Genomic DNA, 144,179 nt, shown 5'->3' with positions numbered 1-144,179 from the left:
TTGAGAGCCACTGCTCTATATAATGACTAAACGTAATATTATCAAGTCACTTTGTCTTGCAGCATCCTTCAATACGTTCATTTACATTTAACCCATTAAAACTGGGAAAGCATCCGTGTCATTTTAGATTTTAGCTACATATATATATATATATATATCGTCTCTGTCGGGTGAAAACCTCATTGTGTTCCAAAACTTTCAGGATTCAAATTCAGAAGTAGCAGATCTACAAGCTCAAAACGCGGCGCGAAGCACTGTCGTATGAGTGTTGTAGAATGTTCAAGTAAGGTGTTAAATAGTTCACCCAAAAAAATTTTTTCTTCTTCTATGGATTAGTCACCCCATGGAGACTTGAATTCATGGATATTCTTTTGTTTTTGTCGCATTCCTAGGCCAATAATTTGATGACCAGCGGACGTAGGCAGCGGTTCCGGGCAGGAGACTCAAAGGACTCTTTGCGTCTCCTACCGGAACCGCTGCCGGTCATCAAATTATTGGCTTAGGAATGCGACAAAAACAAAACAAATATCCATGAATTCAAGTCTCCATGGGGTGACTAATCGATAGGAAAAGTTGTTACCTGTAGCAGCGCCGTGTCTATAAGTTGTGTGTCTTTGCGTACAGACAGCAGTGTGGTCTGTCCTGCAGTCGGGTATCCCATCTCCACCTCCAGGATACAGATGACTGAGGCTGACTTCAGATACATTAACTGCCTCTCGGCAGGACGCCAGTCTATGGCAAAACTGGGGACACACATACAGAATGCAATTAGTTAAAACTAGTGTTGTTCCGATACCGATACTGCCTAAAATGCTGGTATCGGTATCGGCGAGTATGCCAGTCTATGCCATTCCGACACCATGCAATTTATAACATGATGATATTTCATTTACAGTCATATTTTGCTTCAGTTGATGTTGCACGACTGTTTTATACTCTTACTGTACTATTTTACATTATTATTTTACTAACTTGTAGCTGCACATTAACAATTATTAATGGATTTTTTTATTTATTCCTAGATCAGTGGTTCGCAAGTGGTTCTTTCAAGGACCCCAATAACTCTGAGAGTGTTCCATTTGTACACTCTCAGAGTTACAGACCTGCAAGGGTCCCTTTGGAACCCCTCAAGGAGCCCAGATGGTCCCTGGACCCCACTTTGAGAACCACTGTCCAAGATTTGTTAACTTACACCTATCGGATCGGTACTCTGTATTGAACGATACCCATGTTGTGGGTATCGGAATGGGAAAAAAAAATGTATTGGTACATCCCTAGTTAAAACGGCACAATTTTGTATTCCCTACATACAGTATAAACTAAATGTTTGAGTGGCAATTCAAACCCAAGGCAAGATTAAATGGTAATTACTGCTCATTGGTTAAGAAAGCTATTCCTTATTTGGTCAGGAAGGCCCTGGAGTTCTAGCTAAGACTAAGTGTCTGAGAGGGCCAGACCCAGACCTCTGTTTGGGAGCCAGTAATAGTCCTAACCCAGGGCCGCCAACAGGGGGGGCAAACCGAACCCAGGCCCTGGGCCAGGGGAGCCCAAAAGTTCACCCAACCTCTAAATATTCTGATGGAATAATTTGTCAAAAAAAATACACATCTCTTAAGAATGTATACAGCATTTGTGATCACATAAAATATAGGTTTTTTTCTATCTTCCTAATTTTCCTTGACATAGAAGTCAAAATTATGGTTTTGTCTGTCCCTTGATGCCATTGTTGCTTGGAGGCGAGCCAATACTGGGTTCCTGCAGCCCAAGCGCACAGTCAGAGTTGGCAAGCTGTGGCGGATGGAATGGCTTATTGCCCGTTTCAAACATGCACATACCAGGATGTCGAGTGAAACAAAACAAGTGTACAGTACGCACTTCCGTGACACGAATGTAAATGACTAGGGTCTTAGAAATGTGTAAAATGAAGCTCATAAAAAAATGACTTGTGGTTTACCATGTCCCATGAGAGAGCTTAAATGGGTTGGCGATAAGAGCCTCAAGTTTGGCTCTTGACATTTGGAGTTCAACAACACTAATCATGCCGCACCATGAGCTTATTTGGATATGGTTCTGGTGTGACAATATGCAGTAAAGAAAGGATTAGCTCAGTAGGTTTCATCCATGCATGCCTATTTTGCACAATAATAATAATAATAAGACTATGGGGCAGTTGGGCACAACCAGTGCCTGTTTTTACCCATTTAAATTCGAAAGATGTGGTGGTTGGTTAATGGTTATTGAAAAGAATAATGGAGGGTTATTAACAGTAATGAATATATTGATTTAGCCTATAATGTGTGATAATTATGTATGTAGGCTTATGTTTTGACTGTTTACATATACACAGCATTTAAATCTGACATAGAGTAGGCCTATGTTCAGATCATTAAATAACAAGTTATCAATTTGCCATGGAAAACTTTAGGCATTACATTTGGGAATTACAGCATCTTTATTTTGATTAGTATGTGGGAGAGCCTGGAGTGTGCTCTTTTGTCGTGTGCAAATGGAAACCTGCGACGTGTGTGCATTATGGGCAGTCAGGACAGAGGTGGGGGCTTTGGAGATCATTTTGACCCGGGAGTTCATCCCTGTCCCCAACATAAACACAAATGACTAGGGTATTAGAAATGCATAAAATGGGAGGCAAAATGAAGCTCATGAAGAAAAAAAATACTTGTGCAATGCACTACCAACCTAGCATGCAGGGCCTGTATCTCAGCCAGCATGTCCTTTTGACTGGTGTAGCGCTCCGTCACCTCCACCAGGGTGGCACTCAGTTGAGACATACGGCCATCAACACACTCTTCCATGATGCCTGCTCTACCTCCTCTCACCTACAGAGAGGGGGTATAGAGAGAGAGAATGAGAGAATAGGGAGAGACAGCCAGTCGGAGACATTAGACAGCTCTCTGCACACATACACGTAACAATCTACAGTCGTTTGTTTTGAATACATATTGAGTTTCGTACCTCGTTGCAATTTCCTTTTTTAATTCCTTTGGTATTAGTACTAGTAGTAGCCAGAGTGTAGAAGAGAGAGTTGCCGCACGCTTTGATCTCGCCGCAAAGCGGGATGTTGCCTCCTGTAGTTCCAAACATTGGAACTTCCTCATCGAGATCGAAAGAGAACTTCCGCATTCCATTCTTACAATGGGAGTCAACGCTAGTGTCGTCACTCTCATAGTTATATCACGCTGGTAGTAGCTACTAATACTACACCACCCACATCAATGGTTGTTTGTTATTTTTATATTGTTGCACCTTATCTCATGACAGCAGTAGCAGTAGTAATATTCCTAATAATAGCAGTAGTTGTGGTATTCACCTGCAGTCTGAAGCGCTCGTCGTGGCTCCAGGTTACCGACAGCTTTAGTGGCTCCAGCTTGGTGGAGTGGCTGTTACATGATGGCCCCAGCTCAAGGCAGAGCTCTGACTGGCTGGCTGAGACTATCTTGTAATGCAACGTCTCGTGGGCGGCTGTCACATAGCCCTGGAGCCTGGATAATGACACATTGATCAGTAATGCAAATACTCGTGCATACATACACACACCTCTAGTCCAAGTGGTTTAGTGCAAAATGTTTACAATGTTGGACTATGCCTCCAAAGAGAGAAGGCCCCACGCACCCCCTGTGAACTTTGGTGCCCCGAACCCCAGGTTGGGAACCAATGATCCATACAAACACACTAATGACTACAATATGTGCCCCCCCCCCCCTACACAGAGTGCAGAACACTAGCTCTTTAGCACACACATACTGTAAGTACTCAGGCTAACATACACACAGAGATACAGATGGACAAACACACAGCAAAGCTGCCCCGTAACTTACTCGTCTTGAAGCACCTGCCAGTTGGCAAGGTAACCAAGCAACGTCTCCGACTCTCCCCCGAGATTTGACCGCTGACCTTCACACGCGTGCAACGCATTTTGGGCCTTCTGCAGGTGCTGTTCCAACTGCTCACTCATCTCTTTCTGTTGGAGAGGAGGATTTAAATACCAGGGAGTAGGTCCTAGCCTCTGGGGCCATAAGATGAGATGAGAACCACTGTTCCCAAAGGGCCCCTGAGCTTCAATGTGACTGAATTACGGAGGTCAGACTCAGAACATTTGCGTTCCACATGGTTGAATGTTTGACAAGTTTCAACAGAAACATGTACGGTATATTATATCCCCATGAGCATCATTCAGCTGTCTCGCTTCTCATCACCGACTGACCATTCAGTTCTTTCTTGTAGCTTGTAAACTGATTCTAAGTGAGTTTTAAGTCTGTACTGTGTTGTTCACACTGGAAAAAGAACAAAACCTGCCTGTATGTATAATACTAAAAGTCACTGGATTTCCAAGTGTGGTTGGCTGCGGCAGTTCAAAGGTCACAGCTCAAGCATCGTTTATTACAACTATCTCACATTACCACTTTGGCCGTACAAAATGGCCAAAACATTAAACCAGAACAAACAAGCAAATCATATATTTTGTTGTATATGGATTAGGGACGTGTACTGTGTGTGTGTGTGTGTGTGTGTGTGTGTGTGTGTGTGCGTGTGTGTGTGTGTGTGTGTGTGTTACCTTTTTCTGTAGTTCCTGGACCAGCTGCGTAAGTGTGTGTCGTTTGGTGTCAATCTGCTCCACCTTGCCCTGCAGTGTGTTGATCAGACTCTCCATCTCCTCAACCTCTGCTTTGACCTTCGCCTTCACAGCCTTCCACCTGGTACGCGCTTTGTTGTCTGTTAACACACACACACACAATGGTAAGACATAAGTGTATGAGTGAGTACTGAGTGAGTGTGTGGCGCTGTGATTTCAAGGTTGAGTAAGCGGGCGATCGAGCACTGTACCAGGGTTAGCCGGACGAGGCTCGCTCAGCAGTTTCCGTGGACATTCCAGTCCCTCCAGCACAGATATCATGGAGTCCAGAACAGACATCTGACAGAACAGAACCTTCTGCATACGACGCCGATCCTACACACACACACACACACGCACACGCACACACACACACTACTGATCACTGAGAAAGAGAGAATGAGAGAGCGAGAATGACAGAGAGAGAGAGAGAGATAGAGAGACCTGCCTTCAGACCGACAGGCAGACATGTTAGATAAACAGCGAGACAGACAGATAAACATGGAGACAGACAGACAGAGGAACAGGGAGGGAGAGACAGAGAGACAAAGTAACATGGAGACAGACAGACAGAGGAACAGGTAGGGAGAGATAGACAGACAGAGGAACAGGTAGGGAGAGACAGACAGATGAACATGGAGAGATTGGAGACAGACAGACAGACAGAGGAACAGGGAGGGAGAGACAGAGAGACAGAGTAACATGGAGACAGACAGACAGAGGAACAGGTAGGGAGAGACAGAGAGACAGATGAACATGGAGACAGACAGACAGAGGAACAGGTAGGGAGAGACAGACAGAGGAACATGGAGACAGACACAGACAGAGGAACAGGGAGGGAGAGACAGAGAGACAGAGTAACATGGAGACAGACAGACAGAGGAACAGGTAGGGAGAGACAGAGAGACAGAGTAACATGGAGACAGAAAGACAGAGGAACAGGTAGGGAGAGACAGACAGATGGACATGGAGACAGACAGATGAACATGGAGACAGACAGACAGATGAACATGGAGACAGACAGACAGAGGAACAGGTAGGGAGAGAGACAGAGGAACATGGAGACAGACACAGACAGAGGAACAGGTAGGGAGAGACAGAGAGACAGAGTAACATGGAGACAGAAAGACAGAGGAACAGGTAGGGAGAGACAGACAGATGGACATGGAGACAGACAGATGAACATGGAGACAGACAGACAGATGAACATGGAGACAGACAGACAGATGAACATGGAGACAGACAGACAGAGGAACAGGTAGGGAGAGACAGACAGACAGACAGACAGACAGACAGACAGGGAGGGAGGGAGGGAGGGAGGGAGGGAGACAGATGAACATGGAGACAGACAGACAGATGAACATGGAGACAGACAGACAGACAGATGAACATGGAGACAGACAGACAAAGGAACAGGGAGAGAGACAGACAGACAGACAGACAGGGGAACAGGGAGACAGACAGACAGACAGACAGGGAGGGGAACAGGGAGGGAGACAGACAGATGAACAGGGCTGGAGACAGACAGACAGAGGAACATGGAGACAGACAGATGAACAGGATCGTGGGAGACAGACAGACAGACATACTATCATTCTGGAGTCAGTGTCAGTCACATAGTCGTCGGTCTGCTCTGAGTCTCCATACAGGTCCAGGAGAGCAGGGTCACATCTCCCCAGCACCCTACCACAACACATGCAAAGACAATTCAAAACATGGAACAGTGATGGAAGAAGGAGTACTCGCATGTTTTACTGAAGTAAAAGTATCAATACTGCAATGTAGAAATACAAGTAGAAGTCCCATATTCAAAATGTACTTCAAAAGTACAAAAGTATCAGCATTAAAATATACTAAAATATCAAAATATACTAAGTGCCAAAGGTAAGAGTACTCATTGTGCAAAATGTCCCATTTCACAAGTTCAAAATGTATAAGAAATCTATTGAAAATAGCAGATCTACAAGCTCACAATGCGTAGCATCAAGATGCATTGTGAGCTTGTAGATCAATTTTCAAATGGCCGAAATGTATATAGGGCTGAAGTGGTTCATGTATGTTTTATAATAATAATCTAAATCTACAAAGTAACTAGTATACTGAAGTTTTCATATACATTTTAGTGGAGTAAAAAGTACAATATTATCCTCTGAGATGTAGAGGGGTAGAAGTAAAGGTATTGAAATGTGTAAATATTGAAGAAAGTAAAAAAAAAAAACATCAAAATTGTACGTAAGTACAGTACTTGAATGAGTACAGCAACTTAAATGCTATGTTATCTGCATCGTTAGCATTATAAGTTGCTTGCGGCAATATGCCAGCATACATAAAAGATACAATAGTAGAAAGAACAACATTAAACGCGTATGATATGGAACCGTTTCATAACCCGTTACAGAAAAAGGTCACAAAATCCACTCGTTGCGCAGTTTGGATTCTGTTGTTTTGTTTCCAATGAATGCATCGTTTAGCAGCTTATTGTTCTTGTAAACGGGCAGTTGAGTCAAAATAAGCAGCTATAATATAGTGTATGTTAGAGACACATACATTAATACTTAGTACAACTAGCGCATTGAGATAATGTTAACCATATTTGTTTAAAATGTGTGAAATATCTTTGAAGAGCCTACCGTTCCACGGCCATTTCTGTTTTCAAATATCGGCGGTACAGTGTGTGATGTGATTGGAGCTTAGAGTATGACGTATCTGCTCGTGAGGGCCTTTTAACCAACCAATGGCGTCCGCTGGTGGTTAGCGCCCGCCTACTATATCCGGTCATATACACGCACACACATGTGCACGCACACAAACTGTTTCCGTATCCGTTGTGGGCCAGATGTGCACACTGCAAGTAAACCAGTCACATTTCCATGAACACTTTATAACCCTTTTTATTAATTTTGTATTACGCACTGTGATGTAACATTACATCACTGGATGTTACATTGAGTTTTTCCCTCAACATCTTCGTCTACTTGTTTATTCCAATTGAGGATAGATAATATGTACATGCATCGCAGTGGTATTATTAATGACTGTATATTATTATACAGTATATATCTTAATTTAAATGATCAATTCATCATTATATATATATATATATATATATATATATATATATGTATATATAGTGTATATATGTGTGTATATTTATGTATTTATTTATGTATTTATTTGTTCATTTTAATTTATTTTTTATTGACAAAATATTAACAAAAAAAATACAAAATAACAGGACAAACTGCAGTTACAATACAATAAATGAAGAGGTTAGGCCTATATAGACTTTATTTAAGCAATAGGCCTACCATATCCTTCACAGATTCTTCTGGTTTTCATCGTTTTAGTGTTTGTACAAACGTTTTAAGGTTTCTAAGTAGGATATGACAATAATATGGCTTTAAAACAACAATATTTGGACGTTGTTTAGCAAATTTAGCATTGAATATGAAATTGAGTTGATAACATACATTTTGTCTACCCTTATTTTAGATTTTTTTCAGTCAGTTTAGAATTCAGTCCAAATGACACATGCTGAATATGCATTCTAAAAGAAGAGTCAATTTTGGAATTTATGAAATTATTAAGATCAATCCAAAAGACATGACAGTAAGTACAATACCAAAATAAATGAGATATTGTTTCGTCAACATTTATACAAAAAGAACCAAGTGTGTCAATATCTTATATGTTATAGCATTGGTTCTCAAAGTGGGGTCCGGTGGGGTCCTTGGGGGGGTACCAGCTAGGGGGCCCCCAGCAAAATTAGTAATTATTGTGTTACAATCATTTTAACCACTTTAACCATATTTTATACTTTGGCTATTCAAAAATAGCAGATCTACAAGCTCATGGCACCGAGTGCCGCCCTATGAAAAATCCCTGACACAAAACGCTTTTTTGTGACAGGGGGTCCGCAGCCAAAAAAAAACATAATTTGGGGGGTCCTTGACATGAACAAGTTTGAGAACCACTGTGTTATAGTATGACGGTGTGACGGTGATGCATGCAGTGACAGACAGTCTTGTCATCATTCACAGCGGGGTGCAGCAGAGCAGCAGCGCTATATTTCCTCTGCTCTCTTCTTGTTGGCTGTACAGAGTAAACCTGCAGATATCCATGAATGATGATGATGATGATGATGGCTACTGAATGCAGCTAAACAACACGGCCAGAGCTACAACAACATTGTAACACCAGTTAATAACTACAACAATGAGTTAAATGACCAGATCTGGACCCATGAATGGACCGATAACACATCGCAGGTCGGTTATCATGGATGATGGATATTGTTTTGATGAATGTGCGTTAAATGTCCCCCCCCCGCTGCTTTGTTGTTATGGAATGTTATTATTATTGATTATGATTTAATCATCACGATAATTCATTTTAACAGCTGCTTATCCTCTCAGTTGTTGTGATAATAGGAGAGAGGATCTTTGAGGGTTTTTCACACCCGGTGTGTTCATAACGTTGCAGTATAACAGTGTTATAAAGCTTCAGCTATAGCTGTCTGTCTGTCTGTCTGCAGTGATTTCCCAGCCAGCCCAGGCCATTATTGATGATGGCGTGTGAAGCTAACGATGCTAGCTAACTCGGCTAAGCTTGCCATGATAACCCCAAGATAACTTGAGCTGCAGCTTAAGATGCTTTATAATGTATATATAACGTTACGTTTACATTGGAGATGATACTAGGGTTTTATTGTAGAAAGTTAGCTTTTGCAAACCCCGATACACTGAGAATTTAAGCTAATGGAGAACCAATCATGCATTGGATACAGTGTTAGCTTCCTAGCTTTTGGTTTTATTTGCACAATTTTAGCTAAAGAATGTGAATTCAGTGATTATCATGGTAGCAGGGGGGGGGGGTAACATATACCAGTGGTTCTCAAAGAGGGGACTCGTGGGGACCACCATGAGTCCTCGAGGAGCGGGTTCCAGGGGGTCCCCAGCAAAATTAGTTGATATAGCATCAAAATCAGTTTAACCACTTTAAACCTATCCTATATACACATCAGCTATTTGAAAATAGTCGATCTACAAGGTCATGACGTCTGAACATATATAGAATATTTCCGAAACATTGTAATAACATTTTTGATTGATTGAATACTTTATTAACAGTTTGCAAATAGTACAGTGGTAGATTGTACAATGGTGCTGATAGTATCCTCAAAAATACACAAAAAGGCCTATAGGGCTTGTTTTCATTGTGGTCCTGTGTCTTCAATTCATCAAGACATTTAATATACAAGACATCATCAACACTATAGTAGCAATAAAACATATATATATTATGTACAGTAAACGGTTTGGGGGTGGGGGGGGGGTCATTTCTGAAGTTAAGCTTTAGACTTTACTAGGTCCAGTTACAATTTGCAGACAGGTGCTCTTTTATGGCAGTTTTGAAGGAGGGTAAGGAGTCACACTTTTTGATGTCTGGTGGAAGGGCATTCACCATTTTGGTGGCATAGTAGTAGAACAAATTTAACCCCATGTTTGTGCCAAATCTGGGTTGAACGAGATCAGTGGCGCTCCCTCTGGTGTCGTGTGCCTCTGTGTGTCTTTTATGTTATTGAACTAGTTTGACAGGTACATGGGTGTCTCTGTAGTCTAGAAAAACGTTTTAGAAGGATAGGCTGTGTTATAGAAACTGTGTGTGTGTGTGTGTGTGTGTGTGTGTGTGTGTGTGTGTGTGTGTGTGTGTGTGTGTGTGTGTGTGTGTGTGTGTGTGTGTGTGTGTGTGTGTGTGTGTGTGTGTGTGTTACAGGTCAGGACCAGGACAGTAAAAAGAGCAGGATGCCCATTCCTCCCCCGCCCCCTCCTCCCCCTGGGGGTCCTCCACCTCCGCCCACCTTCAGTCAGGTAAGCCATGCTGCCACCTTACACGCGCACGCACACGCGCGCACACACACACACACACACACACACACACACACACACACACACACACACACACACACACACACACACACACACACACACACACACACACCGAGTTAGTGTGGGGAGGAATTAATTGGCATAACGACTAAATTGGGGAGAACATTTTATGAAAAGCTCCAGCAACACACTGTGTGTGTGTGTGTGTGTGTGTGTGTGTGTGTGTGTGTGTGTGTGTGTGTGTGTGTGTGTGTGTGTGTGTGTGTGTGTGTGAAAGGGTGCAGACACTGCTCAGCCATTGCCCTCTACCTCTTTCGGACTCTTCCTTCTTGCTTTCATCCACGACTCTTTGAGATTTCAAAACATCTTGGATACGTCATTCTCTTTTTACAGCAGACATCCTTGATTTCCTATGTTGTTATGTCCCATAACAACATAATTGGTTGGTAAACCAACAAACCATTCGCAAAGGCACACCATCCATGCTTAGTATGAACAGTTCAGATCATAAGCGTAGCTTCCGTTGGGCCACTCGAGCCTTGGCCCAGTCAATGGAGCTCTTGCCCAGGCTAGCTGCTGAAAGACGGAGGCGAGAAAAAAATCTGCTCCACCGACAACAATAGATAGAATTGGCTGCCCCATTCGCACCTTTTACCAAGCTTCAGAAGCTGCCGACTCGTGCATATTAATGCCCATTGTGTGACCTGTTAGGTACTGTAGTATGTAGGTAGACATAGTTCAGATGTCCTGAAGCAGTCCAAAAGAGAATGGATAATGGTCCTGGGATTCATGAATTAAATTACAGAGGTGACGTGACTTGCGACTGTGCGTGTTCGTGTGCGTGTGTGTGTGTGTGTGTGTGTGTGTGCGTGCGTGTGCGTGTTCGTGTGTGTGTGTGTGCACTCACTCGCTACAAGTGACAAAGTCACAAATTGACTCAGAACCAACCAGTAGATTATTAACACAGTATTATGGTGCTAGGCTGGGAGAGTGTGTTGTTACTGTTGTTTTATGGTCGTTTTATATTGACTGAATGAATGACTTTGGAATGGTTTTGACACCCACAACTCAGTTTCATGTGATATTACATAATGCATTATATCGACTTACTGTAGGGCTGGCGGCTGGGCGATGTGGACAAAATATAATATCACAATATTTTTGAACAAATACCTATACACAATATAAATATCTACATTGTGACTATAGAAACTCTTATCGGCTGGCTCGTTATCCAAATCCGAAAGCCACTGTGAGAATATGTATCAGGCTATAGGCTCGATTATTGCTGGAATCGATTGATGCTTGTCTCTCTGTTAGTTAATGTTGCTCGGGGTCGTTGCTGGAACTGAACTACCGAGGGGTGTTGAGCCCCTCTTATAATGCTGGATGGCGGTCCTGACATCACTATGGTGATGTCAGATAGTGTCAGACGTCTCTATATATGGAGCTGCCTATGTTAGTTATGCCCAAATATGGGACCATGACGTCAGTCCTGGACGTGATGGTTATGTCTATACATGGAGTTTCTGGGAAGGGTTCGCTGATGTTAGACTCCGTACATATGGCACGTTTAGGTCTCTATGACGACGTTGCAGGTATATCGTCTCCATCTATGGGGATCTCCATATATAGGCTATTGCTGGCAAATATGCCCTGAATGTTTTCTACAGTGACGATAATATACACTTTTGCATACATTTTTCCAAATTTGTCCAAAATAGCGGAAACGGTTGATCTACTATAGATCTGCTATTTAAAAAATTGTTGACACATTTTGAAAGTATAAAATAAAGCTTAAGTGATTAAAACCAGGAAAAGACAAAATGTTTGCCATATCACATTATTACGATATCCAAAATATGTAATCTCATGGTCTTATTGGCCCAGCCCTTTATCAACATACACATCCCTCTCTTCTACCTTTTCTCTCTCTTTTTTTATCTCGCTTCCCTCTCTTAATCCCCCTCTCTTTTTGTACCCCCAACCCTCCTCAACTACCTCCCACTTCTGCCTCAACCCTCCCTGTCTTTCTCTGCAAACCCCCCCCACTCAACAGGCCAACACCACCCCTCCCAAGCTGAACCGAGAGGAGGCCAAAGGTCGCGGTGCCCTGCTCTCCGACATCTCCAATGGCACCAAACTGAAGAAGGTGGCGGTGGTGAGCGACCGCAGCGCTCCCCAGCTAGAGAGTAAGACCCAAACACCAAAGACAGCTACAACACCAACAGCAGTAGATCACCCATACATTCGGTTATTCCAATACTTAAGTCAACCAAAACAGGAACAACCGCAGCAGTCCTCCCCAGAAGAGCAGAAGAAGGTGACCAGCAATAGGAGCGCTCCCATATCGCTAGAGAGTAAGACCACACAATGTACTGTACGCACCGATAGGCTGTATGCAAGATGCAAGGTTGTATTTAATTTGGATTTATTTACTTATTTTAGCCAGCCTTTCCATACGTTCCCTGTCCAAAACCGTATCCGCTGGGGCGTTGCTCGGGAATGCTATGACTGTAGCTGTTTGCAAGGATAGACAGCTGAGGAGGCGTTAGAAGGGGCTGGGCGAATCAGGGCCATAAATACCTTGATGTTGATATATTGCATTGTGGAAATAATTTACATTTTCTTTTTTAATTTGTAAAAAATAGCGATATAGAAGCCCACAACGTGTCACATTGTGACGTGTTGTGAGCTTAGATTGTCTATTTTTGGCAACTTTTGACAGTTTTTTTAAAGTATAAAATACCATGAAAAGACAGCCTTTTGCCACATAAATCTAGTATCATATCCCGATATTATATATAATCGATATATTGCCCAGCTCTAGGGCTTAGGATGACATAACAGAAGTCAAAGTGAAAGATTCAGAGGGTTAATATGGAATCATTCAAATGGCAGGTTTTGATATTATTTCTGACTTACTGTATGGTGTATTACACCAACGTCAGCATGGCATCTTTTAATTTAGTAGACTGATAAAAAACATAATCGGCCTCAGGTCTTAATGGGTTAAGAAACTGAATTAAACTCTTTTGAATTCATAGGACATTAGCTAGTTTGTAAAAAAGAAAAGAAAAAGAAAAGTAAAGAAAGTTAAACGTTAAAAGTAAGGTTGTCTCATGTAAACTGCTCATCATAGTAGTATCTTCTGCTTTGTTATACTGTAGATTCACATGCACTTAAAGTAATACGCTCAATTTTGATGCAAAGAAAGAGCAACTCTTTCTAATATTAATATTAGCAACTCTACAGAAATGACCGTGGCCAACTTGAATCTTATGATACTAGGCTACCACGTAACAAACTAGAATACCAGAACTAGAAATCAGCTCTATCTCAGGTGAAATATCACAGCTGGGACACAACACATCTTTTACACGTCACTTTGCTTGCGTCTACATATTGAACAACATTATTTCAAATATAAGGATTAGAGCTGAGGAAGTTTGCCTCTCCAGGATATCATGCTTAATTTATGCTCTGTTGTACGGCTGTGTCGCTTGCCAAAAAATAGCGATATATGACACATGGTGAGCTTGTAGATCGACTATTTTCAGTAATCGACACCATCATACGACAAAGTATAAATCAGGCAGGCTTCATGCATTTGTTAATTGAAATGAAATAAGATACTGAGTTACAGTAAGATGCCCTCATGTCTTCATTAGGACATTGGTTCATGTCAGTCTGTTGGATGCATGTATGTGTTTTCTGTAAAGCTTCAATTTTGTGTTTTAATGTCGCTGATTAATGTCACCTCATAAATGCTTTATTATTATTATTATTATTATTGTTATTATTATTATTCGCTGTCATTCTTATAATTAACCAAATTATTATTTACTGTTTTAACAAAGTCAAAATGAATTAAGAGTTGTCTGCCTTGTAAACATGGCACATCTTAATTCTCAAATATTTAGGATCTGTCGAAAGACTGGATTTGTTGTGGCTAGCTCCCTATTTCTCCTCTACCACAGCATTCAAACTATATCATAGTATTAGAAAATGTATGTACAACGTACACCGTTAAAGGAATGTTTTTTTTAAAGTTCCTTATGGGAATATATAAAGGCTCAATTGTTATTATTATTTCATAATAGACAAAAAGGACAAGTACTGGAATAGCTGGCAAGAAAAAAAAGTTGTAAGCATCCTGCATAGAGGCTATTGATGTTATTTTTGATCATGCTTGTTAGTGTCTTTGTTCATGGACGTTTCCTTACATACAAAATACATCATGATGCAAGAGGGAATGCAAAGTGGAGCGGGTGCTTATAAAATGTCCGTTGTTGTCCAGTTTGACATCATACGAAGAGTGTCAGTACAAACAGAGATATTTCATTCGACATTGAGACGTCTCACTGCAAACTGATCGATAAGTAGGTTAGGTCACAACAAAGCTAAGGGGAGTGAAATATTATTCAAAACAAGACATTTCAGTTGTTGTTATTATTATTAGCATAGCACTGACAAACGGCTCCACGCGGTCGATAACTGCCTTTTTGTTTTTGCTGTTTCACCGAAGTGGACGACCGCATGGTGACAGAATGGACCTAAGACATATTTAAGCACCTGATTCAAAGTACAGCATGTGTGTGTATATATTCAGTACCTTAAGGCTCGAAACTGCACAAAATATATATAGCTTCACTGGTTTCTATTTTTGCATTTCAATCTCAATATATTTTGCAATACACATTGATGTGAAGTTTTACACACAGAAAAAATACCCTCAAATTAAAGATTTAAATCTCTTGCAAATTATATTGGATTGCCGTTTTTAGTTTTGCAATCTCCTGCATAATTGTTCACCCTAATAATATCCTGTATTCTACTTTATTGTAATATGATATGTTTTACCACTGTTTGTCTTGTTGTGTTCTGTCCTTTTGATGTCAAACGGAGCTGCCTGGGGCCGTAAACGATTCATAAAATTTTACTCATCTCACTGCATCCCATCTCGTGTCATCTCATCAAACATACAAAAATACATGACATAGCACCGTGGCATGCTCTCACCACATCTACCCATTCAAGTAGCATTGATACGATAGTGAGTGAAACCTGTAGCTGTAGTTGCAGTATTAGCATAGCATAGTAATGGTAGCAGTGTGCTGGTAGGGCCTCAACACTTGACTCATTGTCCAATGGTTGTGGTTCTCAGAGTCTAAAGGAGGTGGGTCTGGAGCCGGGTCAGCCAATGGCAGCCCTTCGGGCTCTGTTCCACCAATCGGAGGGCTGTTCCACGGAGGCGTTCCCAAACTGCGTCCAGTAGGGGGTGAGTAGCTGATTGGTGAGCTTACACCCGGTGGGCGTTAAGGGTCCGTTCACACCAGACACGATGACTGTAACGATAATTATGTGAGCGTCCACACTGCTGAACAAGAGTGTCTCCGCCTCCGTGACGCTGGTGCTGAAAGACACATACATTAAGCTATATGGATAATCTGACTCTGATAGTTGGTAGGCTACCAGGCTACCAGATGTCACTGTTTCTGTCGTTCATCCAATCACTCTGAAAGTGATCCAAACGATATCGCTCACCGCTATCGTCGTTACGGTTGTGGTGTGGGCTCTGCCATCCATATATTTAAAGTTATCGTTATAGTCATCGTTCTTGGTGTGCATGGCCCCCAACGTCTCATTGACGTATGCTTGTTTCAGACGGATCGACCGGTCGCTCGCCCTCCACCCGAGCCGCCGCCCCACCCCGCCCCCCCAGCCATCGTCACGACGACGCGGACGGCCCCTCCTCCCAGGCCTCGTCGCCCACGGAGACGGCGCGCTCCCAGCGTCCCTCTCTCCCCAACCTGGCCTCCTCTCCCTCCTCTTCTCCCACCGGCATGAAGCACTCCTCCTCCGCCCCTCCCCCGCCTCCCCCCCTCTGTCGCCGTGGCAACGCCCCCTCGCCTCCCATCTCGTCCTATAACAGGGAGAAGCCCCTCCCGCCCACGCCCAATAGCACTCCGCCTCTGCCCGCCAAGCCGCCGCCTTCGCCCGGCAACAGCAGACGACCGCCGACCTCCGGCGGGAACCCTGCTTCCTCTTCCTCTTCTTTGGCTCCTCCCCCTCCGCCGTACCGCGTCGCCAACGGCCCGTCCAGCCCCGAGGCGGCGCCCGAGCTGCCGCAGCGACACAACTCGCTTAGCAACAAGAGGCCGGCCCCTTCGCCGGGCGGCCACACTCCCACTAGAGGCCCCGCCCCTCCTCCCCCTCCCCCTCCCTCCTCCCCCACCCCCTCCCAGCAGGGAGGCAACAGACCACCGCCTCCAGTGAGGGATGCCCCAGGAAGAGGAGCAGGTAATGACAACAACTTTGTTTATTAACCCATTGAGACCTGAAGCCGATTCTACATGTCTCCTAAATCCCAACAGTTTTCTGAAAAACGTATGTTTCTATATCAGTGGTGCTCAATCTTTTTCATGTCAAGGACCCCCAAAATTATATGTTTTTGGCCGCGGACCCCCATCAAAATATGTTGTTCCAGGGACCCCCAGAAGCAAAGATTTGAGTTAAAAATGTTCGCTTTAAAAATATATATATTCAAAGATTTGCACACATTTTCATGATTTTTCAAAAATAGCAGATCTATAAGCTTGTAGCGCGGCACTCGGTGCCGCGCTATGAGCTTGTATATCTGCTATTTTTGAATAGCCTAAAGTGTAAAATAATGCTTTTTAGCTCAAATCGAAAAATGACACAGTTCCAGGTCTTAATGGGTTAAAGTGCGTAGACCAGTGGCAAGCAATGACACTGAGTAAAGTTACAGTAGATAAAAACAAATGACGCAAGGTGTGTGTGTGTGAAGTTGAAGAAGAAAAATCCACACACCAAACAGCTCCTGTAAGGATTTTTTTTCTGCTGTGAAAAGCAGATTTTGCAAGCTCAAAACGCGTCGCTTCGCGCTGCGTTTTCAGCTTGTAGATCTGCTACTTTTGATACTTTTATGTGACGCTGTAGTATGATCAAGTAGGGTGTTAATTTACGGCAAAACGCAAAAAGTTAGAATATGGAGATTCTGCCCGACAGCAACTATATGCATTTTTGTCACTAAAAAACTCTTTATCAATGAAAATATGGTGCCTGTAACATCTCTCTCCTTCCCAGCTCCACCGGTACCAGGCCAGCCGTCGTCCAGGGCCGGTGGGCGCGAGGCTCCGCCCCCGCCCCCGCCTCCGTACAGGACGCACGGTAGCCCCTCCCTGTCCTCAGACCCGCCCACGCGGGGGAAGCCTCCTCCTCCTCCCTCCCGCACCCCCGCTGGGCCTCCCCCGCCTCCCCCTCCCATCCGCAATGGACACTCTCCCTCTATCCCTCGTTCCTTTGTCGGTGAGTCTGCCTACCTGTCTGTCTGTCTGTATGTATTCTGTCGTTCTAGCCACCTGTCTATGGTCTCTCTCTCTGTCTACCTGTCTCTCTGTATTCTTTCTGTCTGTCTGTCTGCCTGCCTGTCTATCTCAGAATCAACTCTATTGTCACATCAGAGGTTTCTAAGGTCCAAAAAGTAGCAGGAATGTACAGGTTTTAGACAATATGGTGCAACAATAAGGTAGAAAATAACTGTTGGTGCATTACATAAGGTGCATCGCTATAACGGTAACAGATATGGGGCATAGGCCTTCGTGCAAGAACAAAATGACATATTCCACACGAGGTAAAACTAAATCTGCCTCTCCCTGTATTCTCTCTGCCTGTCTGTCTGTATTCTATCTATCCCACCTGTCTGTCCTCTCTATCTACATGTCTGTCTGTATTCTCTCCATCTGCCTTTCTATCTGCAGGTATGTTTTCTGTATATAATTTAAGGACGACTTCAGCCATTTTCAAACTATCCTCATATAATTGGTCCTCACTAATGCTCATGATAATATGGTACCATTTTTGTCTACTCAGTCTGTGTCTCAGAGGAAGGCCTACCGGTGACATCATCAATGGGGAATCCAAGCGAATAGAAACTAGAAACTGTAAAGTTAGCATGCTATAATGGAAGCCATTGTTCTCGCATTAATACAAAATTAAATACAAAATTTGAAATATTGTTTGAAAAGAAAAACCTGACTAACGGTGATGTCACTGGGTTTCTGGAATCTACACAGTCCTTCTCTGAGACACAGACTGAGTGCACAACAATGGTACCACCATATCATCATGAGCATTAGTGAGGACCAAGTATATGAAGATATATATTGAACATGGGTGAAGTCGTCCTTTAAGAATCAATCATATTACTTTGTCTATATGTGTCTTTGAACACGGACACCAAACCTCTCTGAAAAAAACAACGAAAAACTCTCCCCTGCTTCATGCTTCTATCCTTCCTCTTTGTCTCCTGTCCTCCCTCCTACTTCCTTCCGCTCTGCTCATACCTTGGTCTGCTCTCTCCCTTTCCCCCCCCTTCCTCTCCCTCCTTACTTCTTCTATTCCTCCATTTCTGTGTCGCCGGCCTCTACTCATTTATCTTTACTGTCTTCTTCTTCCAGACGACTTTGAGTCCAAATATTCCTTCCATCCTCTGGATGACTTCCCTGCTCCGGATGAGTATCGGCATTTCGCCAAGATCTATCCTAGCAAGGCCAACAAAGGTATGAACACACACACACACACACGCATACGCACGCACACACACACACACACACACACACACACGCACGCACGCACGCACGCACGCACGCACGCACGCACGCACGCACGCACGCACGCACGCACGCAGTAACAGGAGTCTCCTTGTCTCTCCAGCTCTTTATTAAACAGAAAATGCATTTTCGTTTCAGTTTCAGTTTAATTTCCAATTTTATCCAATAAGGATAGAGAAGTCCATCAGGATATAGATTAAACAAGTGAAATTGGAAGTGATGACACTAAGAAATGAGCAGACAAAATTGGAACTGGAACACTATAAAAATTAAGCTGATAAATGGGTACTTTCTCCTGATTGGCTGAGGTTTTGTCACCTACCAGAAAATGTATTTTCTGTTTATTAAAGAGCTGGAGAGACGGGGAGACTCCTGTTACTGAACACACACTCTATAGCAATGATTACTATCAGAATATAGTGCTTTAACCTTTTAACAAAATACTTTTGTTTTAACCAAAAAATATCACTTACCCTACCTTTAATTTGGTATTACATATTGATAAAATAAGGTTTTACTGTGTATTGACACACACACACACACACACACACACACACACACACACACACACACACACACACACACACACACACACACGCACACTAACGTGTCTTTTGTCTTTGTGTTTGTTCCAGTGATGAGAGGAGGCCCTCCCCCACTGCCTCCCCCTCCTCCTTTGGGGAGGTGAACCCTGAAATATCAGGACCTACCACCTGGGCAGGAAATGTTTTACACACACACACACACACACACACACACACACACACACACACACACACACACACACACACACACAGACACAGACACAGACACAGACACAGACACAGACACAGACACACACACACACACACACACACACACACACACACACACACACACACACACACACACACACACACACACACACACACAGACACAGACACAGACACAGACACAGACACAGACACACACACAGACACACACACACACACAGACGTACATATAAACACATACATACACCATCATCATCTATCTCATCTACAGCATTTGGCTTCAAGCCTGTCCACAAAGACTAATATCACTTCCGCCTCGTCAACGCTCACTCTCTATTGGCTGCCCGGGACTGTAAGTCCCAGTCTGCCAGCATGACGGACAGCTGGGAGAGCCATTCCAACGTGTCATTCCACCACCCTCCGCCAGGAGGAGGGATCGAAAAGGATAAAAGAGACTTGAGTTTTGAAAGATCATGCATTTTATTTTTCTTTGAAACGAATGGAACTTGACATTTAACAGAATGAGAACTTTTAAAAGACGATTGTGATTTTGAGGAGGACAAACGCTGGATTACCAGAATGACTTGTAACGCCTGATTTAATGGTTTGCGGAAATAGCATAGCACAGGCTCATAACGCGGTGCATGGGTGTGCAACACCCAAACACTACTAAGTATAAATCAGGCATAGCTCTGCTGCAACAGCCACTGCTGTTTGGGCTTCTCGTTCTGGCCAACCTGCCTGTTGGTTCGGCGTTTTTTTGGGCTGTCGTCGCAGTGGAAGTATGGTGTGGTAGCCCACGGCAGTGCAGTGCAGGGCAGAGCCCTATATATCGAAACTTAATTCAGGAACTAACAGAGCCTTCAGTGGATTTGGGGCTCTGGCTGTAGGATTGCGTCATTGGCACTGATAAAAATGATTATTTTCATGTGTGCGTGCAGTATAAATCGCTAATGAAAAGCCATTTCCTCTCAGCGGCAGGGTGGTTTGGTGGTTCAACAGCATCCGCGTCAAAGTGCCCTTGCTCCAGCATCAATCTGAAAACTCGCCTCAGCAGCAGGTAAATGTTGAGCAGTGTTAATGTAACCATAGAGCTGGATGGCAGAGTGAATAAGCTTGGTTAATCATTGGAGCCAACAGATTATAGAAAGGCAGTGAAGGTAGCCCCGAATAGTGGGGCTATAGAGCTTAATTTATGCTTTGCGCGACAAGTGTTGAACGACGCATTGCACGATGAAAGGATGACCTTCGCAGAGGGTGTCCAGGACCACTTGAAAGATTTAAAGTTGCAGATGCTGTCATAAAATGTTGCGTACTCTGATTGTTTGTAAAGGCAAAGTAACTCCTGTTACCATGGAGATGCACAAGACTACGTCCGCTTCCTTGTTTATACGCTGTCTGCGAATCGCAGAAAGTACCAATGCTCAAAACTCGGAACATTGTGAGACATGTGCAACGTCTCATCCGACACTTTTTGCGCCAAGCATAAATTGACGTTAAAGCCTCCCTTAACGACGGGATATAAGACTGGACGTTCCCTGATCCAGCTCCCCCTGCCTCTCGGAGTAAAAATAGATGTCTATTTTATAGTTTTTCTTCCTCACTGTGTGTGTATGTCAGTTAACCGTGTGCTTACTGGCCCACGTTTGGGCGAATATGCTCAGTGTGAAGGAACAAGCACACAACAGCCGATGGGACTGTGGGATGGTCTTGAGCGACCGACATCTCTCATTGAAGAATGCAATAAAGACGAAAGGTTTACGAAGCGCTCATCCGCAAGCCAAAACTGCTGGAGAGGAGATCCACATCCAGAGCATTTTTGGACTACCATTGTAACCACACTGGACACAGTACATCCGGACGGAGGTGTTGGTCATGAATAGGGTTGGGATCTGGAACCGGAGGAACCGTAGGAACCGGATCCAACATCGAGGAACTGGAATCGGCTCCATCACATTTGGAACTGTTTCTGGAACCGGTTTTATCACACTGTCAGAGCTGGTATGTGGACCTCATGTCTGCTATACAATGACAATACCGGTTGTTCTCAAACGTTTTTTACTTCAAGGACCAGCTGGACCACCATAACTCTGGGAGTGTACAAACGGAACGGGTCCATTTGGTTCCATTTGTACACTCCTAGAGTTACAGACCCGCAATGGTCCATTTGAACCCCCTATAGGAATCATTAAAGGGAACCGTTTAGGATTCGTTAAGGAACCGGAATCGTTAAAATCCTAAAGGATCCCAACCCTGGTCATTAAGCAACCGAAGGAACTATTGCGTCCCTCCCTCTTTGTCCCGACTGACACAGACAGGCTTAACCGACGTGCACAGAAGGAGGTGTGATCATTTGGGAAGCGGATCACCCCCTATGAAGAATCGAGACTTTTGGCAGAACGCTGAATGGGTTTATATAGCATACCCAAATTGACAGGAAATTATTTGAGGAGATTGTCTCCACAAAGTGCCAAGATGGACAGAAGTGAAGTGGGGAAAGTCGTCCCGAACTAACCTCAACGCAACTTCACCCTCTCCCCCCCCCCCCCCACCCCTGCTGCAAGTTCTGCCCAGGTCTGCTGGTCTCTCCCACGCAGTCAAATCCTCAGTCTATGCGTTTGTAACTCAGAGAGGATACAAACCATTAGGTTACATTTGTACTCGCTCTGAGTTAAACTAACACTCACTTATTGTCGCTGTGTGGCCAAAACGTTATTTTCAGGAAATGGAAAACAAAACAAAAAAACAGTATTCCAATGGATCCAGTGTTGTTATTATTTAGTATCAAGCTCTTAATACTTGTCATTGGTTAAATATTCATATACCTACAGACAGACTTAACCACTTTCAAGCTGGCATCCCTACATTGGGCATGTCAACAAATGTCAAAAACTCAAGGATAGCCGATACAAGCTTACAAAGTATTGCATCGAGAGATGTTATGAGCTTGTAGATCATCTATTTTTGCTACTTTCGCACGACACTTGTCATGCGACAAAGTATTAAATAGGGCATTCGGTCGCATATGTCGCCTCTCGGGGTTAAATCAACGCTGAGGATTTCACTGTGTACTTTGACAAAAGACTAAAATCTGATGCATGTTGTCTTATTTGGTACGTCTATCTGCGTTAAAGAAGCATGACAGCTCAGCCTTGGGTCTCTGCATACAGTGTTATACATTATAATCTACCCCTCATCTGAGCTGGGGTAACCTTAAACATTTAACAGCCTGTTCCATTTGGGGGGGTGTCTCGTATCTAAATCAGATGACCTACCGCTTTTTGTTTCCTCCCCATTTATCATTGTACGTTGTATGGCTCAAACTTCCATATTGACAAAACAAAACAAAAATAACCTAAGTAGAAATACTTGTTCTTCTCCTACATTTCCAAGACTCATTTCCTACTGACAGTAGACATGGTGACAGCGACCTCCGGTCGGTTAACTGTTATTATTATTTCTTAACCCGCCCTTCATTGCTGGTATTTTGCCTTATTAAATGTTTGCTGTAAAACTGATTGATTCAGGATTTGTACTATAGACCTACGTTGAAAAAAACAAAACAACAATGGAAAATCTGTTAACTGTTGAAAAAGGTGATTTAACACTCTTCATGGATAACAGTAAGAATACAGTAGTGATATTAGATGTTACATTACAGTGTAATAGGTTCGTGTATAAAGCTTATTAACACAGGAGAACTAAACACGACATTGGAGCAGGTGGGAGCGGTACGTGGGCCGTTAAAGCCTGATTTATACTTTCTACTACGACAGTGTCACGCATAGAAAATAAGCGATCCACAAGCTCACAACGTGAGCTTGCAGATCAGCTAGTTTCAACGTTGTATGATGGAATATGAATTAAGCAGAAGAAAGTGAGAGATAATGGTAGTCTGTGTGCTCCTTGTCTTCCTCCCTTTCTCTGTCTTTCTATTCTGTCTCTCTCTCTCTCTCTCTCGTGGATGATCTAACAAGAATATTCTCTCTGTCTCTGTCATTTCCTTTGATTTGATGGCACAAGGTTATTTCAACTGGAGCTGAACTCTGTTTTTCTCTCTATCTCTCTCTCTCTCTCTCTGTCTCTCGCTAACCCCAAGAACTTAATCTCAATTATTAACATGTCCATTCTCATACTTCTATAACTCGGTCAGCTGTTGTTCAGCTAAATCTTAACAGATTAAAATGTCAATGTTTAAGTCATTAAGCTGGTGTGGAATTATTATTATTATTTTTATACTATATTTGTATATATTCTCATCTACTATTTTGGATCACTACTGAATTTTGAGCTAAGAAGTGAATTGACTTTGGACAGTTATCTTAATGAAAAGAGGCCTTGTGTTGTGAGATTGAGGAGTTAACAGTAAGAGCTGATATTACTTGAGTCAAGGACAACTAATAATGTCCTGTGTATGGTTGATAATGTATGAGATAAGATAATTATGTAATGGGAGATATCTATGTTGAGATATGTATATTGTGTTGTGGTTACTAGGTTGTCCTTCTAACTTCGAACACTAGATGGCCTCACCCCTTTTTCTATAAGAACTCAAATAAATTATGTCCGGGTTGAGGGTAGTGTTGCCACGTCCGCTTATTATAAGCGACTTTGCTTTTTCTGTAAAGTTGCTTGTTGGTAGTTGTGGATTGCGTTTTCTTGGGCTTGTTTCAAATAGCCAATATTGTTTAAGCATATTATGCTTAAAACATAGGGTTAAAAGGGCAAAGGGCTCGCTTCTTTTGGGCTTGTTTTAATAGACCTGGTCGCTTGTTTCTCTCGCGCAATCTGGCAACACTGGTTGAGGGGTCACGGAGCCGGAACCATGTGATGTAAATCTCCAGAAAACAGTACATGTGCACAAACTGATCGCATGTGATTGACTTCCAAAACACTACATTCTTCCTGTGGACATTTCTACTCACATAGGACAACATTGTGTTCTAAATAAGTGCTGTAACACATAGCAGAGCTGTTGTAGAGTGTTTTAAACATGGAGGAGGTGATCAGACTCCCTGAAATAGAGGAGAGCAAGAGTGCTGCCAAGAAGAGGAAACTCTCCATGAAGTTTAACTCCCAGAAAGAGTCAGACAAACGTCGGCAGAACGTGAACAAAGTGTGTGTTCTGGGAGAGGGCGACCCGTCCATCCAGCTGCTGGAACATCTGGTGTTCGGAGCTGAAGACCAGCTGGTGGACAACATTGTTAAGGTCAGTGGTGTGTGGAGGAAGAAAGAACCAATACCACAATGTAGAGATAAACACTCTGTTACAGGTAAAAGTCTGGTGTTCAGAAAGAAAGACCATTACTGCATCAAAAGTAATCAACAAACTACACTGTAAAAACTGGTCAAACATTGGCCAAATTGTCAAATAATATAAGAAAGAGGCAAACATTTGGAAAATAGCAGATCTACAAGCTCACTACGCTGTTTTAAGCTTGTAGATCTGCTATTTTCACAACATTTAGATGTTGAAACCAGTCAAACTAAATGTAATGCCTCAACTCCTACAATTCCAAGTGCTTGTCAGGGTGGGGGGTCCCCAGGTTCAAATATGATTATTTTTGGGGGGTCCCCAGTTCAAATATTATTATTTTGGGGGGTTGCAGCCTGAAAAAGGTGAGAACCACTGCCCTACTGGACCCCACTTTGAGAACCACTGGTATTATTGATAACTTATAATGACATAATATCCAGCCTTTTTAACAATAAATAAAAGCTCATCTCTTACAGCAGGTTAGCCCTGAAACATGACTGTCATATCATGACAGTCGTCATGTCATGGTAGCGTCATGGAGCGTCATGTGAACCATGGCTAACAGCAGGTCAGGGCATGATATTAGGTTGGTGCAATATAGTAGTGATGCTGTGCAAATTCCATGCATTCTATGGAGAAAGAAAGGAAGCCCTCTCTTCAGACTGTCCTGGTTCTTTATTTAAACAGTTCAAATCAAATTGTTATGATTCTGATTGGAATATTGTTACATGTGGACCGGAGTGCACCTGCAGTATTTCTAGATTGGTTGATATTTCATATATTATAAGTGTGTGTAATACATTTTATTTATTGCTGCCACTTGAGGTCATTATCTTGTCGTCTAGTATCATATCCATTTAAAAGGTTTGACAGAAAACGTGTATTTAGTAAAAAATTATATCCACTTTTTCACATTCTCCATCATTCACAGCAGCACTACTAAACACAATGTAATCTTACTTCAATTTATAGTTTTTACATGTGTGTTGCAAACAAACACCTGGTGTGGAAGGTAATTGTAATCACACCTGATTTATTACACCCACCTACATATTAATTTGATACCATAACCAATCATAGTATGTCTTTCCATAACCTATAGGTTTTCAAATGTGTTGAGTAAAGCTTCTTATTCTATTCTCCATTTCTTTCTCTCCCTCCAGGATAAACATCAGAAGCATAGCTTGTTATTGGATGATGATGATAAAGACGATGGCAACGAGTCCAGCGAGTCGGAAACGGAAAACGAGTCTCGTCTGCGGGTCCCGACGTTCAGGAAACCGGCCTGGGAGGATGATGATGATGAGCAGGAGGAAGAGTAAGAAGCTGTGTGTGTGTGTGTGTGTGTGTGTCTGTATGTATATGTGTTTGTGTGTGCGTTTGCGTGTGTGTAAGAGAAAAACACACAGTGTGTGCATAAACCTCATACTCCCCCCTCACACATGCAGATGGGGGTTATCCATTTTCATCTCCCTCACTTCATCGTTCACCAGTTATCTTCTGTCCTCCTCATCTCCCTCCTTGTCCCCTCTGTTCTGTCTCTCTCCATCAGGGTGGACATGAGACATCGTTTCCGTAAGGACTTGACCAAAGGAACTGCAGAGGCGACCATGACCAAAATGAAACTACAGCAGAGAATGAAGGAGCAGTGAGTAGAGACAGACAGACAGACAGACAGACATATACTATCACTACAGATGCACCCAGGTGCAGGTTGGATGACTTAAAAGGCTGAATTCTGCTTCTGTGACGAAGTCTCCGTAGCTACAGCAAGTGATTTATTATAGCTACTGTATGTGTAAGGTTTAACCGTTGAGTGTTGTGTCACCTCAGCAAAACTAGATGGTAGCTATTCTACAGTACCAAGAAGTAATGATGTTTACACTGCACTTTATTACAAAATATCAGTCAAAACATGGGTAATCGGTGGTCTAGGGCAGTGGTTCTCAAAATGTTTAGCTCAAGACCCAAGAGAAATTAGATGTTTGCCCGGGACCCAAACTAGTGAAAATAGCAAATCTACAAGATCTACGAGCTTGTAGATTGGCTATTTTCACTTGGTTACTTATTATGTTTTTTACATTTATGGAATTTCTTAAAATGTTTTTGTTATTTTTATTTATTTATCAAATTATTGTGAAAAATGACAGTTTTCTTTTCTGAAAAAAACTGTCTGTCCTCAGGTTTCAGAAGGCCATGGGAGGAGCTCCCTCTTGGGCAGAGATCAAAGTCTCAAAAAAGAAAGGTTAGAAAAAACCTCAGCCTTTTCTGCTTTTTAAGACGAAATTCTGCTATTCATGTCAAGATTGGGATATGGACAAAAAAATCACTATAACCAGAATACCTTCTTGTGATATTTATAAACATCCCGATATACAGTATACATATATTATACAGGAGTGGAAAATCGTTTTGTTTGGTTATTCTGTCAAAAAAGTATGACTCCAATAACTTCCTCTCTGTCCGTATCAGCTGAGGAAGACGATGAAGAAGATGAACTGGACGAGGACGACGAGAGCCTTCTTAGGACAACAGGGAACTATGTGGTGTCGTCAGACAGCCTACCTACAGGGATCCTACGGGTCAGTAGATTTGAGGGTCCAAGGATAGAAGGTGTTGTTTTTACAAATGAAACAGAAAGATGACTATGGTTCATTCATGCTAAGAGTCAGGGCTAGTGTAAGACGTGAGGTTGTTTATATTGTGGTCAAGTTAAGGGAATTAAGTTGAGGAAATAATAGTAATTGGTCCTCACAAGTATGTGAATGTGGTGTTTGTATGTCCGTCTCCCAGATGAAGAGGTGTCTGAATGCCAACAACGCACAACCATCAGACAGCAAGCTGACCACAGTCCAGTTCCACCCTTCAGCCCAGGTCATCATGACGGCAGGCCTCGACCAGGCAATCTCCCTCTTCCAGGTACAATTGAATTATTATGTGTCCCCAAGGGACCCCAGCCAATCAAATGTCTTAATCTTGTGAGTAGTATTTTAAAGATGAGTTTCCTGATGGTTTCTACGAAAGGAGTGAAACTATAACACATTGACGTTGTTGTGGTCTCTTGCATTTGTCATCATTCATCCACACTATCTCTTGGATTTCTCCAGTTTACTTTTTTTTTTGTAATTGCAGATTCATGTTAGACATTTCATGTGGAAGCAAGTTAAAGCTGCACTATGCAATACTTTTAAGCGGAAATGAATTTTATCAATCTAATGTTTAGATTGATAAAATCCTCCATTTCTGCTTAAAATTATAAGCCCAGAGGTGAGGCAGAGGAGGATGGTGGGCGTGGTCAAGATGGCCACCAAGAAAATGTAATCCGGTGCTCAGTGACTGTGCAGAATCCCGTCCCTCCCCAAATTTTAAGATTGCACGTCTGGATGAAATCTTTCATTGTATTCAAACTGTCCTAACTGTCCTATACATGCGTGTCGTGACTCATGATATATTTTATGCAGTTTTTGTGATGAGAGTATTAACTTTAACTTTGTGTCTGTGTGTGGTTGATTGATTGACAAAAACACATGAACATCGTCTCTGTCGGGTGGAAACCTCAAATGTCCAAAACGTCTTAGGAATCAAATTCAAAAGTAGCAGATCTACAAGCTCAAAATGTGTCGCTTTGCGCCGCGTTTCGAGCTTGTGGATCTACTACTTTTGATGACTTTGTGATCAAGTAGGGTATGTCGGTGTCTGGGTCTGTGATGATAACTCATGCACCACGCTGAAAGCCTGATGTATAAATCTTAACCACTGTATCTGAGACCTACACACAGTATATCGTCTGTCGGGTGGAAACGTCCTTACGTGGCTTAGATTCTAAACCACGTAAGGAATTGAAAACTTTTAAGATCAGTCCATTGCTTCCTATTTAAAATGCTGTTCACTGTCCTGTACATCCATTAGCCACACAATGAGCTTCAGTTTTCTGGTATGACCAGTATCGAAACAGTTACCTTTCACTGCCACTTGGGGTCGCCAATGGACAGTGTGAAAACCCCCACCAGCACAGTTTTAACCCATTGAGACCTGAAGCCGATTCTACATGTCTCCTAAATCTCAACAGTTTTCTGAAAAACATATGTTTCTATATCAGTGGTGCTCAATCTTTTTCACGTCAAGGACCCACAAAATTATATGTACCCCCAAGGACCCCCATCAAAATATTTTGTTCCAGGGACCCCCAGAAGCAACGATTTGAGTTAAAAATGTTCACTTTAAAAATATATATATTCAAAGATTTGCACACATTTTCACGATTTTTCAAAAATAGCAGATCTACAAGCTCGTAGCGCGGCACTCGGTGCCGCGCTATGAGCTTGTATATCTGCTATTTTTGAATAGCCCAAAGTGTAAAATAATGCTTTTTAGCTCAAATCTAAAAATGACACAGTTCCAGGTCTTAATGGGTTAAAACCTGATGTTCTCTTTTTAAATGTGATTCTATTCTAGTCTTTTACATAAACATTGACTTGAGACAGTCTGTTTGTCTCTGTTTAACCACTTAAGTCCTAGTCTATACTTTGACGTGATGCGACGCGTTGTTAGCGTGTAGATCAGCTATTTTTGCCGGGGTGTAAGTGGTCAAAGTCCCTCAAGCTCCGCTGCTGCTCTTTGCCTCCTCAGGTGGACGGTAAGACCAACCCCAAGATTCAGAGCATCAACTTGGAGCGCTTCCCCATCCACAAAGCCCAGTTCACCACGGACGGAGAGAAGGTGGTGGCCACCAGCCTCACCAACAAGATGTTCTACATCTACGACATGATGGAGGGCCAGGTGGTCCCTGTGCTGACGGTCAGAGGTGAGGAAGAGGAGGATGGTGGTGGACGTGGTCAAGATGGCCACTTAGAAAATGCAATCCGGTACCGAGTGACTGTACAGAATCCCATTGCTCCCCAACTTTTAGATTGCTCGTCTGGATGAAATCTATCATTGTATTCAAACTGGCCGAGTCCTACAGTATCAGTGGTGGAAAGTAACTCAGTACATTTACTTAAGTACTGTACTTAAGTACAATTTTGAGGTATTTGTACTTTACTTGAGTATTTCCAATTTCCAATACTTTTACTTCTATTCCACTACATCTCAGAGGCAAATATTGTACTTTAACTCCACTACAATTATTTGAGAACATTAGTTACTAGTTACTTTTCAGATTTAAATTATGATATTATGAAACATACATTAACCACTTTAGCCCTGTTTTATACATAGGCTATTTGAAAATAGCCGATCTACAAGCTCACAACGCGTTGCGAGCTTGTAGATCTGCTATTTTCAAACATTTTAGTACTTTTACTTTTGGTACTTTAAGTACATTTTGATGCCAATACTTTTGTACTTTTACTCAAGTAAATTTTGAATTCTGGACTTTTACTTGTAACAGAGTATTTTTATTTTGCAGTATTGGTACTTTTACTTAAGTAAAGAATTTTAGTACTTTTTCCATCACTGTACAGTATACATGTCGTGACTCATGATATGTCTTCTATGCAGTTTTTGTGACCAGAGTATTAACTTTGTATCTGTGTGTGGTTGGTTGGCTGGCTGATTGATTGATTGACAAAAATACATGAACCCAATCGTCTCTGTCGGGTGGAAACCTGAAATGTCCAAAACCTTTCAGAATTCAAATTCAAAAGTAGCAGATCTACAAGCTCAAAATGTGTCGCTTTGCGCTGCGTTTCTAGCTTGTGAATCTATTACTTTTGATGCTTTTTTGTGATCAGGTAGGGTATGTCTGTGTCTGGGTCTGTGATGATAACTCATGCACCACGCTGAAAGCCTGATGCATAAATCTTAACCACTGTATCTGAGACCTACACACACGCACATATCTGGGGTGGAAACCGAAACGTACGTAGTACGTACTTTTTAAGGATTCAAATTCAAAAGTAGCAGATCTACAAGCTCAAAGTGTGTCTCGCCACGTTTCGAGCTTGTGGATCTGCTGCTTTTGATACTTTTGTGTGACGCTGTTTGTATGATCAAGTAGGGCATTCATTTAAGAAAAAAACACAAAAGTTAGAATATGGAGGAGATAGGAGGTTTCTGCCTGACAGCGACGATATATTTGTACATATCTGTCAAAAGGATAAAGCACAAAAAGCTTGAGAGCGTATTTCCATTGTGGATTTCTTTTGTCGGGCAGGGGGGGTCGGGGGGTAGCAGAGACATAAATATACATTCATACAATTTCAACATACTAGACAACTAAACAACATTAAGAGAGACACTGTGTTTAGTTTACACAGCGGTGGACGACACAGAATTCCGGGTCTTGGTGCAAAATTTGCAGAGGTCCGTCGGTGCAAATGAAATGAATATATATATGTATGACATCCATGTGGTTTCTGGTGTTTTTAGGTCTGAATGAAGCCAAGGTGAAGGAGTTCTCTGTTTCTCCAGAGGGAGATTCTCTGCTCCTCACTGGAACCCGTGGATACCTGCACGTCCTCACCTTAAAAGTAGGTTCGCGGTTCACATCGTAGGTGTTTAGCTGATAGGTTATTATATTTTTGGGGGGCCTTTTCTGCCTTTTATTGGATAGTACAGTTGAGTTTGACAGGAAACGGGGAGACACGCAGAAAACACGCAATATGACACGCAGAAAAGGTCGCCGGGCTCGGGAATCGAACCCGCGAATCACTGTCAGGCTGCATTAGAGCGTATATGTGGTATGCGCCTTAACCACTACTAGGCCATTTGGTGGGTTCCCAGAATTATGCTATATTTTATACTCTTGTTGTACGATGGTGTTGCGCAGTGAAAATGTCAGATCTTTAAGCTCACAAAGTTTGTAAATCTGCTACTTTTGAACATGTTTGATGACATGCCCAATATGGAGACACCTGGTTGAAAGTGGTTAATGTGTTTGTTTGTTTGATGACATCTTTGTGTGTGTTTTCCAGACAAAAGAGGTTGTTCGCAGTATGAAAATTAACGGAAACGTCGCTGGAGTCGCCTTCAATCGCGACGGCAGCAAGATCTACACACATTCTGGTCGGTTCACACGCTAGTGTTTCTGTTTGGGCGTGTCTGTTGTGTGTGGGCATGCTGTCACATTTCCTCACAGACCTATTTATATTACTCACCATCATAAAAAAACAAAACAATTCAGATTTTCCAGTGTGTGAACATTGTGGTGGTCTTTTAACTTTTACAATGGATTATTTAATGGGTTCAATAATGAAATGAAAGACTGTGATACATTGTAATTATACCAGCTATGGTTGTTGTTAAATAGCTGTGGCATAATCATGACGTATCATGGCCTCAGCTGTATTATTGATTTTGTAACACGGTTGCCCGTGATTAGGGACAAGAATCACCCACAATTTTAACCGAAACCTCTCAAGCGTAGCAGTGAGTTATTATTGTGATGATACGACAGAGAAATTCAGTGTTTTGAGGAGGATTTCCAATTTGGCCATGTCATAATGAGATTTTGTTTAGGATTAAGTGTGTCCTTGTATTGTATCTCTTATGTGGACATAAATAAATTATTAAATGTGTTTGTGTGTACACAGAGGAGGGGGAGGTGTACGTGTGGGACTCTCGGAGCAGCCGCTGTTTGAACCGGTTCACAGATGAAGGCTGTGTACATGGGACCTCCATTGCTGCATCCAAGAACGGACAGTACCTGGCCTGCGGGTAACAAACACACCAATAACTGGCCTCATCCTCTTTATTAAAACATATGAATCTGTATTTTTATAGAACCTGTCAAATTTGTTCAAATAAAAAGCAACGGTAGATGGGCTGAAATGTGCGCATGCGTTCCCTGTCCCCAGATCCCAGTCGGGTGTGGTGAACGTATACTCCCAGGAGGCGTGTCAGGGCTCTGCAAATCCCAGGCCTCTGAAGGCGGTGAAGAACCTGCTGACCACGGCCACCTCCTTGACCTTTAACCCCTCCTCTGACATCCTGGCCGTGGCCTCCTCTGCTGAAGATGAGGCTGTGAGACTGGTGAGTCATCGATGTCCTAATTTAGTGGTTCGCGATCTTTTTTTTATTTCTCAAGACTTACAAACCTGTAAGTGTCCATTTAGAACCCTCTCAATGAACCCTGAGGGTCCCTGGACCGCACTTTGAGAACCAATGTCCTAATGTACCCCCAACTCTTAATAAAGCAACTCTCTGGCTGACAAATAGACCCTTTTCGACAGCAGGAACTTTTCCCAAAAGTCGGGGACATTTTTCTAGAACTCCTTTTGCAGCAACAGGAACGTTGTATTCAGTGGTGTAGTGGTGGGTTTTTTTAACTGGGGGGATGCTATTTTTAATACGAATGCACACAGACACGCTTCGACCAGCATTAGCCTATGAACTATTCATTTTACTTTGATGTTTCATTCATTTTAGTTAGGTTTACGTGTGCAGAGTCTGCAGACATAGTTTTAGTTAAAAATGTGCTATTTTTTTTTGTCTGTTTTTTATTTAGTTTTAGTTTTCTTTGTAACTTTTCCAAGGAATGCCTTGCTTTATAGAACCTAAGAACGAAAGGTAGGATAATAGACTGCATATAGGCTAACCTGTGATGGTGGAAAAACCAAAACAAAGATGGACGCTGATAAGAATAGGCTATCCTGACTATGACTTGTGAAACAAGTTTGATCTTTCACTCCACTGCCCTCGCTAGACCAACACATTTGAATGGAGAGACCAGACGGGGGTTGGGTTCAGGTTGTGCATCTGATGGGTTGTGAAGTGCCTTTAACTGCTGGATATCGTTTTCCTAAGTAGCCTACTAACAACTAATCTAAATAGGCTACTACTACAGCGGTATGCTATCATACATGTTAGCACACCTGACCTACTGTGTAGCCAGGTGGGTACTTGGCGCACAAATCGAGTGGAACGCATTCTCGTGTGCACACATGTGCATGTGCTCCTGCTCAAAAGACTGGTGGGACGCTGTGGTACCGCGTGCAATAAGCACTGCACCACCCACTGGTTGTATTGCTCCTGGGCCAATGCAACTCCTTGCAACTGCCAGTTGCATTGGTGTGGACTATCCTTAAGCCTTAAGTGTCGGCGTGTGTCAGGTTCGTCCACATACGGTAACCGTCACTGTTATTGTAAAAAGAAATCATTTTAAGATAAAAACAGCAAATCTATGATTAGATTTTGGTCAGAGTGTGAACTAGAGCAGGAAAAAGGGTGATTTTTACTTGTTTGACGGTGTCTATCTACTAACCTAACGACTATTCTTGTACTTCAGAACCTTGTAGTTACTGAAACCTGAAACCTTGACGCCTTAAGTCAAAGGTCGGTTGGTCTGTCTGACTGTCACTGACTGACTGACATGAAATTCAATTGCAGAGCAAAATGCAAGAATGATGGTTTCTGTCATCTGATTAACTTCACCCTACAAATAAAGTTGGACATCAATTGACTTATTGTGTCCTGTCTTGTGATGATGTCTCCAGGTCCACCTGCCCAGCCTGACCGCCTTCTCAAACTTCCCCGTGGCCAACAGGAAGGTGGTACACCGTGTCGGCTGCTTCGACTTCTCCCCACACAGTGGCTTTTTCTCACTGGCTAACAACAAGGGCGTAGCCCCCCTCTACAGGTCAGTCATTCTGTCAGTTGTACACTGTGTAACATGGAGGGGCCGTACATCAACCTCGCTGCCAGTGCCATATTAAGAGGGGCTACTTGCCATAACTCACATTGCAATAAATATGCCTGAGTTGTACATAAGTACCTGAAACTAAAAGGTTCTCTAAAAGGTTTATAACCATTACTTTACTATACTTTACTACTAGTACTATGTAAGATAAAGTGTTTTGGTATGAAAACCCACATTTTCCTATATCAAAATAACATAACTACATGTTAGAGATGCGCGGATCGCGGTTTTAGCCGCGGTTGCCGCAGTTAACCGCAGTTTGGTTGGATTTGGGTCAATCAAATATAATTATTAATTAATATCGGATAAACCGCGGGTGAAATATTGCGGTAAATAAATTAATGACATCTAATATATCTATCCATAAAATAGCTAAATCTCTGCGTGTCTGTGTGAGTGTGTAGAGCAGCCTCTGTGCGATGCGATCACAAAATGCATTGATTTAGCCTATGGAATGTCGGTGCGTCTTTTTTCTTTTTTTTTTAACCCGTGCTGCTGTGCTGCGCTGAAGAGCAGTGCGCTCTGTATGTTGGATGCCACACAGTTGGATGCCGCACCGACATTCCATAGGCTAAATCAATGCATTTTCTGATCGCATCGCACAACTAATACTAAAACTAACGGGGAATACCAGAAAATAATAATATTTTGACATACGGGAAAAACGGTTGATGCGGATATTAAAATTGGATAATATAATTATTGCGGTTGGATAACGGATGGATAATTAATTTGTACCGCGGATTCGGATGACCATGACAGGCCATCCGCGCATATCTACTACATGTCTAATATTTGTAACAAACCGAACCACATGACAATCGGTTGAGAATTCAGTGAGTTATGATGATTTTAATTGTGGAGAGATCTCCTGCTTCAATAGACATACAGTACATGGGGCATTAGCAGGCATGTCTTGAGCTCCCTTAATATGGCGTTCGCTATGGCACAACGCTCCAATGAACAGCAGTGTATATCTATAGGGTGGTTCATTTTAGTTCAGCCACAATCTGGTTCATCCATCTGAGCCACAAACTGGTTCATCCATCTGATGGTTCAGACCACATATGGATAATATAGCAGTAAATCTGCTGGGGTTAGGCAGGGCTTCCACCCTGTATAACTCAGTGTACACAGTATGGGCGTGGGCCACCGTGCTAAAAGTATTCATTCATGACTCTCCCTGTCCTTATCTACGCATTAATTTATGAATAGGTTGATCAGGATCGATTTGTGTAAGAATTGCGATTCTTATTAACGATTTCAAAATCAATTTTCCAAAAATCGATAAAAAAAATACATATATATCTTTTGATTTTTTTTGATTTTTTTTTTGCTGGTTAAAGTTAAAGGAGTTTTTACTCTATGGTGTTTGTAAGAAATGTAAGCTTACCATAATCACAGTAAACATTATCATGTGTTCAGTCAAGGGCTTTATGGGAAAAGTGAAGTCCAGTCACTTCAGTTCAGCACAGCTGAGGTGTGTGTGTCACTGTCCAGCTGACGCTCGTTGACACTCAATGTCAACTTGCATCAAAGCAATTATGTTGTGTTTCTGCATCAAATAGAACTACACCTAATCTAAGATTCCATCAAAGCCAAGAATTTGTACACGAACCTCTCTGGTATTATATAATCTTTTGTTTGAGCTGTTGGAAATAACTAGGCTGCACTTGGTTGTTAAAGTCAAGATGAAAACAATATAATAATTTGGATTAAACCGAATCGTAACCCCAAGAATCGGAATCGAATCGTGAGATAGCAGAAGATTCACAGCCCTAATCAGGATATTGTATAAGTATCAAAAGGTTAATAACACTATTATAAACCTATGGTTGTTTTGATGATTTTATCATTGAATAAATCTCCCTGTTTGTTTGTTTCCTTGCTCTTCCAGACTGCTGCACTACAAGGATTTCTAAAGAGTGGGATGTTGAAGAGGTTTCATTCTGTTTGGAGTGTCTAAAAGGAAATATTCATTAAAGTTGTACATTGTTGCTGTCGAGCTGAAACCTTGAATGCACAAAACCGTTACTTTTCAGGAAATGTGTTCTAATGCATTCAATGTAGTTATTATTTAGTCACAAGATCTTGTTAATACTTTTCATTGGCTAAATATTTATAAAACTCTACATTAGCAACTCTACAAGCTCACTATGCAACACGATGCGACTCGTGAGCTTGTAGATTGACTATTTTCGCGTCTTTGGTGTGACACTCTTGTACTACGAAGGAGGGCAATAATTTACGAAAACGACTTTTTAAATATGGAGATACAAGGTTTCTGCCTGACATCAACGATATTCATTTATGTAACGTATGCATGGTTGTCCTACTCACCTGACCTGTCACCAACCATTGAGGTGTGCATCGGCCTTCGTCTAAACGTTTGTAATGTATGCATAAAAGATAAATGCATACCTACCTACATACATACTGTACATAATTAAACTGACAGTTTCGTCTAGACTAGAGCGACTTAACGGGAGTTGCAAAGATTCCGTTTGTGGCGCTACATGAAGATGAAGATGAAATCGGTTGCATCTGGCCACATCCTGACCATAATGGACACTGTAGCAGTGATCAAACAAATCAACAGCCTACTGCTTCCCATAAGCCAGTGTTTCTGAAACCTTTTTTCATTTCAAGGACCCGCAGTTAGATATGCATTAGGCCATGGACGACCCCTCTGTAAAATCCTCAGTGCTAATTCTGACATTGAACCAACCAAATGTTGCATTTGTATACTGTCGGAGTCACAGACCTGTAAGTGTCCATTTGGTTGGTTCCTAACTATCGGTTTATTTAGCTGGGGGCGCCCTGGAAACGCCCGCCTCAAAGACCACTGGGGTCCTCAGACCCCAGTTTGAGAACCTCTGCCACAAGCCGTTTGTCACAATGTGATTCCATTTTATTGTTTTGTTTAGTATTGAACCAATACAAAATTTTCTGTACATTATGTCTGTGTTTATTTAATAGGTTGCCAAAAGTTCTAACGCACCAACTGTACTTACTTAGTGATGTTTAATAATCAACTTAAGGTACTAATGTTTTCCCACAATGGATGGTTTTAGGCCAGAAGCAAATATTTATGTATTGTTTAGAATGTGCCAAACTATAAAACAAAGTAAAGAGGTGCTGATGTGCTCATGCCAGGAAATGGTTTGAAAGTCTGTCCAATCATGAACAAGTGACAAAATGAAAATAACTAGAAAGTTTCCTCCACACACACACACACACACACTGCGAGGAGTGTTCCCTACCCACAGACACACACGCACACCTGTTGTTGGAATGCCCCCTTTCCTGCCTGTCTTCTAGTCAACCATTGAAAACATCCACATTGTCCCAGGCCACAGACCAGACCGCCTCCTGTGGCTGGCCTGTAACATCCAAACACCTTGTTTCATACTGGTGGAGAAGGTGTTGTTATGTTTGACCGCTACTGTGGGCCTAAACATGAATTCATAGTGTTTTATGGCTAATGTAGGCTATACTAAATAAATACCCAACCCCTATTAAAGTCTAAATTATATCTAAATTATAGGCTTTATCATTATTTTAGGATTGATAATATTAAAGAAAAATTATAAATACATATTTTTAGAGGTCATTAATGCTCTCTTTTCATTCACTAAAATGTATTTACTTCTCCACTCTCACACTTTCATTTCTTCATTTCCTCAAATCTGTAGTCCTGTTTTCCAAAAACTCCACAGTTCATTTCTCTCGCTCTCGATCTCTCTCTGCCACGCCCCTCCTCTCTCTCTGACACGCCCCTCTCTTTCACTGGTCTCCAACTTACCTGGCAACTTCAGTCCAGTAGGGTTCTTACTACAGTACTCACAAATGCTTTATGTACCGATACTAATCAGGGTGCGATGAAGTTTCTCCTCAATAACAACTAAACGTGGACAGAGGACCAGCAGTCTAAACAAAACATAGACACACAGAACTCAGGTGAGAAATTGATGCTGTAACTGTAACTAACTGTAACTGTAACTGACAGTTTTAGATGAAACGCTTTAAAACAGTTTGATAGTTCAGTTTACAACTTGTTTTTGTTTGTTTTTTGGTGGGTAAATGTGGCTTAAAGACAAGTCCACAATAGCAATAGGAATCTGTCAAGTGATTGCACATGCCAAATACGTGTTTCTATTGTTTTAATTTGGTGGTTTTCATTATAATGCCAGATGATGAAATATGTGAGTAAATGCAGACAGTAGGCTATTCAGAGGGTGTATTGTATATTATATTTGAACCACTAATTGTTTCTCATTTTACGTCCGTTGTGTAATGATAATGAACAGCTATAGGCTCTATTATTTAGTATATTTGTCGAAGTCAAAATATTGTAGCTTCTTAGTTGTAGGCCTACCAATCATGATATAGTGTCGATGTAAAGCGACGAGACTTAAGGTTGGATTAAGAACGCCTACATAACATTAGCTAGGCTTGGCCAATGGTTCTCAAACTTTTACAGTTGAAGGTCTCCACTTAACTGACAGTATACAAATGGAACCAAATGGACCCTTCCATTTGTATACTGTCAGAGTTACAGACTTGTACTACAAGTTTGTAACTCAGACCTTTAGGGGGTTCTAAATTGATCCTTACAAGTTGTGTAAGAGTCAATTTAGAACCCCTAAAGGCCTAAAGGAACCCAGATAGTCCCTGGCTGTAATCCACGTTAATTTGAGAACCCCTGAGCTAGGCTAATGGAAATGACCTGTTAGGCCTGTCTAGAGGCCATTATGGAACATTACAGGGGCATTTAGTTGCACGTTCGTTTCCCCTGATGTTGTTTTGGCTGGAGAAGTGGAATCCTACCAGAGGTTTAGTTAGCATGATGGTGTAACTGGTCGGACCAGACCAGACCAGAGCAGTCTTCTCAACTAATGGAATCAACATCTCATGGATAAACATCCACACTCCTCACACAATTATTAGAATTTTTTTCTTCTTTTCTTTTTTTTTGGGTTGGGGCCTTGGGGTGCAAACGTTTTAGCCAGGTCTTAATTGGAAAAAGGAATAAAAAAAATATATAACTACCTAAAAAAAACACTACCTACCTGGTCAAATAAAGGTAAAATAAAACTTCACTTCACACATTCACATCTACGAAAGACACTCACAAAGCATTCATAGGCCTACTCGTGCATGCTGTGTGAGCTTGTAGATCTGCTATTTTCGGTGCACAAACATGGCGCGCAACGGTCACCCATGCTAGTAACTGTCTAGACGTGGTGCAGCAGATGCTCAATAAACTGCGCAAAAAAAAGATCCAAATCCAATCGCAATGTATTGTACTAGCCCTGAATCATGACTGTCTACAGATGACCGTCTTGTGATCCAAGGCTAGTATTGTACACTTTCGCTACCACGTAGGTAGTATTAATGTATTGTACAGCCAACTATTCACGTAGGGGGTGTGTGTGTGTGTGTGACTATTTTCTTTCTGACCGTTGAACGCACTGCGGTGTCTTTGCTCTGGTGGAGGAGCAGGTCTAAGTGACTAAATTGCGTTTCGCGCGACCGCTGTGAGCAGGGTTCGAACCTGCGCGGGGAAACCCCATTGGATTTCGAATCCAACGCCTTAACCACTCGGCCATCACAGCGTTTTATACCAATTTATAGGCATCTCGAATTCGATCTCACACCTGCCACGTTTCCAGAGCAGGTGGTAGGTAGGTAGGCCTATATTTTTTGCCATAACTGAAGACACTGCAACCGCCTGTGTATAAAACGTATGCACCGCACAGAGAAAAGGGCATAGGCCTATGTAATGTTTATGTTACAGTTGAGTTGTACATCAGTGTTCTAGTACAGTGGTTCTCAACCTGTGGGCCGGGACACACTGGTGGGCCGCGAGGATATTTCACGGGGGCCCCCAAATAATTGGCAAAACACTAAGATTAAAATGATAAGCTTGTGAGTGGGCCCTGGCCCCTGTCTGATCCATAAAAGGTTGAGAACCACTGTTCTAGTATTTAACATTGTTCAGTAGCTATCTTGACTGAGATACACACCTGTAAGTTCCCTTCATATAAGTTCCCTTGTATATCTGTCTGCCTCTTATATCTCATCATGATTTGTGTGCATGGGGTTCTCATCTTAAACAAGCTGCGTGCTTAATGAGAGTTCCAGTTTAGTAGACCTTGTATTGTGAATTTGTACTTCCATGTACTGTTATGTACTGTCATGTACTATTCTCATGTCTTACTAAATGAACTACATCAATCAAATTCACATAGACCTGCACACATGACATGGTCCCACCATGTTTGTTGTGGTTTTGTGACAGAGAGCAGAGCAAGCTAAAACATTTGTGGCATCCTCATTAACATTCAGTGTTGTTATCACTTAGAGGATCTTGGTCACACACACACACACATGCACGCGCGCGCACGCGCACGCACACACACACACACACACACACACACACACACACACACACACACACACACACACACACACACACACACACACACACACACACACACACACACACACACACACACACACACACACACACACACACACAGATGCCTTTCATATTCTTCACGTTTTTTTCTTCCCATGCATGAACTGCGTAATTCTGTGTAAACTCCCAATAGCTCCATTTCATTGCTATTTCACAAGATCTTCATTTCCTGGAACTAGAGCTAGGTAGCATTTGGTGTTCTAAACATTTCACCAGGAAGCACTGTACGTGTACGCCTATTGAACATTTGTGACAGTCTTCTCTTAATTCAACATGAGTTTGAGGACAGTTTTAGATTTCTTCTTGCTATGTTATTTTCGAGCTGCGTTCGCTTACAGCGTTCGCGCGTCTTACTTGTATAGCTTAAAATCTATGCTTTGTCTCCTTTGCCTTTGGTTTTAGTACCACTGCTGTGTGTGTGTGTGTGTGTGTGTGTGTGTGTGTGTGTGTGTGTGTGTGTGTGTGTGTGTGTGTGTGTGTGTGTGTGTGTGTGTGTGTGTGTGTGTGTGTGTGTGTGTGTGTGTTGTATTACATTTGATTGTTGATGCCACAGGCCAGTCCATCAGTTTTTGTGTAGTGTTGGGATGACAGTAGGTCTGAGTATTTAACAAGCCTCTCACAAAACAAAAAGGTCAGTCTTGACTCTTGACCCCTTCTGACATTTGTGACAATACAATATGTGTTGACTGTATTGACCGCCATGTGAAACCTGTTGGTGTGCCTTTGAGTAAGTGACTTAACTCCTACCTGTACCTATTATACCAGTATAGCTGTTTTGATGGACAACAACCCCGGTCTGATTCCAGCTGGGTGGATCTGTTTTATCTCTATAGGCAACAAACAGCCTAACAAACAAACAACTATTTTTTTGTTTAGCTAACTGCTCTCGACAAGCTGCAATACATAAATAATTAATTGTTCAATGTCTATACAAGCAATCACCAGTAAGTATTGCATTGGCCAGAGTGCCCAGAAGACCATAATCCAATAATTTAATTAGAATAATTGTGGAAGTTTGTACAAAAATGTACAAACGAGAAGTGTTAGAACTGTCACTCGAAATAGGAGACAAAAGCTAAGCAGAAGTGGTTGATGTAGCTTATTCGGCTGGTTTATTCCTAGATCAGTGGTTCTCAAACCCTTTCATTTCAAGGACCCCCATAACTCTGAGAGTGTACAAATGGACCCATTTGTACACTCTCAGAGTTACAGACCCTGTACGGGTCCATTTGGAACCCCCTCAAGGAACCCAGATGGTCCCTGGACCTCACTTTGAGAACCACTGTCCTAGATTTGTTTAAATTACTCACTGGTATCGGATTGGTACTCGGTATATCGACCGATACGCATGTTATGGGTATTGGAATCGGTATCGGGAAGGAGAAACTGGTATCGGTACATCTCTACAGGTTTGAATAGGCCCAGTTCTCCCGATACCAAACTACCCCCACACACACACACACACACACACTTCTTGTTAGTGGACAAGAAGGGTGGTGATGCATTAAGAGAGGAGGGTGGGGTGGCAGACCATGGGGGCTTCATCTGGGATTCCCCTATAGCGTTCGCATTTAAAGGGCAAGACCACTTTGGTTGAGGTTTGGGTTGTGTAGTTTACCTTGCCATGATGTAACTCCAAAGGTGGAGAAGAAATAAAAAATAATTGCTCCATTGATTAGAAATTGATAATTCAAAATATGCTCCTCATTGACTTACATTGTACGGTGAAACAGCTCTCAAAGTCACTATTTTAGCATGTAAACGAACACAAACAAAGATTCAGACAATATGGACCATCACCAAACCCAGTACTGTAAAGGTTTTTGATAAAAATGTTAACTTCCTGTTGATTTAGCTATTTTTATTAAGAAGAAAACCCGGACTGGATCCACGGTTTCCGGATCTTCAAATTGTAAAATCAGCAGGAAGTTGACATTTAAGAAAAATAAAATAAACAGTACCGGGTCTGATGATTTTATATATTGTCTGAATCTTGTGTTTGTTTATGTGCTAAAAGAGTGACTTTAAGAGCTGTTTTACCATACAATGTAAATCAATGAGGAGCATGTTTTGAATTATCAATCTCTAATCAATGGAGCAATTATTTTTGATTTCTTGTCCACCTTTGGAGTTAGAGACCATGGCAAGGTAACTTACACAACCCAAACCTCTACTAAAGTGGTCTTGCCCTTTAACCTCAAATTCAGTTCTGTTATGCATATTTTCTCCACCTCTAAATGTTTTTCTTTTTTTTTTGCAGATTAATCTGATAGTAGATCTGCAGACTATACTGAGTGAATACAGTATCAATCCACATCTACACGTGACACATGTTATTATAGACACATGTTGTCTTGTCTTTAACCATACATTCATCAGCCACTTTCAACCTGAAGATATTTTAACCACTTAAATCCCATATGGGCAGTGGTCGAAAGTAACTAAGTACATGTACTCAAGTACTGTACTCGAGTACAATTTTGAGATATTTGTACTTTATTTCCAATACGTTTACTTCTACTCCACTACATCTCAGAGGCAAATATTGTACTCCACTACAATTGTTTGAAAGCTTTAGTTACTAGTTACTTTGCAGATATAAATTATTACATTATAAAACATACATGAACCACTTTAGTCTTATTTTATACCTAGGCTATTTGAAAATAGCCTAGGTATAAAAAAGGGTCGCGTTGTGAGCTTGTCGATCTGATATCTTCTGTTAAAGTCTTCCCCATGAGGATGCTGGGGTTAAAGTGGTTTTAAAAAATATCACTTTTTTTTTATTCAGCAGATCTACAAGCTCACTTGCCAGCCACCCTCCAGGGTTTTTCTGAAATGATGCCTTTGTGGCAGAGAGAGTGAATGCGTGACTACACACACACACACACTGTCAGTTTCAAGTTAATCCTACAGCAGATGAAATTCACTTAGACGTCGCGCTTACTTTCTGTGTGTTTAATTTCTATGCATCTGTGATTGATTTGCTTTGATGTGGTTCAGGTGTGTTGTGGCCACACCTCCTCTATAGCTGTCTACACAACCAGAGCACACACACACAGACACACACCTACCAACACACATACTCCTACATTATCATCCATCTTTGCTGACAGAACACAGACGACAAAGAGCTCTATCCTAAGTGCTGCTCAGGCTGTCATTAACTGCTGTGGCTGCTGGTGACAGAATAGACTGGACAGAGGTAGCTACAGGGGTGACATTATCCATCTTAGCTGGTTTAGAAGAACTTAAGCCTGCTTTCAGTTTGTCATTTGATGTCTAGAAGACGGAGGAATTTACTTCTTGGACTCACATACTGTAACTACTCCTCCTGAGAATGGTGTCATGTTTAGAATTGTACACAGTCAAATCCTCAGTGTTAAAGTGAATCTGTCCATTTGTACGTCAGAGAATGTACAAAGGGAACCAAATGGACCCTTCCCTGTTTTAACACTGAGGATTTCATTGTGTATGTTTAATCATTGTAAGAGTTGTTTTTAATCGCTGATACAAATGCTGAGAGTAGAATTAAACAAAAGAAAAAAACTTAAAGTAAAAGCAAATCCATCTAAAAAGTAATATTGTCTCTACAGTTGCTGATCTGACCTCCCAGGCGCATTGAGGCCCAGATTCCTCAGATTCTCTTTAGGTAAGTTCATTGATGTTGTTTTGTTAGTTTTATTTTCATAGTAATCTATTGACAATGGTGTTTGTTCAATAACCGGGATCTCTCCAGCTCTTTAGTAAACAGAAAATTCATTTTCAGGTGGGTTGCCAATTATTAGATTCCATTATATAGTATTCCTATTTTGTCTGTTTTCTCATCTAATCAATTTCACTTGTTTATCCTGTTTGAGATATCTATACTGATTGGATGAATTTGGCATCCTCACATGGACATGTATTTTCTGTTTACTAAAGAACTGGAGACACTGCTGGGAGACCCCTGTTACTGAACAAACACTCTATGCCAGTGATTACTATCAGAATATAGAACTATTTAACACAATAAATCACACATAGTAGCTTTTTAAGCACTGAGCACTCGTTTTAGAAGTAAAAACGAAACACTGAGTGCTTTGTTTTTACTTTCACATTTTAATCTGGTTCGGTTAGTACGTACACATTAGTCTGTGTGACCCATACAGCGATATTGTTTTGTTTATTTGTTTGAGGATCGCTTTCACATGTTTAGAGCTGTGAGCATTGCAGGATCAGTGCCAAATTTCTGTATTTCTGTAGGCTAATGAACCTCATACTGGCCGACCATGTGTTGCTCAGCTTTGAGGTAATTCGAAGCCAAGGTGTCACATGAGGGAGCGTTATGTAATGGAATGGTTTAATATGAAGCCAAGAAAGACGTCACACTAGGGAACATAATGGAATGGTTTAGCAGTGCTGGTGCATCGTTTACTTTGACACGATGAAACCGGACAGGTGGATTTGTAAGTGGCTCCTCTGACTGCATTGTTTCTAGCACTAGATCAACAGTTGACATGTCTGAATGATGATGTCGGGGGTAAATACGTCAAGGCTGACACACCCTTTTGGTTCTTTTGTCAGCTTGAGTAGCCCTGCTACGTTTTGACAGTACTGTAAGTGGCACTTTTGTGTTTAGTCTGCATGGGTCAGGTTAAACCACGGTATTTTAAGTGGAATGTGGCCAGACCTGGGAATTGTTCACCTTTTCTAGTGCAAGACAGGGAGGATCACAGCCCTAAACCAGGTGAAAATAGCAAGAATAGCCGACCTTCAAGCTCACAAAGGCATTGCATCGTGATATGTTGTGAGCTTGTATTGTACATAGCCTATTGTCTCCTATTTGTGAACGTTTGTTTCTTTTCCTCTCCTTTCCAATTGGCCAACTGCCCTAAACTGACTATTGACGATCAGTTATTTTCATTAAAGTGATAGTTCACCCCAAAAATTACTTATTTTATATTAATTACACACCCCATGAAGCCTTGAATTCATGGAGACTTTTTAGTTTTTGTCGCATTCCTAAGCCAATAATTTGATGACCGTCGGAAAGATTCGAATGTCTCCGGTAGGAGACTCAAAGTTGACACTTTGAGTCTCCTACCGGATCATAAAATTATTGGCTTAGGAATGCGACAAAAAAATCTCCATGGGGTGTGTAATCTTAGGGGTGAACTATCCCTTTAAGCGACAACAATGTACAGTAGCCTCAGGTATTTTACTGTCCGAATAGGTGTTTTGTAACTACTCTCTCCATATGACAACTGATTACTTCCTTTTATTCAGTGGTGCATTTTGCTGGTGGTTTATTTCCCATGCTTTGGCTCTGGGCCTTTCATCATCATAATCATCATTATGTTGTTGTTCTGTAGGAGTCTCTCCTCCCAGTCCACCATGATGGCAGAGGCAGCAGCAGCAGGCCCGGCCCCCGAAATGTTCTCGGAGCAAGAGCTCACCTGCTCCATCTGTCTGGACCTCTTCAGCGATCCTGTCTCCACTCCCTGTGGACATAACTTCTGCCAGGTACTGTATGTCTGGACAGTACCGTGTTCACCCTCTGTTATTTCTTTAAAAAAAACACTTGAACCCTAGCATCCCTATTCTGGGATGAACAACAATCAGCATGATGATCAGCAAAAATGGCCGATCTACACACATCACAATGTGTTTTGAGCTATTTTTGGAGAACAGATTTGCATGGACCTAGCATGGAGCCTTGGGGGACCCCAGTCAACTAGTAGCTGGGGTTTAAGTGGCTTTTAAAGCGATGACGGACAACGCTTTATAGTTGTCTAGGAAAGTGAGCCTGACCGACTGGTGTACATATAAGTTGGTACATTTATGAAATACTTGGTTTTACCTGCTGGTGCCAATGTGAGCTTCAGTTATCAATATTGTAATTAATATTTTCTAGACTCAGTAATGAATATAGTAATTAATAGTGCAAGGAAATGCGTGTTTTAAAAATGCATGAAAGTTAAACTTAAGCCTGAGTTATGCGTTGTTGCGCCCCAGTGTCGTACACCAAAAATAGCCAATCCACAAGCTCACAACACATCGCAGCACGCCCCGTTGTGAGCTTGTAGATCTGTTATTTTTGGTGTGCGGCACCAGTGTGCAACTATTAGTATAAATCAAGCCTTGGGGTGTGATCATAATTTTTTTTCCTGGACTGGTTTTGTTGCAGGCCTGTATTGGAGGATACTGGGCTTCCAGCACTGTGTGTACCTGCCCGCTCTGCAAGAGACAGTTTGAAGAGCGACCGCTCCTCAGCATCAACAAAGTCTTCGGTCACATCGCCGACAACTACAAGATGTCCCGGTACGGAACGGCCTCTAATGGAGAATTACCCATAGAGGCTGGGATGGGTTTACCCATGAAGGCAGGCGGTCAGACAATGAACTCGGCCGGAGCGAATTCGAACCCCTTTCGAACGGCCGAGTCACACGTGGACTGTGTGTGGTGTGACGTGTGCACAGGCATCAAACAGCGCGCCGTCAGCTCCTGTCTCACGTGCACGGCCTCGTACTGCGACGCACATGTCCTGCCTCACCGCAACTCGGCTTTCTATGCCAGCCACCAGCTGCTGGACCCCCAGGAGGCCCTGAGGGGTCGCACCTGTTGTGCACATCGCCGCCTGCTGGAGGTGAGGGGAACTGCAGCTCGACTTTAATGGCTAATTTATACTTGGTTGCGCACCGAAAATAGCTGATCTACAAGCTCACAATTTGTTGTGATTACCAGGTGTACTGTAAGACATGCCAGCGCTGTATCTGTGCCATCTGTGTCCTGGAGGAACACCGTACACACAAAACTGTCTCTGTCCAGACCGAGAGACTCAGCAAACAGGTGAGAAGAAGAGAGACACAGAAATGGATTGATGAACAGAGCTAGTAGAGGCCAGCTAGTATACCAGTGGTTCTCAAACAAACGTTTTCATGTCAAGGACCCCCAAATTTAGATGAGAAGAGAAGAAGTGTGCAAAAAGAAATGCCTACATTATTCCCTTTCCCCCCCCAAGTTTTTTTTAATAGCCAAGTTATTTTAATGCTATATTAACACATTTTGCTGGGGACCCCCTGGAACCCCTCAAGGACCCCTGGGGGTCCCCGGGCCCCACTTTGAGAACCGCTGTGGTATTGAGTTAGGTAATGCACTGACAACACAGGGGAAGGGAATGATGATGACTTAAAGGGGAAATCCACCCATTTTCAATATTTAACTATGTCATTAATATAGCATAAAGGAGTTGTGTGGAAATAAGAAAAAATTAAAAAAAAAATTAACATTGCAAAAAAATGTAACATTGCAAAAAAATTAACATTGCAAATTACACTGTGATGACTCATCATGGTGTAATTTGCAATGTTAATTTTTTTGCAATGTTACATTTTTTTGCAATGTTATTTTTTTTTTTAATTTTTTCTTATTTCCACACAACTCCTTTATGCTATATTAATGACATAGTTAAATATTGAAAATGGGTGGATTTCCCCTTTAAGCCTAATTCATATTTAATCATATAACTGTGTTGCTCACCTGAAAATCTTGAATTGTGTTGCTCACCTGAAAATCTTGAATTGTAAATGAGCCACTAGAAATCTCATGTCTTTCTGTCTGTCCATCCATCCTTTTCTCCTTCCAGAAACTGGTAGCAAAGACGGAAATGGAGATGATGAATCGGATTGAGGGGAAGAACCTCCGTCTCATGGAGCTGACAGAGAGGCTAAACCGTATCAGAGTAAGAATAACTTTATACAACCTTGTTGCCTCATACTGCAATTCCCCTACTGCAGGCAGTCAGATCTAGCAACTGTTTCACCTCTCAGACCTTGTTACTTTAGGGCAGGCGTTCCCAAACGTTTTAGCTTGAGCCCAAAAGATACATTTGGTGTCTCCCGAGAGCCAAACTTTCAAAAAATACATATTTAATACCCTAATTAATAGTGAAAATCTGCTATTTTCCCTTTTTTTAAAAATAATGGTATTGTAGGAAACGTAGAAAGAAACCTTGCGACCCATAAGAATTTGGGAAACACTGCTTTAGGGTATGATTCACAAGCACGTGACTGAAGCAGTCGCATTACATTCTACGAAAGCAAAGGGGCGGAGCTTCCAATTGGCTGTGTGTGTGTGTGTGTGACGTGCGTCATGTGGAGTACAACTTAGTTGAATTTTGGTGCGGTTGACACCTCAAGTAAATCAGTCCAGTACTGATCTGCCAATTGAACTGTAAGTGGGGTTCATTCTCGCCTAGTACAACCACGGTCTTATACTGTTGGCCACTGAGCAGTGGAGCAGTTGGGGTTCAGTGCCATGCTCAAGGGAACTTCAGCGTTGTTGGGGGTGTAAATTCGAAAACACACCGCATCTGTGAGCATGTAGATCTGCTATTTTCACAATAACAAGTTTGGGAACCACTGCTTTAGGCCACCGCTGCCCCAATGAACGAATGCAATCTTGTCTGTTGCAGAGCTACGCAGACGGAGAGCAGAACGAGCTGGAGCACCTCCTGGACAGAATGTCTCGCTCCCTGGAGAGGATCCGCTCCGAGCTGGTGGGCGGCATCCAGGACAAACGGGCCATCGTGGAGACCAAGGGGGAGGGGCTTGTGAGACGTCTGGAGGCGGAGCTGAGCTTGCTGCGGGAGAGGCGGGCCAAGCTGGAGGTGCACGCCACCAGCCAGGATCACATAGGATTTCTCCGGGTAGGGATGCACCTTGTAGACTTTTTTTACTCTGTTACTTTACTCTCTCTATATTTACTGCCCTCCTTTACTTTCCTGTCCCACCTTCTCCATCATGTTTTCATTGCTTCCTTCCTCCATTCCTCTCTTCCTCCAATATGACATAATCCTCATTGCCCCCAGAGATGCAAACAACGCACCGTAACCTCACTGAGCTCCATGGCAGGAGCCCCGTCTGAGAGCTATTTAATGCTTTTCTGTAAATAATTTATTGTCTGATGATGAATTGAGTACACTGGAAACGAGCCCCCCATAGTTTTTTATTGTACTGTTTCTAATTGCTAATAAAGTATTCAATCAATCATCACATCACACAAAAAACAATACTGGTGGATAATTTCGGCAGTATTGTCCTGTTAACCTTATTTTTGGAAGACCAGATCACTTATGATATTGTTGTTGTTCTATATTATTTTGTTCTAAATATCCACAGGTTGGCAAACTAGACGTAGATATAATGTACTGGACGCTGTATCTTTTATTGTGTAGACCTGTTTTGTTTCATTCTGATTTGGTCTAATACTCATTACTCGCCACCATTCTCCCCTTCCTCTGAACTCCTCTCCTATTTCCCCCATCCGTTCTACCTCTCCTCTCCAGGGTTTTGAGGAGGCCGGTGCCCCTCTGGGAGTGGTCTCAGACCTCCAGGAGGAGGTAGACGACGAGTCAGAGCTGGCCCTGCAATTCAACCTGGGGGAGGTGAAGAGCGCCCTGGTGGAGGTGAAGGAGAAGATGGATGACATCAGGATGGGAGAGATTCGACACAGGGGCTCCCGGAGCTCTAGTGAGTACAACAGTTCGGGCTAAAAAAATAAATACGTTTGTGATTTTTCACCAACTCGGTACTCCTGAATCGCTGCCCTTCTCTAGCTCTCCTATCTAGCATCAGGGTCTTGAGCTCTACACAGGGCTGTTAGCGAAGATGTCGCGCCGCAGTGCATCCACGTAGAGTGGTGCACTTCTTGTTATGGTACACGTCTAGTTATGATGTGTGCAGCTTCCAGTGTGGCCCATGATTCCTGGTCACATGCACAGGATTACAGAGAGTTAAAGGGACAGTTCACCCCCAAAATGGCTTTTTTTCCATCGATTACTCAGACTTTAATTCATGGATATTGTTTTGTTTTTGTCGCATTCCTAAGCCCAGTAAGGCGAGGACGAGCAGTGGGTTCCGGTAGGAGACACAAAGAGTCTCCTTTGTGTCTCCTACCGGAACCCACTGCTCGTGGTGAAATTATTGGCTTAGGAATGCGAAAATGTTAACCACAAAGAGTCTCCTACTGGAACCCACTGCTCGTGGTGAAATTATTGGCTTAGGAATGCGACAAAAACAAAAAATGTTAACCACAAAGAGTCTCCTTTGTGTCTCTTACTGGAACCCACTGTTCGTAATCAAATTATTGGTTTAGGAATATGACAAAAACTAAAAAATATCCAGTCTCCAATAGCCAGTCTCCATGGGGTGAGTAATCAATAGAAAATAAGTACTTTTTTGGGTGAACTATCCCTTTTAACTTGTATACCCGTATAACCTTTACTCAACCACGAAGTCACAGATTGAAACCTCTTTTACAAGTGAGACATGTTAACCATAGAGTTATAATATGCCCCCAGCTATTCATTTCAATGAAAGTTGCTCACCAGCATTTGAAGCACCCAAACCGGGTGCTTCAAATGCTGGTGAGCAACTTTCATTGAAAAATGGTGCCCAATGCCAAATGGTGCCAAATGGTGCCCAAATGCGGAAGACTTGAGCACCGAGCCGGCGCACTAGGGTTTCAAACGGTAGAAGCATGCCCAGTGGCGTTTTTAAATGCGGAAGTATTGAAATCCCAGATTTAACTTGCAGGCGACGGCAGCTTCACTGGTCTACCGTGTTTCTGGGGGCTTGATGTTAACCAATAAAAAGAAAAACACCTTAATCCTTACAGATTTCTGAAAAACGTATATGTCATCTCTGTCGGGTGCAAACCTCATATGTCCAAAACTGTTACTTTTCATGATTCAAATAAAAAAATTGGTGCCGCGTTTCGAGCTTGTACATCTGCTACTTTTGATGCTTTTGTGTGACACTGTAGTATGATCAAGTAGGGCATTCATTTACAGAAAAAATATGGAGGTAAGAGGTTTCTGCCCGACAGCAACGATATGTAGTTTACAAAATCTAAAATGATACAGATGCTTTCCCGGATTGAATGGGTTAAAAAGACGGGGAGATTAGGAATTACATTCACTGATTTGTGGTATTTCTGTAAAGGGGTTTTGAAGGGAATGTGCAACTTTTCATTCAGAAGTCATATGATGACTGTTGTTGTTGTTGTGCTCCAGTCTCGTCAGGTGAGAGCGGCATGCTGAACGAGAGCATGCTCAGCGTGAGAGAGAGCATGCTGAGTGTGCGAGGAAGCAGTGTCAATCTGAAGAAGAGCCATTGGTCTCTGAGAGGTCAGTTACAGCACCTACATATAGCACTGAATTATGGTTGAAAATGATATATACACAGTAAAATCATCAGTGTTTAAAGGAGGAGTTCACCCAAAAAATTACTTATTTTCTATCAATTGCACACCCTATGAAGCCTTGAATCCATGGATTTATTTTTGTTTTTGTCGCATTCCTAAGCTAATAATTTGATTCCCGTCTCCTACCGGCTAATGTATCCGGTAGGAGACACAAAGTAGATCATTTGTGTGTCCTACCGGAAATACACACGGTCATCAAATTATTGTCTTAGGAATGCCACAAAAACAAAAATAAATCCATGAAATCAAGGCTTCATGGGGTGTGTAATTGATAGAAAATAAGTCATTTTTTGGGTGAACTCCTCCTTTAATTTGAGTCCAAATATTGTACAAAATAATGGAACCAAATGGACTCAAGAGTCCACAAATTTGTACAATCTTTGTAGTTTGGACTTTAGCTTACTGTGTACACAGTAAAATCCTTAGTTTTACTATGTAATCTAGTATATTAGTGTGCTCTGTCTACAATCTGTAATGAATCTGTAATGTAAACGTGTTATATTGTTCTGTATTCTACTTTTCCTATGGTTTTCTCTTACATCATCCTTAACAAAGTGGTGATTTAAGAAAATATAATTGTCTCCATTTAAAAAAATTCATACAGTAATTTTCTCTGTTTTAAGTGGTGCGACGTTGGTGCGACGTCTGATCAAATGATAACTGTGTTTGGCTCCTTCTTTCCATCTGTCTAGATCTAAAGAAGATTAAAACGGGTTCAGGTAAGCGTCTTATTTTAATATTACAGACTGTTTATTGCTGAAACATGAATCCCAACATTCTGCTCTGCAGTTTTCCAAATGGCTGCTCAGCTCTGTCTACGTTCCATAATAACAGAGCTGTCTTTTTTTTCCAGGCCTAAAGAAGATTCGTCCTTATCTTGGTGGGTAATGTCTTCATTCCATAATAATAACAAACTGTGGGTTCATACAACTTCCTGTGTGTGTTAGTTTGCCTTTTAGGCTTTCTAAACCAAAACTGCACAGGGCAGATATGACAAATAACTTAAAATAAAGAAATGACAGTACCAGTACCAATAATCAAAATAAATTATGTGCTCTTATTATTTATTATATCTATTATTAGATATAATGTCTTCATGTTTAATGTTTTACTTTGAAATGTTTTTAAATATAGTGAATCGTGAAAATGTGACGCAATCGTGACCTTGTAGATCTGCTATTTCGGCTGTTTTGAAAAATGTTTTGAAAAGGTATTCTGCAAAAATAATTGTGATTATCAAATAATTGCCAGCAATCGTGTAATAATTGTGTGTACTTCCTGTGTGCAGAGGATGTGACATTGAACCCGGTGACGGCCTACCCTTTCCTCATCCTGTCGGAGGACAGAAAGCAGGTGAAGAGAGGAGAGAAGCTCCAGTTCTACAGGAACAGCCAGCAGCGCTATGACGTCTGGTCCTGTGTCATCGCCAAGGAGGGCTACAACTCTGGACGGCACTACTGGGAGGTGAGAGGTCACGGTTGATGGGGGCACGGGTCATCATTTGCTTTATTGTTAAATTGGTTCTAACTGTAATTGTATCCTTGCTCTGTAAAGCACTTTGAGCTGCATTTCATGTCATGAAAGGTGCTATACAAATAAAGTTTATTATTATTATTATTATTATTATCAATGTGTCCGTACACGGACAAATGTGTACGTGGCAAGACTTGGCCATTTCCGTTTACATAATGAGGAAGTTTGCCCAACCCACGCTTCGCTACCAGGGGCGAAATGGTACACAAATGGTCTCCAGTGGGCTCTGTCTGAGGGCAGATCTCGCAAACGTCCTGTGTTTTATTGGTGCTAGATCTCGAGAGTGTGTTGCTGGGACAGAGAAAGGTAGATGACAAAGTAGATTTGTTATCTCCTGATTTGTCTCTCTGAAAAAAGCCATTTGAGTGTCAGAATATTGAGAGGATTGTGTGGCTTGTGAAGTCTGGGTCCCAAATAATATTTAGTTCAGTGACCATAGGGCTGAAGAATGGGTCAGAAGCTGTGTTCACGTTCACTCTCCCATGTAATTAATATACCCCCCTCCGCCCCATTCCATCGTCTTTGTCTCTCTCAGGTGAGCGTAGGCGAGAATAAGGACTGGAAGCTGGGTGTGGTGCTGGAGTCGGCTCAGAGGAAGGGCCTGTTCGACATGAGTCCCGGGAACGGCTACTACTCCATCTGGTGGAGCGGCAATCACCTGCGTGCCCTAACCGCCCCACCCCTTACCAAGGTCAGCTCATGGATTTTAACTGCTACTTTATTGCCGTGATACGTACTGTATTGTGTATATATCCCTTTTGTTTGTCTAATCAAAATGATGTGTTTCCTGCCCTTCTTTATGAGGGCGGAAACAATTAATTGTTCGTGTATAGCATGACAAAAAATATACAAATAAAGTATGTTTCAAAATAAGACATTTTGACATTCTGCGGTGTGCTTTTATTTTGGAGGGCTAGAGTTAGAATTGGGTGTTGAGAAAAAAACTCACCTGTCTCTTCCTGCCTTCATCCCCGTGCAGGTGAAGGCTCCGCCCAAGCTGCGCCACGTGGGCGTGTATCTGGACGTGGAGGAGGGCCAGGTGTCCTTCTACAACGCCAAGACGGGCAGTGAGATCTACACCTTCACGGGAGCAGAGTTCCGAGGGAAGACGTTCCCTCTGTTGGGCACCGGAGACAAGGAAGCGCCCCTGGTTCTCATGACCACACATTACACCAGCCTGCACGAGTAACTCCCATTATGAGCAAACGAGAAAAGGAGGGAGAGAGAACTGGTCTACCAACGAATTGTGTTAAAAGGATCCCTGGCTAACCTAAGCCTTATATGCCTTCATACATTATAATTGCCCTCTATAACAAAAATGTAAAATTAAAAACCCCTTAAATATTTTCTTGATTTTAGATATAGTTAATCTTTTACTCAAGGGGGGCAATGCCTGTCGCAAGTTGATGTCATTTGTCCATGTGTGTCTTAGCCCTATGGACTGCATGTGCTAATAAAAACATTTAAAATATTGTTTTGATGCTCATATTAACCTTGGGAAGTATTAAGTTGTTTTTTAATTAAGTTGGTTTTTAATCATGTTTAGGTTAAGTACAATTGTTTATAGCTGGACCACATGGACAAATGACATCAACTTGCGACGGGCGTTGTCCCACTTTGAGTAAAAGATGAACTATTTTTAAAATGGAGAAAATATTTACAGTGTTTTTAATTTGTAATTTTAGTTATAGAGGGCAATTATAATGTAGTAAGGCTTATTAGTCAGGGATCCGTTTAACTAATGTTTTTAAATGAGCTCTGCTTTATGAATGTAAATGAAGCCTGGCAGTTTTATGGAAGGGAGAAAGGGACAGATGTGGAGAGGGAGAAATATGAGGAGTGAAGGGTGGGATGGAGTCGCGAAGGAGGTGGGGTTTTTAACCATCTTAGCTGCTGGTGTGAATCAAGGACTGTGTTTGGTGGGGAGGTGATAGTTTGTGTAACTCGTACATACATCTCTAATAAATACACACACACACACACACACACACACACACACTAATGAATGTCTTGAACTGAATAACAGAGATGTGACCACACATTTTTGTCTGGAATCTGGAATCCATTCCTCAAGATTTTATTTGTTCGTGAAATGAGAAATCTATATTAATAAATTATGGAAATCAAATGTATTGTTACTGCGTGATCACTGTTTGTTTTCATCTGTATTAGCTACTGCTAATAACAATTTAGAATACTGTAGAATAGAGCAATACCGAGTAGGCTACTGGTCACTTGTCAGTGGCAAGAAGTACTGAATGTCATTCAAGTGAGTGACATTCACTACATGGACCCAGTAGTAATGTACAACTCATAGCATGGTTTAAAGCTAAATAGAATCTCATGACTTAAAACTTTTGTTAGGCCAAGTCCCAACTGTGATTTGAGAAACTGAGTGTTTCCTAAACAATTTGCACAATTTTGCGTAGAATTATGTTTTGTTCTTTCGTTCATGTTCCAGTTGAAGAAATCGCAGATTGAGGCTTTAACCGTTGCTTTTATGAAATATCTGACACCATTAGGGTTTTTTGGAAGATGCCTCTGAACATGCATTCTTTAGCTAGTTTGACCAATTCAAACACACTTTAATATAATCTATTGCTAGTTTGAACACTTACATTACTCTATCAGACAGTTTCATCTTAAAATAACGAATAACCGAAAATAGATCTACAAGCTCACAACGCGTCACAGGCGCGTTGTGAGCTTGTAGATCGGCTATTTTCCACGACATGATTCCATAAAAGACTTCTGTTGGATCCATATGACTGAAAGCAGTCAAGGCGACTGAGAACTTTAATCCATACATATGTTCGATTAGTACTTGATTGCTCACAACGCTATGTGAGGTTACAGATCTACTTTTGTGTGACACTGGCACACACTGTTTTTATATATATATTTGGGCTTTTCTTCCCTTTATTTGAATAGTACAGTTGAGATAGACAGGAAACGGGGAGGGAGAGAGGGAGTGACACGCAGCAAAGATCGTCGGACTTGGGAATCGAACCTGTGGCTCACTGTCGGACTGCAATGCATTAGAGCTGATATGTGGCATGCACCTTCACCACTACGCCATGGGCACCCCGGCACACTGATATGTCACACTTTCAAATTGATTGTAAATCCACAACTCTCTATCATATGGGGGGTTCATCTAGCAAAATGCCCAATGCGTCTTATAGAAATATTTAATGTAATTTGCTATTCAATAATTTGTCAAGCAGCGACTTAATTCCGTCACTTTAAAACATTTGTGTTGTTTTGTTTAGGCTATCGTTCTGACAGTACAGTATCAATTTGGTAATTGTGTGTTCCCTTGTGTATTTTCATTCTCTTCTATAGCTACTACTTTTACATCCAAATATTAACTACCCGTTCAATATATATGTCATTTATTGATACAGGACCGGTACCCTCTATTCTATTATAATAAATGGTTCTATAGCTGGGATGTTAATACTAGAGGGTTAACCATTGGGTTAATCATGGATTACTTCCTTCTCATTAAGAAACCAAAGACTATTCTAACATCTCCATATTCATAAAACATGGATGCCCAACAGGCCTACAACTCTTTCTGACCGTGGTGTTAAGGCAGGGGAAGTGTGTGCTGAAGCCACTCTTATTTCAGCTTTAAAGTTTAAACTGATTAATTTGGCCGGTGGAAAGAAAATCTGTTTAATAATATGCTTGGTAATGTGACTGATTCACCTGGAGTTTTTGTACATTAGAGAATGTGGCTCCCTCTAGTGGCTCAAACGTTTCTCTGGTATTTTTCTGTAGCCAAGTACATTCTGCATAGGATGATGTCATACTGTAGATGATGGGAGTGTCACCTTGTAAAAACTCTTGATACACAACTCGTTAGAATTGGTAATTTCAGTCACCCAGGACAACCTTGCCGTGAGAATCATTACCAGTCCAATGCTGTGGCACATTTGACTCGTAATGAGAACATACTGGTTCTCTCACCGCCAGTCCGACGGCCCAAATAACTGCCCTCTTCTCCCACTTTGACCAGGTAGTTAATTGCATTCGGTCGGTGACCCAGAAAGATTAGACCCTGATTGAACTCTTGACAGTAGTCACTAGTCAGAATTCCAGGATTATAGCTGAGGAACCTCTGTGCCAAGACAACACCCCCTACTTATATTTTCAGTTTGAAAACATGTTATGAGCTGTGGTGGTCTTGTGCCAATTCCACGGTGGTCTTCAAGCTCCACACATCATGGCCCAGTCATCTGTAGCTGGCATACACGGGGATGTGGACATCAACATAGTTATTATCATTCAAGATCATATTTTATTTAACATAATTCAATGTTTGCAGTCAATGTGAACGGCTGGGTTTTCTTTCATCCTTTTTTTTTTAATATACACAATAGAATCCTAACATTTAAAGCCCCCCCCCCTCCATCACCCTGTTGCCCCCACCCCCTTTGAAAATCTAAAGCCCTCCCCTTAACAAAAACACAAAGACCCCCCCCTCCCCATCCCAACCAGCCCTGACCGTCTTACTGATCCTGCACGTCTAGATGGTCTGTCCGTCTCCACTGATTAGTCAAGTCCTTACACTGTTTGTCTATGGCGTATGTGTTAGGTTGTGTGTTGTGTGAACCTGTAAGGTACATGAGGTGGTGAGTCCATGACTCACATTACGACTGTCGCCAAAGTATGTGTGTGTGTATGTGTGTGTGTGTGGTCAGTAATACTCATACGTCTCCCATTCAGGAGTGCTAGCTGAATGTGACTTACAAACACTCAGCGAGTCTTAAGGAGAATGGGAGTGAGAGGTGTCTGTCTTTCTGTCTGTCTGTCTGTCTGTCTGTCTGTCTGTCTGTCTGTCTGCCAGTAGGTGGATCAGTTGGCATGTCTCTTTGCACAAAAACAAAAATGAAAAAACGAACAAAAACAAGAAAACAAACAAAAAAATAAAATAAACTTGTGAGGGCTTCATTTCAATCATCATCATCATCGTAGTGGCATTTACCAGCATGATTCGCCCGAGTAACATTCACTGAACCCCTCTCCCCCCCCCCCCCCTCGCCTGCTTCCTCAGATTCCTCCTTCTTCACCTCCTCTTCTTCATTTCCATGCATCCTTCCATCTCCTCTCCACCGCTCCTTCCTTATCATTGTCCTCCACTGCGATCCATCGCGTCACTCAGGTGTGTGTGTGTGTGTGTGTGTGTTTGGTGGTAAGCTGGCGTCCCCAGTGATGTGCAAACTGTAGAATGCATCTTGGAAGTAGAAGTAGTAATAGAATGAAAGAAGAAGAAGAAGAGGGGGGAGGAGTTCTCTTTCTTTTAAAACAGAAAAAAGCGTCTTCTGGCGTGCTGATTCTGCCGCTTGCTGGGCTGCTGCCGCCGAGCAAGGCAGCGCAGTAGAAGGTTGTTTGTTTGTTGGTTGGTTGGGTGGTTGGCGGGGGTGGGGCGGGGGGGGCAGGAGGCGGGGGTGATGGTATATGGAGGGTGGGGAGGGAAGATGGAGGCGAGGCGACTGGGGTGCGGGGAAGGGGGGGGGGGGGTGTGTAGACACTATTTGAGACACCGCTCAAAGTAGGTGGCGCCCACGTAACCCCCTCGCAGAGAACGCTGTACGTTCTGCTCGAACAGCCGCCGGTTTGTCTGCAGGACCTCGGCCGCCTCCTTGTTCAACGGATCCTCTGGGTTAGGCTCCTACAGGGGACGAGAGGAGGAGGAGAGAACATCTATTCCACCGTGTCATCAATAACGTGGAATGAAATGAGTGCAACGTGTCTATATACTCACTAGAAATAGATACTGTAGACCATAGATGATGGAGTTTACTGTCAACACAGGCTTCCAGTCCTCTCTGGGAAGAGCACAAAAAGAGCAATTATTTTTTCCCCCCCCATTGGTGTGTGCATGACTTATTTTTAGCCATGCTGGCGCAGGGCTGACAATGTCTTGTCATTTCGTCCATCTGTCCCACACTTTGGCCTTAAACACGATATCTCAAAACCTACTGGCTGGATTGTCACGGAATTCACTTTCATGATCTGCAGAGGATGAACCCTACCGACTTTGGTGACCCCATGGCCTTTCCTCTAGCATCACCCATAGTTTGAAACGCACGCAAGATATCTCCAAATCGAATGGATGGATTTGTCATGACTCAGCACAACCTCAAGGATTAGCTACCGGGTATTTTAGACTTTTATGAGACTTCCCTACATGACCCTCATGGTACAGCACAAGACGGCAAGCGCTTGATCTGATAACGTGCAGCCAGCTTTGTCTCCATTAAATAATTGACACATCCAGTTGCAAAATAAGAGTGGTAGAGGGAGAATCGAAAGAGGATTATTAGAAAAAAATGAAAATAAAACTTAATTATGTGGGCAATTCTAGGGTTACGATGTTGGCTTTGTTCGTCGGTGTAAACAAAGAACACAGGTCTGTTTTGGTATCCTTCACAGCTGTGTATACAGCTTGTAACATGACATCTGCCTTTGGGGTTTATTCAGAATTTACAAAACATGTCTGCCTTTCATCTATTTCAGATTTGTTAACTTTTTTTGCTAAGCCGCCGCAGCGCTCCTTCTATTTGGGCCGTTGACAGACCTAACACATACATGTATCTCCACCCATTCACCATGTTTAGTATCAAATGTGCCTGACAAAGAGGGGTTTTAAGTAGCAAAAAATATTATACTAAGAGTAAAATAACAGCCAAACTCTAATCTGTGCCTAATCACAGACTTGTATTGGCTGACTGGAGAGTCATGCCAACGCGTACAACAGAGACTAAAGGGAATGGAAAATGGTGTTAGAGCTGTAGGTTTTAAACCAGTAAGACCTGAGGCAGATTCTACAAATGCCTTCTAAATCAGTAGTTCTCACAAGATTTTTCAAAAATGTTACAAAATAGCAGATGAACAAGCTCGCAGAGTGGCACAAAGGGACGCGCTGTGAGCTTGTAAATCTTCTATTTTTGAACAGCCAACGCAAAAAATCTAAAAATGACACAGATGCTTTCCCGGTTTTAATGGGTTAAACTCACAAAGGCTTGAATATAAATAAATAAATAAATTGAGGTTCAAGTGGTTGGCCCTGAAAGTGTAGATTAATTAAAAGATATGAACTACTGAACTAGTAAACAGAAATGTAAACACTCCCCCCTCCCACCCTCAATAACCTTTGAAGCTGTTTGTGAAAGCTGCTCCAGAGACACAATGGCGTTTTTAAGACACCGACATTGCGTGTGAGTGTACGTACCTTAAGATATTTAGGCAAACATTTCCTTCCAGGTCGATGTTGGGATGATACACCATGGTCTCACACTTTACCTTGGGGGGATCATGGGGGTAACCCTGTCCTACCTGAAAACACACACACACACGCACACACACGCACACACACACACACACACAAGCCATCATTCACAATGTGTTGACAGCTTTTTAGCTCCCCAAGCAGTTAAGTTCTAAGAACTGTCCGTCCGTCCGTCCATCCATCATTTTGGTCCCACACATCATATCTCAAAAGCTACAGGTTGGAATGCCATAGAAATTGCTGTGCACCATCCAGGATGAACCCTACTGATTTTGGTGATCCATTGACCTTTCCTCTAGCACCACGATTTTCACTTGCACATATTAAGATGTCTCAAAATCCAATGGACAAATTAACATGAAACTTGTTGTGCACAGTTCCTGAGCACTAAACATTTGAGTGGCACTAGAGGCAACATCATGGCGTTAATGGTTAAGGTTCATCCCTCTGTCTTATGTGAATGTAGAATATATTCACCCCACCCCCCAAAATCTTCCCACAAATTTCTCTTTTTGGCCCCACTGGTGAAAGCGCAGGGCTCTAAGGATGGCAATGCCAGTTGGTTCAAACCCCTTAGGTTCAAGTTTGGTGTAAGGAGCAGCACTGCTTCTAGGGGCCGCTAGTGTGGCTTTTAGACTCTTATTCTTGTTAACACATGGCTAATCAGATTGATCTACAAGTGTTGACAAACAGAGATGGAGAAACAGAGTGAGCAAGAGACAGAAAAATGGACACAGAAACACTGAGAGATGGCTTGAGAAGAAAAATAGGCGGAGAGAGAGAGAGAGAGAAGCATCCCGTCTTGATCCTCCCAGACCAGGATAACTCACCTTAAAGCTGAAGACGAATTTACCACCCTTGTAAAAACCCTGGCAAGACAAGAGATGAGAGGAAATAAACCAAGTTAATAAATCTACAGTCCACAAGGCTAGAGATATACTATGTTTTAATGAGCTCAAGTCCCATGACTGGTGAGCAAATCATCTTGGTGGTGAGTGGCTAAGAATGATAAAATTAAATAAAAGCTTTATCTCACTGGCTCTTATTTGTTCGCCCTGCACTTCTCTCATCATCCGAATTTTCAACCTGGCGTCCCTATTTTGGGCATGTCATTATAGGCGCAAACTTTCAAACGTTTTATTTTCAAAAATAGCGAAAATAGCAAATGTCACAATGTGACACGTTGCTGTGAGCTTGTAGATTGGCTATTTTAGCAATTCATCGATGAGGTATATACCGGTAGGTCTTCAGTGGTTAACTTCTCCCCTTAGCTCTCATTTTATCTGCATCCTAACTAAGGTCACAGGAATATTTGGTCGACTCATGCCGTGACTCAGACCTTCACAAACCTCACTACAGATTGCTTCTTCTAATGTCGACAGTTTATGCTCATTCCAAGTCCCTGTGGATAAGAGTGTTTGCAGTATTTGCAGGATTGTTCAAAATGACTCTGTATCGATAGTTGTGTGTGTACTCAAGAGTTTTGCCGAGAAACATTCTACATAAAGATCAGTATTTATGTAAAGACAAATTGACTTGAGACGGCGCTTATTTCTCCACATACTCAGCAGTTGGTACACGGGGAGAATGGGATGGTTCTGTGAATTGACGAGGAAAGATTATACAAATTTTCTCTTTGCCGTTCTTATTCTCTGTGTAATAGGCTCCATTCTCAGTTTGTCTTTGGGGTCCAATAAAAGTTCACATAGACATTAACCTTTATTTCCACGCTATGATTTAAAATGAGAAACAGGTCAGGTGTACATAGCTTTTCATAAATCCTGTCTCGTAACGGAGAAAGGCAGAAATGTGTGCAGTGTGCACATCTATTTAGAGGGGATTCTTTTTTTTGTGTCTTTTCTCCAATTTAGTTATTTTACTAATTCCCATGTGAACAGCAGTCCCTGCCAACCCCCAGTGTTTGCCTAGGGGTGGTGTACAAAACCACATGCCTCCTCTGACACACATGGAGTCACCAGCTGCTTCTTTCAACCTGACAGCGAGGAGATTCACCGGGACAGCATGACACAGGAGGTTTCACGCTACCTCCCCTAGATCCCCTCCCTGCTGAACAGGCCTCCCAGTCCCAACCAACCAAATGGAGTCGCTAGAGTAGGGCTAGGCAATATATCGATATTATATCGATATCATGACATGAGACTACATATATCACCTGGGATTTTAGATATCGGAATATATATATATTGTGATATTGCAAGTGTTGTATTTTTCGGGTTTTAATCACTTAGGACTTATTTTATAGTTCCAGAAATTGACACAAATTTTCAAAAATTATATATTTTCACAATTTTCAAAGAACATTGATATTATGGTCACAATACGATATTATCGTCACAATAACAATGGAGGTATTTGGTCAGAATTATCGAGATAAAGGCTAGGCATATCGCCTAGCCCTTGTGCAGTAATAACTATACAATCCGCTGCGCACTTCCTGCCCGCCAAGCCGGAGGCAACACTGTTGGGAATCTGTGGTGGTGGGGCAAGTGCTTCGGTGGGATGTTTGTACAGAACCGACTTTCATTAATATGGCCTCTGGTACAGTACATGCTGGAATGCTTGATCATTCCTGCACTGGCTGGCACTCGTGCACAGGGCACTCACTCTGCTAAGACCTGAGGCCAATTCTACAAATGTCTTATGCTGCTATAATATCAGTGGTTCTCAAACGTTGTCATGTCAAGGACCCCCAAAATTATATGTATTTGGCCGCGGACCTCCATCTCAAAATATATAGTTCCAGGGACCCCCAGAAGCAAAGATTTGAGTTCAAAATGTTTGCTTAAACAAATTTTTTTTGAATAGCCAAAGTATAAAATAATGGTTAAAGTGGTTAAAATCTAAAATGGCAGATGCTTTCTCGGTCTTAATGGGATAACATGTTTAACAAGTTTAGGAAAAGTGCACAGTCACCGACCTCGTCTGGTGAGATGATGAGTCTGAAGTTGAGCAGGTCATCGTCATCAGGGAAGTTGATCTCACATGTCTTTGGCAGGTTCAGCTCATTGATGTCTGAGAGAGAGAGAATTAAAAAAAAAAAAAATGTGAATGGAAAGAAAGCGGAAAAGGGTTAACAAGAGATAGAAAGAGTCAGAGAGAGGGTGGATGCAAGTGGGCGAGAGTTATACAGAGAACAGAGAAACTAAGTAGTTATATGAGGTACACCGGGACAGAAAATTCAATATTGAGATATTGCACTTAAAAAGCACAAAGCAGTTATTTTTGTCGGGCAACACAAGCACAAAGTCTGAGGTTTGAGTCACTAAATAGAGGTGGAAGAGGTGACTTTCTTTTTTTAGAAAAAGAGTGGGAAACAAAGGTTCCCAGTTCGATCCCGGGCTCCCCGGGAGTTGGTGTCAAAGTGTCCTTGACTGAACTGAACACCTATGTGTTCCCGATGTGCAGGTTGGTGCCTTGGCATGGTTTCCTCCGCCATCGGTGTATGAATGTATGCGTGAATTGGGTAAATGTTATGCACATTGTAAAAGCTCTTTGGATAAAGGCGCTATATAAATGCACCATTTACTATTTACATTTATTTAATAGTTATTTCGATGGCAGGCACTATTTAATTGGTTTTCCATTGTCTAGTCAGACAAATAAAACACCCGTGCATTTAGCATTCTGATGCTGGGAGAGAGAAAGAAATAAACGCTTCCTAAACCAGAGACTTAAGCAATCATTCAAGTTCAGTATTGTGGAAAGGACTTGGTGATGAGCCCACACTGCATGCGTAGCATAGCACACTGGTTCTAAACATGGGGTCCAAGGACCCCCAAGGGTCCTTAAGGTCGTCGCTGGCTAAATGATTGATAATTAGGAAACAAATGGACTTTTAAGGATGAAGGGTCAAATTAACACTTTTTACCGTGTAGATTAGGGTCCCAAAGATTAAAAAAATGGGGGTCTGTGGCCTAATGCATGATATCAAACTGAGGGTCCTTGAAATTCATAAGGTTGAGAATCACTGGCACAGCACACTCCTGGCCAGTGCCCCGCCATCTTTATCTGTGCTGAATGGACCAGATGCCGGCTGCTGGATTGGAGCCATTCTAGGCTTTCAGTCCATCCCATTGATAAATTCCCAACTGGCATTGATCTGGCAGAAGCTGGTCTAAGGTGTGCCTTGGCACTTTTCAAAAAACAGTAACAGACTCCCTCTCATGTGAAATTAAAAGAACATCCATCAGAGAATGGCTTCAAGACTGACTGCATGGAGGGATTAATAACTGTCTGTGAAATGAAAATAGAAAAGGGGTGGATGGGTTTTAGAACAACACACCAACAACAATAGAGGAGATTGAGGGTGGAGGCGTGGGACGATGATGATGAAGATATGTTTAAAGGGATAGTTCACCCAAATATAATAATTATGTAATTCATGTACTGCAGAGGTTCCCAAACTGTTCCACGCCATGCCAAGGACCCACAAATAGCCATAGCCTATGTCTGCGGCCCCGCTATTGCAAAATAGTTTTTTTTTTTTATAATAAAAAACAGACAGAAAATATTGAAAATAGTCAATCTACAAGCTCACAATGTGTCGCATTGCGACAGGTTGTGAGCTTGTGGATCTGCTACCCCCCTCTCTTGAAAACCTCTGATCTACTGGAAAGATTGATACAGATTATTATTATTTATTTATTACTTCTCACAGAGGTTGCAAAACTTCTTCAACACAACTGCCAACAGTGACCAGTCCTTTAGTTTAAAAAAAGGGCAAATAATTATACCAAGAGCTCCAGCTTACACAATTGTACTTTCTGCTTTGCACATTTGATAACGATGAATGAAGATTTAAACTAAATAATTTTCCATTCACTTTTGTAGGTGTTCTTTTTTTTCTTTTTTTTTACTCTAGGACTTCTCACTGTTGGCTTCAGTTGTGTTGGAGGAAGCTGCTATGACGTTCTGCAAACTCTGACTGTTTTGTGGACAGAGGAACTAACTACTAGTACTAGATAACAGAATTTTCCATTTTGGTGGTGGTAAAATACACCTATATTCTCCGCTGGTCCTACAGGGATCCCCTGGTGAGGGGGGACATGATGATGTATGGGTGGAAGAGGAGGGTAAGCCTACATAGTTTTTTTGGGTGTAGAGCTGGGCAATTAACCGATAATCTATCGAAACCGATATTTAGAATTTAGGGACTTTCGGGACTTAATCTTGCTCATGTAGGTTAATCGAGATGCAGGTTTTCTTTTGGGATAATTTCTTATTTACTATATACCAACGAATCAAATCAAACAAATTCTGACAGATTTTTTTATAATTGACAAAATCTTTTATTCTGATTAACCGCGTAACCATGTATTTCACTTTGTGGTACGAATGGTGGCATACAAAAATTGTGAGAAAGAGCTTGTAATTCGGCTATTTCGACTCTTTTTTTTTGGTATAATCGTTTATTAATCCTAATCGAGGCAAAGGTTTGAATAATTGTGATACTGATTTGAAATTGAAGTCATATCGTCCTGTACTAGTTAGGGGCTTAGTTTCCTCTCCTGGGTAATATGGTCATGATCATTAGCTCTGTTGTGATATACTCTTCCCACATGTCTGTTCCACATGCAGGTGGAACAATGAACAGAGCGGACACCACTCCACAAAGGACCTGATGAGGCTTTTTGCCTGCTGGTGAATACAAGGACGCTCGCCCCAAATATGCTCGGCCCGGGTCAAACCCGGGCGACCTCGGAACGGTCGCCACCAGGTATTCCTAAACGTAACCTCAGTAAAACTATGCCTTAACCTAACCTTATTCCTAAACGTAACCTCAGTAAAACTATGCCTAAAAAACCTAACCTTATTCCCAAACGTAACCTCGGTAAAACTATGTCGAAACCTAACTTTATTCCTAAACTTAACCTCAGTAAAACTATGCCTTACCCTAAACGTATTTCTAACCTTAACCTCAGTAAAACGAAGCCAAGAATTCAAGAACCACTGGGAGAAGCGGTCCATGGAAAAAATGGGGGCGAGTGTGTTTTGGCTTTTGGGGCGAGAGTTCTGGTTACCCTGCTAGTCCAAACACTAGTGCAGGAGATTTAACTTACTTTACATTTAGCTATATTGTGGTTATTTAGCTGACAACGTACCTTTTCTAGGATTACCTATAATGAATATGGGTCATCAGTGTCTTGCTAAAAAGGACATTACTTAGAAGAACATGTTGATTATTGGACAGTGACTATCCACTGTGCCACATTGTTCTCTTGTCACTCCACACCTTTGTCAATCCCTAGAATTAGACTACACTATGTTCTAGAACCATATTGTGTAAAGTACAAGTCATGGTGCAATTTTCCAATGACGGTTTTGATGCCATGGTGATTCATCAGTCCTTCATGTGAAAACTGATGACAACTTACCCATATGCAGGTCTTTAGGGGTCCACTTCAACTAATCTTTGGGACAACAATACTAGTATGTAATAAATTCATGGTGGTTTGGTTTATAACTCTTTACACAAAGTGACACTTGGCATCATAATAACTACAGAAAATTTGGTCTGTGTCCAATTAACGTGTTATAAATGGCCCTTGTGCAAACTGCAGACAAAATACGAGTTTCGTAGTTTGAATTAATATGATGACGATTGTAACTATATTTCATGTTTGATGAGAAGAGATGTGACGTACGTTCAGACGGCTGTCAGTCATCCGGGTTGTTGTGAGTGATCTTATATCTTTACATTATCTAACTATTAACTTACAGTCCTCCCTATAATCACAATTATGACATGTTGATGTGATGATGGCTCTGTCAAAATGTTGGCTAGCAGAGCTAGCTTGGAAAACAGAAACCAGATTTTGGGTTGATTTTTATAAAAAATACATATAACGACCAAATCAGATTACAAACAGTGTGGTTAGTGTGTGTTGTGGTCATAACTGTGTGTGCAGTGGGCAGCTTTAGAAACGCTCTGCTTAGGGTTTAATCGAACCCCTGACGACGTTTGTTTTCAAATAATATTAGCACCACCACCAGCCCAGCTCGCTAACGTCGGCCGGGGTAGCGTAGCATTCGAAGCTAACCCGAAGCTAGCATGTGTAGCCTGAATGGCTATGCTATGCTCGGCCACTTCTTGCCTCGTAGTATTTGTGTTTATCACCAGCCCAGAGGGTCCGCCACAGAGCAGATGTAGCGGGGACAGAGGGCTTGTGTCTGGGGTAACAACCCCCCCCAAGCCAAGCCTGCCTACCTTTCTGTATTCGTAGCTGGGCCGCACTGGCTTTTTTACCCCCGGCTCCTGTTCTGTTTCCTCCAGCAGATTCCTCGTCTTTCTTCTGCTGCTTCAGAGAAAAGAGCTTAATCATCTTCAGTTATTTTTTGGATTAATTTTTTATAATTCCTATAATGTGTTTTAACGTGTGTGTCCCTTTTCTAATGTACGTAAGGCCGAGGTTTTTTTGTTTTATCCCCCAGTTGTTGAGATATTGTTGAGGAGGGCTAAATGAACTCTACAGCACCGGAGCCGGTGCGTCTCTCTCAACTAATTGCACTGTTACTGTAGGAAGACTGACTGGCTGCTGCTGCTGCTGCTGCTGCTGAGCTAGCCTAGCATGCTAACTCTAGCAGGAGGAGGAGGAGGAGAGGCCAGCGGGGGCACGAATTACGTGACAGGGATGCGTCAATGACGTCATATGCCGTCATGATGCGGAAGTGGGCGCCCGAGTTAAAGTTTTGATTGATTGAACACTTAAAGGTAGGGTAAGTGATATTTTTGGGTTAAAACAAAAAGTATTTTGTTAAAAGGTTAAAGTTACTATATTCTGCTAGTAATCATTGCTATAGAGTGTTTGTTCAGTAACAGGAGTCTCCCCGTCTCTCCAGCTCTTTAATAAACAGAAAATAAAATTTCCGGTAGGTGTCAAAATCTCAGCCAATCAGGAGAAAATACCCATTTTAAGCTTCATTTTTATAGTGTTCCAGTTCCAATTTTGCCTGCTCATTTCTTAGTGTCATCACTTCCAATTTCACTTGTTTAATCTATATCCTGATTGAGTTCTCTATCCTGATTGGATAAAATTGGAAATGAAACTGAAACTGAAACGAAAATGCATTTTCTGTTTTATAAAGAGCTGGAGAGACAAGGAGACTCCTTTTACTGAACAAACACTCTATAGCAATGAGTACTATCAGAATATAGAGCTATTAAACACTTATTTTAACCAAATAAAATCACTTACCCTACCTTAAATCAGTTTGCAAAAGGTGGTACAGTTATACAATAATGCAAAAAGGATAACACAAAAAGCCCTGAGGGTTTGTTTCCGTTGTGTTCTTATGTGTTCAATTCGAATACCAAAACGCTCACCCCAAAACACTGTTGCCCCGGGGAAAATCCGGCGACCTCGGAACGGACGCCACCTAGTATTCCTAAACGTAACCTCAGTAAACTATAACTAACCCTAAACGTATTCCTAACCTCAACCTCAGTAAAACAAATACAATAATACAAGAACCGCTGCGGGAGAGTGGTCCGCGAAAGAAATGGGGGCGTCCGGGGCGAGTGTGTTTTGGGGCGAGCGTTCCGGTTACCAATTCATCCCTACATTTGTGCCGAATCTGGGGGGAATGAGATCACTGTCCATTGCAAGTTGCTGTACTCTGTCCTCTGAGCGGTAACCGGAAGGATCCTGCCCAAAAATCGTATTCTTTGGTTAACTTTCTTGATTACTTTTGTTGCCATTTTATCACCGGAAAGATTGTTATCTAAAATACAGCCCAAATAACAAAAGCCTGACTTCGTCGTACGCAGTTGCGCATGCCACGGTGTCGCAAATCGAAAACCTGATTTACAAGCCCACAACGAGTCATTGTCTGTGCAAATCCGCGCCATCAGGGCCCCACGAGGGGCTTTTCACTCATTTCATTATTAATATAATTTGTTGATTTGACAGGTCAATGGACAATAAATATTGCACTACAAATAGCTAATTAATTTAGTTAATAGACTAATATACATCTGTAGTCCCGGATTATGTAGTGGAAATTAAGCGGTGGTTAAGGGGAGCAGCCCGTATAAAGTTTAGTATTATAAATAATAATAATAATTATTATTATTATTATTATTATTATTATTATTATTATTATGGAAGCTCAGGACAGCCCTCTGAGGAAGCTACACACACTTCCGCCTGTTTGTGACATCACTGGCCCATCCTTGGTATGGTTATTCTAGGCACAGGGCAGGGGCAAGGCAACAATGGTATAACTGTGGGAGGGAGGGAGTTGCTAAAACACTTTGTTTTGTTATGATAATGTGTTTGCTTTGCCTTTTTAGGAAACTAAATTGGTGGGGTGGGGGTATTTATATTATAGATAAAGTACTAGCTAGTAGCTGGAGTACACAGCCAATTTAGCTGTTTCACTGAACCAAACCATTTTTGGAGAGAAAACTCCAAAAATGGTCAGACAGGTCTTTGCCTAAACCTATATCTGTGGCTAGTGGTGCAAAAGGTGCCAGATTTCTGGTAGTTTACCTTTTAGCACTTTATGGTGAAGGTTTCCTGCAAAATTGCGTGTGTGTGTGTGTGTGTGTGTGTGTGTGTGTGTGTGTGTGTGTGTGTGTGTGTGTGTGTGTGTCAGAGCATGTACAATATGGATTTGCAGTCACACATAAAACAAAAATACAAAAGCACATTGAAAATGAAAAAACAAAAAATGTATATTAATATTATTATTATTAGTAGTAGTAGTAGTAGTAGTAGTAGTAGTAGTAGTAGTAGTAGTAGTAGTAGTAGTAGTAGTAGTAGTAGTAGTAGTAGTAGTAGTAGTAGTAGTAGTAGTAGTAGTAGTAGTAGCCTACATTCACATTATGTAGATGCACGCCAGATTGTGGATTCATATCCAGCACACACAAGTGAAAAGTTTTTCAAGAAATAACAAAACCTTTTAGCTTAGAGCAATTATGAAATTACTTATCCTAACTCTGACGTCCCTGATATTCCTTCTCTCACACACGCACACGCACACACACACACACACACACACACACACACACACACACACACACACACACACACACACACACACACACGGCATTTGACTACAACTCCCAGAAATCCCAATGGCTGTGTGACGCTCAGTCATGACGACATCAGGAAGAGGAGGGGCGTGCATATTTTCACTCCCCATATTTTATTTACTATATTTATTTATTTATTTCCGAGGGCAAAAATGGAGAACGATAGTCACCTATGTGATGTAACGTGAACACGGAGGATTAAACGTGTCGTATTTGATGTTGCTGCCAGCTGACACACACATTATAATCCACATACACACACACAAACACATGCATGCACACAACAAAACACGCGACACGAGCAACCCACCACACGCACAATAGAAAACGAGAACAATAGACAAAACTCAGCGCGTTTTTGTGTTTCATTTTGCCCACTTTTTCACTGGAATTCTCCGGCGGGTGCGTGTTACGATCTACCCGCGCGCGTTTCCCGGGGAAACGTTTTGTGTCATGATTTTAAGTACAATGCGTGCGTGTTTTTAAAGAGAGGGAGGAACACGTTGTGAGAGACGTGTGTGTGTGATAGAGAGAGAGAGAGAGGAACGAGGAGGAGAGGGGGGTCAAAAAAGACACACACACACACACACACATACACCACCCCCCTTCCAGTTTATTACCATCGATCCAGATTGGTACAATCATCTTCCTCCTCCAAACACACATCTAGGTTACATGCATACAGTGAATTAGCCTGAAGGGGTGTGTGTAGTGTGTAGTGTGTGTGTGTGGGCTAGGCTGCTGGTAGTGTAATAACAACATGGGAGACAACATGTGAATGTGTGTGACTGTGAACTGAACGTAGAGAGAGACACAGTAATGTGAATGTGTGTGAACAGAACGCAGAGAGAGAGAGAGAGAGACACAGTAATGTGAATGTGTGTGAACTGAACGCAGAGAGAGACACAGTAGCAGCAGCAAAGCAAGCAGCAGAAACAACATGTGAATGTGTGTGAACGCAGACAGAGACACAGTAATGTGAATGTGTGTGTGTGAACGCACAGAGAGACACAGTAGCAGCAGCAGCAAAGCAAGCAGCAGAAATAAGGAAGCGGACAGACAAGCAGGGGCTAGAAACCCGAGCTAACGTTGGCTAACTGGTGCCTGCTGGCTAATATATCATTTCTAATGAGCGACCAACGAGTATGCGACTTGATACGAAGAGGTGAGTGTTTTGGAATGTATTTTATTATTATTATTATTTTTCTCCAAAAACACACACAACACACACACACACACACACACCCACCAGCCCTTCATCATCGCAGTGTATTAATAGTAAGATGTTCCAGTCAGTGGGTTTGATTTGTAATGATGATGCTGCTGAGCAATAATGAAAGAGGAAGCATATTGCAGAGAGAGAGAGAGAGGTTGAACAGTTGGAACAGTTACTGTCTGTTAGCTTAGTGTGCATTCATTGCTGTTATTACGAGAACGTAACGTTCAGTGTGTTACTGTATGTTTGTGTTAAATTGCTTATGTGTTCTGTTTGTATTTTAACACTCAGGTTCTGTCTACACACACACACACACACACACACACACACACACACAGGGCAGTGTATGGGAGCTAGCTGGCTTGGCTGCTAGCCGAACAGGCTAATTTTATACTTAGTCGCGCGAGCCTAGTCTGTGTCGCTCGAGACAAATTACGTATTTATTTATTTTCTCAACTGGGGGAAAAAAATGTCGCGAGGCGAAAATTACGTCATGTTTTGTCTCGAGCGACAGGCTCGCTCGCGCAACGACAGGAGCATGAATGTATGTCTTATGTGCTGTGGAGCGGCTCTTAGGAGCCAGATGATGCGCATCATCATCATCATCTTCCTCATCATCCTCCAGATTCTGCTAACTTGTGTGTCTAGCTAACACAGCAAGATGATGTGGGGTTCAAACCTCACATCATCTAGCTGTGTTAGCTAGATGATGTGAGGTTCGAACCCCACATCATCCAGCTGTTAGATGGATGTGGGGTTCGAACCCCACATCATCTAGCTAACACAGCTAGATGATGTGGGGTTCGAACCCCACATCTGTCCTGTGGTGGTGGTGTGATGTGTGCACTGCAGTCATGTTCACAGTCACACACATATTATCATCATATATTCATTACATTGTATAACACTATCTGTGTGAAGGTATGATGATGAGTAATTATTACACACACGCCTGTGTGTGTGCTATGTGACGCTAGCTCATTACCATAGCTTGCTAATAATCAAGCCAGTGGTTGTGTGTGTTGCTGCGGATTCTTCTGTGGGAGCCATCTGTAACTGTTGTATTGGGCTCACACACACACTCGTTATAGTCGTGGATATTTTTATATTATGAATGCTTTATTACTGCTGCCTGTCTGGCTGGAAATGTTAATACGTCAGACTTGTGTAGGCAGAGCTTTTCTAGGTACTCGAAATACATTTGGTGAATGAACGCTCACTGTGGTGGAGGTGGTCAACACACACACACACACACACACACACCCACCACAACCTTGTCAGTCCTTGTCATTAGTTAATTCGTGGAAAGATGCCCTCTTGGGAGAAGCCGGTGCAGGCTCCGTTGAAATGGCTCTTGCGGTTTCATTAGGTGATGCTTTTATATGTGGAGGAACTTTTCATCCCCTGTGTTTCTGCAGTGTCACCCTCTCTCCCTTTCTCTCTCCACCCCTCTCTCTCCTGCTCTCTCTGCCTCCCTGTCACAATTAGGAGACCCGAGTGAAGGACACACACACACGCACACGCACACACACACAATTGGAAAGATAGGAGTCGGAGATGTAGGCTATTCTCTCATCCTCTCTTAATTATATCCTCTCTCCAGTGTGAAGGGGCTGCACCGCATCCTGCTGGGTACTTCTCATTTCACTGTGGAAAGGGTGATTCTTAACCACCTGCTCTTCAGAAAACTGCTCTCTAATCAGTCCTCATGTGTCCTCAGAAGACATTATACGTTTAGTTTTTTTTTTAAATCCTGCTGAAGATCTAAGATAGACTGTAGTCAGTGTAGACATACACTCAAGCACATCTAAAGACACCCAAAGAAGAATGTTTGTTTTTCCCAAGTTATATCCAGTGGTTAGATAAAAATCATTTGAAAAAAATGTCAAATGAATCCCGAGTGCACTTTTCTTTTTTTTATCTAAACACAAAATGCTTTAGTCCACCTCCATAACAGAAGTGAAAGGTAATTTATCTACAGTGGGTTTTAATGATAGAGGCAGTGCACCAAGCAGTGTCCTCTCCTTCTCCAAAACAGGTGGGCAGGCGGTCTTTCCATTAAATGAGTTTCTTTAAGCTGTGGGTCTCAGACAGACGTACCAGTTAAATAGGGCCCAGAGTGGTTGGATCACTCCCCAAAATTCATTACTCAGTCTAATTGCTTTCCAGCCAACCACATAAAACAATAGAATAACGTAGTGTTGACCATTACAAAGTGGATGGGTAGAGTAAACAAGCTTGCCAGCCAGAACAACAACTCACCACCGTATAGCTGGAGGGATGTTGCTCTGCTGGTCCTAGGACAGGTCACAGTTCATTTATTGTGGCTGCCAGGCATTAAAAAAAAAGTGAAAGAATCCCATTACAATACATTCGTGTTTGCCTCTGCAGCACATATAACAACACTTAATCGATTTAGAGATGATTCACACAGCCTGTACAAAAAAGAGCTGACAAGCAAATCTGTGAAGCGCACTACGATTTGTTGCTGCGCCAATGCCACTAAGACTAATTCCTGTACCTTTTATTGTACTCAGTGTAAAGAGACTGAACAGGGAACAGAGAGTCTTAACTGCTAGAAAGTTGGACCTGGCTGGCGTGGGTCCAATGTTTAGAATTTTAACTTAATGATCTAAGCATCAAAGTACATGCATGCTACTGAAGTGGAACCAGATTGGGAATGATTTTCTTGCCTGCAGGGCACATGATATGGTAAATCCTAGCATTCACATGCCAACTGCCCAAACCAATTTTTTTTTAAATGTAAAAGACCCTGCCACTAGAGAAGTTGTTTAACTGTCAAAATGGATAGTCGTCGAGTAGGTAAACGCAATCCCATATTTATCAGTGTTAGGCAGGCTAGGTGGCTTAATTCTCAGCCCTGGGTGGTGGACTCGTTTTGGAGCCAGACCCTGAATCAAAATTGTACTTCTTCCAGCTTCATAGAAAACTCCTTGATACAGCTAAGGGCTTTAACAGCAACTAGCCTGTGTGCTTTGTACAGTATTGGTAACTCTGTTAATAATATCTATCCTTCTGTCTGTTCTGTTTTTGCAGTTTCTTGCTCTCTCTTCCCCCATCTGTCCTTTTTAAATCAACTCTCTTATTTGTCATGGTGGCTGTCCTGTCCCTAGTGCACACAGGCATGAAATTAGCCCATAGATATAGTAGAGATGGAGACTGCAGAGTAGACAGGGCTGTGTTTTTATTATTGTTATTGAGTGTAACATACCATGTACATGTGTGTGGGTTTGCTGTCACTCTGTCTGTTTGACTTTGAACTTATTCCGTTGTGTGTTATTGCTCTCTCTCTCTCTCTCTCTCTCTCTCTCTCTCTCTCTCTCTCTCTCTCTCTCTCTCTCTCTCTCTCTCTCTCTCTCTCTCTCTCTCTCTCTCTCTCTCTCTCTCTCTCTCTCTCTCTCTCTCTCTCTCTCTCCTAGCTGACTTGTTAGGGGATGTCGGGCAGTAAGGCGCTGGGCGGGGGGGCAGGCGGGGGCGCGAGGCGCAGGAGGACCCGGTGTCGTCGCTGTCAGGCCTGCATGCGGACCGAGTGCGGGGAGTGCCACTTCTGCAAAGACATGAAGAAGTTCGGAGGGCCCGGCCGGATGAAGCAGTCCTGCCTCCTCAGACAATGCACAGCGGTGAGTGGGACACAAACTCTCACAGAGACACAGTGACAGCAGCATAACGGCACATAACGGCAAAATATATTTTCAAGACACGTGTGAGGATTTGCTACTCGTCTCACTGGGGTCCACCCATGCAGAACATGCATGTAAGAGGATTGGGTGTCCATCAAAGGGCATGTACCTGTATAGGTACACAGATACACTCAGAACATTCATAAGTACACATGCATGCATTCATATGTGAATTTCATATAGAAGGTGCATGCACGGGTAAACGGGTGAGGCATGGCATTTGCACCGTGAGGAGTGGTTGAGCAAGGCACAAACACTGGTTCACACAGATAGAGGCACAAAGATCTTCGTGTTTTGTCTTTGTGTTGAATAGATATTATGTTACTCTTTCTTCTTGAGTGTCTTATAGCATGTATTATAAGCTTTGATTTGTAGCTCACGAGGTACAAAAGGTCTCTGGCAAGGATACTACAGACACACCTTTCGATTAAAGGTTTAAGAAGCTATTTAAGAGCAGACACTGATTTAGCAAGCCTGAACTTCTCAGTTAGGTCGTCCCAGAGTGGTGGACCCCTGACATTAAAGGCATTCGCGGTCGCTCACCTTTGTCTTCAGCTTCGACTCAAGAACAACAAGCAGGTTCCCATCTGAGGACCTCAGGCTGCACACAGATTCTCATGATGATTTAATAACTTTAAAATATAGACCACATTAAGAGCCATGTCATGCAGTGCCTTTTCAATTTTCTAAGAAAAAACGTAAAAAACAAACCTAAAACAGAACAGACCAGTTAAGCGTAATATTATGTTCTCTTCTCCTGGTTTTAGTTAAGTCACGTTGCAGCGTTAAGTACAATTTGGAGATTATTAAGTGTCTTTTTTTGCACAAGACATGTTAACACACCAACAAAGAGAGTAGGCATAAGAGGACAAGAATCTAACGTTTTCTTATCACCACAAGCCCATTAATCACCAAATACTCTGTGCAAGACTTTGTCATGACAGAATTCTAGAGTACATTCATACACATAATTACGTACTCATGAGAGATGTGCAACAGGACCACAAATAAGAGTTTTAACAAAGTGTTATTATGACATTGTCCTTATTTTAAAGAACGTAGAGCATATGACATAACATTATTATGTGCTGTTCTGTTCCAAGTACTCATTTTTAAAAGAGGCTTTGATTCATTTGAAGGATAAAGTTTCGAGAGACCCCCATCAGTGATCAGAAAAAGTTCCATGGTTTTTTCACCATGACAACGCTCCTTCACACACCGCTGTCTCCATTCAAGACTTTTTGGCTGCAAAAAACATTCTTGCGATACCACAACCTCCATATTCACCTGCCCTCTTTTTTTTCTGCTCTCCAAAAAAAAACTCAAATGAAGCTGAATGTATAAGGAGGTTTGATGCTATTCCAGCCATCCGTACTAACGTGAAGGTAGAATTCTGGCATTAGTTCAGAACGTGGCAGGAATGTTGAGACATTTACATAGCATCTGGAGGAGATTACTGTGAAAAGAACAGCTCGTTATAAAGTTGTATATGTACACTGTTATTTGAAATAGAGGCTAAGTCTTTCAACTTGTTGACCGGCCCTCGTACTTTGCGAAAGGGGCCAGTGCTAGTGGACTGCACTCTAGATATGATTATGAAATCGTTCTGTACTGTGTCTGGTGCTGGACCAAATGACATGAATTGATAGTCATCGGTTTCCCTGAATGCAATGTCAAAATAAGACAATCTTTTGAAATCTTTGTTTAATGATAAAACAATTATTTTGACAAATCTGTATGATGGAGTATGTTGATACAATATACATTACATATGCAGCAATCTGGGAACCCATCGCCAACTGAAAATGAAAAACAGCGCCCTCTGCTGTTTGTTCTATGTCTGTTGGCTCTGGGCGGAAGAAAACGTAACGCCAGAGCGCAAGGAAACCGGTGTTTGTTGTATGCCTTCAGCGCATCATTTCCGGTTGGTGCGACTATGTTTTCATTCCCACTAACAATATTTCTACACGGAACACTAACACCACTTCTCCCAGAGAACATGGATCGTATTGGTTATAAGCCCACTTGTTTCTATGATGAAAGAGTAAGTTAAAATGTGAATATCTTTCCGTGGTTTTGTCTGCTCCGCGGACGCTATTGTTAAATTAGTTTCGGTTTGTTTCGAGGGGGGAAGGATCGACGGACACGTGAATCCCGCCCACTACATTTGATTGGGTAAAGCGCGGCCTGCTTCCTGATCTGAAGGCACGCCCATGCGCACATGTTATGACGAACCTCCCCGACAGATTCCAACGCAGTGCGGAATCTGTTCTTGAGAGATTACATTTGCAGTGGTTGGAGGAGAATGGTCTCCCTACTCTTCCATTGAAAAATGTAGACCCTGGTGTCGGGTACATCACCTACTAGTTGAGAAATAGTATTGCCTGAATCTTATAAACACAATATCTCCCCAGGGCCAAGCAGGTATCCCAGGTCTCCAACATCGGAGACCTGGGATTGAATCCCCGGTAGGATATAAAACGTAAACATTGCAGCTTTACATTGTCAAGTATCTATATGTCATATTTGAAAAGTCAGTACATTGCCTAGAACTACGGGATCACCAGTAGGATTGCATTTGTAAAATGTTCCCAGTGCACCACAAGGAAGTTGTACTGAATGGAGAAGTACTGTATGAAACAACATTGGAAGTTGGAACGTTTGAGGTTTTCTCTGTGTGTTTGCTTTGCATTTCCTCTTCTCTGAAATTGAATCCACGTTGTTCAAAGTTGTCTGGTTAAACATTCTCCTTGCATTTGAGACATTTTAAATAATGTTTTAAGGAGGAGTGTTGTGACATTCTTCAGACGTGAGCTTAGGGGTTATCCCGTGTCCTACCAGATGTGACTACTGAATTTGTATAAAAGAATATCTCGGAATATCTGGATAATGGACACAGTGTTGGCTTCAATTAGTTAAAGGTAGGGTAAGTGATATTTTTTGGTTAAAACAAAAAGTATTTTGTTAAAAGGTTAAAACACTATATTCTGATAGTAATCATTGCTATAGAGTGTTTTTTCAGTAACAGATGTCTCCCTGTCTCTCCAGCTCTTTAATAAACAGAAAATACATTTTCCGGTAGGTGTCAAAATCTCAGCCAATCAGGAGAAAGTACCCATTTTTAAGCTTAATTTGTATAGTGTTCCAGTTCCAATTTTGTCTGCTCATTTCTTAGTGTCATCACTTCCAATTGCACTTGTTTAATCTGTATCCTTATTGAGTTCTCTGTCCTGGTTGGATAAAATTGGAAATGAAACTGAAACTGAAACTAAAATGCATTTTCTGTTTAATAAAGAGCTGGAGAGACAAGGAGACTCCTGTTACTGCACAAACACTCTATACCAATGAGTACTATCAGAATATAGAGCTATCTAACACTTATTTTAACCAAAGCAAATCACTTACCCTACCTTTAATACACCAATATGTGAAAGTGTAATGATTCTTGATTCTCTTGATTCTTGACATTTCATTTTTAGAAAAACCCAATCAGATGAAGTGCTCTTTGGCTGTTTACCATGCTCACAGAGGCCACTCACAGCAGTTCTACTTTTGCCATTTTGGAATAGAGGATTCTATTTCATTCTGCATAAAACAGACTGCAGTTCGGATGGATAGATAATAGTGCAGGGCATTGGCAAAGATCTCCCAATTCCATTACAATTTACTTGGCCCGCAACAGTTAATCAAACTAATAAATGTAATCGATTATATGAAATGTATTAATAATCTATCCCTATTTTGGGCATTTCATTCATTGTATACGAAAACTTTCCAAATAATGTAACACAAAATAGTGAAAATAGCTCTAGATCTACAAGCTCTAATCGATTTACGTTTGCGCTGGTGATTTGAGTGCTCCCACTTTTTTCGCCTTTAATTACTCCTCCTGTCTCCCTTTGTTGTGGCGCAAAGGCATACTTATACCATCAATTGTTAGGATTAGATCTTTAGGAATAGAAATCCTGATTACTACTTGCTAATAGATGCGATGTTATGATCTGATTGTTTGATAGATGGAAAAATAGATATACAGAGATGCCATCAATGACATTTGTTCACCTCATTAAGATTGATGATTTTACAGTATATGATTTGTTTTTATCGTGCAGCCCAAATTTCACCTCATTCTTGAGGTCTTTTCAAATACATTGTAATTGTACAGTGTAAATGTGCAGATTGCAATGTTCTGTCAATATACATTAGTAAAGCAATAGTGCACACTCAACAGACTGTGATGTATTTTTGACACACGCACACACACACACGCACACACACACACACACACACACACACACACACACACACACACACACACACACACACACACACACACACACACACACACACACATCATTACCCACACAGAGCCTGCATGCTGGTGTTTAAGCTACTCAGTGAAAAGGAAAGATTAGCGAGCCATTTGTCCAACAGAATGGGAGCGCTGTGCATGACCACACACACACACACACACACACACACACACACACACACACTCTTATAGACAGAGAGAGCATGTCTTGTTGAAAAACTGAAGGTGTGATTGTGTCGATGCTTCAAATAGCATCAACAGAGAGCTGAGCCCGGCAGGCAACGATGCCGGGTTTCCGTGGCAACGGGAGATGGTTGCTTTATGTGTGTGTGTGTGCGCGCGCTTGCTTTGATCCATCACCGTGGTTTCACAGGGATACACACACACACACACACACACACACACACACACACACACACACACACACACACACACACACACACACACACACACACACACTCTCTCCCTTAGTGAAACAGTCGTTCTGCTATTACTGGCATCTTCTTTCACCTCCTAATCATAAATGTTCAAGAGGATGAGTATGAGGAGGTGGGGGCATGTTTCTCTCATGTTTCAGAAGGGAGCAGAGGAGGGGGTATAGCTTCTCTTGATCCCATGAGAAGGAGGTGGATAAAGGGGGTCGGATTCTCAGCATGCAAGGGGAGGAGGTGCTGAGAGAAGAGTCTGACAAACCGGAGGAGAGAATACTAGACTAGGAAGAAGAGATGGAGGCGTAGTAGGAGTTTTAGAGGAGGATTAGGGAGGTGCTGGAAGAGGAGGAGATTGAGGCAGAGGAAGGTGGCTACAAGGAACAGTGTGGAGGAGAGATGAAGGACTGGGAGTTAACAGGAGCAGGGAGAACAGGAGGAGGTGGTGTATAGTTTGTGTTGCCATTGAGACATGGAGCTCAAGGTAAACATGACAATATATCGTCGCTGCCGGGCAGAAACCTTGTATCTCCATATTTCATATTTTTGTGTTTTTCCCCCCCAAAAACGACGCGATTCAGTGTGACACGTTGTGAGCCTGTAGATCAGCTCATTTTCACTCTTTTAGGGATGCCGGGTTGAAATTGGTTAAAGTCTTAATAACCCATTAAGACCGAGAACGCATACTGTGTCATTTTAGAGTTTTTTTTTTTTAGCTATAACCACTATTTTATACTTTGGGCTTGATTTGCTAACATTAAAAAAAAAAAAAAAAAAAAAATTGTACTGTACATCTGCTTGTATATCTGCTTTTTGAATAGCCAAATACATCTAAAAATGATACAGATGCTTTCCCGGTCTTAATGGGTTAAGTGCGTTTTACAAATATTTAAATAATATAAACTAAACTATGACTAAAGGGTCACAAGCGCCATTTCCATTTCCTGAAAAGTAACGGCGTTGGACATGCAAGGTTTTCCGCCCGACAGCGACGATATGTTGAACATCTGGTCAATTAGTATCCCCGCCATCATTTCTGTTCAGATACATCACAACACAAACGATGACTATCAGACAAGATGATGGAGGGAAGGCACCGTCTCTCCATTTCTCATACTGGTCCTTTATCGACAGCAAGCTGTTCCACCTCCAGCGACGTGTAAAAATGTTGGAAGAAATGCCATCACGGCCTCATGTTTCCCTTCAGTTTCTCTTATAGAACATTAGGATGAAAACATGGCTTTAGAACTTTTTTTTTTCCTCCTCCTTTTATTTCCTTTTCTTAACCAATTTAGTCGTTATGCCAATTGATTCCTCCCCACACACATTTCTGTCTCCACATTAATGGTCAAAAACCTGTTGGTGTAAAGTGATGATAATACAAGGACACATTCAAGTATCTGACAAGGAATAAAGTCACCATACCAAGTTTGATGAGGCAGTATTGTGTTGTTTTAAAAACATTTAATTTCCTGAAAAGTAGGGATGCACCGATATATCAGCCACATATTCGGTATCGATACAATATTTGCCACTATCATTCAACATTGGTATCGGCAAAAAAAGTTACTTGCTGGTTAAAGTTAGGAGGCCATTATGTTGTGTTTCTGCAGATTCTGAACAGTTATTTCTTACAATGAAGATTTATTTGTTTCCCTGGCACAAAAGGGGGAAATAATAACACAAAAAACTAAATAAACTAATATAGGTATATTATATAACAGTTTTTCGGAAAAAATATATAAAAAAATCATTTTCACGATTTTTCAAAAATAGCAAATATACAAGCTATAAGCTTGTATATCTGCTATTTTTGAATAGCCAAAGACTAGGCCAAGACTTTCCATATCGGTGCACCCCTACTGAAAAGTTTATATTTTGGACAGCAGAGAGATACAGTACTGTATGTGTGTGTGTGTGTGTGTGTGTGTGTGTGTGTGTGTGTGTGTGCAATGTATAGTGTGCACTTACTGTACTTGCATGCGTGTTGTTCAGATTGGTCCGAGTCATCAGTCCTCCCGTTTCCTGCTGAACAAGAGCTCTCGTGTTGTCTCCTCTGGCCAGCTGAGTCACACACCAGACCTAACACACACACACACACACACACACACACACACTGCTTAGTGCATTCTCCACGGATTAGATTACACACCAAAGGTCAGGAAGGTCGCAGCCAGGTTTGAACCCTAGAAGCAGCAGAGAAATGCAATTGAATTGTTTTTGTATGGGCACTTCCTGTCATACCATGACGATGACACCATTACTCACTCTAATTCTGTGAATATTGATATTGATACACTGGCACAGAGAGGCTTTTATTTTATCTACAATTGAAAGCTTATGCCATGATGGATGTAACTTAGTTCTAAGAGGTGTGTCCTGTGTTCAAGGGCAGAATGAAATACGATCATGTCAAACTTTTTGCCTCCATTGCGAGTAAGAAATAGTGAAAAATAGCAGATCTACGGACCCACAAGTCATCGCAATGTGATGGTGTTGTGAGCTTTAGACTATCAGACAAGAGCTGTAGATCTGCTATTTACGCTTGTAGATCTATTTCCTCTATTTTTGTACGCCACCATTGTACAAGGAAGTATAATACAGGGCTAAGTTAATCAGACTAATTGATTTAGTAATTTCCCAAAAAAACGATTATAATGTTTTTCGTGATTCGATTAGAAAAATATCACCAAAAAAAACTGCTTCTCGATTATTCGACTAAACTACATGAGCAAGATTAAGTCTGTTTTTATTTTTTTTTAGCTTTTATGCCTTTATTGAGGATATGACAGTAGGCTGACAGGAAATGGGGGGTGACATGCAGCAAAGGCCGTCGGGATGGGGACTCGAACCTGCGACACGCTGTCAGGCTACTTTAGAGCCTAGGTGCCTGGACCGCTGCGTATATATTTTTGGTTAATTCCCCAGGTCTAGTTAAACTGTGCCCTCCAGCAACTACTACTGTACATCAAGTCTAGGTAGCCATTGAGCCCCGGGGGAGCTATACTGAAGGTCCACTGTTACAAGACTTTTTTTTATACTGGGCAGTAACTAAACAACTCTACTCTTTAATCCATAACTCATTAAGAGCTTGTGTGGGGTTTGTCCATCTGAAAGTGTAACTGTGAGTGTGAAAGGAAAAGAGATTCACAGTGAGTGATTCACTGTACGCTTTACGAACAGAATAGTTGGTGAGACGCACAGGACAAACGGATAACCGCTGAACCAGGTCATACAAATGAAACTGATTAAGACGTTGAGCTTGACAGTGAGTGACCTTGTAATAGGTGGATACAATGTCCAGATCAGTGGAAAAAGTAGCCAGCTGGTGATAGGGGAGGGCGTGGGGGAGGTAAAGTTGGTCTTTGTGCATCACATCTGTATTCTAGAAATTTGCAGTCATTCATGACACACTTTTAAACACAATATGGGTTTGATCATAAGCAGCTTATGAAAGGCCACTCTTACTTTAAATATGACTACTACTGTAGGGCAAATACAGTTTGCACACAGCTTCTTTGCCCCTACACAAAGGCTCAATAAACAGACAGGGATGATAGACGTATATTAAGTGTCTATCAATGAAATTTCATTTGTAGTGTGAGCATCTTAGATTGCTCACATGTTGCACATAATCCATTTTACACACTGATCCATATATCAAAGTATCACGAAGCAGTTCACAAAAAAAAGTTGTTTTACTGTCCAGGCAGCCGGCGACCGATACTTGTGTGGAACACCCTGTAGATACTAGTAGATAACATCTTGCAGCGCTGTCAGTGGCAACAAGGGGAGGGGACGGGAGACCTTTTGTTAACAACTTAAACCCTATACTTAGTCAACCGGGTTCCCTCAGGGTTGGGACACTCCTTTTGTACCCTCTTTACCAAATTCACTCTTCATCGAAAATAGCCAATCTACAACTGGAGTTCATGTGATTAATCCCGCGGGGGTAATTCAGTTTGAGCTTCACCCATCTGATGGCTGCTCAGATGGTCATGATGAATGCTTGGGGGGTGGTTAAGTGTATTGCTCAGGGACTCTTTGCCGGGGGGCCTCTCTACCCTGCCCGGTAAAGTGAACCGTCAGCCTATCAGAGCTGCCTACCACTATGCTCTGCACACCGACCACCACAGGGAATCAAACCCGCAGCCCTCCCGGTTTTAGTGCCTTGCTCCGACTACAGTCCACTGTAAAATCCTGTGTTAATATAACTTAAAGTGTAAAAATAAACCTTAATGGACCCCACAAGGGATTTTTTTTTACTGTGTGTACAATTAATCACTGTGTCCTGATTTATATCACGTGATCAAAGGAAGCATCCATTTAACAAACGCACCTCTGAGAACTGTGATGCTAAATGACCGTATCTCTCTCTCTCTCTCTCTCTCTCGCTCTCTCTCCAGCCGGTGCTGCCCCACACAGCAGTGTGTTTTGTGTGCGGTGAAGCAGGGAAGGAGGACACGGTGGATTCTGAGGAGGAGAAGTTCAGCCTCTCCCTCATGGAGTGTACCATCTGCAACGAAATCATACACCCCAGCTGCCTCAAGGTGTGTGTGTGTGTGTGTTTCATGTTATGTATAACCTCTGCAACAAGATCATACAGTACACCCCAGCTGCCTCAAGGTGTGTGTGTGTGTGTGTGTGTGTGTGTGTGTGTGTGTGTGTGTGTGTGTGTGTGTGTGTGTGTGTGTGTGTGTGTGTGTGTGTGTGTAAAATTCCTCAGTGTTAATGTAACTCTTGAGAGTGTAGAAGATTGACCCAAATGCATCCTCACAGCTCTAGTTTTACACTCTTGAGTTAAATTAACACCGAGATTTTACTGTGTATGTGCATAGCTGTGTGAGGATCTATTTGTGTGTGTGTGTGTGTGTGTTGTACACAAATGCATGTGTCTTCTCTCCGGAGGTGGGCGTGGCATACATTTGTTAGGGTGTGTGTATGTATGTGTCCGCTCTCCATTGGAAGTTTGTACGTGTCTGTCTCTTATGTCACATACGCAGCAAGACTGTCCAGCCCAGCTGTCTCAAGGTGCAGCTGGGTGTATAGTATGTGGAGGCATGTGTCTTGTCTTATATGTGTGTGTGTGTGCGTGCGCGTGCATGTGTGTGTGTGAGTGCATCTCTGAGTGACTGCCCCTCCATGCTCCTGACATGTGCTTGTCATGTGTTAGGCAAGGGACTCCCAAACTTGTCCATGCCAAGGGCCCCCCAAATAGCCATAGCCTCTGACGGTGTTCCCCCTATTATGAATTGGCTGAAAAGAAAAACCAAAAAGACAAAATAGTAGATCTACAAGCTCGCAACGTTTTGTGAGCTTGTAGATCTGTTGTTGATCTGTTAATGTTTGTTAATTTTTTAATTTGTTTTGACAATAATGATGACATGCACACATGTTATATATTAGCCCCGAAACATGACTGTCATACCATGACAGTCATGGTGCCGAGTCCCCCCGGTTTATAGCGGTGTTCGATGTTTTTACATTGCCAACTCTCACATGTACATAAACGTTCAGATTTCAAATATAAAGTGCTTACCCCCGAGCCACGGATGTTACAAGGCGATCCGGACAGCGATAAGTACCCGTATCTCCCGTATATTTCAATAAAAAGCATTTTAATCCCATTATTCTTTTTTTTTTCTTTTTTGTTGTTGTAATGTATCAGAGTGCAATACACCTCCCAACCATTAGTGTCGCATGGTTGAAAGTATCGGAGACAATTTGGAGAAAATGGCCGGCGATCGGATTAAAATGCTTTTTATTGAACAATACGGGAGATACGGGTACTTATCGCGGTCCGGGTCGCCTTGTAACATCCGTGGTTCGGGGGTAAGCACTTTATATTTGAAATCTGAACGTTTATGTACATGTGAGAGTTGGCAATGTAAAACAAAAATCGAACACTGCTATAAACCAGGGGGACTCGGCACCATGACGCTTGTATACAAGTGTCATGTGAACCATGGCTAGTTATATGTATATATATATATAAATAACCCTACACACACACATTTATTTTGTATTTATTCAAAGAAAAAATCTGATTTCAGTTGTCTTCATTTGGGTTTTGTTGACAGTTTTTCATGTGAGATGTTTTTTTATTTTATTTTTGTCTCCGCCAGGCCGAAAGGCATGGCGAGAGAGTATGTTTTACCCCCTGTCCGTCCGTCCGTCCGTCCGTGTGTCCGTCCTGTCCGTCCGTTAGCAGCTAATCTCTGGCACCGTTGGCCCGGCCGCTGCGAAACTGTGCACGCACACTCCCTGGATGCCAACTCAGAACCTCTGGCCCAAATTTGTCAGATTGGCCTGTTATAGCGCCACCAGGAGGCCGATATGTGCAAAACACATTTATTGATACTACTCCTACAGATTTTGTCCAAACATCACACAAATCGGTACACAGTATCTCTATAGTCATGTGATCAACACGGATTTATCCGATTTCCCATATTCCATCCTGATTGCCTAAGATTGGCTTCCAAAGTTTGCAGGATTGTTCCGTTTTGAACAAAATGCCTCAAATCATGAACGCAGCTTGCGATTTACGTGAATTTTCACACGCACATTTCTATTAGGCCGACGAAGAAATGCCACCCTTTTCACATTGGCCTGTTATAGCGCCACCAGCAGGTCTAATTTTGCAAACATATTTTTGGAACAAAATGCCTCAAATCATGAATGCAGTGTCCGATTGCAGTGAAAAGCCCTTGAACAAATGGCACCCTTTTCACATTGGCCTATTATAGCGCCACCAGGAGGCCACAATAACGTACCTGACCTGGCGGAGACCTGTGCTCCGAGGAGCACTTTTTCTAGTTTTACATATTATCTTGAGCCTAATAGGGATTATTTTCCCATCTCACCTGTATCATTCTTGTACATTTCTATCTCTTAGCTCCTTTTTTCATTATGACTGGGCCATACTCATCAGTATGTTACATCCCTGCACTGCATTGCTGTATTATCTGCCATTATGGCCCATTACCAATAGCACTGGGTGTCAGCAGAATTGTATTCTTCTATACTAGTTCCAGTCCTTCAATATTCAATTCAGAATCTAAAACGTATACTGTAATGTGTATTTGTTTTTTGAATGGTCCACTCAGTGAGTGTAAAGATACATAATATAATTGCAATGTATAATTACAATGACATAAATAATGAATGGCTTTTCTAGGTGTAATCATGTCCATGTGTGCTTGATGTGCATGTGTGAGTATAATGTGCAAGCAGGCCTGTACGTATGTATGCCTAGGGCTGTCACCAATCACCATTATGACATTTTACATGACGATTAATTGTCATAAAAATAATTGTGATTAACGAAAATTTCTGTTTGGCTTTGAAGTTGCTTAGGGCAGATATGACAAATAACCTAAATATGCAAAGAAATTATTGACATATTTAATAATTTTATACTTAAAAAAAAACATTAATACTGGAAATAGCCGATCTACAAGCTCACAACGGGTCGTGATGCGACGCGTTGTGAGCTTGTGAGCTGCTTTTGAAAATGTCTGAAAATATATGAACATTTTTCAACATGGAAACGTATGCAAAAGTAATTGCGATTATCTCAAATAATTGCGATTACGTAATAATTGTGACAGGCCTACATGTGTGTTTAACATGCTGCTGTGGTGTCCTCTCTGCAGATGGGTAAAGCGCCGGAAGGCATCATCAACGATGAGATCCCAAACTGCTGGGAATGCCCCAAGTGCCACAAGGAGGGCAAGACCAGTAAGGTGAGACGCTGGTGCTCTGGGGCTGTTGGCTGTCGTAACAGCTGAAAAGCGAGACGAAGCATTAGATCCACAAGTCAGTCTCTAAACCAGTGTTTCTCAAACTTTTTTCATGACAAGGACCCCCAAATTGATAGGCATTTGGCAACGGACCCCCATCTGTAAAGCGTTTGTGCTAGCCAGGGACCCCCAGAAGAGAAGATTTATGTTGGAATTATCTTTTCTCTAAATTATTAGAGAAAAATATGAGCTATTTTTAAATAGCCAAAGTAACACATTTTGCTGGGGGACCCCCTGGAACCCCTCCAAGGACCCCTGGGGGTCCCCCCAGACCCAACTTTAAGAACCACTGAGCTAGAGACTAAGGACAATCTCCCAGTTTTTGCTGCTAAAACTGCGTAGAAACAATTATAGATTTTAATGAAAAAAGAAAAGAAACCTGCAGTGCAGAACCAATCCAATGTCTTTTGGGGCGTGACATAATTGGTTGGCAGCTGTCCTCACCGCCATTCTATCAACTACCTTGCATTTTAGAAGTCCCCATCGGTAGGTGGAGATCTCCGAATGTCTGGCTTCTGCGAGACTAGACAAAGTATAAATTACGCTTTAGGGTTAGGAGAGGGTGAGTGGTGAGAGGAGGCAGATGCACATTGTGGGGGGGGGGTTTGAGGACCATTTGGTTGAGAGAGTACTGCACTTGTTTGGGAGCAGGTCGAGGAGTTACTGAGCGGGAGGGGAGGCCTGGGGAATCTTCAGGATGATAAAAGAGCGTCTGCCGTTAGGGCTGGAGGGGGAGAGAATGAGTATCAAAGACAAGAAAGGTTTGCACCAGTGGGTAGAGTAGTAGATTGCTTCCAGAAGAGACAGAACTGGCCCTGAAGAGGAAAGCAGGCTTCGGTTATTTTAACGTTATCGTTACTTACTGAATAACTGTAGATGAAAGCCACCCGCTCGGTGCCCCGTTAAGCTGACTGGACCGGTTTTATGGCGACCACAATTCTGCTTTATGCTAGTAGTTGTGTCTCACGAGCCTAGTTCCAATAGTCAGAGTCGGAGAGAACAGGCTGGGAGCGAAGGAGGTGTTGTGGTAAAAGGAGAGAGGGATGTTGGGCCTGAGGGAAGATAGGCTACGAGGGAGAAGCGAGTTGGATCAAAGCAAAACTTTGCCGATTTTCAACCTAAATCCCATTGTTCTGATAAATAATAACAATAATACAGTACATTGAACTTATAGAGTGCTTTTCTAGGCCACCAAAGGCACTTTACAAAACAAAACAAATAGGGGCTACATAAAAAGACTAAAATCATTTAAAAAAAAAGTAGATGAAAACACCAGAAACAAGGGAAGACATGTCTGAAGAGGTGGGTTTTGAGGGTGGTTTTAAAAGAAGAGAGGGTGGGGGGGCTGCTTTTCTGTGATTTGGGTGTGAGTTCCATTGAGAGGAGGTGGCAACTGAGAGTAGCAGATTGTTCCATATTTCTTACACTTTCAGAGTTAGAGTAAGTAGTGTTTCTGTCTGTCTTTATGCATCTGTCTGTCTGTCTGTCTGTGGACAGGACCAAGGGGACGGTTCAGGGAAGCGGCGTTTGGACAACGGGGAAGTTGGTCGCTGGAAGCTAACAGATGACCCTCCTCCAAAGAAGAAAACCCCCACCTCTCTGGAGGACGGAGGCAGGACAGACGGAGGACACAAGAGGAAAAAGGACAAGGAACTGCCTCTGGACAGTGGACCCAAGAAGAAGGTAGCGATGGAGACACAGAGATATCAGAACTTTCTTTTTGTGGATTGATTTTATGCACAAAAAATGTGTCATCGAAATGGTCATCTCGGCATAAGGAGGTGTGTGTGTGCGTGCGTGTGTATGTGTGTGTGTGTGTGTGTGTGTGCGTGTGTGCGTGTGTGTGTGCCAGCCACAGTGAAACAGTCATTGGAAGCCTGCAGTCCTAACTGCTTCTCTCTTCTCTCCTCTCCTCCTTTCCCTCCCCTGCCATGTCCTAATCCGATCTTTTCTTCCCATCCCTAATTTCCTCTGTTCCTTCGTTCTGTCATTTCCTGCCTTGCTTCCTCCTTTCATCCCTCACCGTCTCCTTCCTCCTGTCCCCGCCTCCCTCCTTCCCCTCTGTTTTCCTCTCTCGCTCTCCTTCCTAGATGAAGGGTGCCCATGAAAAACGTCTCAAAAAGGTAGGTCCCCTGCAGCTGTGTTAGAGTTGATTTACTATTGTCTAGTCGTTCCTACTTTTTTTTTTTTAATCTTCTGTGCAGCATTGGTGCGTGATGGCAGTTGTAGTTTTTCACAGGTGGTTCTGTTTCATGATGTTATGCCTGTACCGGCATTGCCTGTGATTGGTCTATTTGGAGGAGACAGACATTAGAGTTGGGTGATGATGACGATGTCCATAGACAGATTGTCCTATTGTCTCCCTGTGAGATCGGTGTTGCCCGATGGCCATGGGTGGTGGTTGGTAGCGTTGGAGACCTGATGGCCAGTCCGAGGAGGTGTGGTGTGGAGGTTGTGTGTGGTCGAGAGAGTTGGAGTGAGAGAATATGTGACTGTGTGCGTTACGGTGAATGGGAGAGTATGAATTAGCAGTGTAGCTATGAAACAGATATACCAGTGGTTCTCAAAGTGGGGTCCAGGAACCCTCTGGGTCAGTGGTGTGTTCTAGGTTTTTTCCGAGGGCATACTATAATTCTTCCCTCCCACACGCACGGCAGGGGCAGTGAGGTCTCTGAATGAAATAACCGCTCTTTCGTTAAGTAGTTGATGTGTGAATTACTTCAAAACTCCAACGGCCAGCGGTCATTATCACCTCAAGACATTAGTCACACATAAGCCTTCACCTCAGACGCCACATTATCACATGAAAAAGGCTATTTGAACTGAAGTTTATATTCTTGCTGCCCCCAGCCCCTCCTCCTACGTATCAGATACGCTTTCTCTGACGTTTTTTGGATGGCTCCGAAAAAATCTGCAGGTCACACTACCGTATGTAGCGTAACACGGTGGAACACACCACTGCGCTGGGTTCCTCGAGGGAGTTCCAAATGGACACTTATTACAGGTCTGTTAATGGGGGGTCTTGAAATTAAAAAGTTTGAGAACCACTGATATTTACAAAACCCGAGATTTGGTTATTTGATGCTGTAAGTGAACTAGCACTGCTGAATAAACACAGTCTGATTGCCTTGATCTCTCTCTCTCTCTCTCTCTCTCTCTCTCTCGCTGTCCACCAGAAGCCCAAGACAGAGTCATCAGAGTCCAACGGTCCCAGCAGCTCCTCGGGGGGTGGAGGAGGAGGAGGAGGAGGGGGAGGAGGAGGAGGAGTTGGAGGTGGTGGAGGAGGAGGAGGAGGAGGTGGAGGTGGGCAGGGCTCTTCCTCCTCATCCTCACAGGCGGCGGGGGGCGGAGCCGGGGGCGGGGCCAGTGCGGACCAGCGCTCCCACCACAGGGAGAAGCTGGAGCGCTTCAAGAGGATGTGTCAGCTGCTGGAGCGACGGCCCTCCTCCTCGTCCTCCTCGTCCTCCAGCTCCGAGTCCGACTCGGAGTCCGACTCGGACGACTCGTCGCGGGAGCCGGGGGGGGGAGGCGCCGGCGGGGGGGGGGGGAGGAGGAGGAGGAGGAGGAGGAGGGTCCTCTCCCTCGTCCTCTCCCTCCCACCCGCCTCTCCCTCCCGCCCCTCAGGTCTACGGGAACAGCGGCAGAGGGGAGAGGGAGCGCCGGGAGAGGGAGCGCGAGAGGGAGCGCGAGAGGGACAGGGAGCGGAGGCTGGCCGAGCTGGGCTTCAGCGCCAGCGAGGAGTCGGAGGGAGAGACGGGCGGCGTGAAGCTGGAGGACGAGGAGGAGAGGGACGAGGAGCAACAGGGTGGAGGAGGGCTGACGGGGGACAAAGGGTCCCGCAGGAGAGGAGGGGATGGGAGCCTGCAGCCCCAGAGAGGAGGAGGAGGAGGAGGGGGGAGGAAAGGAGGGATTCCGGACGGAGGAGAGGAGGACGAGGAGACCGCCGTCGCCGCAACCACCACGCCCACCACGAACAGAACCAGGAAGAACTCCTCCTCCCTGGGTCCGCCCTCCTCCCCTCTCTCCTCCAATCAGACGCCTCCGTCCTCGGGTGGAGGAGGACACTCGGACGGCTTTGCGGGGAAACAGCAGCAGCAGCAGCGCAACGGACAGGAGGCGCGCAACGGACGCACGCGGGGGGGCGGGGGGCGGGAGCGGGGAGGAGGGGTGGAGGGCGGCGGCGAGAAGGAGAACGCCAGTGGGCCGCTGTCCGCCAATCACAGACACGGGGGCGGGGCGAAGGGCGGCGGGAGCCGCGGCAACAAGATCCGTAGCAACAACAACAACAACAACAACAGCAAAAGCCAGACGTCGGCGGGGTCTTCGTCACGGACCAACAACAACAGCCTCTCCTCCTCTTCCTCCATCCCCACGTCGAACGGGGGAGGAGGAGGAGGAGCAGGCGGAGGCGCGGGCGGAGGGCTGCTGATGTCGGCCATGGCGGCCTCCCCCCGCTCGCAGCCGTCGCGCCTCGCCCCGCGCTCCCACATGATGAAGCGCAGCCCGCCCGCCGTGCCCTCGCCGCCCCGGCCCGTCCAGATGGAGAGGCACCTGGTGAGACCGCCGCCCGCCTGCCCCGAGCCCAGCTGCCTGCCCCTGGACTCGGGCTCGTCCCACATCATGACCCGCGACGTGTGGCTGAGGGCGTTCCAGCACCTCAGCCACAGGGAGCTGTGCGTCTGCATGAGGGTCTGTCGCACCTGGAGCCGCTGGTCAGTGTCGTTTATATGTAAATTAGTTTATGTTTTGAGCGACAAATGTCGAACAACACGTCTGTGGTACATGTCACCAGTGGTGGAAAAAGTACTCGCAGTTTTAGAGAGTTTCAGAGTAAAAGTATCAATAATGCAATATAAAAATACTCTGTTACAAGTAAAAGTCCGGAAATCAAAATGCACTTGTAGTAAAAGTACAAAAGTATTGGCATCAAAATGTACTTAAAGTACCAAAAGTAAAAGTACTAGTTTTCAAATGTATGCAAATCTTTATTTATACTCTTTATAAATAAAGATTTAATCTTTATGTATACAAATAGCAGATCTACCAGCTCACAATGCGTCACATCACAACGCATTGTGAGCTTGTAGATTGGCTATTTTCAAATGGCCGAAATGTAAATAGGGCTGAAGTGGGTAATGCATGTTTTGTAATAATAATCAAAATGTACAAAGTAACTAGATGTAGTGGAGTAGAAGTAAAAGTATTGGAAGGACAGTACTTAAATAAATGTACTTGGTTACTTTCTACCACTGCATGTCACACATAACATCATTCATACATTTTACTGCCATAAAATGTAAACAAGGAAGTGAATATGGTCTCGTGCATCTCTGTGGTAGTGGAGCTTATTCCATTTTCCCAACCGCACACAGTAGCAACATTTTATGAAGCGTTTACGACCATTCGTTTTCCCAGAGGTACGCGACACCATCTGCTGAGGTCCTCCGCCACACATCTTTGTTGTTTTAACGTCGCTTTCGTCGCGTCATTCGGCACTTGTCACGCAAAGCATAAATTGACCTTTGATCAAATCAATTTAAGCGATTATAAAAATGCGTTGTGAGCTTGTAGATCGACTATACACATGCCAAGACTATCTACTGTATGACAACATTGTACGACAAAGTATAAAACAGGGCTTAACAGACTCATTTAGTCTTTTATGAAACAAATGGATTGAATTATTTTGCAGCTTTCTTTCTGTTGAGGATTAGTTTAATATGGAACCTCCCGCTGGTCATGTATCTGTGTTGATGTGTCCGTCTCTCTCCTCCAGGTGTTGTGATAAGAGGTTGTGGACGCAGATCGACCTGAGCAGGCAGCGCTCCATCACTCCCCCCATGCTCAGTGGTATAATCCGTCGCCAGCCGGTCTCATTAAACCTGGGATACACCAATATCTCTAAGAAACAACTCATGTGGCTCATCAACCGTCTGCAAGGTAACACAACCTCAATTACTGTCCATCTCTCACTCTGCCTGTCTGTCTCTCTATCTCCCTCTATCTCTGCCTCTCCTTGCCTGCATGCCTGCCTGTCTGTCTGTCTCTTGCTCTTTACATCTCTTGCTCTGCCTGTCTGTCTCTCGCTGACAGTGTGTCTTGGCATGTGTCTCTTTCAAGCTCTCTCTCTTTCTCACACTTGTCCTCCTGATGTCAGTTCCTCTGCCTGTTGTGAGTTCTACAGTGTGGATTTTATGACGTCACAGAATGAACCGGGGTCTCTCTTTCACCCAGGAGACTTCAGTGTTACTATAGTCTCTTGACTTTGTGGGACCCCACAAACTTGGCCCTGCTTCTGAGTTTGAGACATTTTGACATCCAACTGTTTCTGTCACTCTTTCTTTTTTATGGGCACGGTCACTCGGGCTGCATCCCGCTGCGGCGCGTTGGCGGCTTTGAAGCGTGGAGTTCATTTTTTTTTACTTTGACCGGGCATCAACCAATAGGAAAGAAGCACCATTGCTTTTGCTTGTAGTTTTCGTACATTGAACTACGCACCAGAAAACTGGCACTGGCGATAACCCCGCAAGTACAACATGGGAAAATGTACGCGTCTGAAGTCTCTGCTGGATTGCTTTGGCTACGACACGTATGAAGCGGGTGTGTGTGTGTGACGTTCCCTATATCTCTCTCCCCCCTATGTTGACCCCTCTCTCTCTCTCTCTCTCTCTCTCTCTCTCTCAGGTCTATTAGAGTTGAATGTGTCAGGGTGTCCGTGGTCGTCGGTGTCTGCTCTGTGTCAGGCTGTCTGTCCCTGTCTCAGACTGCTGGACCTCAGCAGGGTAGAGGAGCTCAAAGACTCACACCTCCGAGAGCTGCTCGCACCCCCGCCCGACACCAGGACAGGTACTACTGCACAAATACTAGTAACAATAGAAATATGACTAGAAATATTATGTAATATCAGCAGCAAAAGACCACATGTTTTATTCTCTATTAATATGGGATCAACTGAGAAATGACAGTCAAGCTATCAATGATAAGGACTGTTATCATACTCATATGGTTAACCACATTCTGGGGCAAACATTCAGCAAACATTGCAGATCTACAAGCTCACAACATGTCACAAACTCGCAACGTGATGCGTTTTGAGCTTGTAGATCAGCTATTTTTGGCAAAGATATTTAATGTAGAGGAGAAAAAGGACATGGGACCTAGTGTGAAGCCCTGAGGTACCCCTGGTCAACAAATGATATGCGGTTAAGAAAAACATTTCATACTATAATCTATTTATTGTACTATATATACTGGACTACACTAGTATCATGTAATAGTGCATGTAACAATGCACTGTTAGCAAGTCAATTATGAGAAAATAATCGCATGAGAGAAGGCTGCTATCCCTGAAGTGCCATTATCTTTTCATAACTGACTTGCTCTCAGTACATTATCATGCTTATACCACGGCTAATTTGCAATTAGCATACATCTCCATAATTGCCAAAAACATTAAACGTTACGTTTGAAAAGTCTTCCATGGTTCTCAATCATTAAATCAATGTAGTTACAGTAGTATGTTATGTCACCAGGTGTCCCTAATTACGATCTGGTCTACTTCCATTAATTAAACAACTGCACCTGGGGTGCAAACCCTGCCCGGCCGCTCTTACATTTCTTGTTCTCGATTGTGACCCTGATCTTTGCCTTTTTCGACACAAAATGTTATGAAATGAAACTCTGCCCATTCATTCTCAAATGGTGACCATGACCTTGACCACGACATTGGCCGTTGACCTTTTTATGGAAGGCAAGTTAATTTGTAGAGCACATTTCAATAAGGTAAATCAATGTGCTTTACATAAAACATTAAAGGGATATTTCACTTTCACACATGTTTGGGGTCATTTTAACGTCTACTCTGGCTTTTGTGAGCACCCCAAACAGTTTTTAAGTTGCTTGATTCAGTATTTAGATATTTGATATTCATTTTATCAGACACGCCCCCTTCCTATACAAACCTGTTGACGGATTCATCGAAAACACCCGTCCTTGGTTCTGGTGACTGATATTGTCCTTCTAATGCGCGAGGGGCCGTGTTTTTTCAATTACTTTATTTATTTTTCCAAAAATATTATAAAAACAGGACACCTGAACCCAAAAGTGACTTGTGGGTAGCCTACTGATTATTCCCTCCAAGTTTCCTGAAAATCTGGATTTCTGTTCTCAAGTTATCTTCCTAACTACTGTAACAAAAACAACATACAGAGCATCATTTGCAATACCCTGCTAGTATAGTATAGCACATTGATATTTTTCTACAGTTCTATATATCTGTTCCAATGTTAAAGTGAATCCATATGTACCGACACGTTATGTACTATTATTATTTTTACGTAATGAGTACTTTAATGCCGTTTCTCAAGCTGTGAGTTCACCGTGAGCCTTCGATTCCAAGACGGCCGCTCTGAGCCACTGCCATTGCTTGTAACCTACTCAGTCAACATTCAAATATAGAGCCGTGTCTAGGCTAAACCAGGCAATCCCTGAGCCCAGGTCAATTAGCTCTGTCAGTCACCCCACACTGACAAACTGGGCACCATTTTCCCTCTGCCCCCACAGTTCTTACAGGGCTTGCTGTGGGACATTTGCCTCACACTTTTTTTTTTTTTTTTTGGTGAAGAAGCTGTTCCTGTGACATCCACCATAGACAAAAAGCCTGGCTCTGTTTCTTGAGGCAGTTCCAGGCCCATAGGGCCTCCCCAAGCCTTGCAGAGTTCCCTGCACAGCATACATCCCCAGCCCCTCCTGTTGGCAGGATGACCAGCGCACTTCTTGGGTCTCAAAGCGGTGCCTGTGGCTTCTTGCATATTGCACAAATTAGATCTTGGATCATCTATGATGGTTGCGTTATTTCAAATATACAAATCACCAACGAGACAAAAATAAGTTCTGCTCAGCATACGTGTAAAAAGCTAAAGCTGTTATTGTGTTGGACTTTACCGGTTTGAAAACCTCCATCTCAGAAAGTTACTAATCTCCACTTGGCACCAGTAAGACCATGATTGGCTCATTTTTATGCTACTACATATAGCCTACTGCTACTACACTGAAAGAGCTTTCTAAACCCCAGCGAGAACAATAAATAAGATGTACAACATCTGAAATAGTGACCTTTTTCTGTTTTCTTTTCTCGTTTGTCTCTTGACTCCAAAATGTATTGAACGCGTCCCTGCTCCTCAAATTAATCTCTTCCCTCGTCACTGGCAATGCAGCACACGGAGAAACCAAGGGAGGGCGGTTCCAGAATGTGACGGAGCTGCGATTGGCCGGCCTGGATCTGACGGACGCGTCGTCGCGCCTGTTGGTGCGCTACGTTCCCCACCTGGCCAAGCTGGACCTGAGTCAGTGTGGCAGCATCACGGACCAGACGGTTCACACCCTGAGCTCCCCTATATCGCCTCTGAGAGAGAGTCTCACGCACATCAACCTAGCAGGTACGTACGCAGACCACCCAACATTAGGGTCGTGATCATCTGGAACCGAGGGAACCGGATTCCAACATCGAGGAACCGGAATCGGCTCCCATTGCATTTGGAACCGTATACGGAACTGTTTTTTTTATCACACTGTCAGAGCTGGTTATGTGGACTTCATGTCTGCTATACAATTGCAATACCGGTGGTTCTCGAACTTTTTAATTTCAAGGACCACCATAACTCTGAGAGTGTACAAATGGAACCAAATGGACCAGTAAGGGTTCATTTGGTTCCATTTGTACACTCTCAGAGTTACAGACTTCTAAGGGTTCTTTTGGAATCCCCTATAGACCCCTTAACAGACGACAGACGTCCAGTCTCAATGTTGGTAAACAAATAATTATTCTATAATGTAGGAATCGTTAAAGGGAACCATTAAGGAATCGGACCGTTAAGAGGGAATCGGTAAGGAACCGGAATCGTTAACCCTACACAACATCCTAAGCACACACACATACAAACACACTGACACACAATTGTTTCTAGAGAGATAGAGACAGACTCCCACTCCCACAAAATAATAATCCTCCCATAATTCAGGTAACTATTAGTAGCAGGTATGAACACACTGTCTTGTGGCTGTATGTGAAGAGAGCCTAATGGTGCGTTCACACTAGCGGATACAAAGCGACAGGTCGTTTTTCAAGCGAAGTCGAATTAAAAGCTACACAAAAGTTGAGCTTGCTTCAACTTTTCTCCACATAAATCCTGCTTGTAAGGCCTTTATATTTCTCTCACTCGTCAGACGCACGCTTGACGATGGCAATGTGTAACCCAGCACTTCAAAGGTGACTCAGCAGCAGTGCAGCTGGCAACGCTTGGTCGTTTTGTAGCTTTTGTAGCTGCTAGTGTGAACGCAGCGTAAGGCCTGGCTCATGTTTCCCAGCGCACCTGTGTTTGTGTAGCCTGGAAACCAGACAAATCTGCCAGTGCAACAACAAAAAAAAAAGCCCTCTGCAGATTAGTCTGGCCTCGCTCGGTTGTGATCGGATTTTGTGGGGAACCAATCGGGGGCCAGTATGCAAATATGGGGTGGGTTTATCACCAGAGGCATTTTTTTTTTAATCCGCCCCTTGGTTCCACACAGAGACTAATATCTACGCAGTGATATTAGTCAGGCCATGCCAGGCTAGTGTTTGTGGGCCCGTGACCTCTTTTTTTTTGCCCACCTTGACCGATCACGGAGGTCGTACGTAGATCATAAAAAGTAAACTAGGCAACCTGACGGTGCGGTGATGTCAACATGCTGCCATGGATGATTGGCTTGGCAATAACCGTCTTGGTGACGATTGGCTGGAAAACTGACGAACATAACATAATTCTTGTGCCCCATGGGTTTAGTTTAATATTATATGCAGAGAAATGTGATAAAATGCCTTGCCTGGTAACGTGTTGATTTAGTCTATTTTTCGGGCATCTGAAACCCATTTAAACAGATTTCACTGTCACTTTTGCAAGCAGTAATAGTTTGCTTTTCTTTGGAGGTTTTTCTTTTTCTATTTCCACCACCACATCACGCCAGCATAATTATGCGAGATTGACATGTAAGGCAGGCACAGGGTGTATGAAAATGTTTGCAACCATGCACTTCGACCATGAACCAGGCTTCACACGTTAACTACTGTAGTAGGCACATGTGCATGAAGTGCATATACACACACACATACAGTTATAGATGCTATAGTAACTATGTAGTTATATTATTAATGTTACAAAAAATGCGGGTGATGGAGCAGTCTGTAAGGTTTTACCGCTGAATCTTTGTGTGTGTGTGTGTGTGTTCGTGTCCCCAGGTTGTGTTAAAGTGACGGAGCAGTGTGTACCGTTGTTGCGTCGCTGCTCCTCTCTGCAAACGGTGGACCTCCGCTCCTGCTCCCTCCTCTCCTCCGAGAGTGGACAGCTCCTCTCGTTCCCCCCCAACCCTACCTCCTCCTCCTCCTCGTCGTCGTCCTCCTACTGCTCCTCCGCCACGGCCTCCTCGGCCACGACCTCCTCCTCTTCGTCTGCTACCACGACAGTCACCCCCTCTTCCTCCTCCTCCTCCTCCTCCTCCTCGTCCTCCTGTCCCCCAGAAGACAGAACACTGCTGAAGAACAGCTAAGGCGCCCTTTTATGATGTCATCAGACCCACCGCTTCAACCCCTGCAACGGGCCCCTGCCGACCCCTGACACACACCCCCCCAACCCCCGCCCCCCGCCCCACGTCCCTATCTGCCTCTCGTCCCAAGTTACACTACGACCAGGGAGGGGAGGTGGGATTTGGGAGAGGGCAGCAATAGGACAGTCTGGGGGTAGAGAGAAAGCGTGAGCCCAATACAGAACTTCGCAACATTTACTTTTGGGAGGGGCTTTTTTTGGGGGGGGTTTACTTACAAGAAAAGTGTTCGGAGGACGGCCACCGTGTCGGACAGAGAGTAGGACGACGCGCTGGAACAGAGAAGTCTTGGAAATAGTTTAAAAAATGAAAAAATGAAACCTGAGCATGTACATATTTGTTCTCTGTACAATTTGGGTGTGTGTATATATCTGTAGTTTACTGTAAATTACCTTAACCTTTGAACCCTCCCTTCCACCCAACCAATCACCACTTAAGGCCATCCATCTGCTAGCCAATAGCTGCAGTCCCGGGAAAGGGTAAACGCAGTATTTCATTTATTTTCTATTCTTTTTTCCAAAACTTTTTGCTTGGTACCAGTTGTATTATCTAGGGAAAGTGTTTTATGTCCTTGCTAATATTTTGCTGGGAACCAGCTGTACTGTCCAAGCAGTCCCGATTACTTCACACTCCTCCAATTTGGCACTCTTGTTGGTTGGAACGGTGACTCCCGCCCTTCCCCCTTCTTTAGACACTCATGGTTGAAGATCTTTAACCGAACAGGGAAGGTGATCTCCCGTTTATGCTCAAGAGTGGTGTTTTTACTTATGGCCCAGTCTTATTTGTGTTCAAACTCTTTCAAAAGGTTTGGTATCAGCTAATATTGGATCAGTATACACAGCAAGGTTAAAGTATTTAGTGAAAACTTTTGCAATTGTATTCCAGAGTGAGGTATGTCTTTAAAATGAAACCAACTTCTGCCTGGAGGTCTTGCAGGGAAGGCTTAATCATATGCCTCTGAGCTGAAGTGATTTCCCCAGGTCTTAGCTATATGGTTGTGAACAATGCACTATAAAATCCTGATTTGTTTAATTTAACAAATGTAACCAGAGTCAGAGTTACAAATGGATAAATTAACATTGAAGATTTGATTGTGTACTTTTGAATACTGTCATGCTGTCACGATACGGGACAAAACATCCAAATTAATGTCCCAAGTAAGACAACTCTTCACAGTGAGGGTGTTAATATAGTATGTATGTGTGTGTGTGTATGGGTGGGTAGGTGGGTGGGGTGGTCCGTTGTCCAGATTTAAACTAAGGCAACAAAGAATAAGTCTATAAACACTTACAGAATCCTGCTTGTTGCTTCATACAAAAGCCAAAGAAATTGAGAAGAAATATGAATGCTAGTTTGTGCTGTTAACCTGCCTCTTGTCACTGAGACTGATCTAGCCATCAAGTTACAACTGGCTCATATCTGTATCGCAAACTGTTGGTATTGTGACAGCCCTATTTTTGACACGCAAATGTCAGAAAAGTGGGAGATGGGCAGTATTTCTAAGAGCAAGTTGGGTTGAATTAGTGGGTAATATGACAGGATTCATGACGCAAAATTGTTGCATAAAAGGTTGGGCATAGTTTTCATCCATGAGTCATGGTCTCCACCATTGTAGACACGGAACTAGCTGTGCTCACACACTGCGCAAAATCTATGTTCCCAGAAGTCATCCATCCATTTTCTTCAACCATCTTGGGCTCGTGTTGACCAGAATATTGACGTTTCCTCCTTTTTGTCAGTGTATAAGTCATCTGAAGCTGACATTGTGGCGTGATATTGCTAGCCAGCGACCTATCAAGCGGTAGCTTTAATGTCTCACCTGGCAGTCAGCTAGCTAAAAGCTTCTGTACGTATGCAGAGTCAAAGGTTTAGCTCTTCAGTGGCTTGCAACACTCCCCCTGATTTAGCTAGCTAGTTGCCCCAATGAGTAGCACACCCAGTGTAACTGCCCCTGTTCTGCCCTTCTCACCAATGGGTGAGAAGAATGAGTCAGGGAGCTGGGAAGTGTGTGGGCTTTGTTGAGGTGCGCACAGTGTTAAAAGTTAATGACGTTGAAAAGAAAATGGAGAGAAGCTAAGACTGTGCACAGGACTGCCAAAGCCTAACTCATGCTTCATCGCAATGCCATTACGCTTTTGCCAAGAAATAACTTATTTTCAACAGAACAGGTGAAGTGATTATTTTCACCGACAGTCTTGCGACAAATTATAAATTAGGTTTAAGCTTCTAGTCTGCAATACAATACGGTACAGATGGTACAGCCTGCAGGACGCACAGTATCAGCTTACATACAAACTGACAATTAATATGAAAGACAAGAGGCAAGGAAGCGTTCAGACTAAAAGCGAAAGATTACAGCCCCACCCAGGCTCTGTGTAAACACCTTACCCCCCCCCCCCCCCCCCAACACCAAACAAACTCCAGGAGAACCAGCACTCCTCACATATGCCTCCTTCATCTCTCCTCTTTTTAGCCTTTATTATTTGCCGTCACTCCTCTATTTCCTTTGTTCCAATGTGCCATCGTTATCACTTCATCGACTTCTATGTGCTGTAGCCTGAAAGTGGGTTGTCATCATCTCGGTAACAATCGAGGTTCATGTAAGGGGCAGGCTGCAAAATGATGGGTGTCTGATGAGTTTGGATGAGTGGATAGATATAGGGGAGGGCTGGAGATGAAATGGCTGACCTATGCCGGATTTGTTATCTGCCTCAGATGTGGCAGGCTTTCACCCCGAAGAACCAGAACCAGAACCGTACGACGCTGCAGGTTTGAATCCCTCCACGTCTGGACATGCTGCTTACTCTGTAAATACACCAGGGGATCCAGTGGTTTCTCATCTTCTGTCTTCCTCCGTCTCTGTGTTCTTCGTAGTGAGGCTGCAACACTGGCACAGAACTAGACGTGGACTTTAGGAATGTATAAACTGTTTAGTAAAGTCTGAGGGATACATTGAGTTGCATATACAATGCAGCTTGATTCCCATAAGCCAATGGGACTAGGACCATCTTGGTACTGAGATGATTTGAGCAAGCCCAGGCAGCCCCAAAATGGTAGGGTTCAGATTTACTGCTCGATATTCTCAGCCGGGTTATATGAAGAGTTCTATTCCAAAATGCTTTGTTGATGGGAGGGGGGGGGGAGAGAATATTACCTCATCCAGTCTGTTAAGGTTTAATGTACACATTTTGCCAATCAAGGGCTTTTCCAACCTTCATCAATCATTGAGTGTGAATTTGACATTCTTTCTCACAGTCCATCTCATTTTGGAACAAAACGTTTCATATAGCCTCTGTTGGTCCAGCACAGTGTTGTTTTATACAAATATAACGATCTCTACAGAGGTATTACCGCCTCGCACTATTAACCTGTAAAGCTCCAGTGGGCACATAGCTACCCGGCTCCATCTGACTAAATAACTCAGAGCTGCTATTGGGGGTTGTACACGTTAGCACTGACAGTATTGGTGTAGACAGCACTTTTCTCTATAGCATTAGGAGTGAATATTACTTCTGGTTGGTTTTTGGCCATGGCATTCCCCTTTGTGTCTGTTCCTGGTGTACACATGTCTGTGTGTGAGTGTGACTGGGTGTGTGTGTGTGTGTGTGTGTGTGTGCGCGCGCGTGCGCGTGCGCAAGTGTTAGAAATCATACCGACAGCTCTGGGTGTTAGAAACTGAGCCTCAATGTCTTCAACGTTCGCCTCAATCATGGATTCCTGCCTCCTTTCGCTCTTATTTTCTTTTATTTGAAATGCCCCCAGTCCCCACATGCACCATAAAAGCCCTCATCGCATCATCTTCTGTGGCCTCTGAAGCCTAATTTATGCACCATGCATATGTCGTGCAATGGCATATAAATTAAGCTTTACACATCATTGTCCATTCATCATTGTCTTTGCCCCCTCTGCACAGCCAACCCACATTGGCTCTGAAAGCAGCCATTACAATGTTTCATTTTCCATCCATGTGTAGGGATGTGATTTGTCATGTTTTCTCAGGTGTATCATTTTTTTTTCTTACCACAGCACTCTTGATTAATGTTCTTGTTTTTGTAATCATAATTGTAAGTTGTGCCATTTATTATGGCAATGACCTTAATTTCTGATGGAAACATTCCTGTCTTTACTGTTTTCCACACTGCCTCCATTAATGGTTTATTTTCCTTTGTGTGTGTGTGTGTGTGTGTGTGTGTGTGTGTGTGTGTGTGGTGGGGATGCAACAACTCCCATCCATTTATTGTTGATTCTGTATTCTCATGTGTACTTCTCTCATTACCTCCTGTGTCTTTTTTTCCCCATTTTTTTAAAGAAATGCTCTGATCATGTTCTTGAACATTGCAAAGTTCCATGAATCTGTTTTGTCTGTCTTGGAGTTGGCGGAAAGGTCAGGTTGACCTTATCCTGGGTTGTGTGGATTGATTACTGTAAAGAAACAATGATATGGAACAGTCTTAACTTTTCAAGCATATATTCAGAAAGTTGAGAATCAGTGCTGACAACTGATTTCGGCATCGTTGCAACTTGTATTTGTTTACAAAGCCTTGGATTGTGTCGCGAATGAGAAATTTGAGCATTAGTATCATTTTGTAAACAAGGCCACAGTTAAGTGTCACATGGTGAGGCAAGAAATAAAATATTTCAGAGTAGAGCTGGCAATACGAACAAAGAAGACCTATATAATGTCTCCAGTCACCTCTCAATACTGGTCCTGACTCTGTTTCATTTAATTGTTTTAAGTCTAACTTATACTTCGTTGTATCACTGTGTCACTCGCCCCCACAAAATGTAATTTAAAACAAATATTTTGTAGTTTAAAAATAATTAGCGGCGAGCAACAAGTTCATATGAAGAAGTATAAATTAGGTTACACTCATGGTATCTGTCAATGTAGCAAAATGTGTGAATTAATGGCCTATCATAGAAGGCAGAGGCACTGATTAAGGGATCAAAAGGGATTGTTCTTACATTCAAAATGTACATCACCAGGACAAATCGTGAAATGGCCAAATGAGGGAACTAGAAATGTGTCAACGTAGAACTAGCTAGAAGGGCCTACCCGTGCCACATAGCGTGTAGCACGGTTCCATTAGAAGAAAAGTATTTGTCGTCAAATTGCCATGAAGCTGTGCTGCTCGTCTTATCGGCCCTGCCATATCAAATGTACTGTGATGTTTTAGGGCTGCGGGGAGGGGTGGTTGGGGGTGGCTGACAGACAGATAGGCCAGCCACGCTCATGCCCAATGTGGCAGAAAATTGCCTTGTGCCATAGACACCAGATCAATGTTTCAATGTGTGAAATTGTTCAAAGTCTGAATGGGTCCTTTTTTTTCTATTGTTTTTGTCTATATATATTTTTTTATTCTTTTCTGTTAACTGTGATTGTAACGTGGGGATTGATGCCCTGAGCCTAGCATATTATTGATGCAAATCAACAATGAGAACTGTCGACAGTGTTCCATAGAATCGAGTCACTGTTTGTCTGATGAGGTCAAACATGATTGGAAGATAATCTTAGAATCCCAAAAGCTCATATCCAATCAGGAACCGGGACATAACGCATGTCACGCCCCTCATCGCCCAGTCTCACATGTATCTTAGTAAAGTTGACCAAGAACTCAACAGCCACACTTGCATATCGTTATCAACATTTACACCTTAAAGATGCACTGGATATTCATCATCATTGTCATAATCGCCATTACCTTTTGCCAAAATTCCTGTTTTCTTTGTGAAAAGGGGCATTTTATCGCGTTCTTTCTTTTTTGTTTTCTATGTTTGTTTTACTTTTTTGGTCTTTTTTTATACTTTGTCCATGGACTCCTCCATTGTGTTGATCAAAAATGAGGAAGAAGTTGGAACAAACAAGAAAAAAAAAGAGACAGTGAAAGACCAACTCGAGGCAGCTACTTACGAGTGACTACTGTAAAATGACTAACTGAATAAAGACAATGGGGTTGTTTTTTACAATCTTGTGTCTCTGCTATTTTTTCAACTACACTAAGAAACCTTTGGGAGACAGGTGTCCAAAAACAACATCAGTGTTTCTCAATGAGTACATTAGGCCCCTAAGGGGGCTTGTGATGTTCCGACATGTTTGCAATCTTTCAATAGCTTTAATAGAGCAATACTGTGTAATATGATATGACATGTGATTTTAGGTTCTTGACTTCATGGTAAAATTTGGATCCCAGTGCAAGACCAGTTGAAACCCATTCGCTGAGATGACAGGAGGACAATAATAAAAGGACACTTGGCAAATGAAATGATTGTCCCAATCATTGTTTTCTAGGTTATGATGAATACCTTTTCGTTATTGATGATTGCAGTGGAACAGTAGACTGAGCTTCAACTCATAGATTGTCATCAATGCAGAATAGAGCAATATGTTGGTGTGAGTTTGATTTCTGAAACAATACATTTCTGAGACAATACATTATCTTTTAGCTGCGCTAGATGAAAATGGGGGAAATGGTATGAAATTCCACAAAGATCTCTATAGGCAGCCATAGCTGAATGCTGAGAGGCCGCCTGAGAAACAGAAGGTCCCAGGTTTGCGCCCTGGTTCAGGTGTGTCCCTGAGCAAGACAGACACTTAACCCCAAACTGCTCCCTGTGTGCTGCATAGCGGATTAAATGCAGAGGCCACATTTCACTGTATGTTAGGGCGGGGCCCGCAATATGACCAGGGGTCATCAATATGTCCATATTACACAGACAAATATGTTTTGAGATTTTAGATTGTGTTTTTACATTATAATATTCTTATTTTGATCATAAGGCCCAATTACTGAATGTCAGTCTCCAGGTTTTCCTCAGAATATGTATGACACTGATTTGTTATGACACTTTAGGAGTCCAGTACAGTGGTTCTTTTTATTTATTTTCTATTTCTTTTTCTTTTTTCTTTTTATGGGGGTCTTTTTATTTTCAAAGACCCCCATAACTCTGAGTGTGTATACAAATGTACACTCTCAGTTACAGACCTGTAATAGTCCATTTGGACCACCTTCAAGGTCCCTCAACCCACTTTGAGGACCACAGCACTAGTAGTATACATTTAGGTCTGCTCTGTTTCTGGTAATATTTGTATGTCCATGGCAAAAAATATATTTTGAAAAAAATGTACACCACAAGCCGGCATGGCGATGAACCCTGAATATGACTTCAAATCAATAGCCTATGTGATTATTTAAAACTTTTCACTTGATTACGATGAATGAACGATTCTTTAAAAAGTTGCAAAAATAGCTGATTTACAAGCTCATCTGCTATTTTCACTATTTTTGCCAGGCACCATTGTACAACAAAGTATAATACAGGGCTAAGTGGTTAATCAGAAAAAATATCAATTTAGTAGATTATAAACAATCTTCATAGAATGTTTCATGTCGATTCATTGACATCCCAATTATTCAATTAACCTACATTAGCTTTAGCTTGAGTGAAATTGTGTTACTACAGCTTTGGGTCCAAGTTTATTTCCTGTCAGCTATTGATATTCACAAACACTACAACACAAAATCAACGTTTATAACAGAGGAGACTTGTGGGTAATTTTCCTTTATTGTGGATGGTAGTGCAAGTGATTTATACTTTTTTTTTTGGAGAGGCTGGGGCTCTGTATTGTCAAGTCAAGTCAAGTCAAGTCAATTTTATTTATAAAGCACATTTAAAAACAACCAGAGGCTGACCAAAGTGCTGTACATCAGGGTTAAAAACCACACAAAAAAGCATCAAATACATACACATACAACTGCAAGCAAAAATACAAAAAACAAAACAAAAAGATCAACAATATATACAAAAAAGCAATAATACAAAAAAACATAGCAAAAAGGCAAGTAGCTAAGGAAACATTAAGGAAAATGTGGGAGCACGTAAACAGGTGTCCAACAATTTCTCCATGGAAGGGGGTACAGCTTAAAAGGCCTGGGAGAACAGGTGCGTTTTTAATCTGTTTTTAAAAATGTCCAACGAGGGTGCAGCCCTGATAGATGGCGGTAGGTTGTTCCATAGTTTTGGGGCAGCAGCCAAAAAGGGTGTGTGGAACCTTGAGGAGCCCTTGATCCGCTGATCTTAGTGGCCTAATGTTATCGGGGGGAGGAAGCATCATGCATATATAGGGCGGTGCCAACCCATGGTGGGCTTTATAGGCGAAAAATACAATTTTAAAATCAACTCTATATTTGACTGGAAGCCAGTGAAGGGACGCCAAAATGTGAGTGATGTGATGCACCTTCTGGTGCCAGTCAAGAGCCTTGCAGCCGCGTTCTGGACGAGCTGCAGTCTAGAGAGGGAGGTGTTTGAAACTCCTGCATACAGTGAGTTGCAGTAATCTAGGCGGGAGGAGATGAGGGCATGAATGACTTTTTATTGTGGCAGTGATCATTTCTGTGGAGTGTTTGTTCAGTATCAGAGTTCAGTGGACGGAGAGTACGCTTGGACCCAATTCTAATTCCTGTCAGCTACTGATATTCAAACACTGCAACAGGAAATAAACGTTTGAATGTTTATGTTGTCAATTTAAAAGGTCTATAAAGTTTGTCTACGTGAGGTGCTCTCTCAGCCTGCATGTGACCATTTGAGAATTCCTTATGATTGATGATAACCCATTTTTCAGGTCATGTCCCTATGAAGAAACAACTGTCAAAATTGTGGACCATATTTTCTTAATCACCTGGTTCAACAACCACACATAAATCTTCCCCAGCTAAACTGAGATAAGATAAGCAACCCAAAGATAACAGCAAAACAGCATCTAATCTGAAAATCAGATTACGAAAAATATTCATTATTGTTATTTTGTTTTATAATGTGTATTCTTAATATTGTAAAACACATGGGACTGTTTATGAAATGTGCTGAAAAACATTATAATTATTAGTAGCAGCATTAATAAAAGTGTTTTATCAAAAGTAATTATCATGTGCCATCTACCCTGAGTATTAGGTTTTGAACTTAAAATGTATCTTTTTAAAACCTAAAGAAAGAGAGAGAGAGAGAGAAAAGTTAAAAGAATATTTCAAAACACAGGGGCTGTTTATGAAATGTGATGATAAACATATTACAATCATTAGTAGCAGATAGCAGCAGCAGCAATAAAAGAAAGAAAGAAAGAAAGATAGAAAGAAAGAAAGAAAGAAAGAAAACTAGCTTGACCTCAGCTGACGCACGTGCGCGCGCAAGAGCAACCAAACCAACGCAGTCGCGCGGGAACAGCAAAGAATGGTCATGTGACCATGGCCACCCCAGAGAGGACGGAAGTTCCGCCCTCCCCAAATCCAAACCTAAAATAAACTGCACCAAACGCACCAAACTCATGCCTAAACTTAACAGTACAGTATATAAACTGGATTATAATTAATGGATTATTAACCCCATGCATAAACTAATCAATTAACCTATTTTGTACTTTGTCTATTTGAAAATAGCAGATCTACAAGCTCACAAGCTGTGAGTGTGTAAATGTGCTATTTTCAAAAAAAGGTTTGAAGATTTTTAGAAAAAGAAATTTTAAAAAATGTGAAGAAAAACTTTTAAGAATTTCGAATATTTTAGGAAAGAAAAAAGAGGAATTTTGGTACGCCAGCTAGGGCATACGTGGTTAAAGCCATGCCTAAACTTCATTTAGAAACAAATGAAAAACCCATGCCTAAACTTTTTTTTATTTTTGAAGATGAAACATGCTAGGATAAAACTATTCTGAAAATGTTTTTCATAGGTATCATAGATATATTTGATCGATTTTGATATTTGCATAATCGATATCATAAACAAGCAAATATCAAAATCGATGTAAAAAAAAAAATCATCTATGATAGTCTTGATCCCAGTATAAAAAAATGTTACAAATGTTTAAGGGGGGTGTGAAGAGAAATGTTGGCACCATAAGTGGGGCATAAGGGGTAAAGACATGCCTCAACTTAAAGCGGGACTTCCGTCCTTTTTTGCAGGGTGCCTCTAGTGTCTCTCTAGTGAACCAACGACCGCAGAAGAGAAGAGAGGAGGAGGAGAGCCATCATATCCTTCCGCCGGGGAGACAAGTGCGGCCCTTTAGTTTCCCTCCCTACCGAGCGACACACACACACAGGATGCGAACAGGCAGCCCCGCTGCTTAGAAAACACATAAGGTCCAGGCTTGCCTCACATTTATCCCACATTCACAGACAGTAGAGACACAAAAAAAACCCGTCAACTGAGTCGGATCGTGCCGGGGGGGGGGAGTGAGTGCCGTTCTGCTCGCCGGGTGTGTTTTTTTTCCGCCGACTTCTCATCCACGTTTCCCCCGTTTAGTTACGTTAGTTAGTTAGTTAGCAAGCAGCATCGGGGCTGAAGAGGAAATCTAATCCGGTTTGAGTTGTTGCGCGGCAATCGAAACTAGTGTTAGCGGTTGGTTTAGCCCACCCCCGTTAGCCTCGTTAGCATAGCGACCAAGTTGACTTGACTTCACCCACCCGCCCCGGGAGAAGCAGCAGCAAAGCAAGAAGAAGCAGCAGCAGCAGAGCGGCCGCCGACCGACCGGGGAGAACAGGATGGAGCTCATCACTATCCTCGAGAAAACCGTCTCTCCAGGTGACAACGACACCCCGACATTAACCCAACACACACACCACTGTTTATGTGTCTTTTTTTAGTCGACAGGAACCCGGCTACAATGTGGCCGCGTTCAACTGTGTGGCTGGAGAAGCGGTGAAAGTTGGGGGGAACCGGTGTTGAAGCAGTGCTAAGTTGTTAGCATATTGATGCTATTATAGCCGGGATTTATACTTTATCTGTTGTCCGGTGTCGCGCAAGCGGAAAAATAGCCGATCTACAAGCCCACAGCGCGTGGCTTTCGCCACGCGCTGTGGGCTTGTAGATCGGCAATTTTTTTTCGCTCGCGCGACGCCGGGCGCGCAACTAAATGTTGCTGCTAGCTTTTTTGCTAAGTTAGCCACATACACACACATACACATACACGGCCTGCTCGCTTGCAGGATGCGGCTCCGTTCATGCTAACACGCTAACTGTCGTTAAACATGCGTTATGTTGGCGGAAGGCGGGTGGCTGCCGGTCCGACCCAAGAGTTTAACAGTACAGGAAACCTGCCCGGCTGTCATTCACATCTCGTCTATATAATAATGTCATAATGAACCGGGGGGTCGTAGCGGCTTCTTGACGTGACTAAGCGTGATTGTGACAGCTGCATTGCATCGGTAGCAGCGACCCACCCTGCTGCCCATGCTGCTGGTGGTGTGTGTTAGCTGGTGTAGCAGTTAGTGGCTCTGAGCCTCTGCCTGATCATGACCTAAAACTTAATATCTTCCCCCGGTGTACAGGGAATAACCTTTTAGTCTAGGATTAAGATAATGGGCTTTCCACGAGAGAGAGACCCGGGTTCGAATCCCGGGCGTTCCACTAGTATATTTAGCTGGTTAGCAGCCTTGCTTTGCTGTGAGGCTGGGCTGTTCATGTGCAAAAAAAAATGAGTCGGCCTTTTCCAACTTTAAGCAACCTAAAGTGATCATCCGAGATATATGCGACCCACAGCCAGCCGGTTAAACGGCGGTGTCGTTGATATTTGAACCAGTGTAAGTGTTGATTGATCATTGTAGACTTTAATCGGGTTAATGTTTAAGTTTGAGACCTGGGTGGAAAAGTTGGCCAGCTAGCTGACTGACGAGCTTTTAGGTCTGGATTGGAAAGCATGTTGTTGGCACCAGAACCACCGCATCCTTCATCCCTGGCGTGTAACGTCATGTTCAGTGTCAATGGATCCAAACCCCAAACTGAATGGAATTCACCACTAACACACTGAACACTGTCCCATCATGTCCCACATCTGAAGGGCCGGCTAGTGTGCACTTTTCAGTTTCGGTTCTACAGTCAAGCATGCTTAGCTAGCATTTTTCAGCTAGCTAAATTAGCCAGCATTACATTGAGTAACCATCTCTCCCTCCCTCCCTCTCAGATCGAAATGAATTGGAAGCGGCACAGAAGTTTCTGGAGCAGGCAGCGATTGAGAACCTGGTCAGTACTGGGGGTTTTTGTGTGTGTTTTTTTCGTCTTTACTGCTGATGTGAAAGTAGGTTAGCGCCACAAGTATGGTGGCCAGATTGAGGACGCTATAGCTAGCGGTGAGTGTGACCCGCCCGGCTTTTCCCTGGGCTGGGCCCTCCCTCCCTTCCTTACTCGCCACACACACCCCATCTACACACGATGGCTGACTAGTAGCCACACACACACACACACACACACACACACGCACATACACAGCACACACACAGAGTCAGACATCAGTTTGAGCAGTGAATGAAGGGAGACAGACCAAGCTTGCTAGCGTTAGCATTCCATGGCAGATACACCCCAATCCCACCAGGGAAGGGCTGGAGCTTGTGGGATGCCCGCAACACGCGATTTACCTCTTATGTTCGAATAAATCTACTGTCCTCTAGGAATATCTGTATCATTATTATAGTTGCCCCATATACAATTTCTATTTAGATATAATGTACTGTGACATTTGGATAGACAGATCTCCACAGGTAGGGAAGGTGTGTTTTGGCCTACTGGAGAATTAGGCCAGCTGTTAATATACGTGATACAGTAACCTCTGACAATTGACATGGTTATAGATGCGTCATATGGACAAATTGGTTGACACAACTCAATAGTAGACATTGAGAAGAAAATTGATCAATCAAAGAGTAAAAAAAAAAACTGAAATGTGGACACAGATCAAAATATGCATTTGTAGATTAGATGTAATCAATGTGGGACATGGTCACTGGACATACTGGTAAATAATTGCTGTGGCAGTTGAGTCTATCTGCTCTTTTAGGCACTCCAGCAGGTGACCCCACCACCATGCAGAGGTAATATATCTAGTGTTAACCACTGTCTGTCAACCTAGTGTCCCTATTTTATGCATGTCATAAAAGGTGAAAATACGTTACGTTTGTCCAAAGATAGCAGATCTACAACGAAGCATAAAACGGGGCTTAAGTGGTTTAATAATATGGCTTTCTAGTACAATGCCAAAAATGACATGTCAGTTTTGGGGTAATGATCCACTGTGGCTCCAGACCAAAATGCCAGATCCGTGCCCAGGGATGGAAGTCTTCCTTATGGGTGACTTCACTTGGAAAGTGCACGACAATGCTCCAGTCAGCAACGGTCTGAAGCATTAGACAGGAGATGGAGGGGAGGCCGAGTTGTAAGATAAACCAACGCAGCGTTTTCTGTGGCTTTTAGAGGCCTGGTTGGTAACACAGCCAAGAGGGTGGGTGGCCTAAGAGGGATGCATGTCTTTTTAAAGGAAGAGCATGCTGCTGCTGCAGTCTGGAGAAAGAAATGTGACACTCATTCAGAAGTAACATACTGGGGAAACATAAAGGATTGTGTTTGTATTAGTTTGCGCATAACCTGAAAAAGAATCTTAAAAATATGTTGGTTGGATGCCTGAAATAAACGCAACCAGGTTGCACATGAGGGAAGAGGAAGTAAAGCACAAAAAAGAGCTACTGTATTTGCATAGTCATCTAGGCCGAGTTGTGATATTCGACATTAGCATAGGCTGGGAGTAAGCACAACATATCGTTTTGTTTATAGCAAAGCTTAGATGGGGAAAAATATAAAACATGAACATGTATGTAAGCTTGGCTATGATTGGCTATTCATGCTTAAATATTATACAGTAGTTTCTATTCTGCAGTCAGCAATAATATTGTGACCTAAGATGATTTCCAGCATAAGCACATGACGCGGTGGTATTCCTATTCTGAGTCATAATGGGTGAACATTTGGTAAAGAATAATCTTAAAGCTCATAATGCATCGCAACACATTTGAACACACAATGTCTTGTGAGCTTGTTGATTGGTTATTTTCGAGAGAAAAGAGATTTGGTGCACAGGGGAAAAAGTAACCACTTGAACCCCCAGCATCCCTATTCTGAGGGGAACATTCGCCCAAAATAGCCGATTTATAAGCTCACAGCGCGTTGCGAGCTTGTAGATCTGCTACTTTTGGCGAATCAATTTGTGTAGTGAAATATGAGCGTACCAAATGTGATCTTTACAGGTCTGTTTTATCAAGTATAGAGGGTTTAAATGGTACTGAATTTGCAGCTCAACAAAAAGCGAATATATCCTATAGTGTATGACGGAGGACAATTTCACGATAACTTGAAATCTCCGCGATACGATTGCGTTTTTCTTTTATAACGATTATAGTCCCATCCCTAGCCAAGTACAGACCCCTGGGAGACCCCGGTCAAGGAAGCATATGGGGGATAAGAGGTTAACGCTCTGAAAAGCAGCTATCAGCTAGTGTGCATTGGGGACAAACCTCAGAGGGTCAGTAGCTACTTTGACATGCAGTCTAATAATCGTCTAATAAGACATATTTGTTGTTGTAGACACTGAGTCACTGACCTCTGCATGTCATTGGGCCTCAGTGCCCTCACCCTTACTTTCACCATAGTAGGAAACAACACAGAGCAGCAGAGCATAACAAAAATCTTATGTAGCAGTGGTGCTAGAGGAGATATTTATGGCTTTAGCTTGTAGGAGCCCTCTGTGAAGCAGTCTATTGCCGTGGGGGATGAAGATGTGTGTAATGTTTGTCTATATACAATATATATTATACAGTATGTAATGACGAGCTTGTGTGAATACAGCTCACTGGTCTCTGCAGTGTTCATGCAGAGTCCATCTTATATTTGCATATTTGAACTCCTTTCACGTCTTCTCCTTGACTCTCATATCGGTGCCCCCCCACTCTGCCTCTGACGGTCTCATGCTATCACCCCATGCTTTCTGCTCTTCCTCTTTACTGCTTTCCATACATTTCTGTCTCTTCCACCTTCTCCCTTTGCCCTCTACCCTCTGAGAGAAAGGCACTCTTATCCTCTTTTCTCTCTAATAATGTTGCCCTTCACCTCCCCATCCAGCCGACCTTTCTGGTGGAGCTGTCCAAGGTCCTAGCCAACCCAGGGAACACCCAGGTGGCTCGTGTGGCAGCCGGCCTGCAGGTGAAGAACTCCCTGACCTCCAAAGACAACGACGTCAAGACTGGGTACCAGCAGAGATGGCTGGCCATCGATGCCAACGCGCGCCGCGAGATCAAGAACTTTGTAAGGAAGCATGATGTGTTTACGATTTCTGATTGAGTTAATCTGTGCGGTGGCATAGTACCTCATACGTTTTGTAATGAAAGCGAAGCTAGTAATGATGGTGAGTTGTGTCTGGTCTATGATGATAAACCATGCACCACGCTGAAAGTGTGATGTATAACTTAACCATTGTATCTGAGACCTACACACACACAGCTTTTGAAATTTGTACACCAAACGCTTCAATGCTTGTGTGGAGGTCATGGTGTCCATTTTCTACCTTCCTGTTCCAGTTTTAAAATGAAAAATAAAAGTTCCCAGGTGACGGGTGTATCTGATCGCTTTCTCCATCTCTTGTCACCACAGGTTCTTCAGACACTAGGTACAGAGACATACAGGCCCAGCTCTGCGTCTCAGTGTGTGGCAGCGATCGCCTGCGCTGAGATCACAGTCAGCCAGTGGCCCGAGCTCATCCCCCAGCTGGTGGCCAATGTAACCGACCCCTCCAGCACGGAACACATGAAGGAGTCTACATTGGAGACCATCGGCTACATTTGCCAGGACATAGTGAGTACAGCCCCACACAAATATACACCGGTTGTACTGGCAGACAATATAAGATTTTCCCAACATCCCATATTGGTCGATTTGGGGCACGCCTTTTCCGGCGAGACAGGACATTTCCTGTTGATTTAGATGTTGTTGTGTTGCTACTCTCTACATGAGAATAAATGAAACGATGAATCGTTCATCAGGGGCTAAAGCTAGGTAATCTGAATATAAAAACAAAGCTAGTGATGGTGAGTTGTGTCTGGTCTATGATGATAAATCATGCACCACGCTGACGTGTGATGTATAACTTAACCATTGTATCTGAGACCTACACAGTTTTTGTGAACGCTTCAATGCATGTGTGATTTGTGTTAAGTACAGGTTACCATCAGTGTATTAAAATATCTTTAAAGTTCTATGAAATAGAAGTTTGGAGTAATGCATCCTGAGATCCACATGATAAAATTTTCTTTTCAGGACATAGTGAGTACAGCCCCACACAAATATACACCGGTTGGACGGTTATATACTGGCAGACAATAAAAGATTTTCCCAACATCCCATATTGGTTGGGCCAAAATAGTTGATTTGGAGAACGCCTTTTCTGCGAGACAGGACATTTCCTGTTGATTTAGATGTTGCATGTTGCTACTCTCTACATGAAAATAAATGAAACCATGAATCCCCTCACCACACACACACACACACACACACGCGTCTAACATGCTGCTATTTGTTCAGGACCCAGAACAGCTGCAGGACAATGCCAACCAGATCCTGACAGCCATCATCCAGGGAATGAGGAAGGAAGAACCCAGCAACAATGTCAAACTGGCAGCAACCAACGCCCTGCTCAACTCATTGGAGTTCACCAAAGCCAACTTTGACAAGGAGGTAAGGAGCTAGGGTTGTCTCCATCTTCCTGCTACCATTTGTCCTTTACCGTCCGGAAAAGGAGGGTTAGAACGTAGAGGTCACAGTATTGAGTTTGGTCATTGGACAAACCACTACTTTTAATACAGTTTTCTTATGTGTTTTTGTGTTACAGACAGAAAGACACTTCATCATGCAGGTGGTGTGTGAAGCAACACAGTGTCCTGACACCAGAGTGAGTACCAAACAAGCAACTGTCTGTAAATGGAGAAACCAAACACAATAGAGGAAAGAATATTATTTAGATGCATCAGTAGAAGATCTTTAAACTGGTTCCATTTTGTGTTTGGTCTAAGGGTGTTTTCATTACACTTGGAGTTGGACCTCATCCGTCAAGTCGTTCACACATTCAGTTATGTTTCTTCTATGTTAACTGTCCTGTTTGTCGTATAGGTGCGAGTGGCGGCCTTACAGAACTTGGTGAAGATCATGTCTCTGTATTACCAGTACATGGAGACCTACATGGGCCCTGCTCTCTTTGCGGTGAGACACAAATATTGTGGTTTCTTCTGGTCTTTGGGAGTGTCATGCTGTCGTAACGGATACATTTATTATTGTTGTCGTTATTGTTGATTTCACTTCCCCTAAAGTAGCAGGACTGTTGTTTACAGCATGACTGTGCAGGAGTCTAGCAGTCAATAAGAGGGTCAGTCTCTGTATCCGTTTGTCCGGAGCCAAGTAAACCGCTCGACCGATCAGCCAACTGAGATTGTACTTTTTTTCACGTCATTTATACTTTTTGAAATATTCAATTATAACTTTATAATGGAAGTAAATGGGGCTCCGATATGGCTGAATCCTTGGCCACATTTGGAGTCAAATTGTTCAACAGGGGCTAAAGCTAGGTAATATGAATAAAAACTGCCTGGAGGTTTTACTTTTTTGCTGAGATAACTAACATTCCATACGTCACAGCCCTACTCTAAACCACAAGGTGCTCAGTTCCTCATACGTTTTGTAATAAAAGCAAAGCTAGTGATGGGGAGTTGTCTGGTCTATGATGATAAACCATGCACCACGCTGAATGTGTGATGTATAACTTAACCATTGTATCTGAGACCTACACACATAGTTTTTGAGATGTTTACACAAACGCTTCAATGCTGGTGTGACCAGTGTATTAAAATATCTGTAAAGTTCTATGAAGTAGTTTGGAGTCATACATCATAGATGACTAACGGCTGGCCACAAAGTCAGAGATCCACATTGGAGTGATGCTGTTCCCATATGCATCCCGAGATCCACATGATTACATTTTCAGTTATACAGTACATTTTGTTTGCATTTATGTTCTAAATGATTTTATATATATATATATATATATATATATATATATATATATATATATATATATATATATATATATATATATATATATATATAGAGAAATAAATAAAAACAAGACTGACATGAAATGACATTTACAGCTTGGCTACCAATATAAAGAAAACATGTCTTCCTCTACGTCCCTCTGTACTTAACAGTCTTCTCTCCTCCTCCCCCAGATCACCATAGAAGCCATGAAGAGTGACATAGACGAGGTGGCCTTACAGGGCATTGAGTTCTGGTCCAACGTCTGTGACGAGGAGATGGACCTAGCTATCGAAGCCTCTGAGGTGTGTGTGAGTTGTGCTTTTGTTTTTTTTGTAAAGATATCTCTCAAGCTCTTTTTCTCATACTGTTTGCCTGACGTCAGTTCCTCTGCCTGTTGCGAGTTCTACAGTGTGGATTTTATGATGTCACAGAGTGAAACGGGGTCCACTTCACCCAGGAGACGTAGACAGCAGGGCCTGTCTAATGTAGTCTTTTTGGTTTTGCTGGACCCCACAAATGGCCTTTCTTCTGAATTTTAGACATCCATCCGTTACTATCACTCACTATCTCTTAATATCTTGTTGACATGATGATAAATCATGCACCAAATCGTGCACCACAGTCCTTTTTATTTCGGAAGGCCTTGTCGTGTTAAATTGTTGTGTAACCGCTGTCGGCAATTATCCTCTTTTGCTTGACATTTTTAAACTCTGCTTTTAACCTTCTATGATTGATTATATGTTTTAAAGTGCAATACAAATAAATATTATTATTACCACGCCTTATGTGTGATGTCTGAACTCCCTACAATGTATCTAGGGACTTGCGTACACTTTCATGCTTGTTTGAAAGGTTTGTTATGATTGTCTTGTAAGTGGCTTGTGTATTTACTTTTTAGGCTATTGAAAGCAGAAAATGTATTTGGAGCTTCTCTGAAGTGGGTAACACAAAATTATTGTGTCCATTTACTTGTGCTTTAGTTTAAGTTACTTGGTTCCTTCCTGTCCTGTCGACTAAAGTATTTGAATTGAACTGACCTAGATGAGTGGTTCCCAACCTCGCTTCTCTGGGACCCCTAGTACTGATGGATTTCTAAATGGGAGAACCAGCAGTAAGGGGCTTCTGAGGACCAGCGTTGGGAAGCACTGACCTATTAACAGCGCCTGACTTGGTCAGCTTGCTCACTCAAAAGCTCACTGTATCTCTCCAGCAGTGTTTACAGCACTACTGGTTAAAACCACCCCTGTCATTTTAACTTTGGTCTGTTCGTGTCCTTCCTTATCCAATGGTAGGCTTCGGAGCAGGGCCGTCCCCCGGAGCATACCAGTAAATTCTATGCCAAAGGAGCCTTGCAGTACCTGGTCCCCATCCTCACACAGACACTCACCAAACAGGTAGGAACCATATGTCTGTTAATGTTTTGTCTCTCTCTTTCCCTGTTTGTTTGTCCAGTATTCTGTCTTTGCCCAATATTCTGCAGGAACAGACAGGTTAACATCTATTTTTTTCAACCTGTTCCTTCAAACGCTTGTTAGTTCTCACTCATCCTGTCTCTCCATCTCAGATTCGCAAGCTTTTGTAATAAAAGCAAAGCTAGTGATGGTGAGTTGTCTGGTCTATGATGATAAACCATGCACCACGCTGAAAGTGTGATGGATAACTTAACCATTGTATCTGAGACCTACACACACAGTTTGAGATTTTTACACACGCTTTAATGCTTGTGTGATTTGTCTTAAGTGTGCAGGTTACCATCAGTGTATTCAAATATCTTTGAAGTTCTATGAAATAGAAATTTGGAGTCATACATCATAGATGACTAACGACTGGCCACATATAGTCAGAGATCCACATTGTGGAGTGTTGCCGTTCCCATATGCATCCCGAGAACCACATGATAAAATGGTTACAGTACATTTGGTTTTCATTAAGGTTCTAAATTATTTGACATCATAGATGACGAATGGCTGGCAACTAGTCCAGCCATTCCCCAGCAGTATTTCTGCCTTGTCCCACCCTACTCTTCTCTTACTGTCTCAACCTGCTGTACATATACCCCATCCCTCTCTTTCACTCTTATCACATGTCCTTTTTCTCCTGTTTCATTCAAATTCAAAGTGTACTTTACTGACATGGTACAGTGATCCCATACACATCCAAAGAATGTCCCAAAGTGAATGACCTGTAATGACCGCTATAACGGTCAAGAGCACTTAAAAACAACTCTCCCCCCCCCCCACCCTCCCAGGATGAGAATGACGACGACGATGATTGGAACCCGTGCAAAGCGGCTGGTGTGTGTCTGATGCTGCTGGCCACCTGCTGTGAGGACGATGTGGTTCCCCACGTCCTGCCCTTCATCAAAGAGCACATCAAGCACCCTGACTGGCGTTACCGTGATGCCTCGGTCATGGCCTTTGGTTCCATCCTGGAAGGACCTGAACTCAACCAGCTGAAACCCCTCGTCATACAGGTGATCTGATTCACTAAGAACTTAGATTTAAGCTACTGCTGGCTTATACATTTTTATTTTATTTGATATGGCATCACAGTTGGCGCCGGGGCAATTACTGTGGTTATGTGACACGTACTGCAGAGTTGAGCTCATTCTCACAATGTCTTTATTTTTATTTTTTTGCTAGTGAAGGTTGCAGAATTGCAGAAATGTTTGATATGAAATGTAAGCATACCAATACCATGAACACACTAATCAGTTAATCAGTGTTTATCAACCCTGGCAAACGTCCCAATTTTGGGCCGGGGCTACTGCTGAGGTGTGCCGCGCCGTTTGAAGAAGGTTTGAAAATTTTTTTTTGAAAAAAAAAATAAAGAGAAAAAAAAAAACTTATTTTTATAACGATAATAATAATCAGGCATGCAAACAGCCCCGAGGTGAAAAGGGTGACAACATGCTGTTTTTTTTTTCGGGTCAGGTGTCACACTATTGCCCTATTTGGATTCAAAACGGCTAGTGGAAGCTGAAAAGCTAAGTTTGCATGTCTGAATAATGCAAAAACAGAAATATTTGTTTGCATTTGCTTTTTTTCTCCCCCATATATTTTCATGATAAAAAAGTGCGTATCGTATCGAAGTTGTGTGCCCAATATCGTGTCGTTTCGTGAAATTAGTGTATCGGCACACCCCTAGTGTGTGTATATAGATATACCGTATATATATATGTCACAGTACGTTTGGAGAACCAGTACGATTGAAGACAGAGCGCTCGTTTTTAGGCACGGGGCTCCTTCGGGGCGAGGCGGGGCTTTTCGAGACAGGGTTTATTAGCGAGGCTCGCGAGGAGGAGGAGGAGGACGGCGCTGCGAGGCGGGGGGTTATTACGCGAGGCTCGCGAGGAAGAGGAGCCTCCTCCTCCTCCTCGCGTAATAACCCGTCCCGTCCTCTCCTTCTCTCCTTCTCCTCCTCGGAGGAGGAGAAGGAGAGCGCGGAGAGGCGGGGCTTTGATGCGCCGACGGAGACCTGTCTTTTGTTGTTCCCCCCCACATAGCAACCAGGAAGCTACGCTAGGGGAACCATAATATCTATGAGGGGAACGCTGAACACGCGTTCACACGCACGGCGCGCCGACTTAGTGGAGCTTGAGGCCGAGGAAGCGCGCCCTCGCGCCTCCAGGCGCGAGTGCCCGCGGTGACCGGCCGACGCTCCACTAGTCGACTCAGCGCCGTTTGATTTGTAAACCGATAGGGACAGAATAGTTCTTTTCATGGATCACTGTGTGTGTGTGTGTGTGTGTGTGTGTGTGTGTGTGTGTGTGTGTCAGGGAGAAAGTAAAACAAAAGCCAGAACACAATAAAAGTATCTAAACAGTCCTGCTTTCAATAAACCAAAAAAAGCATGAGCGCGTGCGTGTGTGTGTGTGTGTGTGTGGCCATATATGTTTGTGCACAAGCCTGGCTTGTGGCTCCCTCTAGTGCTGGGTGGGTGGTAAAAACGAGCGCGCTTTCTTCAATCGTACTGGTTCTCCAATCATACTGTAACATATATATATATATATATATATATATATATATATATACCGTATATCTAGGTGTGCCCTGGGATTTTTTGGCTATGCCAGGTGTGCCTTGGCACAAAAAAGGTTGATAAACACTGAGTTAAGTTATATTCTTCAGCTTCCCAAGGGGGAGGAGCTATGATAATAATTTATTTTGTTTGTGTCCGATTCTTGGCGTCCGATTTATAAATCATTTCTTGGCTTGAGTACTTGATATCAGCTGATAACATTCAATTGAATATATATACACACAAAAGACGGAAGCATAAACGGTTGGAGTCGGAGTGCAAGTGCTACTTTATGTGGTAAAGCTAGCTGACCTATTTACTTAGCCAAATGTTAAGTCTCATAATTCGGCCCATTTTGGATTTGAGTCGGACGTCGTGGTGCAGCAGGCTAATTTGGGCGAGGCATTGTGTGAGCAATAACGTTGAGATGAAGGTCAAACACCGGCATAGAAATTCTATACAGTCACAGCCCTACTCACAGTGGCATTATATTTGCAACATACATTTATGCACAAAGACCAGATGTGCTGGAGGCTGCTGTAAGATGGAAGAAATGCATGCACAAATGTAAATCAAAATATTAAATACATATTAGGTATGAGAACAATGTTTACTCTTTTACCCATGATTTAACGCCTTTATTAAAATCGTGTTGCGTTTTCAATTCAGATTGTAGATGGTTTAACAGAACTGATTGTCCAAATTAGGTTTTGCATATTGCAATGCGATTGTTCTAATTTATTGAGGCCTCTTATGTATTGCTGGTGTCTTGTAACACATTCATTTGCAGGGAAAGAGCAAGTAGGCATTTAAAAATACGTTGAGTTGGAATATCGTATGAAGCTGAATCATTTTTATTTTCTGGTTAGTGATATGATGGGTATAGTTGATTTGCTACGGTTGTGACCAGGTAGTGATGCAGTATGATGGGCACATGCATGTAGAGCTGGGCTGTGCTAAATGTCAGATACTTGATGAATCTGATGCAGTTGATATTTGACTTAATGGTTTTGCAGATATTCACTTTATCAAAGTTCAGATTGTTTTATTTAAGAAGATTCCATACTTAAACTTCTTTTGATGGCTGTGTTCTAGGGCATTCACGAATAGTGATTTTTATTATTCGAATTATTCGACCTATAAGTATTCAAATATTCGATTAATCGATTTGATTATAAAAAAAAAAAATTTTCAATGGCATTGATGACTCAAGGAATGCGAGTTCACGTCACACCAGAGCTCACAGCTGCTCACAGTCTGCTGTAGAAAAGCCACTAAAAAATATATATATAATATTCGACTATTCGGTGAATGCCCTACTGTGTTCACACAGCATGAGATATATGGCATCTGTCTGTAAACACGCGAACGCCCTTGCTCTCCGTTCTCCCTTTCTCTGGTAATCTATCAATTCCACAAATCTCTTCGTGCGAGTGTCTCTGTCCTCCTCGTATCTTGAGAACCGCTGAATGAATCGCTTTCACTTTTAGCGTGCGTATTGCTGACACCCCAAGGGAGAACAGTGGCTCAGCGGTTCTCCATAATTGGCATGCGCTACGATTAAATGCGAAGACATGGGTAGGGGCCTGCACTAGTATAACAATTGCACTTCCCCTAAATTACACTTAGACTGTTTTTACAGCATGGCTGTGCTGGAGTCTAGCAGTCCATTAGAGGGTCATTCTGTATATCTGTCTGTCTTTGTTTTACCTTTTTGCTGAGATAACAAACATTCCATACGTAACGGCCCTCCTCTAAACCACAAGGTGCTCAGTTCCTCATAAGTTTTGTAATGAAAGCAAAGCTGGTGATGGGGAGTTGTGCCTGGTCTATGATGATAAACCATGCACCACGCTGAAAGAGTGATGTATAACTTAACCATTGTATCTGAGACCTACACACATAGTTTTAAAGATTTTTACACAAACGCTTCAAGTCTCGTCTTAACTCATTGAGTGCCATAATTATTAATATCTATTTCTGGCCATTACATTTTATTAAATTTCAAAGTAAAAAAAAAGTGCTTAGGAAGCGAGATACAGCCTTTTTCAGTTATAAGTTAAACAAGGAGTGGATGGAGCTGCAAATCTTCAGATAATGATATCTTGGGTTCAGGAAGATTTCTTTTTTTTTTTTTTTTTTTTTTTTTAAACGTGAAACACGTTAATGGCACATTGCACCATAGCGCTAAAACACGTGAAACACGTTAATGGCACTCAATGAGTTAAGTGTCCCATAACGGCTAACTACTTGGTTAACTCAACTCTGTCCTTTTCGTCCTTCCTTGTCCCCAGGCGATGCCCACCCTGATAGAGCTAATGAAAGACCCCAGTGTGGTGGTGAGGGACACCACAGCCTGGACGGTAGGCAGGATCTGTGAGCTGCTGCCCGAGGCAGCCATCAACGAGGTCTACCTGGCCCCCTTGCTGCAGTGTCTGATAGAGGGACTCGGGGCCGAACCCCGAGTGGCCTCGAATGTCTGCTGGGTAAGCAACACAAAATGTACACGGAAGCTTGCATGATAACTCATTTAACCCATTAAGACCTGAGGCCGCGTCAAAAAAAAATCTAAATCCTAACAATTTTTCTGAAAAAAATATAAAAAAAATATTTTCACGGTTTTTCAAAAATAGCAGATCTACAAGCTCGTAGCGCGGCACTCGGTGCCGCGCTATGAGCTTGTATATCTGCTATTTTTCAATAGCCCAAAGAAATCTAAAGTGACACAGATGCGTTCCAGGTATTAATGGGTTAATCATTATCCTTACTAGACACGGTTCTTGTACACTGTAATTATAAAATAGACTTACTTATAAGATGGCTATATGATGACATGAAATACTACTATAACGAGAAGAATATCTCATTGGAAACGAGGGGTCCTGGATGCAAAGCACCACTGTTGCATAGCACCTCTGACCTGGCGTCGGAACCGTAGGTTTAGGTTGAATATTCAACAACACCCTTGCTTTGCTGTGCTTTTAGTTGTCAAGTTACAGCTGCTGTTGTGGTGTGAGACAACCGATGTTACCGAAAGCCTTTCGTGTTCAACAGGGGCTAAAGTTAGGTAATCTGAATTAAAAACTGCCGGGACGCTTTACTTTTTTGCTGAGATGACAAACATTCCATGCGTCACAGAAACCACAGTACCTCGTAAGTTTAGTAATAAAAGCAAAGCTAGTAATGATGGTGAGTTGTGTCTGGTCTATGATGATAAACCATGCACCACGCTGAAAGAGTGATGTATAACCATTAACCATTGTATCTGAGACCTACACACATAGTTTTTTAGATTTTTACACCCACGCTTCAATGCTTGAAACGTGTGATTTGTCTTGAGTGTGAAGGTTACAATCAGTGTATTAAAATATCTTTAAAGTTCTATGAGATAGACTTGATTCTTCTGAGGTCTTTGAAGTTAGGAGCACATGGAAGAAGGAAATCCCTCAATACAGCTCAGGAAAACTAAGAAGGTCTTTCAATCTCAGGTCACAGGTCCATGTTACTTGAGTGTGTTTAGTTGTAGACCCACAGTCATGTCATATTTGAAGCTACAGTGATATGGGTTACATTTACATTACACATCCATTATTGGCGTTACATTGAATGCTGGCGAACTATAGAAGCACACTGAAGACCAAAGACGTAATCATAAACTGGAAAATTACCTAGCAATCACAAGACCTGACTGACTTGAAGTGAGTTTGCATATGCAAGGAATTTGAATCGGTTGGTTACGCAACCATAACACATTCTTTAACACATCCACCGCCAAGGGCTAATCTCATAATGTACTCACCAGTGCCAAGGTTTTATTGTTGTTTTTTGTTTTTTTCAGGTCGCCATAGGCCCCGTTAAAATCCTTTAGATTGCCCGATCCACTGTTTGTAAACAACGGGCACATGTCCTGGTGTCTACTCGTCGAGACCGTGTGTCAAACGGAGCCGCCATGTTTGAGTTCTGATCGTTTATGTTAACATGGGAAATGCGAGGATGAAAAACTACATGTCCTGTACAGGTTTTACAGGGCTTTTTGTGTACGACTTATAATGGAGGCAGACGGGAAACAAAAAACGTGATCGCACTTCCGGTCGATTTCGGGTGGTGTTACACTGAAAATGGTCCCCCTGGAAAATTGAAAAAAAAAAAAATCGAAAAAAAGGAAAAAGCACCACAGCCCGTAGGCTACGGGATCGGCGCTTAACCGTTGGATTTAACGGCCCGTAGAACTACGGGCCCGGCGGTCAATGTGTTAATGCAACAAGATTACAGAAGTGTTAAAGATTTACAGCAAAACAAACAAAAGGTTTGAAATTAAAACGGGAAATGCAGAGTTGGTCCCTTCCTGTACATGGTTCTGGTGAGAACAGAAGTGATTGCACCGATGGGAGTATGCACGCTGAAATGTAAGAAGTCTTGGCAGGAACGTATACATAATACAAATGGAATGAATGGTTGTTTCCTCCTCCAGGCGTTCTCCAGTCTGGCGGAGGCCGCCTACGAGGCCACGGACGCAGCTGAAGACCAGGAGGAGCCCGCCACATACTGCCTGTCTTCCTCCTTCGAAATTATCGTACAGAAACTGCTAGAGACCACAGACAGGTCAGACAGACGGGTCAGACAAACTCCCATACAGCAAAAAACACTTAGCAGTTTTCTCAACAATTTCCTGTTAACATTAAAAACGTCATGCTTTTAAAGGGGCATGTCACCCAAAATACCCCAAAAAAAACTTGTTTTTCAATGGAGTGCCATCTATCCATCGAGATGGACCACTCGTTGAGCTTTTTGCCGTGGAGATGTCTGCCATCATCCCAGTACAACAGAGCTCGACATCTCTCTCTAGAAATCATGACACGGTTACTCATGATGATGCATAGAATAAGAATGGATTACTTAAAGCTCTATGTAAAACATTTTTGAGTATGTTAATACAATATAATTGATACAATGGGCTGGTTGGTCTCTCAAATTATCTGACGATATAAACAAACACTTCTCTTATGAATATGAAACGGCCTTAAACCTTGTTTAAAAAAATAAATACACAAGTGGTGATTTACCTAGTAAACATGTCATACAGTGTCTGCAAATGTACCCCCTCCAACCAATCCATACTTTGACCTTGCAATGACTGGTATGGATTTAGTGATGAATAGTTTTGTCGCAAAATTGATTGCACTCGAGGTGGTATTAAAAAGGTCTCAAAGTCTTAAATTTAAAAGCGCTGATGCCTGCAGATACTGAAACGGGAGCTTTTCGCTGTATTTCAATGACCTGTTGTCTCCTTCTCTCCCAACATTCATTATCTATAATAAATGTTCTTGTTTATTTCAGTACAAACCCAGACAGTGGTAATACAGAGGAGACACTCGGTGTTTGGCTACAGTGTTAGCAAACAAAAAAGTGTATTCAATTCATATCTATTTCTTTTCCAGAACGATTCACCAAAAATAATAGATTGAATATGAAATGTAAATATGTATGTCTGAAATGGGCACTCATCAAAAAAAGGCTACATAAAATGATCACGCTGTAATAATGCTAACAAACCGTGTAAGTGTGTCTGGTCTGTGATGATAAACCATGCACCACGCTGAAGCCTGATGTATAACTCTTAACCATTGTATCTGAGACCTACACACACTTCTTTCTCAGCACTGGCCAGCAAACTTTGGGTATAAAAATATGAAATTCGGTACACTCTGAATGCAATTACAAAATGCAATAGTGCATGGGCAAGTCGGCAAAGCACGAGCAAAGTTGGCCTTCAAATTATTTGTGCTTATTGAACCTGGCTTCTGTTGCAGATGACACGTCAACAAATTAGTGGTTTTCACCTTTTGGTGGTGTTTTCAATTGGCTTTGTGACACATCCACAATACAATACACGCAGTAGGATTTATTTTATCCCTTATTAAATCCATATAAAGAATGGAGTGGGAGAGCTCTCGTTGTCAAGCATACACAGATTTGCTCCTGAAAGTTTAATGGGATGTTGGAGGTGGTCTGGCGTGTTTTGCCCGTTGACAATGACTCAAGATGTACTTTATAATACTGCCGACCATTTTTCAAAACATACAAAGTTAAATTATAATGCATGAAAATCTGCTTCCTTTTCTTTGTTGCAATTTAAAGCACAGATTGATTTGAAAGTACCTGTATTAAAATAGTACCTGAGGAAAATCTTGATTTTACTGATTAAATTCAAACAGCCATGGGATAATAAATGTGCAATGATTCAGGTAATTTAAGAACTGGACATTACAAAGCGAAATCTAAAAATAAAGCCATTAATGGGAAAATGATCTGATATACTATATGGATGAAGCTGTGATGCATTGACCTCTAGTGACGCCGGTAGGGTCTTGGCTATCTTTTAACACTAGCTTGGCTTGACACTGATGTTTGTGTGTTCCAGGCCTGACGGCCACCAGAACAACCTGCGCTCAGCGGCCTATGAGGCTCTGATGGAGATTGTCAAGAACAGCGCCAAGGACTGTTACCCTGCCGTCCAGAAGACCACCCTGGTCATCATGGAGAGACTGCAGCAGGTCCTACAAATGGAGGTAAGCTGGGAGGGAAAGGACTGGACGGATGGAAAGGGGGGCGAGAGGTGGGGCTACCAATATGGAAGAAATCCATCAGCTATTGTGGTGATTATCGTATTGTTACAATAACATTTTCATTTAAGTTGTTCAAATTCTTACAGTGATAGATGCAATGGTAGATCTACAAGCTCACAGCATGTTGTGAGCTTCTACTGTAGTCTATTTTAAAAAATAGTCAAAAAACTGGAGTTTTTTTAAAGTATAACATAAAATGCTCACTTTAACACCAGTAAAATGATAAAAACACACCGTTTAAGTGTCTGGTCTGTGATGATAAACCATGCACCACGCTGAAGCCTGATGTATAACCCATACCACTATCTGAGACCTATACTCACTTTTTCCCATGGCACCGGCCAGGGAGCTGTCCAGAATACAATGCAGAGTATGACAAAAATGCAACGATGTGTGTCCAAGTCAGTGAACTGTGCCTTGAGTCGAATGCAAAAGGATGAATGTTATACATTTTTTTTATATAGTTTTATTTAACTTTTAGGCACAACTGACTAAAACCATAAAAAGTCAACACTCGCAAAATCCCAGAGGATATTTGGTCTCGCACCACACAATATCGAAATGTGGACATATTGCCGTGCCCTAGCGAGAGGTTGAATGAATGGCTAACGGAGGGTGGGAGGAATCAGAAATATTGGATGAATGGAAAAAGGGACGGATAGAGAAATGGATGAAGCAATGAATCAGATTTTACACCTGAATGATGGTGGCAGCTCTGTCTGAAGCTGACCGCCTCTCCCTCCGTAGAAATCCTCCCTCTGCTGCTGTTGTGGTAGCATTTCCTGTGCTGTGATGCCATTTCCTGTCTAACAATATAACATCCTGTCCCCCTTCTGTCTCTCTCTCTCTCAGTCCCACATTCAGAGCACCTCAGACAGAATCCAGTTCAACGATCTGCAGTCGTTACTGTGCGCTACTCTACAGGTCAGAATACACACACCACTGTCCTCTCCCCCTTCTCTAATGTATGTTGCAAGGTGCAAAATTACACTATTATATTGGATCCAGTTGACTTGAACTTGAAATTTGAATGGCCATGAATTGAGATGCACAATTCTTTGTTTGTTGGTTTGTGCCTTTTATGTGAACTTGGATTTTCACCTGATGTAAACCAGCTGCTGGTTCTAGAACCATGACACAAAAACGACAATACCTGGGGCCATATGTATGAAAGTTTGTGCAGAATCCTGGGTTCCTTTCTGGGTTCCTGGGCAGTCACCAATGTCCAGGGAGTTTTTTTGACAAGTAAAGTACATTGAACCAAAGAGAAATTTCTATTTCATGCAAATATAATTGCCGGTTAAGTATTTAATTCTTATTTGACCTTGAGTAGCAGACTCCAATTTAAAATGGATGAATGTTGCTATGCAAGTATTGGACTCGGAACGCTGTCGTCAAAACACACAGCCTAAAAGTCTGCATACACCACCTGCAGAGTATGTGGACAAATCAGACTGCTATTGAATATTGTACATTTTTGAATGGTGCATGTTTTTAAGCATCATCAAAATTAAGATTACTTAAAATGCTCACTTTAACATCAGTATGATAATTTAACACCAGTATAATGATACAAACAAACCGTGCAAGTGTCTGGTCTGTGATGATAAACCATGCACCACGCTGAAGCCTGATGTATAACCCATACCACTATCTGAGACCTATACTCACTTTTTCCCACGGCACCAGTCAGCAAGCTGCGGAATATAATGCAGAATATGACAAAATGCAACGATGCATTTCCAAGTCTGTGAAATGTGCCGTGAGTCGAAGACACCAATTTAAAAAGGATAAATGTTAATGTTGCAATTACATTTTTATTGAACTCTGAACAAAAACTATTATATCCCTTTCATACTTGGCAATCTTTGCGTATATAGTTCCTCATAATCTTTATGCATTCACGCCATTGATACATATGGCCCCTGGTGGAGTTATTATTTTTACCTGCCGCATCGAAAGGTAAACCGGTCCCATCTGCTGTATTCAACAAATCAATTTAAAGATGAAGTTGAATGTTATGTGCCAGCTGTTTTGACTGGTTTTGAACTGTTCAGTTGATCTGTTTGTTGATTAAATTAGTTGGTTTGGACTGTGTATGTAGTTTATTGACTTATATATTTTATATCATTATAAAACCAAAATCTTGCACTCTAATCTATCAATGGTTTTGGACTGGTACTTGAGCCTGCTGTGACTTTGTGCTTTGCAGAATGTGCTTCGTAAGGTACAGCACCAGGATGCCCTGCAGATCTCGGATGTGGTGATGGCCTCCCTGCTGAGAATGTTCCAGAGCACTGCAGGCTCTGGAGGGGTCCAGGAAGATGCTCTCATGGCCGTATCCACCCTGGTGGAAGGTACACTCGCACACAAATTATCGATACATATATGTTAAGACTTTGGATGATCGCTTTGATTCTATTTCTAAGGGCGGTGCCACACAATGTAACGGTACAGGGGTGTAACACAGTCCTTCTAATTCAGAGGGGCCAGGTCAGGCCTCTCCTGCTTTAAATCACATCGATGCATTTATAGGTTAAAAAAAAAAAACGCATTTACATGATCAACGTAATCAATGAATCACAGCGGCCCTACATGTGACAGTATAGCGATGTTTTGCGCATCAATGTTTCTCATGTAAACATGGTCGTAACCCCATAAAAATAAAGATGACATAAAATGCTCACTTGATCGCCAGTAACACAAACCCTGTGAAAGTTGTGTATGGTCCATGATGATAAACCATGCACCACGCTGAAGCCTGATGTATAAACCTTTCCATTGGATCTGAGACCTACAAACTTTTTTGGAACTCTCTGAACCGGGTAGGTTACACGTCAACTAATTAGTGCGTTTATTATTTTTCAGTGCTGGGCAGTGACTTCCAGAAATATATGGATGCCTTTAAGCCTTTCTTGGGTATTGGACTCAAGAACTATGCTGAATATCAGGTGGGGAAACTTCAGAATTTCACCTTTTCTCTCTCTCACATTCATATTATGTCAGTTGACGTCAGTTCCTCTGCCTGTTGCGAGTTCTACAGTGTGGATTTTATGATGTCACAGAGTGAACCAGGGTCTCTTTCACCCAGGAGACTTAAGATAGCATGGCCTGTCTACTGTAGTCTTTTTTTGGTTTTGCGGGACCCCACAAATACTGTGTATGTACTTAAAGTATGAGGTTTGTACTACTTAACCTGTCGGTTGACTGGTTCATGGCTCTTAATCTGACCTTGAAAGGGAATTTGGGTCAATCGACTGGTCATTACAATTAATCCTATCCAACCTCACTACATTAGAAACGTCTCCTCTGCATGGCCGTTTGTTCACATGCACACCTCTAGGACAGTGTGCCGGCAAATGTTTCCTTGTCTTCCAATTTATTGTAATTTCCAAAAGTTGTACGGTCTTAAATACAGATTAGTGTTTTTGAGCGTCTTAAATTCAGTCTCTGCTTGTTGGTGTATTGAAATGAGTTTGAAATCCACCACATAGATTTGGTTGGTCGATTTTCCAACAGGGTTTCTCAAACTTTTTTGTGCCAAGGACCCCCCCCCCCCCAAATTGATAAATATTTGGCCACTCCCATCTGAAAATGTTTTGAGCCCCTGGGACCCCCAGAAGAGAAGATTTGTTTAAAAAAAAATCAACATTATTCAAAACTATTCAAACTTATATATTTTTCAAATATTTTCAAAAATAGCAGATGTACAAGCTCGCTTGTAGATCTGCTATTTTGGAATTGCCAACATATAAATGGAAAAAGTGGTTAAAATGATTGTGATCCTCCCTCTAACCTGCTGTGGTGTTCCAGGTGTGTCTTGCTGCGGTGGGTCTGGTGTGTGACCTGTGCAGAGCTCTGATGACCAACATCTTGCCTTTCTGTGACGAGATCATGCAGCTACTGCTGGAAAACCTGGGGGTGAGGATCAGTGGTTCTCAAACTTTCATGTCAAGGATGTATTTGGCTGCTGACCACCATCTCAAAATATAAAAAATGAATATATTCAAAGATTTGCACTATTTTTTTCTAAAATAACAGATCTACATGAGCTTGTATATCTGCAATTTTTTGAATGGCCAAAGTATAAAATGACACGGATGCTTTCCCATATTTGAATGGGTTAAACGCACTTAAAACTAGATAATATAATTCTGTCAAATTCATACATTGCATTCTCAACACCAGTATAATGATGCTAACAAACCGTGTGTGTGTGTCTGGTCTGTGATGATAAACCATGCACCACGCTGAAGCCTGATGGATAAACCATTACCACTTTATCTGAGACCAGACCTATACTCACTTTTTCCCACGGCACCGGACAGCAAGCTGTGCAGAATATAATGCGGATTATGACAAAAATGCAACAATGTAAAATAAATGGATGTTGGAATTTCATCACTTTGGATTTAGTTAAAAAAACACGCCTACAACTTGATGCATTGTTTTTTTAAACATATTCTACAGCTTCTTGTTATTGACGTAGTACATTTTTATTCTGTGTGCAGAATGAGAATGTCCACCGGTCAGTGAAGCCCCAGATTCTGTCGGCGTTCGGTGACATCGCTCTGGCCATCGGAGGAGAGTTCAAGAAATACTTGGACATTGTCCTGGACACACTGCAGCAGGCCTCACAGGCCCAGGTGGACAAGGTAGGACACACACGTGTGCACGCACGCACACACATACACGCTGTAGCATGCCTCACAGGTGCACAAGGTACGACTCACGCCCTACAAGGTCCACAGGTGCAGCGTGAATAAACAAGTATGTCTGGTCTGTGATGATAACTCATGCACCACGCTGAAAAGCCTGATGTATAAATCTTAACCACTGTATCTGAGACCTACACACGCCTATATCGTCTGTTGGGTGGCAACCTCATATGTCCAAAACTCGTACTTTTTCAGGATTCAAATTCAAATGTAGCCGATCTACAAGCCCAAAACGCGTCGCTTTGAGCTTGTGGACCTGCTAATTTTGATCAAGTAGGGCATTCATTTACGAAAAAACAAAGTTATAGAATGTGGAGATAAGAGGTATCTGTCTGACAGCAACGATATGCTCTTTCTCGCTCTGTTCACTCAACGATGCATAAACGCACTCGTAAACGATGTAAGACAACAATAGACACATTTACTAGTCTAGTGGGAAGAAGGGGGCATCGTGCATCCCCCGGAAATATGCTTCTAATCTGTGTTTCCTGATTGTGACAACTTTTTAAACGTAGCTCATCATTTTCAGCACAGTTCTTCCAATGTCCCATCTACCATTCTTATGCAAATGAGTGCCACCATTATACACCCACTGCATCATTCCGCCCAGGTCTGGTTGGACAAGTTAATGAAACACTCACTTGTCGGTTTTTATTTTTCCTCTTTGACGTTTCACCACGTACACAGGCACACACACCCAACATAAAAACGCAGGCAGTGCACACAACCAGGCCCCAGGCTAACATTTCAGAAAAAATAAATGGACTTGTTTAGTTAACAGAATGCTTATTATTCTGTTTTGCACCCGCTCTGTTTACTTCGAAGTTTTCTCATCCATGTGAGCAAACGCACACGTGTACCGTATTTTCCACACTATAAGGCGCACCGTCAGTGCGCCTTATAGTGCGGATGCGCCTTATAATCCGATGCGCCTTATATATGTATCAATATTGGTTCCCTTGGTTTCCGCACTATAAGCCGCACCGTCAGTGCGCCTTAGTGCGGATGCGCCTTATAGTGCGGTGCGCCCTATATATGAAAATAATACATTTATTGAAGGTGCGCCTTATACTCAAATGCGCCTTATAGTGCGGAAAATACGGTAATTGTTTTACTGTGTTTATTGTAACTTATTGTTATTATTATTTTATGTGTAATTTATTTTCAATGTAATTTGTGCTGCTGTGTGTGTGTGTGTGTGTGTTTAGACGGACTACGACATGGTTGACTACCTGAATGAATTGAGGGAGGGTTGTCTGGAGGCCTACACAGGAATCATCCAGGGCTTGAAGGGAGACCAGGAGAATGTGCACCGTAAGAAAGACACTCATGATTACATTTACTCCCTTAAACACGACATGCACACGGCCACTAGGTTGAAATGTACCCAGTATTCACATCAACTTTCTCACACTGGCCTCCTGACGTCAGTTCCTCTGCCTGTTGCGAGTTCTACAGTGTGGATTTTATGACGTCACAGAGTGAACCCAGGGTCTCTTTCACCCAGGAGACTTCAGACAGCATGGCCTGTCTACTTGTAGTCTTATGGTTTTGCGGGACCCCACAAATGTATGCTTAAAAAGAAGTCTCTCATGCTGTTAGCTGTATTCCTTTGTGCTGGTTACACTTCAGCATCGGGGTTGCATAATGAAGCGATATCGGGATACAGTTTTTCCTTCATATCAGATTTCTTCCTAAATAAGACATTCTGCTGCTATGCAGAATCTAGCAATAAAGAAAATCTAATGAAAACCCTGTCTGCACATATCTTGACTCAGCAACTATTTAAAGTTTATTTAATCATGTTGTACAGTTGTAATTAGATACATTGGTATCTGCAAATATGCAGGCTTATTCTTTTTCATTTTGTTTTTATTTGTTTTTACGAGTTAAAGGTAGGGTAAGTGATTTTCTTTGGTTAAAATAAGTGTTAAATAGCTCTATATTATGATAGTACTCATTGCTATAGAGTGTTTGTTCAGTAAAAGGAGTCTCCTTGTCTCTCCAGCTCTTTATAAAACAGAAAATGCATTTTCGTTTCAGTTTCATTTCCAATTTTATCCAATCAGGATAGAGAACTCAATCAGGATATAGATTAAACAAGTGCAATTGGAAGTGATGACACTAAGAAATGAGCATGCAAAATTGGAACTGGAACACTATAAAAATGAAGCTTAAAAATTGGTACTTTCTCCTGATTGGCTGAGATTTTGACACCTACCGAAATTTTTATTTTGTGTTTATTAAAGAGCTGGAGAGACGGGGAGACTCCTGTTACTGAACAAACACTCTATAGCAATGATTACTATCAGCATATAGTGCTTTAACCTTTTAACAAAATACTTTTTGTTTTAACCCAAAAATATCACTTACCCTACCTTTAAATGTTGTTGCACTTTTTGTCATTGTGGCATTGATCAGGCTCTAGTTCTGTAAGAAATGCAGTGGAATAAAGAAATGTACCTGACAAACAAACATATAGACATGATTTAAAATTTGGTTTAGACAGTGGAATGTAATAGAAAATAAATAATAAATATAATTTAAAAAGAAATGTTCACAATAAAAACAGGAAAAAATTTTAAAAAAATACTTTACAAAACATAGACAAAAACAAATAGACACAAGATGGATGCAGGCCCTTGTAGGCAACACAGAGCGGGAATGTCACAAATCTCATCACAGACACACAGAGGTCTAGATCCCCATTTTGGTCAAAAAAAAGAAAAAATATATGAAATTCAGCCTGTTGGAAGCACTGTCAGGCTCTCAAAATAAGAAATGAATGGTTGCCAGATAGAAAAGAATTTGTCTGTTGACCCTCTGGTTGTGAACTTAATCTTTTCTAGTTTAAAAAAACTCATCACGTCCTTAAGCCACATAGCCACGGAAGGAGGGTTTGGGGATTTCCATCCTAACAAAATCCTGCGTCTTGCTAACAGTGTGGTAAACGCTACTACATTTGACTTTTTTGGGGTTAGAAGCTGGAAGTCTGGAACACCAAAAACGGCTATCTGGGGTGAAGGTTCCAGACGGACCGAGAAAATAGCAGACAGAATTTCAAAGACTTCGGTCCAGAAGTGTACCAATTTGGGGCAAGACCAAAACATATGAGTGTGGTTAGCCGGTGATAGGGCACAACGGTCACATTACTTGCACAACATTTCTTGGTGGATCTTGTTGAGAGGTTTCATGGTGCTCTCTTGTCCCTACAGCTGATGTTATGCTGGTGCAGCCGCGGGTGGAGTTCATCCTGTCTTTCATCCACCACATAGCTGAGGATGAGGATCACTCGGACGGAGTGGTGGCCAACGCTGCTGGCCTCATAGGGTAAGGGGGTGGAGGAATGGTGGGTCTCTCGCAGGTCAGAACGGGTGTAAAATATATTTATGAATGAGATGGGAGGGAAAAAAAACAGTCCAATGTAGAATGTTCCCAGAGGCCATTACCCACGTTGGTTATATTTAATGTGGTGAAGATTCACGTCCATCTATAGAATCAAACATATTATTATGAGAAGTCACATCTGTAGAGTCAGACATATTGTTATGAGGAGTCACCTCCATCTATAGAGTCAGTCATATTGTTAAGAATAATCTCCATCTATGAGTCAGACGTTATGAGGATGCATGAGGCAAAATTGATTCGCGCGTACAGAAAGGAGGTGAAGCCTTGTGTTTGATTTCATCGGCTGTCTGGCCCAAATGTAACATTTTATTGCAAGACAGGTGTGCACTCAGAGGAAAATGTTGGATTTATAGGTGAAGTGACGCTTCTAAGCATGTCTGTCTGGTCTGTGACGAAAAAAAATCATGCACCAAATGCTGAAAGCCTGATGTATAAATCTTTATCTGAGACCTACAGACACTTTAAGGTTACTTGATTTTAATTCAGCCTCTGTAATATGTAGCAGGGGTGTTAGGGGGCATGTCATGCTTTGTCAAACAACGCATTTACAAAAACTAATTGTAGTCACTTCTTTTTTTTTAAGTTGATCATTTTTTAAACTCTAGAGAGAAATGTAATAAAGCTTCTCTAATTTCCTCATGATGTGTCCTCACGCTACCTGCCTCTCCACCCTGTCTCTACACTACAGTGACCTGTGCACTGCGTTTGGTAAGGACGTGATGAAGCTGGTAGAGGTTCGTCCTCTCATCAACGACTTACTGACGGAGGGACGGCGCTCCAAGACCTCTAAAACAAAGACCCTAGCAACCTGGGCCACCAAGGAGCTCCGCAAGCTGAAGAGCCAGGCCTGGTCAGTGGCGACGCACACATGAAAGGCACTCGATGGATATTCACAAATATATTTCACATTTGATAAAATGGATAAACATGCTCACTAAAATACTTTAATGGACAGTCTTTGGGCACTTAAACAGATTTCTATGTTTACCACACATTTACTCACAACACACGCACTTAAATAACGTTAAATAGTAGGCACGTCATGTCTAAAGCCACACAATCCTATTCATTCACCGGTGAATGCATTTAATGCCCAGTCACTGTTACATCAGTCATTGACTAAAGACTTGCTCACACGGTATGGAGACTGGCGAAACATAGCCGCCGATGGCATGAGTTTGCCCATTTGATTGGTTCTCTGCCATCCATGTGGCCTTTTTTGTTTTGATTGAGAAGACGGCTTCTCACAGCTCATTCAGAGCAGACAGGTTGGAACACTGCTGTCTGCAAGGCCCGTGTTAAATGGAGTGCATACCCTGCCCAGATGGCAGAGCAGTGCACGCCAGGGAGCCCTTAAACTAGTGTATTCTCTGCTACTGTGTTTAGAAACATCCCACTTGCAAATGTGATGTCCTGAACAGGACAATTCAGCGAAAAAACTTCTGACACTGCGGAACTTTATTGGACCTTACCCATAAAACGTAGACCCTTTCACAGGACAAGCCAAGACTTGGAAAAACATGTAGGTCCTAGGATTTAGCCCTCGACTGTACAGACGGCACTAGAACACATAAAAAAATTGCTCAAGTTTAGTAATATTGGTAGAAAAACATTCTACATTGTGTGTCTGGTCTGTGATGAAAAATCATGCACCACGCTGAGAGTCTGATGCATAACTCTTTCCACTGTATCTGAGACCTACACGCACAATGTATTCGAAACCTTTATGATTGATGGATTTTAAATGAACAGCTGTAATATGGAGAAATGTAACATTTTTCACAAGCAGTGATGGCAATTATTGCTCTTTTGCAGCACCATCACTATTTGAATAGAGCAAATGTTGCTCTAAGTTGCCCTTATCTAGTTTTTTTTTATTGTTTTCACTCCAACCTGTCCTGTTTTTCTTTCTCTCCATCTAGATGTGGCACTATCGGGGAAGAGAGAGATTGACATCAGTGAACAATGAGGAAAAAAATTTGCCCCACTGGAATTAAATCTTCTGTCTTTCGCGCATGTGGCCGGGTCAAAGCAGAAGCGAAGTGTGCGCTGGGATGAGTGTCTGTGTGTGAGAGCGAGCGAGCGTACGAGAGAGAGCACGAGCGAGAAACGTGTGAGCGAGCGAGAGATGAATGACATCACACCACCTTCTGAGTACAATTCCAGCAGTCGCCGGCAGACTAGCAGCGACTCCCCATCCCACCCCCGCCCCCTTCAAAAGCCCTTTGACCTCCCGTGAAACCCTCTGTTGACGGCCTGTGGACTGAACTGTATCTTGACTAGGACAACAACCCCAATCAAACACTTCTCCTCTGCGTTGACGTATTTGAACTCGGTCTACACACACCTATCCCAAAAAAGACCCACTGAAGAGCTGGACTTGCCCCCTCCTGTCCAATTAGTCTATCCCAACCTTCCTCCTCCCTTGACCCCCTCCTCCTCCTCCTCGCTGTTGTTAGGCTAGCTGTATAGCGCTGTCCTGACAAGCCAACTAACATATAGCAGTCTGCTACGATACGACACGTCACCAACCAATCCTCATCTACCGCCAGAGACCAACTGCCAGCAACCTACATGATAATGACAGGGCTGGTGGCAGAGGGAGAGAGGGGGCAGTTGTTTTTGGAGTCGAAACAAAAACATAAAAACGACAGGAGAAAAAAAGACAATATCACAATACGGAAAAAAAAGCAAGACTTTTGGAATCAACACTTGATGAGGAAGCAAGTGGAACAGGACTCTCTGGACTTTGTTGCTCTACGACTGATCTGTGGATTACTCTACTACTTCATTTTTGTTGCTATTATTTTTTTTATTTTTCTCTTCTTCCAAGCACTCTATGGTTATGGACTTTGAATAATAATAAAGAAAACACACAAATCCCAACATTGCAGAGATGGTCTGAATTGGACAGAGTTTGAACCGGAGAAGGACTCTTGTAGATACTTAAAAAAAAAAAAAAAAAAAGGAACAGAACTTGAATCAAACTGTCTGGGTTCGTCTTCTCTCGGGAGGACAGACAGACAGACAGACGGGAGGGAGAGGTGAGGCCACCCTCTCTCTAAATGGTCTTCTACCCATCAAGAACCCACAGCTGGCCACCCCTGCACTCCGCAGAAGTTGTCTGTCTGGTGTGATGGGGTGGTGGAAGGAGGGTGAGCTCCTGTCTGCCCTGTCCTCCACTAGTTGAAAACTAATACATAAGTGAATACATTTATAGAATGGTCAGTTAAAATCAGCTAGTAAACCTGGAGAGACCGGGGCACTGGTTCTGCTGTTTTTCTAGTTGAGGGAGACAGGCAGGCCTACGTAGGCACAGTGTGTTGGCAGTAGTAGGAACCCTGTTTACCGCCACGGAAATCAGTCACCCATTTCTTCTTTTCCTTTGGGTTTTTATCTTTTTTTCCCTTTTTTTTTTTTTCTTTCTTTTTAATTTCTTAGTTCTAATTTCAACTGCATCATAAGTTGCTTCTCGTTGTCAGTGTGTGGGCTTCGTAGATTGACCTGACCCGGTTGTTGGGACTCACCAGGCCTCAGACCGCGTTGTCCGGGAGAGTTAAGCACCAATTTTTTTTTAACATTTCAAAACCAACAGGAATGCTCTTAGAAAAGAAACTGAGCACTAAATTCTACCCCCCCAAAAAGGAAATGTTTAACACTTAATAAATCTCTTATGTACTAGGGCTGAAATGGGCCTGGAGAAGAGAGTGCCAAATTACTAGCAAGTCTAGCTTGGTTAATAGGCTGAATAGGCAGGTGTCCATGGCAGAACGCCTGCCTGCCATGGGAGAGATATCCAGTTAGCCGTTGGTCCATGTCGTCGTTGAGCCATACACAATTAACCTGTCCAATTGGACACCTTGTGCTTGAGTTGAGTTGTTTCAGTTCCCTGCTGGTTGTAGTCCTTTCACTGCACTTGGTTTTGGGGAAAAGGGTCACTCACCATTTTTGCTTGTTTGAAAAAAAAAATTGAACTGAAGTTTGTATAAGGTTATATTTTTCCATTGCTATGAAAAATAAAGAAAAAATAAAATAAAAGGATATGAAACATTCCCCAAGCAGTTCTGGTGCGTTGGTCTGATTCCCTGTTTGTACTGTTGAGATGAGAGATGGTTCCTTAGAAAATGAACTCCTGTTAGACTGTTATGATTCTGCACTTGATGGGCGCAAAGAGAGAGGCAGGTATCAATTTGATTTGACGCTGGACATGTTTGTTTTTCTCTGATTTTGGTGGCCATCTCCCACTTTTTTTTTTCCAAATGTGAGTGCCAGACAAAGAACCGTGTGTCACAAATTTATACAATTTAATACTTGTAAAGCTTATCCACTCGGGAGGTGAGGTACAGATCGGGACTTGGATAGGACATGCTGATTATTTATGATATGTAAATCAAAAGTTTGGTATGATCTCTACTGTACAACAAGGGGCCTTCAAGCAGCACGATACCCCAGTACACGCACACACGGTTGTCTGTCTGTGTCACTGTTCGGGGTTGGAGGGGTTATTTCACTTTCCGCTGCCAGCAAATGGGTTGGAGCTATACTCGAATATTGGAGGGAAATAGTTTTTGTAATTGAAAGATTATCATACCCAAATCTGATGAACACAAGGGTAAATGCGCTTGGTTATTAAATCAGAATTTACATTTTGAGTGAAAAGTGATCTTAGGCCTTGGTGGCTTTTTTTCTGCTTTTGTTGACCTACCGGGTCAGAGCTTGGAGCTGTCACACCATGGAAAAACATTCTTAAACTGTGTTGACATGATGAACCTGGCAACTCCATCATTACTGAATTGTGAATCATTTAAAAGCCAATCTGCTTTTTATTTCGTATTCAATCTTAGTGAACTAATAAAATCTATATTGTACTGAACACTGCTGCTCCCTCCTCCTTCTGATGGGTCACAACCACCAGACTTTGACTAGCTTATAGCTGTATAAGCTTACCACACGTTGCAATGTAAGCTTGTGGATGTGCTATTTTTGGCTCATGACATATTAGGAAATATAAATCAGGCTTAAAGACGTTGAACATTTGTATACTGTTATGTTAGGGGTGAGTACAACGGTATAGGTAATTTTAATAAAGCATTTTGTTGGGTGGCATAAATAATCTTCAGAACAAAAGCCAAGAAAAACAGTACCACCACTTAGTTTTTCCTTATTTCCTCTGAGATGTATCACTTACTAACTTGGTGAATTAATGTGATTCCCTGTTCAGGATTGTGTTGCATTTAGCTAGGGATGGGACGATATGAAAATTACATGTCATGGTTATTTTGGCAATATCGCGATAACCAAAATGTGCTTAAAATGCCACTTTTGTTAAATTGAACCCCCAGTATCCCTATTTTGGGAGGTGCGTTTGCCAAAACAAGTCAATTTGTGTAGCGTGACAATTTAAGTGGTACTGAATTTGCTGCTCAACAAAAGCCAATTCATCGTTGTGTATGACAATTTCACGATAAATTTAAATCTCTGCGATACGATTATTGTGAGCGGTTTTTAATATCACGATAAACAATAACTATTGTCGTCCCGTGCCTACATTCAGCTGTTCGATGAGGGACAGTGGTTGCCCGTTCCTCTGCCAGGAATAGACAAATGGAACTCACCGGAAGACTGGACCATACAGGGCCTGTAGGGAGTAGGTGACATGGTCCTGTCTTCTGTGGTGAGTTCCATTTGTGTGTTGTGAGACTATTAAACTTGTTTTTAATCCTTACAGTTGAGAAACCGTTCAATGTATTGTACTGCTGCCTATTGTGCTTGAAGGAACATTTTACTATAGATCTCTTATGGTGTGTACATAGTATGTGGGCATATAGGATATTATGAAAAGTAATCCATTGGAATATTCAGTTAACCTATTAGGTCCATTAGCCAGAGCCCTAAAATTGAGCAATGATTATCGAAAGAGTGGGCAAAACGTACATGACCGGTGAAAAAATTACAAAATTTAAAAAATAGTTATCATACTGAAACTTCCCCAGTTGATTACTTACACGAAGACAATGATTTATCGTATTACAAGTTTTCTGAAATTGTATATTTAAATATGCAAATTAGGAATTAGGAAAATTTGCCCGAATTTGCCTAACTTTCCAGAATCAACATTGGAACATTGGACAAAGCCAGAGTCAACATTTTTATTTCATTTTGTTAAGATGTTGGAGTCAAAGGTTTTTAACGGGGGAATATTCAATATCTGGCTCAATTTTGGGGCTCTGGCTCATGGACTAAATGCCTAATTGGCATATTTAAATATACAATTTCAAAAAACTTGTAATACGATAAATCATTGTCTTCATGTAAGTAATCAACTGGGGAAGTTTCATTATGATAACTATTTTTTAAATTTTGTAATTTTTTCACCTGTCATGTACGTATGAGGAAAATAACAATGTGTGATAAATATGAAAAAGCTGCTCCTGTGGGAAGCTTATCATATATTTATTTACTTATATTGACCCTATAAACAATTTAATATGGTTTTGACCACTCTTTCGATAATGAAATCTTGTCTGGCTCATGGACTAATTAGGAAAAGTTTGTTGTGAAAGGGCAAACCTGTAACAGCAGGAAAATCATATCACCTTCAGGATGTCCCAAATTTACACCAGGTTTAAGTGAAATTTTGTGCAAGCTTCCCACAAATAGAAATGTCACTTTAATAGTGTTTATAATGTAACAAGCAACGAGCCATGCCCCTCCAATTTAAATGGGATTAATAATTTTGCACACCTGGGTAGCAGATTTTGAGGCATTTGGACAGGAGTTGACTTTTTTTTTTGTCAGAAACGATGTAAGTCAGGAACGATGCAAGTCGGGATTGCATACCCCACCTGGGGACAGACAGACATACAGACATTTTGTGCATGAATCTAAATTAATTCCATCCATACCCAGTTTGGTATGGAAGAAGTTTGTTTTATTCCTCGTCTGTGCTGACATTACTTCTTTTAATCCTTGAGTTTCGTCAGCATAATAAACCAACC

General features: G+C 42.4%; 7 protein-coding genes across 12 annotated transcripts in view; 5 read left to right on the top strand and 2 right to left on the bottom strand.

Moving 5' to 3' along the window:
• Nucleotides 1-7,280, bottom strand: part of LOC308099321 (uncharacterized protein) — a 33,310-nt gene extending 26,030 nt beyond the window's left edge. For both annotated transcript variants that reach the window (XM_080448047.1, XM_080448046.1), the window contains exons 1-8: nt 7,261-7,280; nt 6,220-6,313; nt 4,843-4,966; nt 4,574-4,731; nt 3,837-3,979; nt 3,329-3,500; nt 2,698-2,837; nt 581-743 (exon numbers count right to left, since the gene is read on the bottom strand). In XM_080448047.1, coding sequence (XP_080304173.1) covers nt 581-743; nt 2,698-2,837; nt 3,329-3,500; nt 3,837-3,979; nt 4,574-4,731; nt 4,843-4,966; nt 6,220-6,313; nt 7,261-7,274 — 1,008 coding nt within the window. In that variant the 5' untranslated portion in view covers nt 7,275-7,280. The remainder of the gene's footprint in view (nt 1-580; nt 744-2,697; nt 2,838-3,328; nt 3,501-3,836; nt 3,980-4,573; nt 4,732-4,842; nt 4,967-6,219; nt 6,314-7,260) is intronic.
• Nucleotides 7,281-8,686: 1,406 nt separating this feature from the next.
• wipf2b (WAS/WASL interacting protein family, member 2b) lies at nt 8,687-20,490 on the top strand. Of its 2 annotated transcripts, none has more exons than XM_080448028.1 (8): nt 8,687-8,898; nt 10,406-10,500; nt 12,578-12,710; nt 15,686-15,799; nt 16,186-16,821; nt 17,629-17,850; nt 19,002-19,103; nt 19,790-20,490. In XM_080448028.1, exons 2-8 carry the CDS (start codon nt 10,435-10,437, stop codon nt 19,840-19,842), a joined length of 1,326 nt encoding a protein of 441 aa, XP_080304154.1. In that variant the 5' UTR covers nt 8,687-8,898; nt 10,406-10,434; the 3' UTR covers nt 19,843-20,490. The 2 variants fall into 2 exon arrangements, with proteins under 2 accessions (XP_080304154.1, XP_080304153.1); XM_080448027.1 differs by having other exon boundaries at nt 12,578-12,878.
• A 4,266-nt stretch (nt 20,491-24,756) lies between these two features.
• utp18 (UTP18 small subunit processome component) lies at nt 24,757-36,797 on the top strand. The gene is made up of 13 exons (XM_080446717.1): nt 24,757-25,115; nt 26,327-26,481; nt 26,716-26,811; nt 27,347-27,408; nt 27,636-27,745; nt 27,957-28,082; nt 29,793-29,967; nt 31,533-31,633; nt 32,078-32,168; nt 32,696-32,819; nt 32,960-33,134; nt 34,598-34,740; nt 36,698-36,797. The coding sequence occupies exons 1-13, from the start codon at nt 24,900-24,902 to the stop codon at nt 36,720-36,722; spliced, it is 1,599 nt and encodes a 532-aa protein (XP_080302843.1). The 5' UTR covers nt 24,757-24,899; the 3' UTR covers nt 36,723-36,797.
• Nucleotides 36,798-38,632: 1,835 nt separating this feature from the next.
• Nucleotides 38,633-56,196, top strand: btr30 (bloodthirsty-related gene family, member 30). 3 transcript variants are annotated; one of them, XM_080447088.1, is made up of 14 exons: nt 38,635-38,760; nt 44,881-44,936; nt 46,639-46,789; nt 47,454-47,912; nt 48,011-48,115; nt 48,912-49,007; nt 49,740-49,973; nt 50,613-50,796; nt 52,341-52,454; nt 53,224-53,250; nt 53,385-53,411; nt 53,820-53,995; nt 54,600-54,755; nt 55,044-56,196. In XM_080447088.1, exons 3-14 carry the CDS (start codon nt 46,661-46,663, stop codon nt 55,251-55,253), a joined length of 1,917 nt encoding a protein of 638 aa, XP_080303214.1. In that variant the 5' UTR covers nt 38,635-38,760; nt 44,881-44,936; nt 46,639-46,660; the 3' UTR covers nt 55,254-56,196. The 3 variants fall into 3 exon arrangements, with proteins under 3 accessions (XP_080303216.1, XP_080303214.1, XP_080303215.1); XM_080447089.1 differs by lacking the exon at nt 38,635-38,760 and adding an exon at nt 44,377-44,489; XM_080447090.1 differs by lacking the exon at nt 44,881-44,936 and having other exon boundaries at nt 38,633-38,760.
• Nucleotides 56,197-59,595: 3,399 nt separating this feature from the next.
• On the bottom strand, nt 59,596-68,919 carry ube2m (ubiquitin conjugating enzyme E2 M). Its single transcript, XM_080447764.1, has 6 exons — nt 68,593-68,919; nt 64,303-64,397; nt 62,195-62,233; nt 61,308-61,411; nt 59,838-59,901; nt 59,596-59,744 (listed from the first exon to the last, which is right to left on the bottom strand). Exons 1-6 carry the CDS (start codon nt 68,705-68,707, stop codon nt 59,604-59,606), a joined length of 558 nt encoding a protein of 185 aa, XP_080303890.1. The 5' UTR covers nt 68,708-68,919; the 3' UTR covers nt 59,596-59,603.
• A 3,140-nt stretch (nt 68,920-72,059) lies between these two features.
• Nucleotides 72,060-101,693, top strand: fbxl19 (F-box and leucine rich repeat protein 19). Its single transcript, XM_080447389.1, is given in 12 exon segments — nt 72,060-72,586; nt 76,078-76,278; nt 85,485-85,628; nt 88,737-88,826; nt 90,381-90,566; nt 90,974-91,006; nt 92,060-92,446; nt 92,448-93,595; nt 94,660-94,823; nt 95,568-95,729; nt 98,099-98,320; nt 100,156-101,693. Coding segments are annotated over 11 exon segments (3,030 nt in total). The 5' UTR covers nt 72,060-72,586; nt 76,078-76,092; the 3' UTR covers nt 100,464-101,693.
• An 8,834-nt stretch (nt 101,694-110,527) lies between these two features.
• Nucleotides 110,528-142,054, top strand: kpnb1 (karyopherin (importin) beta 1). 2 transcript variants are annotated; one of them, XM_080448043.1, is made up of 22 exons: nt 110,528-111,089; nt 112,468-112,526; nt 115,449-115,631; nt 115,977-116,177; nt 116,904-117,056; nt 117,211-117,270; nt 117,489-117,578; nt 118,601-118,711; nt 119,702-119,803; nt 120,658-120,882; nt 124,724-124,915; nt 126,901-127,031; nt 128,851-128,998; nt 129,908-129,979; nt 131,268-131,412; nt 131,924-132,006; nt 132,869-132,976; nt 133,567-133,710; nt 134,982-135,087; nt 136,989-137,103; nt 137,870-138,031; nt 139,104-142,054. In XM_080448043.1, coding segments are annotated over exons 1-22 (2,631 nt in total). In that variant the 5' UTR covers nt 110,528-111,049; the 3' UTR covers nt 139,105-142,054. The 2 variants fall into 2 exon arrangements, with proteins under 2 accessions (XP_080304169.1, XP_080304168.1); XM_080448042.1 differs by having other exon boundaries at nt 118,601-118,717.
• The last annotated feature ends 2,125 nt before the right edge of the window (nt 142,055-144,179 follow it).

Source organism: Gymnoscopelus braueri, assembly GCF_963280865.1.
Source record: "Gymnoscopelus braueri genome assembly, chromosome: 13".
Lineage (NCBI taxonomy): Eukaryota > Metazoa > Chordata > Actinopteri > Myctophiformes > Myctophidae > Gymnoscopelus > Gymnoscopelus braueri.
This window is presented reverse-complemented; position numbering and strand designations above follow the sequence as displayed.

Bases quoted from the DNA above. Each gene is read 5' to 3' on its own strand.
- ube2m (XM_080447764.1), bottom strand. From the start codon at position 68,707: ATGATTAAGCTCTTTTCTCTGAAGCAGCAGAAGAAAGACGAGGAATCT. The intron at 64,398-68,592 runs GTAGGCAGGCTT...TCTCTCTCTCAG, and splicing joins CCAGCTACGAATACAGAAAG to ACATCAATGAGCTGAACCTG. The intron at 62,234-64,302 runs GTCGGTGACTGT...TTGTCTTGCCAG, and splicing joins TCATCATCTCACCAGACGAG to GGTTTTTACAAGGGTGGTAA.
- wipf2b (XM_080448027.1), top strand. From the start codon at position 10,435: ATGCCCATTCCTCCCCCGCCCCCTCCTCCCCCTGGGGGTCCTCCACCT. The intron at 16,822-17,628 runs GTAATGACAACA...TCTCCTTCCCAG, and splicing joins TGCCCCAGGAAGAGGAGCAG to CTCCACCGGTACCAGGCCAG. The intron at 19,104-19,789 runs GTATGAACACAC...TGTTTGTTCCAG, and splicing joins TCCTAGCAAGGCCAACAAAG to TGATGAGAGGAGGCCCTCCC.
- kpnb1 (XM_080448042.1), top strand. From the start codon at position 111,050: ATGGAGCTCATCACTATCCTCGAGAAAACCGTCTCTCCAG. The intron at 115,632-115,976 runs GTAAGGAAGCAT...TTGTCACCACAG, and splicing joins GCCGCGAGATCAAGAACTTT to GTTCTTCAGACACTAGGTAC. The intron at 135,088-136,988 runs GTAAGAAAGACA...TTGTCCCTACAG, and splicing joins AGACCAGGAGAATGTGCACC to CTGATGTTATGCTGGTGCAG.
- btr30 (XM_080447090.1), top strand. From the start codon at position 46,661: ATGATGGCAGAGGCAGCAGCAGCAGGCCCGGCCCCCGAAATGTTCTCG. The intron at 47,913-48,010 runs GTGAGGGGAACT...TGTGATTACCAG, and splicing joins CACATCGCCGCCTGCTGGAG to GTGTACTGTAAGACATGCCA. The intron at 53,251-53,384 runs GTAAGCGTCTTA...TTTTTTTTCCAG, and splicing joins GAAGATTAAAACGGGTTCAG to GCCTAAAGAAGATTCGTCCT.
- utp18 (XM_080446717.1), top strand. From the start codon at position 24,900: ATGGAGGAGGTGATCAGACTCCCTGAAATAGAGGAGAGCAAGAGTGCT. The intron at 27,409-27,635 runs GTTAGAAAAAAC...TGTCCGTATCAG, and splicing joins CAAAGTCTCAAAAAAGAAAG to CTGAGGAAGACGATGAAGAA. The intron at 34,741-36,697 runs GTCAGTCATTCT...TTGCTCTTCCAG, and splicing joins GGCGTAGCCCCCCTCTACAG to ACTGCTGCACTACAAGGATT.